Genomic DNA, 113,655 nt, shown 5'->3' on the forward strand with positions numbered 1-113,655 from the left:
TGAGCATATCCTCTATTGTCTGGATGGTCCTCTCTGACTGTCCGTCCGTCTGTGGGTGGAATGCAGTACTGAAGTCTAATCTGGTACCCATAGCGTTCTGCAGACTCCGCCAAAACCTGGAGGTGAACTGGGGCCCTCTATCTGACACTATAGATACCGGGACCCCATGCAGTCTGACAATCTCATCTACATACACTTGCGCCAACTTATCCACAGAGTAGCCACTCCTGACAGGGATGAAGTGAGCAGATTTGGTGAGTCTGTCCACAATCACCCATATGGAGTCTAATCTGTTGGACGTCGCCGGTAACCCCACTACGAAGTCCATAGCTATGTTCTCCCATTTCCATTCTGGAATCGGTAGTGGATTCAACATTCCAGCCGGCTTCTGATGCTCTAGTTTCACCCTCTGACACACATCGCAGGCTGACACGAACAGTGCCACGTCCTTCTTCATAGCTGGCCACCAGTACACTCTCTTCAGATCCTGATACATCTTGGTGGCTCCAGGGTGAACACTATACCTGGTATTATGGGCTTCTCCCATAATATCTCCCTTCAGACCAATGTCATCTGGCACACATAATCTGTTCCCGTAGCGGAGGATCCCCTTATCATCAAATCTGAACTCATTACTCTGGCCTGACTGAACCGTTCTGGCTATCCTGACTAACTCTGGGTCCTCATGCTGTTTCTGAGCTACCTGCTCCAGAAACACGGGTGTCACTCTCATCTGAGCCACTAAGGCACCTGTGCCAGACAACCCCAACTGTAATCCCTCACTCATAAGTCTGTGGAACTCCTTCACCACCGGCCTCCTCTCTGCTGAAATGTGGGATAGACTGCCGAGTGATTTCCGGCTTAAGGCGTCTGCCACAATATTCGCCTTACCCGGATGGTACTGAATCTTGCAATCATAGTCACTCAACAGCTCTACCCATCTCCTCTGCCTCATGTTCAGTTCTCTCTGACTCAGGATGTACTGCAGGCTCTTATGATCTGTGAAGATCTCACATTTTACCCCATAGAGGTAGTGCCTCCACATCTTGAGTGCAAAGATTACTGCTGCCATCTCTAGGTCATGTGTGGGGTAATTCAGCTCATGCTTCTTTAGTTGCCTAGAAGCATAAGCGATCACCCTCTCATTTTGCATTAGCACACAACCCAGTCCCACACGGGACGCATCACAAAATACTGAGAAGTCATCATCACTTTTTGGCAGAGCTAACACCGGTGCTGAAGTCAACCTCCTCTTAAGCTCCTCAAAGCTTTCCTCACACTGATCGGTCCATATGAACTTCTGATTCTTCTTTGTCAATTTGGTCATAGGAGCAGCAATCTTTGAGAAGTCCTGAACGAACCTCCTGTAGTAACCTGCTAAACCCAGAAAACTCTTGATCTCAGTCACTGAGGTGGGTCTAGGCCAGTTAGCTACAGCCTCTACCTTCTTGGGGTCTACTTCAATACCCTGTTCTGACACAATGTGCCCCAAGAATGATATGCTCCTAAGCCAAAACTCACACTTGGAGAACTTGGCATACAAGCCATGCTCTCTCAAGGTCTGCAAAACTGTCCTCAGGTGATGGGCATGCTCCTCTGCATTTCTGGAATACACTAAGATATCATCTATGAAGACAATAACGAAGTGATCCAGATACTGACTGAATACTCTGTTCATGAGGTCCATGAATGCTGCAGGGGCGTTGGTCAACCCAAACGGCATCACAAGGAACTCATAGTGCCCATACCTGGTCCTGAAAGCTGTCTTTGGTACATCTTCATTCCTTATCCTCAACTGATGGTACCCTGATCTCAGATCTATTTTGGAGAAACAACCTGCTCCTGATAGCTGGTCGAATAGATCGTCGATCCTCGGCAAAGGGTACTTGTTCTTGGTAGTGACCTTGTTCAACTGTCTGTAGTCGATACAAAGTCTGAGGGATCCATCCTTTTTCCTCACAAACAGAACCGGAGCACCCCAAGGTGAAGTACTCGGTCGGATGAAACCCTTATCTACCAGCTCTTGCAACTGTTCCTTCAGTTCTTTCAATTCAGCGGGTGCCATCCTGTAGGGAGGGATAGAGATCGGTCTGGCACCAGGCATTAACTCAATCTCGAACTCTATCTCCCTAGCAGGTGGTAACCCTGGCAGTTCGTCTGGGAAAACATCTAAAAACTCACTCACCACAGGCACTGAGGCGGGCACTCTGACATGACTATCTAACTCCCTCACATGAGCTAGAAACCCCTGACATCCCCTCCTAAGCAACCTACGAGCCTGAAGAGCTGAGATCAGACCTCTAGGTGTACCCCTCTTGTCTCCTCTGAAGACGACCTCTGACCCATCCTGATCTCTGAATCTGACTACCTTGTCTCTACAGTCCAAGGTAGCACCATGGGTCGATAACCAATCCATCCCTAGAATGACGTCAAAATCTGTCAAGTCTAGAACCACAAGGTCGGCGGAAAGGCATCTTCCCTCTATGAAAACGGGACTACACTGGCAGACTGCCTCTGCCACTGACGGGTCACACTTGGGTCCACTGACCCATAGGGGACACTCTAACCCAGAGACCATCAATCCTACCCTCTCCACGACTCTCGGAGCAACAAAAGAATGAGATGCACCCGGGTCCATTAAGGCATACACCTCAGAACAACCAATGATGAGATTACCTGCCACCACGGTGTTGGATGTATTGGCCTCCTGCTGAGTCATAGTGAAGATCCGTGCCGGAGCTGATGGACCTTCACCTCTGAATCCTGCTGATGAAGAGGCTGACCCTCTCCCTCTGCCTCTGCCACTGGCCTGTGTTGCGGCTGGAGCTACTGGCTGCACCACACTGCCGGAGGCTGTCTGCTGAGACGGCGCTACAAAGGCTGCTCTAGGACAGTCTCGAGCCAAATGACCCGCCTGTCCGCATTTGAAACATGTGTTTGTCCCTGCCAGACATACTCCTTTGTGTGGTCTCCCACATCTCATACATGCTGTAACCTCTGCGCCAGAGCTTGAGCCACTGCCTAAACCCAGACCTGACTTGATCTTGTTCCAGAACTTATTCTTCTTAGATTTTCTGTGGCCTCTGTCCCACTTCTTACTGCTTGCAACTGCTGCACTCAGAGAAGAAGAGTCTAACCTTTCCCCACCTGGGGTCTTGGAACCAGAAGACTGTGCCACTGACTGTTTTACCTTCCCTTGAACGATGGCACAAGCCTCCATTCTCCTAGCCATATCCACTATGGCATGGAAACTCTCCCTCTCTGCTGACTGTATCAAAGAGGAATACCTGGAGTGCAGCCTCATAATATATCTACTTGACTTCTTTTGATCCGTGTCCAAATTCTGCCCAGCATATGGCAACAACTCCAGGAACCTATCTGTATACTCCTCCACACTCATCTGATCAGTCTGCCTCAACTGCTCGAATTCTATTATTTTCTGCTCTCTGGAGCTCTCAGGGAAAGCCCATCCTGCAAACTCATTTGCGAACTCCTCCCAGGACATACTGTCCGCTCTCGGGTTCACATAGTTCTTAAACCAACCACGTGCCTTCTTGCACTCCAGTGTGAACCCAGCCATCTGAATGGCTCTACTGTCATCAGCCCCTATCTCATCTGTGATAGTCTTGACCCTGCTCAGATACTCAAATGGGTCATCACCTGCTCTATACTGAGGAGCACCCAACTTCATGTAATCGGTCATCTTGACCTTGCTCCCTCCAGATGAGGTAGGTTTGGGTACTTGTGTTTCCGGGACAGTAGGTACTGGTGGCGGTGGAGGTGCAACATCCCCTGGGGTAGGGTTTGCTGTACCGGTATAGGGAGGTGGAGGTGGATACATGGGATACTGGGAGTATGGTGGGTAGTAAGGTGGGTATGGCATATGTGGAGGATAAGGGCTAAAACTGGGGTTATCCGATGTACCTCCCATCGAATACCCTGGATGGTGTGAATAGGGTGGGTAGTGATGTGGCTGGACATAACTCGAGGCCTGAGTGCCTCCTTCTGATTCTCCCATGCCCTCTTCCGGCATACTCACACCAAGATTGCCATCCCTTCTCTGATCTACCTCCATATCCTCAGACATTCCTCCCTGCACTGTTCCCCTTACTGATCTGCTTCTACCCAGATCCAAAGACCTTCTAGGGTCTCTAGCCACTCTGTCTCTATTGGACCTACTGGACATTGCCCTAGGCAAAGCTGAAGGACGGGCATCAGCGCCCTCGTCCTGAGGTGGCACTCCAGTCAATCGTGCAGATCGACGAGTTCCTCTCATTCTATTTTCTGAAAAACAGCACATAACATAAACAATCATTAGCATCATATGGTTCATGTGGAAACACATGAACCCTCATCACATACATAGCATCATATCATAACATTTATGCACATGCATATCATCATGGCATATCATATCATCATATAGACAGGACTCTACATCCTATCCTAGTGGACATGATCTTTCCTATTGTGCTTGACCTTCTATAACATCTATGAGCCCGACACTCTAGGTCCGACCATATGAACCTAGGGCTCTGATACCACTCTGTAACGACCCGGAAATCCGACCCGTTACCGGCGCTAGGATCCAGATCGGCTTAAGGCCGCCGGGACCCGTAGCAAGCCAAACATACCTCCTGTAACCTGTAATATCCCATACATGATCAACAACATACATAAAACTGTAAACTTTTTCTTTCTTTTTCCAAGCTTAACCTGAACGTGTGAACATCTAATAACATAACCACCACTGGAGTCCTCATCAAATGCTCCAATGGGGTATTTCATCATTCGATAAGCTTGGACTATCAAATACATCATAAAAACATTCCTATAGATCATGTGTCAAGGGGATAACCATAACATAGGGTCAAGCACATACTAGTCCTCAATCATCCTCATCATTACATAACTATACATTACTTTTTCATTACATTAACATAGTCATAAATACTCATTACATCATATTCATGTCCACTACTATCTATTACATCATACAAGACTTTACTTCACTCTAGCCGACTTCCCGATCTATCCTGTACCTGCAACTATGGGGATAAAGGGAGTGGGGTGAGCTACTAGAGCCCAGTGAGCAGAATAATAAAACATCAATTTAAATCATGCTTTCATGTATGCGCCATAACACAAACATTTCACATCAAGGATGAACTTGTCACCATTTAGCCCCTATCTTTCTTACTTATACATGCCGGGGGCGTAGAGCCGTAGCAGGCACACCCGGACTACCATAGTCAATCATAGTGCCAGGGGCGTGGAGCCGTAGCAGGCACACCTGGACTCACATAGGTTATCATGACATAAAAGGGCTAATGGATCATTCAACATTCATCCACATCAACAACAACGTATGCAATGCAACATATTCGTGAATTCTAATGCAATCAACCTAATATATCTCATGGCATTCATGATGCGTGAATCATGCTAAATCATTTCATTAATTTTCTTTAAAACTTAGAGTTTATTCCACTCACCTCTGGCTAGCTCTGAAGAGACTCTGAAGCAGCTGGCTCACTGCTGGGGGTCTCGGTTCCTCAGGTCCGAACCTACACAGGTGGACTCAAATGAGGGACCAAACATACATGAACATGACTCTAAAATACTCCCCAAAAACCCCCTAAAACATCCTGAAAACATCACATGAAAACATGCAAGAAATGGCTGAACAGGGTACTTTCGGCGGCAGGTTCGGCGGCCGAAAGTCCCACTGCAGCCGAAAGTCATGCAGGTTCGGCGGCACTTTCGGCGGCCGAACCTCCCAGACAGAGACGAACCTTGAGTTTCGGGGGCAGGCTTCGGCAGCCGAAACTGCCTCCACAAGGGGGTTCGGCGGCCGAAAGTCACTTCGGCGGCCGAACCTGAGTTTCTGCCGAAGGGCAGAAACTTGGTTCCCTTGTGTCCACAGCCTCCAAAACGCATCAAAACATGCATAAACTTGTTTCTACACATGCATACACATCATACATCACACCTAGGGGTCTCAAACTATAATATACCCCAACTACAACACTTCAAACACACAAACATCAACATACATTGTTCATCAAAGCATCAAAACCCATAAACTCATCAATAAGCTTAAACATGCATTCTACCCCATCAACTTGCATAAAACTTTCATAAAACATAAGAGAAGCATAGATCGAAGCTTACCTCTTGAAGAAACGAGAGGGAAGGCGATCCTAGCTTGGAGATGGAGAGATTGAGCTCTTTGAACCTCCAAGTACCCAAAACTTGCTCTTAGCTCACAGATCTTCAAAATGGAAGTTAAAACTCGTGAAAACCATGCAAGATCTAGGGAAAACATTCAAGATTGAGGGAGGAGCGGCGGAGACTCACCTTGGCCGACAATGGGAGAGAAAAAGCTCACCCGTGCGGACCAAAGGGACCCTTTTATATGTGGCTGGCCAGGCCACGTTCGGGGGCCGAATGTGCCTCCGTATCCATGCAATGTTCGGCGGCCGAACATAAGGTTCGGCGGCCGAACCTGCACTTCCCTCACTCATGCTTTCGGGGGCCTAACGTGCCTCCTAATCACATGCATGTTCGGCGGCCGAAAGTCAAGTTCGGCGGCCGAACCTGGGTTTTCCTTCAAGCTACATTCATGCAAAAACTCATTTAATTTCTTACTTAAAAACATGAAATTCATGAAAACATTTCATAAAATCATAGTTTTACCCTTCTAGAGGTTTCCGACATCTGAGGTCCCACCGGACGGTAGGGATTCCGATACCGGAGTCTAGCCGGGTATTACAGAACATATGGCTTAAAAGCTTTTATCCTTAAAATAAATCAAACCAGAAAAAGCTTACAGATAGGAGAAACAGATTAGGCCTTTAATAGATTAAGCAGCTCAGTAAAACCAGAAAAATAGACAAGAGCAAAAATAATTCAAGTACAAATAAAAGCCAGATCTCATTAAGCAAAAGAAAAATAAGTTACAACTTTGTCTAATCATCTAAGATTATAGGAGGAAAGATTGTCCGTAAAGGACTTACATTACTAATTACATCATCATTTACATTGTTACCTACACCACTATCCTGGGGGAGCCCAGTACCCTCCTGCTCTAAACCCCTGGTACACACGAAGGGCACTATCTCCACTCTCCGAGGTCTGATGCCTTCTTCCTGGGACTCGGCATCCTCCCCCTGAGGCCTGGCATCGCCCTCCTGAGACTCACCGCTCTCTTTTTCGTCCCCATCCCCTTCAAGAGGTCCAGTTGCGGTGCGAGAAGCTCCTTTAGGCAGGGGGTTATCATCCTCCCCATAACACACCTCCTCGCCATCAGAGTCCACTTCAGGGGCTCGGAGTTGAGCTAGTGGGGTGGAGGGGGCATCCCTGGCTTCTTTCAGGCCTCGATTGAACCCAAAGGCAAACATGCGGAAACCCCTGTTCCATATCTCGTGTTTCAGGCCATCAGAAGCTTTAAATTTCGCAAGCCGTGCCTCACAGGCCTCCTCTATCTTTGCTTTCAGCTCCGAGGAGCCCTTATATTCCAGTAAACACCTCTGGCAGGCCTGATCGATCTCTGCCCTTAACTCAGCAGACCCTTTATATTCCTGCAGGCGCTCCTCACACGCCAACTGGACCCTATCTTCAGCGAGCTTGGCGTCCTCAAGTAGGGCTGAACACCTCTTTTTCAAAGCCTCGACTTCTTGGCAGAGTTGTTGATTATGAAGCTTTGACTCCTCTGCTGCCAAAGTCAGGTCTTTAAGATTATCAGCACGCTTGCTCAGCTCCTGCTCGAGAACAACTATCCGAGCCAGGGCTTCATCCCTTTGAGCCATCACGGTATCGCAGCGGACCTGAGCCCCTTCATAATCCATTTTCAGCACCTCATACTAATGCCAGACCTCATCTCTTTAGCCCACAGCCTCGTCCCTCTCTCGCCGGATTTCCTCCAGGGAGGACAGCTGCTCCAAGACTTCGTAACGACGGACCTCTGCCGCAGCTGCCCTCTCATCAACCCTTCTGAGAGCATCTTGGGTATAAGATAGTTCCCCCTATATGCTCTTCAGATGCTCTTGGGCCGCGGCAAGATGGCCCCAGGCATCATTGGTCGAGATAAGGTTCTCCTCGTGTCGCGCCTCCTCAATCCGGCAGTCCACCGTGTCCCAGAGAGACTGGTCACGGGCATCAACCTCCATAAAGAGGCCCATCACCTAGCAAGAAGAGAAAACTGTTAAGAATAGAGGACAATGGAAATTAAATGAAAACCCAAAATCAAAGAAAACTTACCATGAGGAGCATTTCCTTGATTGTGTTCCCGAGCTCCCATCGAGTCCGGGACCGAAACGCTACTTGCTCTCGAGTAGAGCTGGCCAAAAGACCAGTGAGAGCAAGCAAACGAGGGTCCGAAGCCTCAGTGACCCCGCCAAACATACGCTCCCGTAGTACCTCTGCAACAACGCTTGCCGGAGATTGATGGGTAATATCTTCTGCGTTCAAAATCTCGTTGTCGGGGGAAGAAAGCAAGGGCACCACGGGAGTTTTCTCTTTCTCAAGAGGAGGCAGAGCTGGGCCTGGCTATTTAGAAGCCCGGGACTTCTTGGGGGCAGGAGCCGAAGTAGGAGCATCAGAAGGAAGAGCTCGCTTGCCAGCGGCCTCCTTAGCAACAACCTCGCTGACAGCCGAGGTCTTCTTCCGGTGAGGAACAGCATCAACTGACCCGGACTTAGCCCTCTCCTTAGGGATTCCCTTATTGACAGGTGCGACCTCAGCACCAGCTTCTTGGACACCCTCACCAGCCGGGACGACCTCTATCTCACCCTCGGGAGCCCCCCTTCTGTTGGAAAGACCTCGAACCTCTCCTCAGGGGCATCCCCAAAAGATGGAGCAGCATCAGCCCTCGCAAGCCTCAGGTCCTCAACTGGCTTGTCAGTCACCTTGGGCACAGCCTCTATTCTTGCAATAGAGGCCTGTTGGGATCCAAAGGCCTGGGAAGATCGAAGAAGAGAGCTAGACCTGCTGCGGCTAGAAGGCTTGGAGGCCCTAACACTCCTGGAGCTCGGCTTAGGAGCTTGAGATGGAACTGGAGCTGGGGCAACAGATCGGCCCCCCGACCTGGAGGAAATGACCTAGGCCACCTCCTGAGTAGCTTCAGACATGGACCGCCCAGTTCGGAAAGTGTTCAGGGCGGCTTTCATACTCTCCCGAGACAGAGTAAAATTCTTGGGAGTCTTGATCTTGTCCATAGGTACTTGAGAAGCTGCAGAGACCCAAAGCCAAACAAGTTAAAGAAGCATTCGAAGAAAATCAAGAAGAGAGAAACAAAGCAATTAAACGAAGCAAAATACCTGCATCCCTACAGTCCTGAAGTCTAGACACAAACATGCATTTTTCGACATCATACTTCTTCTCAACAGAAGTCAGTTGAAGGTACCCTACTTGTTCAGAAAGGCTTAGCTGGGGCAGATCGTTGTAGCCTAGAGGGACATCCTCCCAGGAGAGCTCCACCTCCCAAGACAACTCGGAGTCCTTTTTCAGCTCTACCACTGCGAACCCCTCTACCCAGCCTTTTATTGAGTCCTTGTGACCCGAAAATATGGACAGCCCTCCGCAGGGGCCAAAATAGTAAAAGTCCTAACTCGCCTTAAGTAGCCGAAAGAAGGTAACAAACAGACACGCTGTGGGCGTGAACCCCCAGCTCAGGCAAATAGACTCGAATGAACACATGAATAGAATGGAATTAGGAGCTAGCATCCGAGGGGTTATCTCGACATACCGGAAGACCTCAATGAAAAAAGGAGAGAAGGGAAAGGTTAAACCATACTCTCGTTGTTTGACAAAGAAGACCAAACTGTGGTCCCTCTAAGGGTCGATTAGACCAGAGGGAGGAGGATCGGGAAGGACGATCCTCTCATTCCGATAGGGAGCCCGGATATGGAAAAGAAGGGTATCCAGATACTCCTGAGAAAAGAAATTTTTTAGGGTAGACGGAGTAATACTAGACTCTTGATTAATGACATCAGGAAGTTTCGGGCTATCCATGGTGAAGTGAAAAGCGTACCTTGAAAACGATGGGGGCAGAAGGACAGAGCAAGCGGAATGCGCAGAGAACAGAGAAGAATAAGAGTTCTGTGAAGGCTAAGAAAATTCAAATTTTGAAACAGTAAAGAGAAGAAGAGACGTTTTAAGGGGGACAATCCTCGGGCCACGCGATCATAATGGGTTCTCGATATTTACCCCCTCATCATTCATGTAATAACTGATGAGAAGGTAAAGGGGCAATTGATGACCGCTGGGTTTCACCACCCCGATACGAGGCCGGACCCATGATGACAGTTCTAGTCTAAGGTTCATGAAGCCTCTTAAATGGACCGGCCCAGACCATTCGGCCTTGAAATCAGGCCTCCCTTGGTTCTCAGTCTCTTCACCCCTAGCTCGATCATGAGGCCTAGCAGAAGAGGGGATAACCGGCTCATCCACCTAATAGATCTGTTTACACGCGTGCCAGGGGAAAAATTAAATGGCCGTTCAACATGGAGCAGACGTCTGACGCTTTTGTACGTACGTATCCGTATGATAGAGACAGGTGACCCAATAGCAGCAAGGCCGTTGGACGTCACTAGCAGATAAAAGAAAAGAATAAAAGGAGAGGAACACCCTCCTCTCAAACTAAGCTTACTCAACCATTATAAACCCTATTTTCTCTGAATTTCAGAGCATCACTTCACATTAATCAGTTTTTAACTATTATTGCAAAAAAGTTTTTAACTATTAATATGTGACATCATACTTTATTGTTAATAATTATTATTCAGTTTAATTGATAGTCCTCAAATTCAGTATATATTACAGAAAATCTTATCTAAACTTAATTTTGAAAGCTTAAATTAGATGTATTTTTCATTCCAAAAAATAATATATTTTATATTAAATTTATTAATTTTTTATGTAAAATTATTTATATTTTTTACTCCATGGACAAGCATCCAATTTTATATAAAAAAAAATTAAAATAGGAATAATTATATGTTAATTATTTATTTAAAAAATAATTTAAAAAAATTACTATTTAGTCTTTATAATATATAAAAATTTATTAATTAATCTCTCAATTTATAAAAATACATTAAAACATTGACATTTTTAAAAAAAATATTATTTAATCTTTCTATTAATTTTACTAATAAATATTTTATTACTTAATACATATAATATTAAAAAATTTATTAATTAATTTTTAAAATTTTTAAAATATTTATTAATTAGTCTCTCCGTAAAAATATATATTTTAAATTTTTTCATAATATTTAATAGATAAAATTAATAAAAAATTAATTAATAAATTTTTTAAAATATAAAAAATGTTTTAATATATTTTTTAAAATTATCTATTTCTATCATAATAATTAAGTAATAATTTTCATAAATAATTACAACTATTTAAATATTTTTTATTTTTTAGTAATTTTTAACTTAAAAGTTAAAGATGATAGTTATACTATCTATTTACTTTACTTAAAATTAGACCAAAATTGTTGATGTGGCGCGTGTTTCCCATTAAACAAATCCAATGGCTGGCATAGGATCAAAACGACGACGAGCGTACTTGGCTTTGAAATTAATCCACAACTCTTCATGACTTGGATAACCAGAGAGCAATTGCGGATTGGAAGCGACTGGACTGGACTCTACGAGAGCCCTGCGAAGATGAATTGAATGCTACTTGCTTAACGAAATGGCTAACCATTTCAACGCTTTTGTCTCTCTCTTTCTGGGTCTCACATTTCCCTGCTCTTGTTCGACAAAAGAATCGAGCTTTCATGTATAAAGCAGACCACTGTCAACGTATGTTTTCCCTTTTGTCTGTTTAGCTTTGCTCTTTCTTGATTTCTTGATTCCTTGATTCAGTTGTATCTTTAATGTTCTTAGATGCCATCCTTTATTTTTTACATTCTCTTCATAGCAATACAACTCCGTTTTCTTAGTAAAGTCGAGTATTAGGAAAACCTAGGCGTTTTAATTCCTCTGCTCTGTCAATACATAGCCTGATATCTTTTTCATTCACGGAATTCTTTACCTCTAGAACAGCACGGTTAGGTCTCTGTGGCTCTGTAATTGTTTTCTACTCATGGCAACTTTGGTAAATTCAGTATCTCCTTTAACCAACCCATTCCCCGAGGCAGCAAGAATAGCTTGTGGATTCTTTTCCCATATACCAAATCTCCATTCATTCTCTCTTAACAAAGGATTTACTAAGGTTTTAGCATCTACCCAGATCACAATTTCCCCCAAAGACTCTGTTGTCTCACTACCCAATTGGAGATCCGGTAAGAATGATCATAGAAGTAGAGAAATTAGGCTGAATGATGCATATTTCCATCTGGAATATGTGGTTAAGAAGGGACAAAAGCCTGATGTTGTTCAAGCAACACAGTTGTTGTATGATTTGTGCAAGGCAAATAAGTTGAAGAAGGCGATAAAAGTGATGGAAATGATGATTGGGTCTGGTATGATTCCTGATGCTGCTTCTTATACTTTCTTGGTGAACCATTTGTGTAAAAGGGGGAACGTAGGGCATGCAATGCAGTTAGTGGAGAAAATGGAAGAATATGGTTATCCAACCAATACCGTTACCTACAATTCTCTTGTTAGAGGGCTTTGCATGCATGGAAACTTAAATAAAAGCTTGCAAATTCTGGATAGATTAATGCAAAAGGGGTTGGTCCCAAATGCTTTCACTTATTCATCTTTGCTGGAAGCAACTTATAAGGAAAGAGGGGTAAATGAAGCAATGAGGCTTTTAGATGAGATTATCACTAAGGGTGGGCAGCCTAATTTGGTTAGTTACAATGTTCTCTTAACTGGATTGTGCAAGGAAGGTAGAATTGAAGAGGCAATTCAGTTCTTCAGGGATTTGCCATCTAAGGGGTTTAATCCAAATGTTGTGAGCTATAATATTATACTGCGGAGTCTCTGTTATGAGGGACGATGGGAGGAGGCAAATGAGCTTCTAGCTGAAATGGATGGTGATGAACGCTCTCCATCCATAGTTACCTATAATATACTAATTGGTTCCCTCGCCTTTCATGGCAGGACAGAACAGGCCCTTCAGGTTGTTGATGAAATGATGAATGGACCATTTAAGCCTACTGCTACAAGCTATAATCCAATAATTGCTCGCCTTTGTGAAGAGGGGAAGGTAGATATTGTGGTTAAGTGCCTTGACCAAATGATTTTTAATCGCTGTAATCCTAATGAGGGAACATTCAATGCCATTGCTGTGCTGTGCAAGCAGGGAAAGGTGCAAGAAGCTTTCTCCTTAATCCAAAGCTTGGGCAATAAACAAAATTTCTCCATCCACGAATTCTACAAAGGTGTGATCTCATGCTTGAGTAGAAAGGGGAACACGTATCCAGCATTTCAGCTTTTGTATGAGATGACTAAGTATGGATTTACTCCTGATTCTTACACTCATTCATCTCTGATTAGGGGGTTGTGCATTGAAGGAATGTTATATGAAGCTATGGAGATATTCAAGTTATTGGAAGAAGATCATTATAGGCCTGATGTTGACAATTTCAATGCTCTTATACTAGGATTCTGTAAATCTCACAGAACAGACTTGTCCCTGGAAGTTTTTGAGATGATGATTGAGAAGGGGTACATGCCTAGTGAAACAACTTATGCTATTATCGTAGAAGGAATTATCCATGAAGAAGAAAAGGGATTGGCAGCAGAAGTTTTAAAAGAGTTGCATCTGAAACAAGTGATGAGTCAAAATACAGTTGAACGACTTTGTATGCAATATGACCTTGAAGGTGTACCAGTTTGAGACCATGTGCATTTGCCAGTATACAAAGAATAACCATGATGATCATAGATTGAGGATCCTAACTGGAATTCCTCTTTATATTGCGACTCGTCAGACTGAGAGGCATGCAAAATAAGGAAAGTTTTGGACTGATGATCAAGGAGTGGCTTCACTGCAACATCTGAAATTTATTCAAAATTTCCTAAGGTCAGGATGGGGATGATACAAGATTTCTGTTTGCTTCAGTTTTATAGGTTGGCTGACTATCGTGTGGAGAGCTTGGCTCTCAAATGTAATCTGTGGCATAAATTGATAGATTTTGCATTCTCAAATGTGATTTGCTGTGACATATAATTTATTAGTTTTAATATCTTAAATGATTTGCAACACATCATTCAAGTTGTGAATCTCTCTGAAAATGCTTATAAAATGAAAATTTCCCTAGTACACAATAGAGTGGAAGAGCCAAGAGAGGTGTTGGAAGGCCACCTGAGAAGCAGGCAGAGAGTATGCTAGAAGAGAGGGAGAGACAATGGTGGAGTAGTTGGAGATTTAGGTAGAATTGAATGTGTAGTTGAATTTCTTAATAGGCATTTAGTTGATTCGGTGGTCGGCAGTTGGCTCTCCCTATCTATTCATTAAATCAAACATTTAATCAAGCTTTGTTAATAAAGTGTCATTTTATTTACGTAAACAAAATTTTATGAAATTTCATAAATTTAGGTAAAAACAATTTAATTTTAATATATAATAATATATTTAGATTTTTCCATATTAATTAAAATATATAATAATAAATTCTTATGTGAAGTCCAAACTTCAATAATAATAATAAAAACCCATAACTAAAAAAATCTTTTAAAATAAGTTCATATCAATTATCAAATATCCAATTCAAATCTATTAATTTCTAAAAAAATTAAATCTATCATAAAATTTTAATAAAACTTCCTTGATATAAAATAACTCTAGCAATGGAATGGAATTTGGTAATAAACCTGATGAAAATGGAAAAAATAAAATAATCATTAATTCTTTATTAACTAAAAAGTTATTAGTGATATTTACTAAAGTTAATTTAATTGTTAGAAGTAGAAAATTATAACTAAAATTTATTTATTAAAACTGGTGAAATATATATTAAATTTTATTAAAAAATCTGGTGGTATCTTAAATATTAAAAATATTTCATTAAGTTGATCTTGAAATGTTAATTAGTAGATAGTGTGAATTTTTATAACATTTTCAAATTAATTTAAATTTAAATATAAGATGTTTTGAGTGTAAAAATTAATTTCATAGAAAGTACAATTTCAGTAAAATTATTTCAAATAAAAAATATAATTTAAATATATTTAGTTGTTAAGTTAAATTTTCATAAAATAAAAGTATATTAATAAAAAATAATTATAAAAAGAATATAAATAACTTTATTGTAAATATTCTAAAATTTTTTAAAATATAATATTCAATTTAACGGAGAATATTGCATTGCCAAATACTCAATTTTTAAAAGGTAAATATTTGATTAACATGATAATCAATATATTTTTTTTATAATAATAATAATAATAATAATAATATAAAAATATTTATATTTAATAAATAAATTAATTTTTTTATTTAAATGTATATATAATATGTATAAAGTTATATCACAAAATTTTTCATACATATTATTTATCAATAAAAATAAGTTTTAATATTTTATTAACTTTCATTTAAATATTTAATTATAAAAAAAATAAAGAAAATAACTTAAATTACAGAAGAAAAAAAATTTACTTCGCTCGTAAAGCCGAAAGTAAAATACACCAAGTTTTCGACAAGTTGTATAATCATACAACCAAATAAGATCCAATTTCACACTTCACTTCCCTTTGCCAAGTTACCAAAACCAAACTAAGCCTTAAAATAAAGGAGTATTGGTTGGTAGGGAAGAAAGAACCGCACCATTTTTTGCTTTTGCCAGACACGGTTCACCAGATTGTGATGACCTCGGTCTTTAAAAATTCTCTTGGTCTTGTGCAGCCAGAACCTAACTATTCTCTCTCATCATCCATCAAATTGCCATTTCCGAGCATCCTTTTTTGCTTGGAAGGATGTCAAGCTATACAGTTGAGTCCTCCACAGTAGAAACCAATGATGGAGTGAAGCTCCAGACAAGGGTCTTCAAGCCCAAAGAAGATGAGATCAAAGACAAATTGGTTATTGTTCTTGTCCACCCATATTCAGTTTTGGGTGGTTGTCAAGCTCTTCTAAAAGGAATTGCAATTGGGTTGGCACAGAAAGGTTACACGGCTGTCACTTTTGACATGAGAGGTGCTGGGAGGTCCACAGGGAAGCCTTCTCTTACCGGGTTTTCTGAAGTCAAGGATGTCATCGCTGTCTGCAAATGGGTTTGTGAAAATCTATCAACTGACAAGATTTTGTTGGTGGGTTCCTCTGCAGGTATGTGTTTTTCATGATTTTGCAATTATATTCTCATTTGGATGACGTGTTTGGGGATAATGATTACAAATTTTTGTTTGATTGGTTTTAATGGGTAATTCTTAGATCTATGAAACTGGTGTTCGTTTGTGAATCTGTTACAGCTATCAGGCATATCTCTTGTTGCCTGCTGTATTAACATCCACAAAGGGAAAACATTTAACTGCTTCTCACCACATCTGGGCTAAACTAAAAAATGCTTTTAATGTCGAGGGCTGATTGAAGATAGTGGGTAGAATTTCATCTTTCAGATCAATTGCACATAATTCTGCAGTTAGTAGTTAATTTTTTATACAATTATTATTATAGTTGTTGTTAGTTTATTCAGTTCGATAGAATTAGTCTGGCATGTCATTTGGTTCACCCATCCAGCCATTGATGATTTCTTGTGCTTTCGTTGCTTTTTTGTCTGTTTTGGTATTGAAATTCTCGAGTGGATCGTGGCAGATAGGTTCAGTTATGATGGTGGAAAATTTTAGTGAAGAAAACTGTTGAGTACTTGGGTGTGGAATTTCTTCAATCTCGTATTGTTATTCTGGCAAGATAACTCTTTTAAAATTTCGTTTACATATTCTTGTTTCCAGTGTGTATTCCAATTTCTATGCCTCTCCAACCATGTCACTTTTTTCTCAAGTTCCTTATTGTTTCTGTTGTGGGACTTTTCTCATAGCAGAAGGGGTTTCTCTCATATACTGGGAAAGCTCACTAATTTTGGATACTGTAATCTTGTAACCTCTGGTACAGGTGCACCAATTTCAGGATCTGCAGTAGATGAGATTAACGAAGTGGTTGGATATGTAAGTCTAGGATATCCTTTCGGCATGATGGCCTCAATCCTTTTTGGGCGACATCACAAAGCCATCTTACAGACTCCAAAACCAAAACTCTTTGTAATGGGAACCCGGGATGGTTTTACCAGCGTTAAGCAGCTGCAGAAAAAGCTGAGCTCAGCTGCGGGACGCGTTGAGACGCATCTAATTGAAGGAGCAGGACACTTCCAAATGGAAGGCCCTGCTTATGATGCTCAGATGGTGAACCTTATCCTTACGTTCATTGCATCTTTATAGGACTATTATGTAGTCTCTGAGATGACGTTCAATGCATCTACATAGGACTTCATAGGTAGCTTCTGAATTGTGATAGGTTAGATTGCCTTTTATGATCACTGTGTATTGTTTGCGATTGCTGATTTTTTCAATCTCCGATTAATTTGCAGGATGAGTGAAAATAGAACCACCATTCCAGCGAATGTGGCCTCTAAACCAAATATTATAGCACAAGGGAAAGCAAATTTTAAAGAGACCTTTGCACAGGCAAATGTCATTCACTGTGAACATAATTTACACAAGTATTTTCCAACATCCAATGAAATCAAAATTACAACGGAACAAACTCCACCTAACCAGAAGACTATAAACCAGGGGCTACATACGCTGGGCCGGTCGTTAAAATAATCCTACCATACAAAAAGGTCCATTACATCAGCAATAAGACTATGACACTATATTTCATGGCCATCATCTTGATGTTCAACTGATCCAACTCTACCACCTCTTGCCATTTTTTTGCTATCTGATACTCTACCGTCACCACCCATCTCATCATACGGCCGCTTTCTCCATACTCGATCTTGGTCCATCGATTGTCCATGGGAAAATGGATGCCCTCCATCTGCTTTTTACCAAAACAAAGAAAGAAGAGAATAGGTTGTATTGATTTCACAATCAATAAAATCAATCCATTGCTGCTTTCCAGTGAATAAATCCATTATAATGGGAATATCTACAGCATAACAAGCCCATCAGGGTAGTAGCAAGATTTTGGATTATATTTATATTCCATCTCACTGATGCTTAACATGGGAAACATTGACAAGATAAAAACAAAAGAAACTAAAAAGTTTTGAGCAACTTTCAGGTAAACATTTAAGCCCATTCTCTTGCACTGAATTGATAAAATACTACCGAAGTGATAAAATTGTACACAACTATTACAGGTTAAATCCGAAGATCCAAAAACTACAATTAGATAGATACAACAGATAGGCAGTGTCTTTGTTGGACACTCTAATATAAACATGGTTATGTGCAATTAGTTATTACCGCTTTCACCATCAGATGCATCTTCAAGCTTTGCAATTGCATCAACTAGCGCTTGTTCATGTTCCTGCATCAAAGAGAGCTTAAATATCCTGCAATGTAACCCTGTAGGCCAATACAAGATACTCGGTTCTTACTTTAAGCACTTTCTTTGCTTTCTCAATTTCAATTGGGTCTGGATGGCTAGCACCAAAAACTTTTTCCACCTGTTTAGAATCACAAAATTAGAAGTGAAGTGTTCTATTCAGTTTGAAGAAGTGCTCCAGCTACCATCTTACCTCCTTGATTAGAGTATCTGTGTGAAGTATCTCAATATCCCCTAAAGCCTTTTTTCCAATACCATTTTGTGATAATGGAATATCTTTTCTAGACTGTCCCTTCATAGTCCCTCTACCTCTTCCTGCACCAGCAAGTGGCCCGCCACGAGCCATAGATTTCTTATTCCCACGACCTGGTCCGGGCCGACTGCCTCTATGAAAAATTCCTGGATTCTCACCCTCCCACCTAATATCTTCAGGAGAAATCTGCCAATTAATATGCACATATCAATATAAAGTAGAACGCTTTTTGCCATGAGGACACATTTAGGAGATGAATTGTAAATTACAAAAGGGAAGGTAAACAGATGGCTAATTGCATTAGAGACAGAGGATCACAAGAATATGCACGTTATTCGTTCCCCTAGAAACTGCAAACTCCTAGCAATAAATAGGAGAGAGAGAGAGAGAGAGAGAGAGAGAGGTGTAGGGTGGGTGGGGGCGGGGGGGATGCATGCATGTATGAGAGATACAGACATGAAAGGAGAAGTGCAGCAAAGCATTCTCAAACTTTTCATAAAAAGTACAATCGGAAAATAAATCATATGATTATTAAGAATGTCTAAATACGATTTTTCAGTGGGTATAGAAAATAAAGTGCTTACACACCAGGCAAACTTAAGATATATGAAAAAGCTTAGCTTGGAAATGATGCAATTCGGTATTTATTATTTAGGAAAAAGTACAAAAAAAAATGTGATTCCATTGTTTTTTACTTTAGATTTTGTGGTTTACTTTGGTTCAATTTGTCAAAATAATACTTTGTGATATGAGTTTCACATTAGCATGAAGTCAAGAAATTACCACTGTTTAATATCACAAGATACTAGTTTAACATAAAATTAAATCACAAACCCAGAAATAAACTACAGATTTCGAAGTGAAAAAGCGATAAAAATCATAGGATACATTTTTTTGTAATTTTCCCTATTATTTATCAAAACCCCTAAAAATTATGTTGACATACATAATGGTGAATCCCCAAAACATGCATCATATCGAAGCTGAACATTAAAAGACATTTAATGTGTCAATAAAAAAAAAATGAACCTGAGCACACTCACTCCCACTCAACCCCCCCCCCAACCCCCCCCCCAACCCAAAAGAAAAAAGAAAAAGGTTTTAATAATAAAAAATGATGAAGCAACCACAAAATTTCATTTCAATGGATATTTATATCCAACTTCTGTATAAGATGTGTCGATATTAATTTATCTAGGAGAGGTCAATCAAAGATAAATTGAAATCAATATTGTTGCAATCACTCCATGTGCAAGTGAACCATGTAACATTTGAAGTTATTGGTTCATAGGAATATGGTAAAAAATTTTACCTCTTTCAGATTAACCCACTCCCATGTTTCATCCACAGTATTAATATCATAAACCAAAGCATGCCTCCCCTGTCAATATGGAAAAAATAATAATGCTAAAAGATGCCCAACAAACATTGAAACTTGTAAACTCAACTGCCACATAAAATGCACCTCAACTGGATTGTAGTCGGTTATAACAGCCTGATAATATTGGTTATCTTCAGGCCACCGAGTCCAAACTTTCCTTCCAATCAATGGATCATAACTGGTAGCTTCTGCAGGTTCATCAGTGGCAAATGCACCCGAAGAACTCCGAATATTAGCTTGTGCTCTTCCAGTCAAACCTGTGGAAGGATACTGCATGGACTTCATTGAAGGTGCAGTAGAGAATATGTTGCATTAACCAAAAACTTAAGGTAATAATAAAGCAGGAAAACATAAATAACATAATCCTTTTCTTGACACTGCAAAATTATTCAACTTACTGGTTTGGATTTCTTGCTTCTAGGCCCTGGTGGAGGTCCCCGTCTCAGGGCTGATGAAGATGGTTGCGAAGATGGCAAAGCAGGAGAAGGTGCACCTACAGACAATGAAGCAACTGATTGTGATGCTTTCGGTTTCTTGCGCGATGCTGAAACAGTAGGACTAGGTGTGGGATCATGAGCAGGCTGGGCTGTGTTTGGCATGCCAGGTTGAAGCCCATTCGTCTTTCTCCATTCCCTAGCATCATAATGTATACAGTTTACCATTAAAGAACAAAACTTACAATTATTAGACTTTTGGAAAAAGCTACTCAGCTGAACATGCCATCAAATAATTAGACCTTATTCTGCGGATCATGTCATCAGCATTAACCCTGGATAGGAGCTTCCGGTGCTCCTCATCTGATACCCTCAACTCTTTCCTGAGTTCTGTAATTAAACTCTCCTTTTCCTGGAAAATAAAGATATAAAGCCCATTTTAATTTGTTTAATATGTAAATGTGGAAGGTAATCTAATAGATATGAAATGTGCAAAAAGATACCCAAGTGATGGCATCAGATTGTGCTTTAAATGCCCGTAGGACTGAAGTGTATGCTTCTTGCTCAATGTTGTGTATTTGAGTTTCCATATCACTATGAGCCCTTGGTAATGAAGCAGAACCAACTGCTGTAGATCTTCCATTTGCAGCAGGTCGTACCCCACTTTGGAATCTATTCCGATGTGATGGTGGAAGGTCATCATCAGTACCTATCATTAAAATGATAAAAATTAAGCATGTTAAACTTCCGCTGGATAATAAATGAAGATAGCAATCCCCCCTTGCAAAGGCACACAAGAAACATGCACGCACACACAGACACACGCAGGTATAAAGAAATTATGTAAAACTGAAGAAACTAAACCACAAGTTTTTGATGCAGCAGGAGCTGAGCTTTCAAGAAATTATGACTCTTTCAACATTGTCAAACACATTAAAGCTCTAGCCGTTCAACAGTTTCCAGTATTGCTTCCATTCAATAAAAACATTTATTATGCTGCTCTTCAAATTTCCTATTCAGTGGTTTTCAATATGAGACTGCTCCATGAAAAAAAAGCTTATCCTTTCACAGTGGATGGTTAGATTTGAACTAGAAATTAATTTGACCACATCCTATAGTTTAATGCTTGAATCAAATCCCAGACACAGGCAAATTGTCAGGCTCCTGGCTCATGAACTTAACTCCGTACCACCATTATCAACATTCAAGAATAGAAGTGACTATCAGAATAGAGAAGAAGTGAGAAGGAGACAGAAGAAAGGAAGAGAACAGTGAAGAATTGAGAAGAAAAGAGAGAATAGAAGAAAAAAAAAGTTTGTTTATTCATTAATGAAGTATCTGTAGACTTGCATTGTGTCTTGTATTTATACTCTTGTAATACAAAATTCCAGCTTGCCTATTCAGTGACAACTGACTATTGACTTAATAAGCCAACTAATGACGGCCAACTAGCTGCATCACTAGCTACTCAACTCAGGTGACTTATATGGCCGCTTCAGTCACAACTCATACAGCATCTGCATCATGCATAAGCAGTAGGATTCTGCCATTTTCAAACCCAAGACATCCTGGGTCAAGAAAAATATCCTAATACATGCATGCACAAGAACATGCTAGGACATTGCCATCTCACAGATTAATGTATAAACCATCAAACCCAACCCCCACCCACCCCCCCCTCCCCCCCCCCCAAAAAAAAAAAAAAAAGAAATAAAAAGAGTAATCCATAGAGTTCTCTTAAACCAATTTTTTACCATATATATAGGTTCTCAAACCAACTTTTTAAGACATATACAGAAGCTCCAAAAATTCTCATTTTCACCAAGAAAAGGTAGACAGTTGATCTCAAATCTCACGCATCATTTACAGTATAGAACTAATAATCTAGTTTAGAAGCTTAAACATCCTATACCTGGTCCCTTCTACTTTGGTCCTCGCATTAACAGTGAACCATAATCCATCAAATGAGGGACTAAAAAACATGAGCGATTAAATTACAAAAATCAAAACCTTAATTAACTCACCACTACTATCAGAAAGCTCATAGTCCATACTTGCAACCACCAGAAAAGAACTTCGCAAACATAAAAAGCAGGGGAAGTCTGCAAAAACCCCCAAACACCTGAAAAAAAAAAAAAGAATTATCAATAATGAATTTACCCATTTGAACTTCAATGGTAAATCTAGCCAACCAAGTTCCTGGTTTACTCCACAAATCTATAAAGTTTACTAGACGCACGGTCACAAGATCAATTTCACAAGCCTTGTGAATTACTACAAGCTTTAAACACCAGCCCTCTAAAGCCAAAATAAAGATAATCAACAAATTTAAAGCCTAATTCTCAAAGTAAAGATCCTAAAATCTTCCCCCAAACCACCAAACTCAAACACAGAAAAAAAATCCATCACAAACTCACCGCTACTATCCACGGTCTGAAAGTCCGTTGAAGCTTCTCCAAACCCTAAAATACTCAGTAACCCCTGAAATTGACCACTTTTTTTTTTTTAAAAAAAGAACTGCTAGCACCTTGACAGTTAAAAACTATAATTTTTTGGCTAAAATTCTTCGAATTTGAAGCGTGAAGGGGTACGAGTTGGTCCAAATTAGCGAATTCGAAGGTCAGAAACACCCATGAGAAAGGCTCGAACTTTGAGCACTCGGCAGCATTCAAAACCCGATAATTTGACAGCCAATCCTTTGCTATCCAAGCGAAAATTTAATCTTCAAAGCTCCAAAAAAAGAACAATAGGATGCTTCAAGCTTGGAATTTTGAGCCCTCCACGACAATTTTGATGAGGTACATTGAGTACATCGAATTCAGAGAAGTTTGTACCCTTTTGAAAGATCCAGGAAGTAATTTTGACAGAAATTTGAGTGTAATTCAGAAAAATAGATTTGATCGAGCAAGGATAAAGATGAGCGCGGCCTCAATGACAGGGAACCCGGACTTGAAATGCTTATTATCGCGCTCTATGTTTTTCCCTTTTTGTTAGTTAACAGTTGATTTTGAGTTCCGCAGCGGCCAATAGGAAACGGTGTCTAACACCGTTCGAGAAGAAAAGGGCCGTCGTCGAAATTATTTATAGATGCAAAAATAAGTTAATAACTAAACAATCTATATCTATGATTAATATATATGAGAGAAAATAAGAGGTTAATATTAAGATTGCCAATGCTCATATTCATTTAATAATAATAATAAATAATTTATTATCTAAAATTAAATTTCCTAAACTTTTCTTTAACGGTGCACCACTAATGCATTTTTTTTTTAAAGATTTAATAATCGAAAAACATAAATACAACGATATAAATAAACTAAGTAAACAATCCAAACTCACAACTAAAAAACCCAATAAGGCATCCATACACTCGCCCCAAGTTAAGATCGTCGAAATCCACACTACCAAAGTACAAGAAGAAAATTACAAGACAACGACAACGACAACCCGACTATCCATGTTTAGAAACAGGGAAATAAAGAAAATGCAACACAATAAAGTACATACCACACAAACAATTCAGATCAAACACAGGCAACAATCAAAATAAGAGGTCAAATAACAATCTTGAAAACCACTAAAATCCCACCCAAATTTTATACACATAAAGAAAACCAAATACCACATAAGAGAAAATTAGCGCCTGATAGTTATAGTCTGGTTAGCCATAGAACAATTATTGAAAAGCACAACAAAACTCTTGCACCGCCTTCACCCGCCATCAGCAATGACTAAATTGAATAAAAAAATTTTTAAAAAAAATTCCTTTTAATGACTAACCTAATCAAATAATTCAAATCATAAAACAAAATTTTAAAAAATTCAATTAAAATGTTTTAAATTTCAGTTAAAATAAAAGGATGCTCAGACATGATTGGTCATCTCATGATCCAATCATGTCCAAACTAGCGATTTTTTTATTTAATTACCATTTAGTTATATCTAATTGAGTATACCACCAAAATTGAATTTATCTTTAAATCAGACTTACTTGATTTAAAACCTTTGAATCTTTTAATCAAACTTTCTAATTAGTTATATCAAATTGAATATATAACCAAAATTGAATTCATTTTTTAATCAAACTTATACCACTTGATTTAAAACCTTTCAATCTTTTAATCAAACTTGTACCTCTTAATTTAAAATCTTTCAATTCGTAATTAGTTACATCAAATTGAGTATATAACCAAAATTGAATTTGTCTTTTAATCAAATATATGCCACTTGATTTAAAACCTGAAATCAAACCTTTCAGTCTTTTAATCAGACTTGTATCCTTTGATTTAAAGCCTTTCAGTTCATAAATTGAAATCAGTCTGTAGCGGTGCTATCTAGGCATACGGGTATATGATTATCAAAGAACTTGATGAGTTTCAATTTAGTTCATGATGTGAGCACTAAACAGAGTCAAATAAATTCTTAAAAAAATTTTCATATAATAAAACTTCAAAAATAAAAACCCAATTGCATTTACTCAGATTTTACAATAACAGAATAATATGTGAAGGAATAATATTATATAAAACATAAATAAAAAATAAAATCAGACCAATGAAGAGGTAATCAGATGAGACGCAAAAATGAAGGAAAGAAACAGAACTCCATTTCCTCAAAACATCAACCAGCAGACACCAATAGCTACTACACTACCTCCTGGCCACCGCCTTCGCTTTCAGCTTTTAGCTAGCCATGACATTTCCTTGTATATCAAACCTGTCAACGTTTTCGGCTGCCATTTTCACATTTAAGAAAAAGATACTTCTAAACAAAACCCATTTGTAACCTTATAACTTCTTGCATAGATGACCAATTTTAAAGAGATTTTTTCAGAGTATTCACCGAGCCAACATAATTTTACACTAGCAATTTCCAACATCTAATGAAATCAAAATTACAAAGGAGCCAAACTCCTCCTACCTAACCAGAATGCTATAAGCCCGGCGCTACATACGCTGGGTTGGTCACTAAATTAGTCCTACCATACAAAAAAGGTCATTATATCAGTCAGCAATAAGACTACGACACAATATTTCATCGCCATCATCTTGATGTTCAACTGATCCAACTCTACCACCTCTTGCCATTTTGTTGCTATCTGATACTCTACCTTCACCGCCCATCTCATTATATGGCCGCTTTCTCCATACTCATCTTGGTCCATTGATCGTCCATGGGAAAATGGATGCTCTCCATCTGCTTTTTAAAAAAAAAAAATGAAAGAAAGAAAGACGAGAACAGATGGTATTGATTTCACAATCAATAAAATCAATCCATTGCTGCTTTCCAGTGAATAAATCCCATTATCATGGGAAAATCTACAGCATAATAAGCCCATCAGGGTAGCAAGATTTGTATTATATTTTCATTCCATCTCACTGATGCTTAACATGGGAAAAATATTGACAAGATAAAATAAAAGCAACTTAGGAGTTGGGGGAACTTCCAGATAAACGTTTGGGCCCATCTCTTGCACTCAATTGAGAAAATACTACCAAGGTGACAGAATTGTACACAACTATTACAGGTTAAATCCAAAGACCAAAAAACTACAATTAGATGATACAATAGATACACTTTGCTGGACACTATAATAAAAACATGTTCATGTGCAATTAGTTATTACCGCTTTCACCATCAGATGCATCTTCAAGCTTTGCAATTGCATCAACTAGTGCTTGTTTGTGTTCCTGCATCAAAGAAAATTAAAAGTCCTGCAATGTTACACTACAGGCCAATACAAGATACTCGTTTCTTACTTTAAGCACTTTCTTTGCTGTCTCACTTCAGGATGGCTAGTGCCAAAAACTTTTTCCACCTGTACACAATCATGAAATTAGAGAAGTGTTCTATTCAGTTTGAAGGAGTGCTCTAGCTACCAGCTTACCTCCTTGATTAGAGCATCCGTGTGAAGTATCTCAATATCCCCTAAAGCCTTTTTTCCAATACCATTTTGCGATAATGGGATATATTTTCTAGACTGTCCCTTCATAGTCCCTCTACCTCTTCTTGCACCAGCAAGTGCCCCACCATGAGCCATAGCTTTCTTATTCCCACGACCAGGACCAGGACGACTACCTCTATTGAAAATTCCTGGGTTCTCCCCTCCCACCTAACATCTTCAGGAGACATCTGCCAATTAAAATATACATATAATTACAAAGTAGAATGTTTTTTGCCATGAGGACACATTTAGGAGATGAATTGTAAATCACAAAAGAGGAAAATAGATCGCTAATCGCATAAGAGACAAGGTATCATAAGAATATGTACTGTTGTCTGTTCTACAAACTGGCAACCTCTGGGGGGGGGGGGGGGGGGGGGGCGCTGGTGCATGCATGTATGAGAGAAAAAGACACGAGAGGAGAAGTCAGAGGAAGCAGAGGATTCTCAATCATGTGTCATAAAAAGCACCAGTGGGAAATAAATCATATGATATTTAAAAATATCCCAATCCAATTTGTCAGCGGGTATAGAAAATGAAGTTCTTACAAAGCAAGCAAACTTAAGATGTATGGAAAGTTTACCTTGAAGATGCTGGAATTCAGTATTTATTATTTATCAAACCCCTAAAAATTATGTTGACATATCATAATGTAAATCCCCCAAAACATGCATCATATCAAAGCTGGACATTCAACAAGAAATTTAATGTGTCGATAATATAAAGGAACCTCAGCACGCTCCTTCCTCAACCCAACCCACCACTCCCCCCCCCCCCCAAAAAAAAAAAAGTTTTAGCATAAAAAATAATGAAATTTCATTTCAATGGATATTTAGATAAAACTTTTGCATAAGATGTGTCAATATTAAGTTAACTAGTAGAAGGTTAATCCCCGTCTCAGGCCTGATGAAGATGGTTGCGCAGATGGCAAAGCAAAAGAAGGTGCACCTATGGACAATGAAGCGACCGATTGTGATGCTTTCGTTTCTTGCAGGGGTGCTGAAACAGTAGGGCTAGGTGTGGGATCATGAGCAGGCTGGGCTGCTCCACATGCCAGGTTGAAGCCCGTTTGTCTTTCTCCATTCCCTAGCATCATAATTTCCCATTAAAGAACAAGACTTACAAAAAATTATGTTTTTGGAAAAAGCTGCTCGCTGAACAGAGATTGCACAAACATTTGCAGCATAAAAGTATTTCTAAACTTCTGGGTTTAGACTACAAAATTATATACAGAAAAGGGGTGGAAAATAAGGTTGTTGATTCCTTATCTAGGCAACCCAGTGGAATAACTCCTACCTCCTTTGTGTTGCAATCATCTATCACTCATAAATGGATGACTTCTATTTCTCAAAGTTATGAAGAGGATGACAAAGCTATTGAGCTGATTAAACAACTTTTAGTGGACACTAGTGCCCAACCTGGATTCCAATTCAAGAATGGCTTATTGTACCACCAAGATAAGCTTTATGTGAATACAGCTACAAGGCTCAGGTATCAGTTACTTGAACTGTATCATGGCTCTCCAATGAGTGGTCACTCAGGAATTAATGGTACTTACATCATGCTGAAGAAACACTTTTTTTACTGGTCTAGTATGCTCACTGATGTTGTAAAGTGGATTAAAGGTTGTGACACTTATGCTAGATGTAAACATGAGAATGTTGCCAATTCAGGCATGCTACAGCCCCTTCCCAAGCCTGGTAGCACATCTCAATGAATTTTATTGAGAGTCTTTCCACATCCGAAGGTAAGAATACTATTTTGGTGGGAGTGTGCAGATTAACAAAATATGAGCACTTTATTCCTCTCACTCACCCCTTTACAGCATCCACCGTAACTAAATTTTTCATGGATCATGTGTTCAAACTACGTGGAGCACCTGAATCTATCATGTTTGACAGGCATAAGGTTTTTACAAGTTTGTTCTAGAAGGATCTCTTTAAGTGCATGGACACCACTCCCTCTTTTAGCACAACCTATCACTTTCAAATAGATGAGCAAACAGAAATGATAAACCAATGCCTAGAAGCTTATCTAAGGTGCACGTGCCACTCTCAACTAGCAGCCTGGCCCAAGTGGATCAGTTTAGCAGCATGGTGGTATAATGCCACTTTTCACAGCTCCATTAAAATGTCATCCTTCGAGGCATTGTATGGCTATTCCCCTATCTTCTTACCCTTGCCACCTAAAGTACTACCTACTGTGGGCTCCATGGAGGACATGTTATAGAAACAGCAACTTATTGCCACCCTCAAAGAGAACTTAGCACTGGCCAGGAATAGGATGAAGCAATAAGCAGATAAAAGGGAACTGAGAGAATTTGAGGTGGGAGATTGGGTATATTTGAGGTTACAACCCTACAGACAGTCTTCTGTGGCCTTAGGACAGAATCTCAAGCTTTCTGCCAAATTTCATGGCCCCTTCCAAGTGATAGCCAGAGTAAGGAAGGTTGCTTATAAGCCACGGCTACCTCCTAATTCTACAATTCATTCAGTCTTTCATGTTTCATTATTGAAGAAAAAGTTGGGAGAGCAAATTACTCCTTTGGGGGACTTGCCACTTATGCAAGAGGAAGAAATTATAATAGCCCTATAACAAGTCTTACGGACCAAGACTATCACTAGAGGTTCCACCACAGTTGTGCAGGGCCTCATTAAGAGGCAGAATTTACCTAAAAAGGATGCAACTTGGGAGGGCCAATCTTTTATTACCTCCCAATTTCCAAAGATCTCACTTTCTTGGGGACAAGAAAGTACTAATGGAAGGGTATTGTCACATATCAGAGGATAAAGTGGCATAAGAAGAAGGGTCTAGAAGTTACAGCAGCAGTAATAGTAAATAAGTAGGATAAGGAAAGGCTGGGTTAGAATGTATGGATATGAGCTGGATAGTTAGTTATAACAACCATAGCTATAAAGGGAGAGAGAATCATACTGTAAAGCATGTTGGAAATTAATATGAGAAATACAATCTCTCTTCTCTCTCAGATCCCTTCTCTCTTTTCTTCCTTCCTTCTCCAAACCTCCTTCTCTTCTATCAAACTCCTTGTTAAGGTCTCCTATCTTAACACATTAATCCTGGATAAGATCTCCCTGTGCTCCTCATATGATACCCTTTAACTCTTTCGTGAGTTCTGTAATTAAACTCTCCTTTTCCTGGAAAATAAAGATAAAGCACATTCAAATTTGCTTAATATGTAAATATGGAAGGTACAACATGATAGATATAAGAATGTGCAATAGGATACCCATGTGACGGCATCAGATTGTGCTTCAAATGCCCATGGACAGAAGTGTACCCTTCTAGCTCAATGTTGTGTATTTGAGTTTCCATATCTTTATGAACCCTTGGAAATGAAGAAGAACAAACTGCTGTAGATCTTCCATTCCCAGCAGTTCGTACCCCACTCTGGAATCTATTTCAATGTGATGGTGGAAGGTCATCATCAGTACCTATCATTAAAATGATAAAGAATGCAGCATGTTAAACTTTCACTGCATAATAAATGAAGATAACAATCCCCCCTTGCAAAGGCAAACAAGATGCACACACATGCACATATATATAAATAAAGAAATTATGTAAAACGGAAGTAAATAAATCTCAAGTTTTTTATGCATCAGGAGCTTGCTTTCAAAAAATGAAATTGTAATGATTAGTGCCAACAATAAAATGACTTTATCAGCATTGTCATTACAAATACAATAAAGCTCTAGCTAATTCAATAGCTTCCAGGTTGTACTGCTTATCCCTTTTTAATTTACAAAGATGAAATTATAATGATTAGTGCCAATAATAAAATGACTCTATCAGCATTGTCATTTCAAATACAATAAAGCTCCAGCTAATGTAATGGCTTCCAGATTGTATTGTACTGCTTATCACTTTTCAACAATAGCATGACTCTATCAAAAATAATATATAATAGCTTTCACGTTGTACTACTTCCACTAAAAAAAAGTTTATAATGCTGCTCTTCATATTTCCTGTTCAGTGGTTTTCAATATGAGACTCCTCCAATGAAAAACAACCTTATCCTTTCACATGGGATGGTAAGACTTGAAACCAAAAATTAGTTTGACTGCATCCTATTGTTTAATGCTCAAACCAAATCCCAGATACAGGCGAATTGTCAGGTTATTGGCTAATGAACCCAACTTCATGCCACCATTATCAACATTCAAGAATAGAAGTGAGTATCAGAATAGAGAAGAAGAGAAGCTAGAACGAGCCAGAAGAAAGGAAGAGAACAGATAAGAGACGAGAAAAAAATAGCAAATAGTAGAAAGAAGATATAATTGGTTATTAGTTAACAATATATCTGTACACATAACAAGTACAATACTGCGATTTACATAACCAAGACATCCTGGGTCAAGAAAAAGGTTCATCTAGTATAAGCACATAGAAGAACGTGCTAGCACTTCACCATCTCACAGATTAATGTATAAACCATCAAAATACGACCCCCAAGAGTAATCCATATAGTTTTCTTAAACCAACCTTTATACCACATAGATAGAAGCTCACCAAGAAAAACTTGACAATGATCCCAGAATCTCACGCATTACAATATTGAACTAGTAATCTAGTTTAGGAGCTTAAACATCACTTAAACCAACCTTTTTACCACATAGATAGAAGCTCACCAAGAAAAACTTGACAATGATTCCAGAATCTCACGCATTACAATATTCGTAGTCCCTTCTACTTCGGACCGTATATCAGCAGTGAACTATAATCCATCATTTCGACCAAAAAAAAAGAAACTATAATCCATCAAACGAGGTCAGAAAATACATGAGCAAGTTATATTATAACATCAAAAACTTAATTATCTCACCACTACTATCAGAAAGCTCATAGTCCATCGCAACTCTTCAAAAACTCTTGCAACCACCAGAAATGAACTCGGCAAACATAAAAAGGGGGACAATCTTCAAAAACCCGCGTAACAAACACCTGAAAGGAAATAAAACAAGTTATCAATAATGAATTTCCCATTTGAACTTAAATGATAAATCTGGCCCACTGCAAGCAACTAAGCTCCTGGAAACTCTGCAAAACTATAAAATTTACTAGACGCACGATCACAAGCTAAGTTCCACATACCTTGTGAATTAATAGAAGCTTTCAACCCTACTAAAGCCAAAATAAAAATAAATTCAACAAATTAAATCCTAATTCCCAAAATAAAGCTCCAAAAATCTTCCGAAACCACCAAACTCAAACACAGAAAAAAGTCCATCATAAACTCACCACTACTATCCACGGTCTGCAAGTCCATCGAAACTTTTCCAAACCCTAAAATACTTAGTAACCCCTGAAATTGACCACTTCATTTTATTTATTTATTTATTTTGAAGAACTGCAAGCACCTCGCGGCAGTCAAAAACTACAAAAAATTTGGGTAAAATTCTTCGAATTTGAAGCGTGAAGAGATACCACTTGGTCCTAATTAGCGAATTCGGAGGTCAGAAACACCCATCAGAAAGAGTCGAACTTTGAGCACTCCGCAGCAATCAAAACCCGATAAATTTACAGCCAATCCTTTTCTATCCAAGCGAAAATATAATCTTCAAAACAGCAAAAAACGAAAAAATACGATGCTTCAAACTTGGAATTTTGAGACCTTCACACCAATTTTGAAGATGTACATCGAATTAAGAGAAGTAGTTGCCGCTTTGAAAGATCCAGGAACTAATTTTGGCGGGAACTTGAGGACTGAAGAAGAAATTTGAGCGTAAATTCAGAAAAAAAGATTTGATTGAGCAAGGATAGAGATCAGTGCGGGTTCAATGACTGAGGGAACGCGGACTTGAAAGGCTCATCATCGCGCGTTTTGTTTTAAGTTAGTTAATTTTGAGTTCCGCGGCTGCCAATGGGAAACGGTGCCGTTAGACGCTCTTTGAGAAGAAAAGGGGCGTCATTGACATACAAAAAAAACTTAATAATTATATAATTTTCTATAATTAATATACAACGATAGAAATAATATAATGGTTTTTTTTTAAACAGTATAATGATTATTATTTAAAAACAAAATTTTTATTAAATCTAAATTAGTTAAAAAATTAATTTATTTTTCAGATGAAATTTTTAATTACTAAAAATTAATATTAAAATTTATTACCGATAAATTAATAAAATTAACTGCAAAATTTTTTGTTGTTGCGTGATGTTAGCAATTGTTGATAAATCTCAGTGAAAATATTATTTTTTCAGTTGAAGCAGTTTTTTCCTTAATAATGAATTTTTATAATAAAAAGTAATTAAATAATTTTAAGTATTTTAATATTAATTCTAATTTATATTAAAAATTATCGTTTATGTTTTGTTAATTTTACCATCTTAATGTAATAAATATCATTTATTAATTTAAATTATTTATCTATTGTAATAAAATTATGTTTTAAAAGTCCCTTTTTCTTCTTATGTTATTACTTAATAAAAAAAATCTTTATGTTAACTTTTTAAATATTTATTTTTTATAATTTTTTGAATATCCTAACGTTATAACATTAATTTTTAATTTATTATTTTTATTTTAAAATATATAATTATTTTTTAATATAAGTGATATTAAATTGACCGTAAAAAAAATGCGAGACGGTGAAGGATATCATCACCGTAATGAATAGTCTGAATATAACTTATTTCGCGAATGTAATATTGAATTATTTATTACAATAAAAATTGCTCAAACTTAGCCAATCATGTCACACCCGTGGTTCAATTAGGTTGATTCAATTTTTTATTTTTTTTTTGCAATAACCATTTTAATCGGAATTGCATTTAAAACCTAACAGGCTGCAAGGCAATGCCTATTTGACCTACTATAGGTTGAAATTTTAAGCCCACCAACTAACATGTCCAACAATCCAACCCAATTACCTAGCCTAAATTTGGAACATCTCGATCCTCCATCCGCCAACTCCAATGGTGTAACAATTGTCAACTTAAAACCATCTACTGTCTAGAGCCCGCCATCCACGGCATGCATAGGAAACATAGCTAAACACAAAAAAACGCAATAAATTAAAGACAAGACACCTCAACATCAAAAGATCAGACACCTCAATATCAAACTCGCAACAAAATCGCACAAATAGCCAACAACCCATAAGCATTATTCAACTAACTTAACTCTACATGCTTCATAACCAGCTCCTGCTGGAGAAAGAAAGTCGATCCATAATGTTTTTAATTTACAATAGTGTAATAAAGCAACAGTTAATAGTCCATTAGATTTTCAATATTAAATTTATTGACTATTGACAACTCTAATAACTGCCGATTAAATATTAAAGCAATGATCTATTACCGTGAAAAAAATTTCTAAAAGTAATAACCTCATACTAGTATCTATAAAATTTATTAAAGAAATTAAAATAAAAACTAAAATTATACTAAAGCCACACATAAAACTTTCAAAATTAAAGCATGATTCTCCGTCGATGAATGTAGGCTCTTATTACTTTTAGATAGCGGAACCTGAACTCAACCTCTTGCTTTTCTCGGACTGTTTAGTTTTTTATTTTGATTTTCTGTACAATTTCTAATTCCAATTAGTGTATTTGCATTTTCTTGTAACTATAATTTATAATTTATTGATAGTGTTTGTTTCTATAAAATAAAATTATCATAATAATAATAATTTAATTACATAAATTGACAATTTAACTGAATTTGAATTAAAAAATTGAGTTTATTTTTTAATTAGAGATTATTATAAAAAAACAAAAATAAAAAATTATAAATAATAAAATTGGATACACATAAAATTAAATAAATTCATTTACTCTCCAATTTTCAACCTCTATTTGAAAAAAAAAAAAATTAATAATAAAATTGAAACAATGAAAAGAAAGGTGGAAATGACGGAAAACAAGACAGTCAATTAGCATACACTTTTCTTTTTGAAATATTTTATTATATTTTTAAATATATAAATAAATTTAGTGCATTCAATTTTAATATAATTAATAAATTAATTTTTATATTTTTAAAATTATTTATTTAAATTTTTCTATAATTAATATATTTTTATTTATTATAATTTAAATATTTAAATCTTTTAATTTTTATTAAAAAACATTTAAATTTCTATTAATTTTTATTTATAATATTTTATTTAATTAACTTTTAATATTTTTTTTTAATTTTCATTCATTAAAATATTTATATATTTATAATTTTAAAATTTTTAAAAGATATTTAAAATTTAATTATTTTTAAGTGATATCAAATGATTTTTAAATAATTTATAAATTTTTATAAATAATAATTTAAAAAAATTATACTTTTAAAAATAGTTTAATTTAGAATATGTTTATTGATGATCGCTGGATTTCTTCACCCCGGTATAAAGGCCAGACCCATGAAAACAGTCCATGATCCGAAGGCTTCAATATTTCCCTCGAGAGCCAGGTCCAGCCCGCTCAGTCACAGGGCCGGACTCCGCCTAGACTCCTCAATCAAACCGGCCCAAACCTCTCGGCCCAGTAATCAGGCCCTCACCAGGCTGAACTTCAGCCCTACCATTCAACCCAGCCCGGAAAGGGGAAAATGACCAAGATGCCCCGCTAGTAGGTCCTTCCGCATGCGTATCAGAGGAGAATCATACGTATCAGAGGAGAATTAATGGCCGTTACGCATGGAGCAGGCGCCTGACACATCCGTACATACGGAGCTAGGCGACAGAAGACAACTAGCATTGTGGCAGAGAGACAGGTATATATATCACGGTAGAGGCCACGCAGGGGGGGCTCTCTTCTTCTGCTTTCTCCTTCCTGGACACTATTTGTATTCTTTCTGTAACCCTTGCCTAAATATACTACTCTGAGCCATAAAATCTGACTTGAGCGTCGGAGGGCCTCTGCCGGGGCACCCCCGGTAGGCCCCTGACCATTCTTTCTTATTTTACAGATCCTTTCACCAGGTAGAACATGGAGAGACCCATCAGGGAGCCCAACAAGAAAGGACCCAGAAGAAAACCAGATCTATCATGGACCAGGAAGAGGAAAATATTTATCAAATGGCGCCGTCTGTGGGAAACGAAGGGGACCTTTTCGTCACCAGAGTTCCTAAATCCACCCATTGAGATCCACATGGAGGTATGAAAGCTTATACGAAAAAGAAAGCTGGAGATTTACAGTAACCCAGCTGAAAAGAAAGACCCAGCTGGTTTAAGAATATCTTGACAGTCTCTTAATCTTCATTTTCCTACCCTTGTTGTTTATTTTAACATTTATTGAATTTTATTACTACTAACTTTTTCTTTGAGATCTGATGAGGTGAAACTTCAGATCGAAATGCTTGTCTCTGAATGTAGATTTTAATCTTTTCTGTAAAAGGAAAAAAGAATGAGAAGTATATATATATATTTGTTGAAGTTGTGAGGTCGGCATCTTCTTCCCAGGTTAGCAAGTTAAGGAGAAGATCAATAAATGAAAAATAGACAAGGTCGGACTAACATTTCAGGTCGGATAGGACATGAGGTCAGAGGATACACGATTCATAGCCATCCAACTCTGTTGCAGAGCAACGCCCCTCAAGTATCAGAGCAACCTGGAGATAATAGGAAATAATCAAATATCCAGGCAAGGTGGATAAGCTCCGACGCGGTATGCCGTCCAGCTCAAAGACAAGGTGACGATCCAATGTCGCGTCCAGCCATGGGTGTTACCGGCGAAGCCCGAAACCGTGCGTTGCAACAATAGAGAAAGCTCGGTCACCTCGAGGACGGGGAAGACAACCCAGCTGAAAAGAAAGACCCAGCTGGTTCAAGAATATTTTGATAATCTTTTAGATAATTTATTTTTAATATTTATTAAATTCTATTACTACTAATCTTTTCTTTGAGATTTAACAAGTGAAATTTCAGATGATGAATATCTTTGTTAAAAATTGTGAGATCCACAATACACATATGTAGAGATTGGATGGGCAGATCTATTGTGAAGTCCCAGGTAACAGGTTAGATAAGAGGAGTCCGCGAGGAAAAAGCAGGTCGGATGGTTGAAATAACAAAAATGGAAGGAGATCGAGTTGCCAAAGATGCGCCAACCTGAGGAGGAAGTCGCTGGTCTGGTCGAGCTCCAACAAGTGAGGTCGGCACGGAAATAAACGATGTCAGTGTTGCCGATCTCGTGGCCATCGATCTTGAGATGACCAGCGTCACCAGCGCTCCACGAGCTGCCAAAGACGCGCCGACCTGAGGAGGAAGTCGCTGGTCTGGTCGAGCCCCAACAAGTGAGGTCGGCGCGACCATGTAGCAATATGACTATGCAGGCCGGCGTGGAAATGAATGATGACGGTGCTGCCGACTTCGTCGTCATTGATCTTGAGATGATCGACGTCACCAGTGCTTCATGGGCGAGTCCTTCAAATTCGACCGATTTGGTGTTCGGTACCTCAAGGCTAAAAATTCCGCCGAGAAGTTTACCATCGTTCAGTTCGGCGTCCGTCCTTTCTGCTGTACAATAGCTGCACGATCCATTGTATTTACCACGCCTTCCACTTTAGAAGCTGCATTGCGCTCAGATGGAACAGCAGTCCCAGGAGGACCTTCAATTGCCAGCGGTCCCAAAAGATCACCGAGAAATCTGCCGAAGAAGTTTGAAGATCTACCTTAGGCAAAGTCCTGTTTGGCTGGGTCAGTGTTTGGTCTACTGAAGTATGGTCTGCATTGTCACTCATGTTAGCGACTTTGACAAGAGCAAGTGGGTCAACTGGAACAGTAGGTGGTGGCCCACTAGCAGAGCGTTGGTCAGTCACAACCAAAGCATTTGAAGTTTGTTGCTGGGCCCGCAACTTAATAGCACTTTGCTCTGCAGTATCAACTTCAGCATCTTCTGCTTCTTTTTTTTTATTTTATTTTATTATTATTATTTTTTTATTAATGCAGATTGACGCACATAGAACTTGGACATTTCAGCCAATATGCCCATTAGAGCTGCACTTTCCCTACTTAATGCAAAATACTCCACTGCTCTTTGTTGTATTTCGGCATCAATGCAACTTTCATATTTGTTAAATATTGCCCAGATTTCGCTTTGAAGTTCTGGATCAAGAAGTTGAGTGCGCATCAAGATCTTAGCATAAGTTGAAAGAAGAATCAGAATGGTACGTGTCGATACAGTAGGAAGCTGAACGGCTCTGATTTTACGTAATACGTGGACACCAAAAAAAAAAAAAAAAAAAAAGAAGGCGAGTGAAAGAGAAGAGGAGTCTGTGAGAAAAAAGGAGGTCGGAGCCGTGTTTAGCAAAACAGAAAGGAACTCGGCAAATTCGATGACCACCGCGATAGATTGCTCGTTGAGCTCGGACCCGTGCGCGAGCTTAGATGCGATCGAGGTCGGAGCCATATTTGAGGTCGGACTCGCATGTCAGGACGGATGGAAAGCATCGGTGGACCGCCACCACCGCCGTACGCCTGTGACCCATCCACGCCACGTGAAGCGGAGCAGTTGCCTGTAAAAGACGACAAGGAATTGGAGCTCGAAATTGTTAAGAATTTGAGGAAATTGTGCGTTGAAAGCAGGAAATCCATTTCTTTAGCCATGGAGGCATTCCCTTCGTCACATTGGCCGCCTCAGAGATGGCAAGAATATGAATCACTATGGAGTTACTGTCGTGACAATGGAGTTAGAATTGTTGTTTGTGGTACTCCACTCAAGGTTATAAGGACAGTCCGATCTAAAGGTCAATTGATGTGAATTCTCCAAATCAATCTGTTCCTTTTGGGCCAAGCTCATATTTGTCTGCGCAATCAAGGGTGGTTGAGGAGTACACTATGTCCCAAATTATTTTGCAAGCAATGTTGGGTGGAGGAGCCACTGGTATGCTTGTAGTGGTAACAGGAGCGAGCCATGTTTTGTATGGGTCGAGAGGTACTAGGCTACCTGCAAGAATTTCTAAAAAGATGCAAAAGAAGAACCAAATAGTTATATTACTCGGTCTGGAAAGGCAATTGATTCGAAGAAAGGGAGAAGTCCCTATTGCTGATTTTTTGTGGTACTCTGCCGCCAAACCTTGCAGCAGAAATTGTTTCGATCGTGCTGAAATTGCTCGAATAATGAGTGCAGCTGGTGGGAGGTGAGATGTCCTACCCCAGGACGTTCAGGAAGGACTTGATCTTGGTTTAGTATCACCAGAGGTACTGCAGAATTTCTTCGATCTGGACCAGTATCCTCTGCTCAAGGAGCTCGGAAAATCCGACGACGAAAGCATTAAATTACTCGTTGAGGTCGGATCCGTGCTCGAGCTTAGATCTGTGATGGAGGTCGGATCCGTGTTTGAAGCGTTACCTTTCTTCCTGGGTTTCGGCTTCTGGAATCAGTGTTCTGCAAAGAAATATTTCTGGGTTTGGTTCTTTTCCATTCAATGCGCTTTTGCTCGTTTAATTATAAGTTTTAAGCTTTCGCAGGGAACCTCTAATTATTGATTTGGATTTGACACCTTGCAAGCATGTACTTATATCAGTAACTGCCACCTCGTTCATTTGCCAAGTGGGCATCATATTTCGGTTTTGGACTCACATTATAGAAAGAACTTTCATTGAACAAGCTTTTGGGTGAAATCATAGAAAGCTCCTGGCTTCGCCTATCTGCTGGGTAAGATTAAAACAAATAACAATTCTATTACTGTTGTTTTCCATGTTCTCGATAGCTATTTCAGGGATTTGAGCTCAAGATAACAAAAAAGGAGGAGAGAGAAAGCAGACTCGCGAGGAAAAATCAAGCAAATTGGATAAATTAGACAGCCCTGAACAGCAAATAGACGAGGCCGGACCGCACAACAAACGATGAAAAATAGGTCGGTGGAAGAACTTGAGATAAAGGTCGATGGAAAACTGCAGAAGAACACGAGTTGGGGGCTCGGACTACAGCAGGTCGGCCAAATACCAAAATTGTCAATTTTTCAAGATTGAGTTTGGTGGGATCGGAGTAAAGTGACGCGCCCACACAATCCATGCAAAAGCGGTCGACGTGACTCTTGATCACCAGGGGGTAGGTACCCAAATCCTTTATGAATATTACAACAATGCCATCGTAAATGATTTTCTAAAATTAGCTTACCCACAATCTACTCCTCCTGCAAAATATTAATTACTAATCATCGTCACAACCAGATATACTTTAAAATCAAGAATCTTCTACTTTACTTTCACTTTATGGTTTTGCCGTTATTATTAATTTTAGAACTATAAAGTGTAAATAATACTTAATCATTTTACAATATTTTACATATTTCGACACAATATTTTATCAAAGTGAAAATTGAAAAATCCTGAAGAAATTTACACATGCAAAAATATCGTTCATTGCATCTCTGAAATTGCATGAGTTAATACTTGCATGCATCTGAAAAATGAAACTAAGTGGCATGAGCGCCATGTTATTTATTGATGAATATTATTGAATTAACAACGAGCATTCTCGTTATATATGCTTCGTGCAAGCTCTTATTTTGCAGACAAATTCAGAAAAATGAACAAGACCTCAGTTAGGCACAAAATCAGCTGAGATGACGAAGCGACAGTAAGGCCATAGAGCCTGAATTACAAAGAAGACTCCGGGATCCCCTAAGAACTCCCGGGTAACCAAACAAGACCGGGATCCCCTAAGAACTCCCGGGAAAACAAAGCACAAACAGCCGGCGGGGCCCCGAGGTCACCCCGGAACAAAAATGGCCAGGATCCCGTAAGATCTCCTAAAGCAAAAACAGCCGGCGAGGCCCCGAGGTCATCCCGAAAATACAAAAATGGCCAAGATCCCGTAAGATCTCCTGGAGCACAAACAGCCGGCGAGGCCCCGAGGTCATCCCGGAAATACAAAAATGGTCAGGATCCCGTAAGATCTCCTAGAGCACAAACAGCCGGCGGGGCCCCGAGGTCACCCCGGTACAAAAATGGCCAGGATCCCGTAAGATCTCCTGAAGCAAAAACAGCCGGCGAGGCCCCGAGGTCATCCCGGAAATACAAAGAAGACTCCGGGATCCCCTAAGAACTCCCGGGTAACCAAACAAGACCGGGATCCCCTAGAACTCCCGGGAAAACAAAACAAAAAACAGCCGGCAGGGCCCCGAGGTCACCCTGGAACAAAAACGGCCAGGATCCCGTAAGATCTCCTGGAGCAAAAACAGCCGGCGGGGCCCCGAGGTCACCCCGGAGCAACAAAGACCAGGATCCCCAAGATCTCCTGGCAAAAGAAGACCTCAAGGAGGTCCTGATAAAAGAAGACCTCAAGAAGGTCCTAGCAAAAGAAGACCTTGGTGAGGTCCTGGCAAAAGAAGACCTCAATGAGGTCCTGACAAAAAAAGACCTCAATAAGGTCCTGACAAAAGAAGACCTCAAGGAGGTCCTGATAAAAGAAGACCTCAAGAAGGTCCTAGCAAAAGAAGACCTTGGTGAGGTCCTGGCAAAAGAAGACCTCAATGAGGTCCTGACAAAAGAAGACCTCAATGAGGTCCTGACAAAAGAAGACCTCACAAAGAAGACCTCAATGAGGCAGAAGACCTCACTGAGGTAGAAGACCTCAATGAGGTAGAAGACCTCAATGAGGCAGAAGACCTCAATGAGGCAGAAGACCTCAATGAGGCAGAAGACCTCAATGAGGCAGAAGACCTCACTAAGGCAGAAGACCTCACTGAGGTAGAAGACCGGCAAAGATCTCAAAGATCTCCCGGAGCAAAAACAGCCAGAATCCCCAAGATCATCCGGTGCTACAAGCAAAAACAACTCATAAAGAACATAGTTCTGATCTCACATAAAAGATTGGGGCACGGGACCATAAATGAAAAAGCTAAACTCCGACCTCCCAAAGGAGCTCAAGTCATCAGGTAGAGAGACTTTAATCTCACACAACAGCCAAAAGTACCAAAGCATCATGCCGATCTCAAGAAAACGAGCGCAGTACTGGTAAACCCGATAAGACAGACCGAATTAAGGCAAGGCGATTCCTAAGCAAACTACATACCAAAATACAAAGCCAAACAGAGAATCAGGGGCAATCATGAGAGGCAACGACCTCGAGAATTGACCGCTCACACTAAACCAACTCAGCTGACCTAGAGAAAGGTCCAAGCAACAAAGAGCCCGCAAAACGCTCGAAAGAAGACAGCCCATAAATACTCAGGGGCAAAAAACATACACAAGAGTCCAACGCTCAGGCAAAAATAATAAAAAGGCAAGAAAGGGATACTTTCGACAGGAGCAGTTCTCATACCACACGGTCATGAATAGAGTTTAAAGATTTATCCCCTCACCAGTCATGGAATAACTGCTGAGGAGATAAAGGGGCAATTGATGATCGCTGGATTTCTTCACCCCGGTATAAAGGCCAGACCCATGAAAACAGTCCATGATCCGAAGGCTTCAATATTTCCCTCGAGAGCCAGGTCCAGCCCGCTCAGTCACAGGGCCGGACTCCGCCTAGACTCCTCAATCAAACCGGCCCAAACCTCTCGGCCCAGTAATCAGGCCCTCACCAGGCTGAACTTCAGCCCTACCATTCAACCCAGCCCGGAAAGGGGAAAATGACCAAGATGCCCCGCTAGTAGGTCCTTCCGCATGCGTATCAGAGGAGAATCATACGTATCAGAGGAGAATTAATGGCCGTTACGCATGGAGCAGGCGCCTGACACATCCGTACATACAGAGCTAGGCGACAGAAGACAGCTAGCATTGTGGCAGAGAGACAGGTATATATATCACGGTAGAGGCCACGCAGGGGGGGCTCTCTTCTTCTGCTTTCTCCTTCCTGGACACTATTTTTATTCTTTCTGTAACCCTTGCCTAAATATACTACTCTGAGCCATAAAATCTGACTTGAGCGTCGGAGGGCCTCTGCCGGGGCACCCCCGGTAGGCCCCTGACCATTCTTTCTTATTTTACAGATCCTTTCACCAGGTAGAACATGGAGAGACCCATCAGGGAGCCCAACAAGAAAGGACCCAGAAGAAAACCAGATCTATCATGGACCAGGAAGAGGAAAATATTTATCATTTATAATAGATGAAAAAAATAATAATTTCAAATATACTAAATATAAAGAAATTTAAAAATTTAATTTTAAAAGTATAAAATTACTCATCAATTACTATAAAATTTGAAAATAAAATAATTGTTTATATAATATAAAATTTTTTATATTTTAAATATTTAAAACGTTTAAATTTTTTTTAGTGATCCATTAACTAATGGAATTATAAATAAAATAATTTATAATTAGATCGATAGAAATATGAATATCTTAATTACATTAAATATGTAATCTATTTTTGTTTTTTGGTCTGAACCAGCAGACACTTAACCCTAGTAGCTACTGGACTAACTCATGGCTACCGATTTCACTTTCAGCTTTTAGCTGGCCGTGTTATTGTGACCGTATATACCGAGCCGTCAACGTTTCGAGTGGCTATTTTCACATCTAAGAAAACGTTACTTCTAAACAAAACCCACCGTCCTTAAGCCCTTTTTCTTATATTACTACTCAAGTCTCAAAAGCCAAACCATGTCTCTCCTTTCTCATTTCTCCCAAAAATCTCTACTCTCTCGCTCGCTTCGCCCTCCTCTTATATCCTCTCTCCGTGCTTCCAAATTCAGTTTATACCCTTCCTCGTTTCTCTGTTCTCAACTTCATCCTCTCTCCCAGCAACCCTCCCTCGCATGCCACGTTACTAATCCCCCTTCTAGCCGCAGCGTTTCCATGGACTCTTCCTCGCCGGAACCCACCGTCTCTATCGACTCCCTTTCGGATGATTTCAAGAATCAGAATTTGGGCGCCGATGGCGGTCTTCATGACAAAAATAGTACTAGCAAGGGTAAATTGACGCTTGCAGATCTTAACTGGGACCATTCATTTGTTAGAGAATTGCCTGGTGATTCGAGAACCGATACCATTCCTCGTCAGGTATTGGTTTCTTGATTCGTTTCTTTGATCGTTGTCTTTCTCAATTTTAGTTATTTGGATATGTAGGATAAGTGCACACTAATTATGGGATTTTTAATCGTTTTTTAATACTACTCCTGCGATTTACACATTGAATTTTGAAATGTTTAAACTTGCGATTTCTATCCGCACATGATGAATATAATCAGTGAAATGAAACAATATCATTTTTTTCTGGCTTTTAGGGTTTGCGGTGATGATTCTTTAAAGTTTGCTTCTAATTATTTTGTAAGCTGGCGTGCAATAAAGGATCGAACTTCCATGTTTTGCTTTTCCAGGTATTGCATGCTTGTTACACAAAAGTTTCCCCATCAGCTGAAGTAGAGAATCCTCATCTTGTTGCGTGGTCAGAATCGGTGTCTGAATTGCTTGATTTGGATCCTAAAGAGTGAGTTGCCTCCTGTATTCCTGCTTGTTGGGAGTTCAATTGCATTCACAAGTTTCTAAAATATAGATATAGGTTCAACCGGAGACTTCTATTGGGAAGATGACCTAACCCTTTATCAATGTCACATCCTTATGAGTTTGTTATTATTTATTCTGTTCTATATTTCCTATATGTGTATTATATCAATGCAACTAACAGCTGACTTTTGTGCTGGGATTGCAGGTTTGATAGACCAGATTTCCCCCTTTTATTTTCTGGTGCATCTCCATTGGTTGGAGCGTAAGTGTTTGCTTGGTACTCTTAGTTCAATTTTTATTATTTCGAACTGGAATAACAGCCATAACAAGATTATTCATGTCCGTTTGTTTACTGTTCTGGTTATTTATTTTTCTCATAATTAATCCTTTCATCCTCTATTGACTTCCCTCATGCAGGTTGCCTTATGCTCAGTGCTATGGGGGACATCAATTTGGCATGTGGGCTGGTCAGCTGGGTGATGGACGGGCTATAACACTAGGGGAGATTATAAATTCGAAGTCTGAAAGGTGGGAGCTGCAGCTTAAAGGTGCTGGGAAGACTCCATACAGCCGGTTTGCAGATGGCCTTGCAGTTCTGCGTAGTAGCATTCGAGAATTTCTTTGCAGTGAAGCAATTCACCATCTGGGCATCCCAACAACTCGGGCACTTTGTCTTGTGACAACAGGGAAATATGTTACCAGAGACATGTTTTATGAGTATGTTAGCAGTATCCCAATACGATAAGTATTTATTGCACTTCAATGCATACATGTTCTCTTTGTACTACCATTAGATGCTCTGTTTGACATTGTTTGATTTTGGAAGAATTTTTTTTATGCATGGGAGATCTGAGTTTTTGTTGGATTTCAAAATAATTTACTCCTTTGATCCAAGAACTGCAAGCTATTCTAATTTTGAGTATAAGTATCATCATTTTCTTTACAGAAACAGTCCATTTACATATGTTTTGAACTTGACTTGAGGGGGCTACAATAATAGGTAGTGATGGAGACTAGAACAGCTGATAAGTCTCTCTTTTATAGAAATAATAATTTGATCTATATGGTTTTAGATGACAAGTTTAAGATGCTTTTCAGTGAATGCTGACTACAAGTTATGTTTGCTTATTCAGTGGCAATCCAAAGGAAGAACCTGGTGCAATTGTTTGCAGAGTTGCACAATCTTTTCTTCGTTTTGGTTCCTACCAGATACATGCTTCAAGAGGAAAAGAAGACTTGGACATTGTTCGTGCTTTAGCAGATTATGCAATCAAAAATCATTTCTCTCACATTGAGAACATGAGCAAAAGTGAGAGCTTATCTTTTAGTACTGGCGATGAAGATCATTCGGTTGTGGATCTAACCTCGAATAAGTATGCTGGTAAATTTCACCTTCTGAAAAGTATAACAAAATTATATCTTAGCAATACACCACCTAGACTGGATGAGAGCTGGTTGGGCAGTTTGCATCAGATCATCTTCCTGGATTTGATTAAATTATTCTCCTTATATTGAAAGAACGATGGTGCTTTATGGGGACTCATGCTTCCTTTTCCTGTCCTTGTGTGTTTTGCCACCTATAAGCATGACCTTCACCTGCTGCTAATGTAACTCTGGGATATGTTATATTTTCACTTGTCAGTTATGTTGGTTACTGTTTTCTTTCCTAGTCCATCTCTTTTTATCCATTTTTCTGTAATTTGTTGGGGCTATTAATTATCTTGTGCCCTTCCTGTTTTATTTCATGGAATATTTCAGCTTGGGCAGTGGAAATTGCTGAACGAACTGCTTCTCTGGTTGCAAGCTGGCAAGGGGTTGGTTTTACTCATGGCGTGCTGAACACTGACAACATGAGCATTTTGGGTCTCACCATTGATTATGGTCCCTTTGGATTTTTGGATGCTTTTGATCCTAGTTACACTCCAAATACCACAGATCTTCCAGGTAGGAGATACTGTTTTGCAAATCAGCCTGACATTGGCTTGTGGAATATTGCACAATTCACAGCTTCCCTAACAGCTGCCCAGTTGATTGATGATAAGGAGGCAAACTATGCAATGGAAAGGTATTCGTAAAGTTTTTATCCAGTCTAGTGAATTCCTAAATTTCAATCAGTAAGATATCTCTTTATTTTTCTACAGATATGGAACCAAGTTCATGGATGAGTATCAAGCTATAATGACTAGAAAACTTGGTCTACCAAAATACAATAAACAGTTGATCAGTAAACTTCTCAATAATATGGCTGTAGATAAAGTTGATTACACGAATTTCTTCCGGTTACTGTCTAATATCAAAGCAGATCCAAACACTCCTCAAGATGAGTTGTTGGTTCCTCTGAAGGCCGTTCTGCTAGATATTGGCAAGGAGCGCAAAGAGGCATGGATCAATTGGGTGCAGTCCTATGTGCATGAGGTACAATTTGATACAGTTATCTTGCATCTCTGATATGCATTGCATGATCTATCTTGCATTTAATCCCCTAATTCTTTTCCTTGATCATCATCTCTCTCTCTGCGCCAAGAAAAATAAATGAATAAATAATTTTTTTCTTCCAGTTTTGACCTTGCACACATGATCGGATTCATTATGGGGGCAAAGGGGCCACTTGCCCCATGGAAATCCTCTGCATATAAATATAATCAAATTATTCTAATATTTCCCTCACTAAATTTATCAATTTTGACTATGTAGTTCACTAAATTTATCAATTTTTACCCCATAGTTCATTTAATCTTTTAAGTTGCTTATTTATTGTACTTAGGTTAAATACAAATTTTATTATTTTAATTTTAATTTTAATTAGAATGCTATTTAACTTGATAAATAAATAAAATTACGACTAGATTAGGTCAAATTATTCATTATGGTATATATATATTTTTTAGGTTCAGTCCCACTAATAACATTTCCCACCCCTAAACTAAAAGAAGTTACATATCGCCTCTGCTGGTTAACATTTTTTGGATCCGCCCTTGCTGCACATGATGTATATACTAAAGGAGAAGGTGCTATCCTGGGAAGGATAGTTTGTGATGTCTGATATGCAATTATCATGTAATTCTTGTTTGACAAATAGCTGAGAAATAGTTGTTGGTCAAAATCCAAATACATAAGTTTTGGATAAGTCAATTACATTCTTCGCATTCTATATGATCACCAGAAGTTTCTGTAATCAATAGATGCAATTTTTTCCAAGTCGGCAATATGCATCCTAGACATGTTTATCAAATTATGCTCGATTTTTTGATGTGTCCCGTATTTTCCCTTGCCTAAACGATTTAAGGAGGTGTTTCTTATTTTGCATAGTTTTTAATTCAAAATTTCTTACACAATCCCTTCTGCCTGTGCAGCTGGCTGCTAGTGGTATTTCAGATGAGCAGAGGAAGATTCAAATGGATTCCGTAAATCCTAAATATGTGCTTCGGAACTATTTATGTCAGACAGCCATTGATTCAGCTGAACTAGGTGATTTTGGGGAAGTGAGGAGGTTGCTTAAACTAATGGAGCGGCCGTATGATGAACAACCAGGGATGGAAAAATATGCTCGCCTGCCACCAGCTTGGGCTTATCGGCCAGGGGTCTGCATGCTTTCTTGTTCTTCATGAGTTGCTTGCTTGCATTAAAAATTGCAAACTATATTTGTAGCTTGTATATAACATAGTTGAATCAAGTTTTCTTTGAGAGTCCGGAGGATAAAATGTAGAATGCGCGTTTCTTTTCGTTGTTAGAACGGTTTATAGGCATAAAAATTGTATTTATTATTTATTTTTTTGTTGTGTTGTTAATTATCCTTATTATTTATTTGTTTTGCTTGCTGGTTTGGTTCACCGATTATTTAGATTTTGGATGTGAATGTGATTAAGATTTTTAGCAGTTAATTTTCTTTTATAAATGAATTGGAATTATATAGGTTTTATTGTAGTCTATACATAGTTTTAAGTTAATCAAAATTGGTCTCCCTCTTTTGAGTTTGATTTAGTTTTATGTCCGGAATTGAATGATGGCTATGGCTGCGTATAAAAATATGACCTTCTAGGTGGAGAATGTGAGTTTTTTGAAATCAGGTGTGCTGGTTTAGTTGGTTAGTAGTTTACGAAAAATTCACCCGTACTGATTTAGAAGAGTGATTGATTGATTGATTGATTGATTGATTGATTCCTAGTAACATTTATTTTTATCATTAGATTAAAATTTATTAAAGTAATATCAGTAAAAATAATTTTGAGTTGTTGAATTAAAAAGAAATAAAAATAAAATGTGTTAAATCGATCTCAATCTTTTATTTTTGGGAAAATTATTTTTTAGTCCCTCAGGTTTAACGTAATTAACACTTCCGTCCCTCTATTTTGGCGACCCAACACTTAAGTCCCTCACTTTCTCTTCCGTCCAATTTCGTAGTCCTTCCGTTCATTTAAACCGTTTGGTCAAAGAGTCAAAAGTGAGAGGTGATAATTTTTTCCAAAAATACCCTTCTCTTAATGTGAAATTCCTTTTTTTTTTTCTCTTTCATGCTTTCTCCCGTTGAAGAAGAAGAAGAAGAAGAAGAAGAAGAAGAAGAAGAAAAAGTTGCTGGGTAGGAAGAAGAAGAAGAAGAAGAAAGATTTGCTGGGTAGGAGGAAGAAGAAGAAGAAGAAAAAGTTGCTGGGTAGGAGGAAGAAGAAGAAGAAGAAGGAAGAAGAAGAAGAAGAAGAAGAAGAAGAAGAAGAAGAAGAAGAAGAAGAAGAAGAAGAAAGATTTGCTGGGTAGGAGGAAGAAGAAGAAGAAGAAAAAGTTGCTGGGTAGGAGGAAGAAGAAGAAGAAGAAGAAGAAGAAGAAGAAGAAGAAGAAGAAGAAGAAGAAGAAGAAGAAGTTGCTGGGTAGGAAGAAGAAGAAGAAGAAGAAGAAGAAGAAGAAGAAGAAGAAGAAGAAGAAGAAGAAAAAGTTGCTGGGTAGGAGGAAGAAGAAGAAGAAGAAGAAGAAGAAAGAAGAAGAAGAAGAAGAAGAAGAAGAAGAAGAAAGATTTGCTGGGTAGGAGGAAGAAGAAGAAGAAGAAAAAGTTGCTGGGTAGGAGGAAGAAGAAGAAGAAGAAGAAGAAGAAAGAAGAAGAAGAAGAAGAAGAAGAAGAAGAAGAAGAAGAAGAAGAAGAGGGTTAATTTTGTCAATTCACGTGTCCCAAACGGCTATTTTGAACGGAAGGACTGCGAAATTGGACGGAAGAGAAAGTGAGGGACTTAAGTGTTGGGTCGCCAAAATAGAGGGACAGAAGTGTTAATTACGTTAAACCTGAGGGACTACAAAGTAATTTTCCCTTTATTTTTTGACCGGTTTTGAGACCCTGTATGTAGTTATGTACCTCTTAGTTTATTGTTCATGCGGAATGCCGAAAATAGTCTTTCCTTGTCCGATTCTCTCTCTCCTTGGCCCTAGACTGCTTTCTTACTCGTGAAATGGTTTTTGGCAAGATAAGATGGATAGGATTTCTGACTTCCTATACCTAACAAATAGGGCATGAGGGCTTCAAGACTATGATAAGACAGTCCTGTCTCGATCCTTTTTCTATTTCTTCCTTCTTTTCACTCCGCTAGTCCTTTGATCACTCTGAAATTATAAAATGAAGGGAATAGTGTTGAAAATGAGGGATCAATCTGAAATTGTACAATGAAGGGAATAGTGTTCCCTTCTGCACAAAACGACACAAACTGATCCATTTCCAGCCTCACTGTTTCCAGCTTTCTTCCTGAAAAACTAGTTTCCATTCCGATTTCACTCGACGCCCTCTTCTACTTCCCCATCAGTTACCACCGATACCCACGCCTCCATTTCCCCAACTCACCACAAACCCAAAATCACCATTTCCTGTCACCCATCCCTTGATCATCTGCTCTCCACCATAACCACAACATTTCCTTCGGCAAATTCGTCTCCCTCAACCTCAATTTCAAATCCCATCTCTTCTCTCGACCTCCACAGAAACGCCACCACAGCCTTCTTTCCCATTGAAATACCCATTATGCCTCTCCAAACCAGACTCACGACACCACATCACTCCCTTTCACGATAGCCCCAACGCCATTCTATCGATCTTCCCCAAACTCTCGCACCATTATCCACTAAACGGAGCTCACGGAGCACAACAATTTCAACTCCTTCAACTAGCAGACCTCCATCCTCACCAACATTTCTGTACACAAGTTTACTATGAAAACTTAAATTTTGAAATTCAGATCCATCGTATCCATCTTCAGCAGTCTCTGTTCTTTCCCTCCCACAAAGCTTCATTGCCTTCTTCTGCTCCACCATCGATTTCAGAGACCAGACCCAGCTTTCGACGACTCACCATGGCAGCAACGATGCCCACAGAATCGGAAATGTTCAGACCAATCGAGCCCTTCACCAGCTGAAGCAGAGTCATCCTCCGAGCATCCGCTGGCTTCTGGACAGTAGCTACACGACTGGGGCAGAGACTCATTGTTGTTCAATCGTCACTCAAGGATTTGGGTATACCTTAATTTTCATTTCATTAGTCTTTTATTTTATTCTATTTCTTTTGTTTTTCCCTGCTTTTCTTCTTCAATGAATGGTCCCTAATTCTGAGAAATGTTGACAATGGATGGGTATGTTTGGGGTACGAACTTCTATCTGTTATCTGGGTACCTGATTTGATGCATTTTTAAATTATTTTTTTTGAAAGAAAAATCATCATTTTGGTTGCACTCTGTATTGATTTAGTTTATTGTCGCTGTTTGTTGAAGGAGTAAGACGGGTGTTCCTTTGATCCTGTCTTCTGTGTTATGGTCTTTGGCACGAAGTTTTGAGTTCACTTTTACATGCTTATTAGCCGACAGTAGAGTGAAATGGTTGAGACTAGCTTTGTGCTCATGTTTATTAAGCATGTGAGTTTCATTTGAAGTTTTAGCTCATTGATTCGTGGATATTGGTGCCGAACATAAACTTTGCAATTTAGAAATTGCCTTTTGGGGTTTGTTCTGAAATATACTAATATGATGTTGTACGAGGGAAGGAAGAGTTGATTGTGCAGGCCTTTGAGTGTTGTTAAAAATTGGAAACGAAAGATTCACTGTTAGATCCCGAATTTTCGATGCCTAATAAGAGTTTTGTTTTAAAAAATAATAATAAGATTAAAATATTTTTAAAAGGGTTAAGAGATTCAATAGGAGCTTTCCTTTGAATCTTCTTATACCAATTTAATTAAATTGTAAATTTATAATAATAATAAGATTAAAATATTTTTAGAAGAAGTTAATGGATTCATTATGCATTTTCTTTTGAATTTTTTTTCTTTTAAAAGCAAAACTACCGATTGTATTAATAAATTTCATCAAACAAAGAGATATCATCCCAAACAGAGAGATAATTATGTCTAATAGATTCTCTAACCAAATTATGCCTAATAGATTTTATAGCCAAAGTACTAGAGCAGCTAGAGTAGCATTACAACGAACCCATCTAACAGAAATATGAGTTCTAGAGTCTCACAAAGATTTACAATCATTCAAAATGAAACTCCTGCATAAGATAATTTGGCAAAGATACTCCTCCTTTCTCATCTCTCGAGCATAAATCATTAAAGTCTCCGAACAAAGTCACAGAAGAGAGCTTCTACGAGATAAATCTCGAATAAGATTTCAAGACCGATGTCGTTGCGATTCCGGAAACCCATAATAACCCGTAAACCTATATTGAACATTACCTTCCGAAACAATTGAATCAATAAAATTTGAAAAAAAGTCAACCACAAGAAAAGCCAAAAATAGACACATATTCTTCCACATTAACGAAAGACCTCCTCCCAATTCTTGTCTATTGACTGAGAAGTAACCATCAAAATGTAAAAAATTATGAAAAAAATTCCATACGAGAATTAAGAGTTTTTGTTTCCATAAAAAATAAAATGTTCGGCTTATAACTAGTAACTAAATCCTTCAATGCATTAACTGTCCGAGATTGCCGAGTCCTCGGCAGTTCCAATAGAGGACGATCATTGCTTTCGACTATCCCGACCTTTAATGGGATGAGCCGTTTCACTGTTGTCTATCAAATTAACATTCACAGGAGTGTTGTAAGGGCATCCTGTTGAGAGGAAGGAAAACCTGAACCAACGTTATGTTTAGTGTTTCTTGACTTTTTTTAGCATCATCATTTATTCGGGCTGCGATCTCCTCATCAAGCTTATTAGAACTGCCTTGGCCCATAGAATTATTGTCCATGTCCATAATATGGTCATCGATCTCCTTATTTACAATGGGTTGTCTTTTGCCAAATAAGGAGAATTGCCTATTATGTGCTGCCAAATTAGTGTTTTAAAAATTGCTAGTTGATGCCAATTCTGCTACAAATTCCGGCGGAGCAGAATTGCCGGAATCACGCAGCTATAGGCTTGTCAGTCTCTAGTTTCGATGAACAGGTGCTCTGAGGAAATCACCCCAACCAAACTTGATATCTTCTTTCTTCAATCTCAGCTGCAAGTTACAGAAAGTCTCCACGTGATCCAGTTTCCCACATAAATAGCAAAAGATAGTAAGTTTTTCGTATTCAAACTTCATAGTAAACACAGTACCATCATCTCTAACAAACTTTTTCCGCCGTTTCAAAAGTTGTCGAATGTCCAAACAAACTTTAATTCTCATAGGGTCCGGCGACATAACTGAAGCATTTTTCATATCATACTCTTTATAGTGGCCAACTTCTCGTTATGATACCCAGAAGAGAGGTCTTTAATCAGAATCCAAAAATCAGAATGAGTTAGAGGGATATGGAGAGGATTTTCGTTACCTTGTATCTTCTTCTAAACAAGCAGGAATCGATTGTATAACCAAGAGCTCCCATTTATTATATTTTCAAAATCAACATTATTAAAAAGCTGAAACAGATATCTTTTTACCTCTAATTTTATAATAGATAACCCTCTAAAGGATGCCATAAATCTGCCAAAAAGGTCTGCATATTCTTACTATGTAGAAATATAAGTGACGATCGGAATATGTGTGGAACTCTTAATAGGGGCAACAACTTCTTCTTCTTTTTCATCAATAGTTAATTGACGCAGATCGTCTTTCATGGAGGAGAGGAAAGAAGAAGTTAGGTTTAAAAAAGAGAAAAAGGAGAGAGTATCGAATCACAAAGGGACCACAGAGGAAAACTTGTATCGAAAGTTTACCAGCTATCATAAATTTTCTTTTGGATCTTATAACTCTAATTTAATTTAATTTTTTTAAAAATATTTTAGGAGTTAATAGGCATTTTGCTTTGAATCTTCTTACTCCAATTTAATTAAATTTAAAGGGTAATAATGATAAAATTAAAATATTCTTAAAGGCTTTAAAGTTCAATAGTCGTTTTTCCGTTGGACCATTGTTAGTATGATTATTCAATAGGCTTTTTCTTTTGAATTAAGTGAATCAAATTTTTAAAAAATAATAGGCATTTTTCTTTAAATGGCCTTGCTTTATTTTAATTAAAATTAAAATAATAATAATAACTACATAAAACTAAGTAATAGAAGAGCCAAAATGGTTCCCGGTTACGGTGCTGAAGCATCTTAACATCCTTGTTTTGTTCCTTTGCTCGCTGTTGAGTTCAACTGAGTTCCAAGTCTTTTATAAAGTAAGTTTTTTCTCGCATCTCTTTCTACAAATTTCAATGTGATACAGTTCAATTGATCTCATTCCTTGGTGCTCTAGAGTCATCTCTTGTTCAAAGGGTTTACCCACCAATTGTTTGATGAAATGCCTTCATGGATTTTTGGGTTTGGATATTTACATTTGTGGGGTTGTTTTTGCTCGCTCTTACTTTGAGATCTATAAATCTTAAATAGGCGAATCATATATACTTTTGTCCACATTAGAATATGGTTCCCATGTGATCTCTCATTAATTTGAAACAGTGTCATGTGATAATGAAATCAAGAAAGGTATTATTTATATTTCACGGTTTGCAGGGAAATGAGATCTTCACGAACTCTTCAGGTTTGGAAACTTGGAACAGTCAACTACTTGGAGGCACTGAAACTGCAGGAAAAGCTGGCCTCTGATAGAAAAGCTCATAAAATTCCTGATACTCTCTTGTCCCTGCAACATCCGCCTACATACACCCTTGGCAAAAGGAGGACTGATCATAATCTATTGATCCCCTTATCTGATCTCCAGAAGCTAGGAGCTGAACTTCAGTATACACAAAGAGGAGGTGATATTACATATCATGGCCCCCGTCAGGCCATTTTATACCCCATTATTTCTCTTCGTGAGATTGGACTTGGTGCTCGGAGTTATGTGGAGAAACTTGAATCGACTATGATTGAATTGGCGTCGCTATATGGCGTCAAAGCTTGTGCTGGACAAAAGGGTGAAACCGGTGTTTGGGTTGCAGACAGAAAGATTGGTGCAATTGGAATTCGTATATCATCTGGAATCACCTCTCATGGATTGGCATTTAATATTGATCCTGATCTAAATTATTTTAAGCATATTGTACCTTGTGGGATTGTGGATAAAGAAGTTACATCTTTGAGAAGGGAGACAGGTACTCTGCTTCCTTCTGATGAAGTAATTCACGAGCAGTTGATTTCTTGTTTTGCTCGACTATTTGGTTTTAGTAGTCTTATTTGGAAGGAAAGTAATTCAGTATTGTCAGGTGATAGGAAAGTGAAAGATATGTGATTGCGAATGCTTTAATGTTGTCATATGATGAGAACCAGATGAGATAGTTATTATCTCCTCATAGAAAAACCATGTAGCATTTGCCCTGTATAATTGATTTATTCCTTGGAGGAAAATCAATGGAAGTTGTTGATAATTTTCTATGTTTGAAAGTTGAATCTGTTTGAGAAATCTGTGTGGATGTATCACACGTGTGTAGGAAAATGGCATCAAAAACTGAATACTGTTCGATTTTGAAACACTAAATATAATTATTTGATTTCCATAGGGGATTTAAGAATTGTTAATGTATTTTTTGGCGATTGGTGGGAAATATAGGATCATCAATTGAAAGTTTTTACATCCATTTAGGTTGTTATATACTTGTATTACAGTTACCGTTGTAAATAGTAAAAGGGTGAAGGCAATTGGAACTCCAATGGAAAGAGAGTACTTCGTTATCCCAGGCCACATTGGGGGCAACAACCTTCTAATAATTTTGGTTTCTCATTTTACTAACCTTTTAGTAATATTGGTAGATCTACTATCAGCGCCTTAAATGAGCTAAATCTTCCCATTGTTTTCTCAAATAATCCAAGTTGTGCATCCCATGATTCTTCCATTTCTGCGCTGGTTCTCACACTTATCAATTGTTCAGCGAGTCTAAAAAGGCAGTACTTCATCTTCAATCTTGGTCTTGTTACAGAAAACTTGTTTCTTCCCAGAATCTTCAGTCCACATGCACTTTGGTATCTAAGGTGAGAGACCAGCATAACCCCATTCAAACACAACTCCTTGATCAGATCTTGCAAGATAATCTTCTTCTTTAGCTCCTATGATAAGCTCTCTTCTGCTTGAGGCAATGAGATTGAAATTTGCACGAATAAAGTACTTCCAATAACCTGAATAATGTGAACTGACTAAGCAGTGATGCTGAATCACATGGTTTAATGAGTGAAGGCTTGCTAAATTGGAAAGCAAAAAGAAAAAGTAATTTTCTATAATACTTCAAGCATTGCTGATGGAATATCTTTTTCTATAATGCTTCAAAGATTGCTAATGGTGCTTGAACATGCAGGTGGATAATTCTCTTACTATGTCTTCATGTTTTAAATCCCTGTTCCTGATTAACTTCCTCTCTGATACTGAGGAAAACAAGTGGCGACGAGGGGAATTTCAATTAAAATATATTTATGAATCCAAAGAGAGATTTGTTAAAAGGCTGACGAGCCAGCTAAATTTAGAGGGCATGCTGTTTTAGGCATGAGGCCAATAGCATTCACACTTGGTTTATTCATCAACTTAAGCTTTGTAAGAGTCAGGAATACGGATCATCTTTGGGGAAAATTTTGATGGAACCCGAATCAAAATGATGCAAAGTCCTACATGATAAGAAGTGGAAGAGAAGCAAGGCTTTTCCCTAGAAGAATATTGGCTGATTTATGCTGTGAAAGGCAGGTTTGCTGAGCTAACTTTAGCTGTATTCGTTACCCTAACCATTTGGCGATTTATTAAACAATGGACAGAAAATGAATGACTGATATGATCTCATGTGACTTATCACATGAGAAATTAAGTTTAATATTTGGAGGGACTGTACAGAAGTCAGAGAAATATAATACTCAATTCAGTATCACATGATCAGTTGCTTCCAAGTTCCAACCTATTAAAGAATAAAAGGACAATCACTAAAATATTGATAAAATTAAGGAATAAATCTCCATAGAATATGTCATAAGGAAAACTTGTTACAGGGACAGACATCAATCAAGTAATAAATTTCTATCATTTTAAGCATGCATTATAACTGAATTCATTTTGACCTGCTGTGAAATTTTTTACTTTCCTCTGCCTGAATTCCTTTCCATAATCTGTGTTTAGGGATACCCTTTTCCAATTATTGCTGATTCTGTTGGATTGTTCTCAGATCTACCCCTTTTAACAGTAAATTAAGTTTGGTTACTGTAAAGCTCTGGGTTATTTGTCTGTAGTGTCCTAACAAAGTCTATTGGGAATGTTAAGTAGCTTCTATATGTTACTCCTTGAGTAGACTTGAGTGCAAACTATATCTAAATAACATGCGCTGCCACCTTCCTTGATAAGATATCATCATATGTCCTGCCTCCAAAATATTACTGGTTTCTTCTTCTTTCCATCAGAACAACATGAGAACCACTAGAACTTTGGTTGTTCTTTTTGCCTTGATTCTTATTCATATTCTCATGTCTTCTCTACTATCTCTCCACCATGAGAGAGAGATCCACTCAGATAGCAGAAATCAACCAAGGAGACTGCTAGTGTCTGTCTCCTTATCTTCATCAAATGAAGCCAATTTAAATGGAGCTATTAAAGATCCCCAGAAGGCTTTGGAGACAAGTTTGAGGAAGGCACCACCAAGCCTTTCAAACCCTACCCAGAACAAGCAACATCAATAGTATTTCTGTAGAGATCACAAAAAGAAAGAGAAACTCATTCTCTTTCCAAATTTTTGCAGTTCTTTTTTTTTCTTCCTTATAGGTAGAACAATTTCATCCTATGCAGCTCTTATTTGTTGTTTTTGTTTTTACCTTTGCATGTTATGGATCTGTAATTTACCGCTCCTAGTTTTCCTCCAAGTCTCTGTCTTCATAGTAAGTTAGGGAGGACATTGAAGCTGTATGTATGGGAACCCTGTAAAGATTATGTTAGAGATATAATCAGTTATTCTAAAAAATTCATCAGTTTCTTGTCACTTGTCAGTAATTCCAAGGCTATAACTGTAGACTGATTATTACACCCTTCTTCTTTCTGCCTTGGAACTAATTTTCTTTCTCTGATTAGTTTTTTCAGAAAACGGAAATTCCCTCTTGTACTTTATTATTTTTTTCATATGACCTCATTGAAGAGCAAGGCAGTGATGTATGCTTTAAATTATTTTGGCAACAAAACAGATAGAGGGCTGCATATGTTAAATCTTCAAGATTTTTTTGCCTCTTTAGAGTGTCCATGTTCTCAAGTGCATCATCTTACTCACCAATTTCATTTTCTCCTATTTCAGGTATTTTCTATTTAATTTATAGAGCATGACATCTTGACTGCTTTTATGAAGGCTCTGTTTGGGAGAGGGAAAATGGGAGGTAAACGAAGTGAACTAAGATGTGGGCTTGCATGGTTAGAAACAAACTTGTGGTTCACTTGTTCCTTTCCCTCTTTTTCATTTCTCCCCATTTCCTGCCCTCTCACAAACAAATTGAACTATTGACATGCTCTTAACTTCTGACCCTGATAGACAAATACTGATTTTATCATCTCCTCAGATTAAACTGGACTAATTTATCACCATGTGTGTGCCTTTGCACCCAAATCTAATCAACTGCCATTTTCAAAATGATCCTTGAGAATTTGACCTCATGTGGCATAACCAGAAATGTTAACCATGACTTCTTACCCTTGATGAACGGTTGAACACAATTGTATTTTCAAAATTAAGAGTACACTTGAGTTTTAACAACTTGAATCTATTCATTTGAATTGAATTCTCATTCCAAAGGGAGGGTAAGTGTTAATTGGGATTAATGAGTTTAGGATTTACGCTAGCATATTCCACCAATGTGAGACATGAAAAATGATGCTTCTTTTACAAAATTGTTCAAGGCTGCAGATGAAACACAACTGTAAACAACAGGAGTCCTTTTGGAAATTTAATTATAGCTGTTTGCATTTACTCCATCAAGGACAATTATTGAGTGGAAAAATGGGACCATTGCAGTTTTCCTACTATCTTTCTAGTCTTTTGAAAGAGACTTGGAAGATGAAGATTACTTCTCATTTTTTGGTTTTAAGTAATTTTTTCTGACAAATGATAGTCAGGTCCTCTGAATCAGTGAATTGTCTATAAGCTACTCTAGATAAGGATACTAATTAATTACAACCCAACTCCTCCTCCCCCATTTTTTCGCAAATATCTTCTCCTGCTTACTTTTCCTTCGACTCTGTGAATCTAAATGGTTCTGCAAATGACTGTTCCCATATGTTGTCGTGTCCTAATAGCAACAATTCTGTTGCTTTTTTCATCGGTTGCTCAAACTGTTGGAAATTTTCCTGTGGGTTCAGCACTTACTGCAGTTGTTGGGGCCTCCCAATGGCTTTCTCCTTCTGGGGATTTTGCATTTGGGTTTAAACAGCTTGAAAACAAGGATTTCTTTCTACTCTCCATCTGGTGTGAGAATATTCCTGAGAAAACCGTTGTTTGGTATGCAAATGGAGATAATCCTGCTCCAACTGGATCAAAGGTAGAGTTGACTGCTGATCACGGACTTGTCCTTAGAAATCCTCTAGGTGAACAAATTTGGAGCTCTAATATCACTGATGGCCTAGTTTCCCAAGGTGTTATGAGAGATACTGGCAACTTTGTGCTTCAAAATGCTAGTTCTGATGAGTTATGGCAGAGCTTTGACCATCCTACGGACACAATATTACCTACTCAACAAATTGAGATTGGTGGAGTTCTCATTTCTAGACTAACAGAGACAAACTTCTCACAGGGAAGGTTCCAGTTGCGTTTGCAAGAAGACGGAAATCTTCTGCTTAATCCCATAAATTTGGAGACCCAATATGCTTATGATGCATACTACGTTAGCAGAACATCTGATACGAGAAATTCTTCAAATTCTGGTTATGCATTTGGTTTTAGCGATTCAGGCGCTTTGTACATATTGAAAAGGAATGGTGATGCTATACTTCTTACAACAGCGACTCAATCGGCTGCAGACTTTTACCGGAGAGCAACTCTCAATTTTGATGGTGTTTTCGCTCAGTATTCTTATCCAAAAAGATCCATGGGAAGTGCAAATTGGACCGTTATTTGGGCTGAACCGGAAAATATTTGCACTGTAATTAATGGAACTTTGGGGAGTGGAGCTTGCGGATACAACAGTATATGTAGCCTTGATGAAAGGAGGAGGCCAGCCTGTGCCTGCCCAGAAGGGTTTTCTTTGCTTAATCTGGAAGACGAGTATGGAAGCTGCAAACCAGATTATGAAGTAGGCTGTGAAGAAGATTGGCTTGGTCCCATGGAAGATTCGGTTGATTTTGTTGTGCTTAACAACACCGATTGGCCTTCTTCTGATTATGAGCTGCTCAGGCCTTACAGGGAGGAGGAATGCAGAAATTCTTGTTTGCATGATTGTCTGTGTGCAGTTGCAATTTTTAGGGGCAGTAGCTGCTGGAAGAAGAAGCTACCCCTCTCGAATGGAAGATTCGATAGAAGTATTGAAGGGAAGGCTTTTGTCAAAATTAAGAAAGACTATTCTCTTACAGGAAAGAGGAAAAGCTGGAGGATTGTAGTAGTCATCACAGTGTGTGTTCTCTTGGGTAGCTCTATGTTTATCAACTTGGTGCTTTGTCTCAGGTATTTCTTCTACCTGAAGAAACGCAGAGAAAATGGCCAGGGACGAATCTCTGTGGAAACAAGTGTGCATTGTTTTACATACAAAGAGCTTGCAAGAGCTACGAATGATTTCAAGCAAGAACTAGGAAGAGGGGCATTTGGTGTTGTTTACAAGGGAGTTATGCAAATAGGATCCGTTAGTGCAATTGCTGTCAAAGAACTGGACAACATGGTTCAAGATGGTGAGAGAGAATTCAACACTGAAGTACATGTTATTGGGCGGACACAGCACAAGAATTTGGTACGATTGATAGGATTTTGTGACGAGGGACATCACCGATTGCTGGTGTATGAATATTTGAGCAATGGCACCTTAGCACAAATGATCTTCGAGAAATCAAAGCCTAGTTGGAGCCGAAGAACTGAAATGGCCACAGGGATTGCAAGTGGACTTCTGTACCTGCATGAAGAATGCGGCAACACCCCTATCATTCATTGTGATATAAAGCCTCAGAATATACTAATTGATGATAATGGTAATCCTCGAATATCAGACTTTGGATTGGCAAAACTTTTGAGGATGGATCAGAGCCAAACTTCGACGGTGATTAGAGGAACAAGAGGATACATTGCGCCAGAATGGTTTAAGAGAACACCCATCACTGTGAAAGTTGATGTGTATAGCTATGGTGTCATGTTGCTGGAAATTGTGTATTGTCGAAGACATGTTTATGTTGAAACTGATGGGGAGGAGGCAATTCTGATTGATTTGGCTTATGATTGCTATAGGGAAGGAACAGTTCATATCTTGGTTGAAGATGATGCTGATGCCATGAATGACCTAGAAAAACTAGAGAGGCTTGTGAAGATTGCCATTTGGTGTGTGCAAGAGGATCCATCTCTTAGACCAAGCATGAAGAAGGTGTTGCAGATGGTTGAAGGAGTTGTTGAAGTTCCTGTTCCCCCAAATCCTCATTGGTTTAGTGCTGATTATTGAAACCTTCTGCTATGGCTTTTTGCAACTTCATGTCATTTTATTTTAGAGTGTAATCCTTGTGCTGTATTTTGTGCGGGTGCAAATAAGAATTTAGTAAAATTACACCCAATACTTACATTCAGGTTAAGATTAAGCATGCAGGCCAAGAGCCATAAACCATCTGGCGGAATTCTAAATTTTATTTGATCTTTCAATTAGGACAGTGGATTGAGATTAAACAGTTGTAATTTAATTCTCAGATTCAAATGTTTTGATTATCCCATTTGAAAATTTTTTATTACTTAATTCTTCCTTATTTTTAAAATATCTATTTATTTTATAAAATCAAACTCTTTGTTCTAGTTCAAAATCATTATGGATATTAAAATTCATTCATTATAATTAAGTAATACTTTAATTTGAACTTTTGATTCCATCATATTACATTAGGGTGTAGCAAACATAGTCTAACTTATATTTTACAAATTTAAACTTTACAAAATACTTAAATTCAATTTTTTAAAAATAGAATAATATTAATTTTTTACTTTTATTTAATGAATTATTAATATAAACTGGATTCAGTACTCAATTTAAATAACTGGAAGTCGACATGAATTTATTAAGAATATTAATGTGTAAAATTCAGTTAAATAAATTCCACTCGTTTTATTTGCTCTTTCCTTCTCAATCCTCCCTCCTTGTGGTGTTATTGATTTAGCTGGTCTAAGTCAGTCTTCCTTCACTTCTGAGATGAATTTCCACAACTTCATTTTCCTTTTCAAACGTCTCACTCACGCCAACCCAACCAAACACGACGCTCACGCTCCCACCCAAAAACAAGAAAAATCACATCAATATTTAAATTATATTTATTTCTTTATAAATAAGAATATATATTCATTAATTGTTTAAATTAGAAAAATTCTCTACTTTTAAAATTTATTGCAATTATTGAAACTAAAGTAATTCTAATAAAATTAAATTAAAATTGCACATTTCATTTCAAAAGGTCAGTAGTGGAGAAAATTTGACAAAACAACAAATTCAATTTTTTCAGCTCATATGAAAGTCTCCTGCATCCTAGCTAGACCGGAGCCCATCAAAGTGATGGAAAAACATGCCAAGTGTTTCGCGGGTTCCACCGATTGCGTACCCTACTTCTATAATTGTTGGATACCGTTTGGTTTCCGAGAAAATTTTAGTTAGTGTCATGGCTTTTCTGCCACCATTTTTCATCTGCTTTTTGTTTCCCCTCCTGCTGGCACAGCCCTTTTCAGCCACTGTGCAGACCTACCAAAATATTTCCTTAGGCTCATCTCTCACTGCAATGAATGACGACACATCCTGGCCATCGCCATCTGGTGAATTTGCATTCGGTTTTCAGAAAATTGAAAATGGTTGCTTCTTACTAGCCATCTGGTTCGACATGATACCTGAAAAGACCATTATTTGGTCTGCCAACAGGAATAATCCAGTGAAGAGAGGCTCCAAAGTTACGCTTACTGGAGACGGCCGATTAGTGCTTAATGACCGAACTAGCAAATTCATATGGGAGGCTGATACTGCCGGCCGCAGACCCCATTTTGCAGCCATGCTCGACAATGGAAACTTGGTTCTTGCAAACTATGATTCAAACAATTTGTGGGAGAGCTTTAGCTATCCAACTGACACTCTATTGCCCACACAAAGTTTAAGCCAAGGCAGCAAACTCATTGCTCGTTACTCAAGCAAGGATTACTCGACTGGAAGATTTGTACTTGAATTACACTCTGATGGCAATCTCAAACTCTGTACCACAGCTTTTCCACTTGATTATGCTGATTCTGTCTATTGGTCATCGAATACAGATGGCAGTGGCTTTCGGATGATCTTCAACCAGTCTGGTGAAATTTACCTTGAAGCGAAAAACAAAAGCATACTTGTGATGTTCTCCCAAAATGTACCTTCAACTCAAGACTTCTATCATAGAGCCATTCTTGAATTGGATGGAGTTTTCAGGCATTATGTGTACCCGAAACAGCCGAGTCTTCATGACTCCGTGTGGCCTATGAAGTGGTCTCCTGTGTCATTCTCACCGCCAAACATCTGCTTGCAACTTACAGAAAATACAGGCAGTGGAGCTTGTGGATTGAACAGCTATTGCATTCTTGGAGATGATCACAGATCAAATTGCAAATGTCCACCAGGTTATACATTTTTGGATCAAGATGATGTCATGAAGGGATGCAAACAGGACTTTGTTTCACAGAATTGTGAAGAGGCATCACAAGCAGAGGATCTTTTTTATTTGGAAGCAAAGGAGAATACAGACTGGCCAACGTCTGATTATGAACACTTTATGATGGTAAGTGAGGATTGGTGCAGGAAGGCTTGCTTGAGTGATTGTTTTTGCGCTGTCGCCATTTTCAGAAATGGGGAATGTTGGAAGAAGAGAATTCCTTTATCAAATGGCAGGGCCGATTCCAGCGTTGGAGGGAAAGCGCTTATAAAAGTAAGGAGAGATAACTCAAGTTTTCAGCCTGATTCATCGAGAAACGGCCACCGCTCAGCTTTACTCATCATTGTCTCACTGTTATTTAGTAGTTCAGTGTCTCTTAACTTTCTGCAACTTCTAGGAGCTTTCTTGGCTGTGTTCTGCTTTGGTTATGGGAAAACAAAGAAGATACAGTCAGAGACAACTATGCAAGGGATAAATCTGCAAAGTTTCACTTATAGTGAATTAGAAAAGGCCACAGACAAATTCAAGGAAGAAATTGGTAGGGGTGGTTTTGCAACAGTTTATAAAGGACTTCTAGCGTTTGACAATGGAACTGTTGTTGCAGTTAAGAATCTGGACACTATGATGAGAGAAAATAAGAAGGAATTTGAAACAGAAGTGAGGGCAATCGGCAGAACAAATCATAAGAATCTAGTGCAACTAATAGGATTATGCAATGAAGGAGAACATCGACTTCTGGTATATGAATTCGTAAGCAATGGCAATTTAGCAAATTTCCTATTTGGAAATTCAAGACCCAGTTGGTACAAAAGAATGAAAATTGCATTTGGGATTGCAAGAGGACTCTTCTACCTGCATGAAGAATGCAGCACTCAGATCATACACTGCGATATCAAACCTCAAAACATTCTTCTTGATGACTCATTTACTGCAAGAATTTCTGATTTTGGACTGGCCAAGCTTTTGAAGGCAGAGCAGACTAGAACTTCCACTGCAATTAGGGGAACCAAAGGTTATGTAGCCCCGGAATGGTTCAAGAACCTGCCTGTTACCGTCAAGGTTGATGTGTACAGTTTTGGAATTCTGCTGCTAGAGCTTATCAGCTGCAGGAAAAATTTTGAACCAGAGGTAGAGGATGAAAATCAGATGATACTGGCAGATTGGTCCTGTGATTGCTACAAGGAAGGGGAAGTGGAGCTGCTGATACAGAACGATGAGGAGGCAATGCAAGATATCAAGAGAGTGGAGAAGTTTGTGATGATTGCAATCTGGTGCATTCAGGAGGATCCATCACTAAGACCTACTATGAAGAAAGTCACGCAAATGCTTGAAGGAGCTGTGGAAGTTTCTGTTCCTCCAGATCCATCATCTTTTATTAGTTCAGTTGGATCCTTTTTGTGATATTCACAGATGATCATTAGTTTTATATACCCAACAAGTAGTTTAATGATCTATCAAATGCATAGCATGATATAATTTTTCTGATTGGAAGCCCAGAAATTCATTTCATCAAGTAATTGTAAACTCTTTAATTGTCGGTGTTCATCTGACATATTACTAAAAATATGAAATGATTAAGATGCCCTTACTCTAATTAGTCTTGTATCTTCAAAATAAAACTATTTAATTTCTGCAATTTTAAAATCACAACTATTCAATTTTCATGATTTGAAAATTATAACTATTTAGAACTTGTAACTAATGAGAATGATTAAATGGTTAATGATTTAAAAGATATTAACTATAGAATCAATTTATTAAGTACACTAAATTATAATAATTAAATAATATATTTTTTTTAATTTTTACACATTATATTTTGGCATGATTTATTTTATAATAAAAAAATTCAAATAAACTTTTACAAATAGGAGGGGTGAAGTGAATTCCACAATTGACCTAGTAAGCTCAGTTTCCTCTCCAATTATAATTCTAGACGTGGGACTCACTTCCTCAACATTTTCCAATTTCGGTTGTGGACTCATATATGGCTGCATGCCTGTGTTTTGCTTGACCTTGCTCGCGGACTCGTTGAAAAAATGATGCAGTGATTGAGCCATTCGCCGTATGAAGAAAATAGTTTATTCGCTAATCACGGATAGCGTCTACCTTCATCTTTAAAGATAAAAAATGAATTGAGTTATCAATTCCAAATCTCCTCATTCCTTTATTACGAGATATTTATCTTTATAATAAAAAAAAAATAATTAAAATTTTTAAAAATTATTAATCAATAATTAAATTGAATAAATTTTATTCCTATTAAAATAATTAAATTTTTATTATTTCAATTTAGTTATTCGATTATAATTAAACCATGCACTTTTTTACGAAAAAATTTATTATAGTCACGAGTGAATTTTGATTAAATCTACTAAAATTAATAGTAATATAATATTATATTGGTTTCAGTATAATACTTAATATTTATACCTTTTAATTTTATAATTTTTGTTCACTCTAATTTTTAAAAAAAATTAAAAAGTAAGTTATTTTAATCAAAAAATAAAATTAAGTTTGAGTTACATACTAATATATAATTTAAATTTTCATTTGAATAAAATAATTAAACAGTAAGGGATTATATTAAAAATAAAATAAAATAAATTAGAGTTATAATAGTTATTTTATATATTAATTATAATATAAAAAAAGTATATAATATTTTGAAATAATAAAAAATATAGGGACAGATGAGTAATATTTTTGTTATTCATAAATATATGTAATGTAGTAAATATCAAAAAACAAAAAAAAAAAACTAAAGATATTAATATTATTTTGGAATTTTTTTTTTAGAAAAAGAAAGTTTAGTATTTACGATTTGTTTTTTCTCCTAAAGTGCATCTATTATGGTAAAATTTATCCTATAAAAATAACATTGTAAACTTAAAATATTTTATAAATTGCCTAATGTACATTATAACGATAAATAATTTATTATAAACACTCATATTAAATTATTTTTTCTAATTAAAATATAATTTTACAATAATTAGTTTCATTTTTAACTTTAGAAATTTAATTAAATTAAATTTTTATAAAATTTTAATTTTGAATTACGCAAGTGAATGAAGGTGATGGCCCTAACTTCCTAAAACAATTAAACAATAGTGGCGACCGAGGAGTAAGAACCAAGTCAGACAAAAGCATGAAGGGACTGAATCTTCTTTCTTTATTCTTCTTCTTCCTTTTATATATATTAAAAATTAAAGAGACGAAAATAGTTAAACTTAAAATTTATTTAGTTTAAAAAGTCTACTTTCTGATAAATTTGCTGAGAAATATACACTTTTAAGAAATTAATTTATTAGAAAGTAAATATAACTGAATTTTTAAGTAATAAAAAATATTAATATTTATAATATAATTTTAAAAATAATTAAATAAGTTAATTTCTTTATATAAAGGAAATCATTTTTAAAAAATTAATTTAAAATACGAAATCAAATAAGTAATTTTTTTGCACGTCTAGAACTTACCCTCAACCAAACAAAATCTTAAGATTTATCTCATTCATCTTCAATACAATTACTATTTACTAAATCTGTGACGGTGACCGTAGACCAAGACTTACTCATATAAGAATTAGATTTTATGTCTCTTAAATTGAAATTAATAATTAAAATTATTTTTTTTATTAAAAATAATATGATCTAAATAAAAATTTCGAAATAAATTCTGGTTTACAATTAATATGATTATTCATTACAAAATAAATAAAATCAAACTATAATTTAATTTTTATAGATTTAAATTTAATACTCCAGCTCCATTAGCATTTAAATTATGGGATGTTTTAATTCTCCCTTCTTCGATATATTAATATTATTATTCAACCTTGTATCCACTTAGAATATAAACAACATATTTTTTATAAAAATTTTCTTAAATTATCTTTTAAAATGAATTGCATATAATTTAAATTTAATATAATATTATAGTACGGACTATTTCATTAGCAAAACGTGAATTTAATTTTATTGCTAAAGAGTCTATTTTATTTTAAAAAAAAAAATATTAAACTTCCAGAATTGTTTGTCATTAAAATATATAAAAAGCATGTTATTGAAATTTTACAGCATTTCTTTTTAATCAATTATGCAGGATGCTTTGAGTGGCACGTATTTCATAATCAAACCAATGACAAATGGTTCACGCAAGCAATAAAAAGTTATATATATATGGAGAGATTTAATAATCATTTTTCAGTTGCTTAATTTATCAAAAGGATACCTTTTGTTTTTCAATCACATAATTTATAAACTTCATTTTTAAGTTAATAAATTGCTTTTAACAAGCTTAGTTTAATTAGTAACAATGGAAGCTTACAATTTTTTTCATATAATTACTTTTGATTGATTAAATGACTTTAATATCAATAAATTAATAAAGTGAATAAATTAAATTCATTGAAAAAAATTTAATTTTTTAAATAATTTAAATGTATTAAAATAATAATATGAGTATGTATAAATAACTAAAAAATTTATGTTAATATTTGAAAAATGAACACAATATTTAGATTTTTCTATCTAGAATTTAATTTAAAAAATTATAAGCTCTGGGTTGAGGCAGAGATGACATTGATAGGGTTTTTTTTTTGGGGGGGCGTGGGGGGAGGGCAAAAGAGTTAAGAAGCGCACAGGAATAGCTCTGCGAAGTTGTTGCACAGTTACACTTACCTTAGTACCCTAAAGAATTCAATTTTCTAACACTCTGTTACACAAAAACCACATACCGCACACTGTACACACTCACAAAAGCCAATCAACATATATCTCTTCACGCTTCTCTTAGCTTAGCTGCTTCCCTCTCTCTTTCTGTCTCTTTCTGTGTGTGTAGGTTTCATTTTTTGGCCATGTTTTTTTGGGGGCCACACCTCCACTACCTTGTGTAAATCCTTAATACCTTCGAATCCTAATGTTTCTTGATCTGGGTATCAAGTATCCTTTCTTTAGATCATTGTTTTAGCCTTCAAAAATCTTACTTTTGTTCATTAGCGGGGAAGAACCGAGCTGGGTATTTGCTATTTTTTAAGTTTTGTTTACTTTTTTAACAGATTCAAAGTAATGGGTCGCTTGTTGAGGATGCAAATAAGCGTTTGCCAAAATCAGGTTAGTTGCATTTCTTACTATTATTTACATATTTTGGTAGGAACATGTGTTTATGGAATATTTGAATTGCTTTTTGATTTTGGTGGTTTTGGGTTTTGAGAGTTGAAGCTAATTGAGTTTGTTTTGATCCATAGTTCGGTTATGCTCAATCCTTCTATTGCAAAAGCGAGAGTTGTAAAGCTTTTCTTGGATCTTACTTCGGTTGAGTTTAAGAAGCTCGTCTGTGATTTTGGTTTGGGTTCTTTTATTCATCGATTCCATGATATCGAATTAGTGATCCCCAATTCGAGTTGCTAAAAGGATGCACCTTTGCTTCTTGAATTTTATGCTTAATATGCTGTCTTTCCAGTTGTTAGTAATTTCATATATTCGCTATTTTAGGTCTAAAGCATAAAATTTCAGTTACTATTGATAGTGCCTAGATTGGGATTTAGAGTTCTATATCTCCTAAAGAGTTAGATAGTAAAGAAGAAGAATCCCAACAATTCAAAAAATGTCCTTTGGGAAGATAGAGCCTCCAGTAAACTGATATGGATACATTCATCAAGCTTTATCAAGTTGAATTTTTCATCTTCTTGGATTCACAATGAATAAAGAATCAAAATACTGAATTGAAAATGTTTTATCCTTGTTGTTCTCTCTTTGTAAAAAACTGGGAAATTGATGATTTTACAAAGAATTTAATCTTTGACACTTATATCTAGTACTTCTTTTATTTTAATACTTCTTTTTTTTTCCCAATTGATTTACTAAGAAAATGAATTAATGCTTCTCTGTGTAGACCTTTGTTCTACAATGAATCGAAGGAGGCTATCATCTTAAAGAAGAAAAGCCATGTCATCAGTTAAAATTCCAAAAATGACAGATTATGCATCCAAGATCTTATTGTTGTATGCTTGAATGATGGCTTCAATTCTTTCTTTAAAATGTCTGGATGTCAAGTGCAAGGATACTCTTTTTCTTTCTGTCTTCCTCTCAATGAAAAGCAATATATACATGCTAGTTGTAATGTATTTATCATTTACTTCTGGATCTGCTAACCCTGCTTTACATTATTTTTTTTAAAAAAGCTTATGGTGTGTGTTTTTACTGAATGTCATGTAATATGTGATCATTTGGTTTTAATGTTGTGGCACTATGAAATTTGCTGGACATTTTTATTGTGGCCTATGAAATTTCTTTAATCAATGCCTTAGCATTTTCTGTTCTTCCTCTTTGGTTTGGCAGAATGATTCTTTGTCCATGTGAGTGTTGGTTTCACTAGATTATAAAATTATGGGTAGAGGTAGAGGAAAGGGAAAGAAGTTGAATGTCAGCAACCATGATGATCCTGGAAGTGGTGAGGAAGAGAAAATTCCAGCACAGAAAAGAAGGGGAAGGCCTCAAAAACCACTGAAAGATGATATTGATGAAGAAGAAGTTGAAAAGGTAGAGGAGGAAGATGGAGAGAATGGAAAAACGGGCATTACAAGCAAAGAGACGAAAATTCCAATAGCAGCAGAAAATGGAAGGAAGAGGAAGCGATACTCACAGGCGAAGGAGAAACCTGATTCAGTGAAGGAAGAAAATGGTGTAGCTACCAGATCAAATACTGATGACTCAACCAAATCTAATGGATTTCGACATAATGGAAGCAGACGGAAAAACAAGCCTCGGCGAGCTGCTGAGGCAGGTGTTGAATGCAAATGAGGTTCTGGTTTGCTTTTGTGATGGGTCTCATATTTTGTATTGCTGGATAAATCAAAAGATAGGAAAGAGGCCTAGTAAATCTTTAGTTTCATTTTGTTTTTGTTTTTGTTTAATTACTTTGATGATCTTTTTGGCAAATTTCCATTGTTAATTCCTTTTCAATTTCATGGAGAGGTTCAGTACTATTTTGCTGCCTGTAATTTTTGATGTTACTGTTATGTTTTTATATTAATCACTGATCTTCTGTATCATATGGTTTACATGACATTCTTAAGCTGTTGTTTTGTTCCTTCATTTTTATAATTAAATGTGGTATGATGGTTTGGATGGGCAGCATCACATTGATAATTCTACTGCTCCTTGTTCAAACCGTTGTGGAGTATCAATGCCATGTAAGCTTGTTCTCTTTGAAAAATCTATCCTGCTTTCTTTTTGTTTAAAGTTGCAAAGTCTTTTGCACAACTCTTAAAAGTAATATATATATATATATATAACTAAACCATACTGACTGGCTTCTTGGAGTTGATAGGAATACAGGAGTATGAATTGTGATTAATCCTGACATATGTTTGGTAGATGCATTTATCTTTTCTCAGCAAAGGGGACATGCATAATCAAGATGTGTTGGCTGCTGCCGTCTTCAATTAAGAATTTGCATAATTTTGTCCACATTGGAGTTATGACCTTGCAATACTTTTGTTCTGGAATACTGGTTGAAGATGATAAAGGATTTGAAGGAAATGTTCATCAGTGAGTTCTGATTTGGAAGCATGTTGTTAGGGAAAGTGAAGCTGAGGAAATTGAGCTGGTCATGGGAAAGCCATTAAAGCATCTAACAGTAGTAAAATTTATTCTCATATAAGATCTGGGATGCATAAGCCATAACCTTAATTGCTACTAATTGACGATGTAAATGGGTTTACTCCTATCTTCAAGAACTAGTGTGAACAACGAATTGGTGGGTTTCTAGTTGCCATAATGATTTATAGATTGTGATACGTGTAGCTTTTAAAGTGGCCTTGAAAATTGAGAGGAGGCTAGAGAATGGATTTCATCTTTGCATTACAGCTAGGACATAGATGTCCTTGTGATTCAACCTGTTTCCTCGCCTTTTATGCTTCATGTTCATACGTAATATACTAGCGAAATTTAATTGAGTAGTTTCCCTCTTTTTCTTGGTGAATTTTAACTTAAATTTGTTTGCTCAATTGAAATTGAAAGCTGTGTTTTTTTTTTTTTTTTAATTAACAAAATTTAAATTTGTTCAAATTGATTTGAGATTTGATTATAATCTCTATCAATTTTGGAGGCATGTCTTCAAATAATAGTATTCAAATCATATATTTTTATATTATTTTTTTATAAATATATAATTCTCATATTGCCTGATCATTAAACTAGTCCAAATAATTTGGGGCGGGATAAATGGGCTTAATCTGTTGAGGCCCAATGTCTTCAAAATAAAAAAGCGCCGCTGCTTTTGATTTATTGTTTGCTAAAAAACAAAAATAATTAGAGGACAAATTAAGCATTTAAGTATCACGTGAGACAGATCCAATTCAGTGATTTTGGAAAAGTCAATAATTTGTATTAAATTTATTTTTATATTTCTATATTAATGAAAATAATTTTATATTCACCATAAAAGAAGCAAACAAACAGGCCAGGCGTGGTGTATATTTTATGCGCCAATCTTGACTTCTCAGTGGAGGTGCAGTCTAGCCACGTTTCTTTCAATTATCTTTTTTTTTTTTTTTTTTTTTTAATTGCTTCAATTTTGTAAATAATAAATAAATAAATAAGGTAAAATTGTGGCCACAGCGCATCAAATTCTCTCGAATTTCTTATCTTTAATGGATTTTTGTATAGATGCTCTTTGTAAATCTTGAATTAGTCAAGAATAAAATTTATTATTTTTATATATGAATGAAATTCAAAAATATAATATCTCCATTCTAAAAAACACTAAAAACATAAATTCTATATCTTTGATTCTTACATATAGATATGAATTAAAAGTATTTTGCTATTCTTTTATAAAGTTTGTAAGGTTGATCGTTAAATATTATTAAAGTTGAATGGTTAAAACTTCTATTCATATAAAAATTAAATATTAAATGACAATTATTGTGAAAATTAATTTTTTATTGAAGTTTTCAAATCGCTTTTAATGATTATGTAAAAGAAAAAAGAAGAACTACTGTTAATTATGCGTTCCTATGTCATATGTCCAATCACCAAAATCATTATTTTTTTTTCTAAAAAAAAATGGAAAATTTTGGGTGAAAATGAGCCTCTCATGGCTCTCTGGCTATATATATATTGAGAGAGAGAGAGAGAGAGAAGTCTGCAGGGTAGTCTTGGCGAGCAAATTAATGAAAAATGGCAATTGGAAGCTGTTATTTGTTAAGGCTCCTCTTAGTTCTTGGCATAACGATTAGTTATAGTAATGGTGTATCAGCCACTACAGCAAACTACGACACTGCTTTACTTAATCGGAGCAGTTTTCCGGCAGGTTTCCTGTTTGGGACAGCATCATCATCTTACCAGGTTAGTGTGATAGATGATTTGGCTTCAGGTGAGGTGTTTAATATATATATTGTTGAGCTAGATTAATTGTTCTATCCTTCACTCCTCAGTATGAAGGTGGAGCAAATGAAGGTGGCAAAGGACCAAGCATATGGGACACTTACACTCACAGATATCCAGGTCTCCCTCTAATTCTATATCAATCATCCACTTTATATCTTTTTTCTTTTCTTTTTTTTTTTTGCAGCTCAAAATCGAACACACTTCTTCTTCTTCTCCATCTTCTAGTGTTGAATTTTGTGTTCTTTGGATTTGACATCACAGATTGTTCTTTGGATTCACTAACAGTTTTCTTCGCCTATCGACAAAACAAGAAGTTTAATTTTCCCTGTGGATTACTGTTGATAGCGGCTTCTGATGCATTAGATTCTATCTTTTCTTTTTGCCCCGTCAAAGCATTAGATTCTAGAGAGTGTAGCTTAAAACAAACATATGCATCCAGCCCAAAGGCCCTATTTATGCTTTTCATATAAATAAAACTATTAATTTTCAAAATAAAAAAAATTTAATATAAAATAATTAAATAAAAATATTTATATGTTAAATGAATATTAAGACCAATATTTGAAGCCGGAATATGAGCTTTCAAAGTTGGATTTAGCCACCCACTATCATATCTGATCCCATTTAGGATTGAAGTAAAAAATTGCATATTTTTTTTTTGGGCAAAAATATATATACTTTTAAATATTATTAAAATTGTTTAATATTATTATCATAGTTGTGGGGATTGAAGTAAATATTATTAAATTGGCAGGTAAAATAAAGGATGGTAGCAATGGGGATGTAGCCATTGATTCATATCATCGTTACAAGGTAATATTGATCAGACAAACAGAAAATTTATAAAGTGAATTGGATTAATTTAGATACTGAAAATGGAAGTTAGAGATTAATGCTTTAATTATGTGTATATACTGCAGGAAGATGTTGGGATCATGAAAGAGATGGGTGTAGATGCTTATAGATTTTCAATCTCATGGTCTAGATTATTGCCAAGTAAGATGAACCCAAATCTTAATTAAATTAATAGAAATTATTGAACTCTATTTGTCATTATTATTTTTTATTGCCTTTAATTAATTGAACTAAAATACTTGCAGAAGGGAAGCTAAAGGGGGGCTTAAACACTGAAGGAATCAAATACTACAACAACCTCATCAATGAGCTAGTGGCCAAAGGTTAATTATTTTTTCTCATAATTTTATCCTTAATAATTGATATTTACTTTTTTTCCTTTACGTAATTGTGTGCAGGCATTCAACCCTTTGTAACTCTCTTCCACTGGGATCTTCCCCAAGCTTTGGAAGACGAATATGGTGGTTTTCTTAGTTCTAAAATTGTGTAAGTTACCCAACCCACAACAACTGGAATACTAGATATAAATATGTGATGATTTTTATAATTTTATTAGATAAATGAGCTGATTAATAATATGTAGGGATGACTTTGGAGACTATGCGGAGATATGTTACAAAAATTTTGGAGATAGAGTGAAGCATTGGATTACATTAAATGAACCATGGAGTTATAGCATTGGAGGTTATGCTATCGGTGGTTTGGCACCGGGTAGATGTTCAAGTTGGCAACATCTAAATTGTACAGGAGGAGATTCTGCAACTGAGCCATATATAGTAGGCCATAATCAGCTTCTTGCTCATGCTGCTGCTGCTAAATTGTACAAAATGAAATATCAGGTTGTTCTTCAGTTAATAAATTAATTTCTTATATCATAAATACTTAATTAAATTGAAATTTATAATTATGCAGACAAGTCAAAAAGGAATGATAGGAATTACACTAGTGTCGCATTGGTTTGTGCCTTTTTCAAATGCCAAGAATGACCAACATGCTGCAAAACGAGCCCTTGATTTTATGTTTGGATGGTAAACAGCAATATACAGTTAATCATGTTTTATTATATTAGTGGGATATAAAGCATTTTGCCATATATAGATCATAACCTATAATCTCTCATTTTCTTTTGGTTTGCAGGTTTATGGACCCACTCATAAATGGTGACTATCCACACACGTTAAGATCTCTGGTTGGGAATCGATTGCCCAAATTTTCGGAGGAGCAATCAAAAATGGTGAAAGGGTCAATTGATTTTCTTGGATTGAATTATTATACTGCTAATTATGCAGCCTATGTCCCTCATTCTAATGCTATTCAAGCTAGCTATTTGAGTGATTCTCGTGCTAATCTTTCCGGTAAGTGCATCTTCTATATCATTTATTTATTTGTTTATTGTCCCCCACCTCCTTCCTTTAATTTTATGATTTAAAATTAACAATCTCATCATTATTACTATGCAGCCGAACGTAATGGAATTCCTATTGGTCCTAAGGTGTGCATGAAATAAACATATCCTTTTACTTAATTAACTTTTATTCACCAATTGACTTGTATATTTTTCTGCAAATGAAAATATTGCAGGCAGCTTCGGACTGGCTCCACGTCTATCCAAGAGGAATTCAAGATATTTTACTCTACATAAAAAGGAAATATAACAATCCACTTATTTATATAACTGAAAATGGTAAATAATTACATTTTTCTATTTATCACTTTATTTAAATAATTATATTAATGTCAGTATACACTTATTTTTGTACGTAGGCATCGATGAGTTGAATAATGAAACGTTAACGCTAGAGGAAGCACTCATCGACAATATGAGGATCGATTATTATTATTACCATCTTTCTTTCCTTGAAAAAGCAATCAAGTAAGTTGTTAATTACCTCCATACTTGGTTTTGCATAGCTAGTAGATTTAACAGAAGCATATTAATTAATTTCACAGGGATGGTGTGAATGTGAAGGGATACTTTGCTTGGTCACTCTTAGATAACTTTGAATGGACTTCAGGCTATACTGTGCGTTTTGGCATCAATTATGTTGATTATAAAAATGGATTGAAAAGGCATCCCAAACTTTCAGCTGGGTGGTTCAACAAATTCCTCAACAAATAAATGCGTGTTACCATGATCATGGTTATAGAGGAACATCTCTCTCTATATATAAAATAATTATCCCTATTATTGTATTTCATTACATAAATGTTATATTTCTAGAAACTGCATATTATAACCTGAGTCATGAAAGATTGAATCCAAGGATAACATATGCAAATGGTAACAAAATTCAAGAAATGTACAATAGACCTGAAACCTAAGGATCCATCCCTTACCTCTTTACAAAGTAAGAGACTCATCAATTAAATTGCTAAATGAGAGATGATTGTCACCCCAAATTTTTTAGTAATAATAGAGCTTGCTTCAATTAAGAATATTTTTGGTGTTTTTATAATTAAAACATATTAAATTTAATTTATAATTATTGCTAATATTTTTAATTAATATACTTAAAACTCAGTTTTTTCAACGGTGGAAATTGCAAACATAGGCGGTTATTTGGTAAGGCCACTAAAGCTTCTCTTGCCTGCCTCCCTCAATTGGATCGGGCTTTATTCTGGCACCTTGCGCCTTTTTTTAATAAAATAAAATAAATTGGGTCTCATTAACAAAATTAACCAGCGATTTTTTTTTTTTTTAAAAAAAGAAAAACTGAAATAGTAATAGAAAGGAGAAGTTTAAGGATTGAACCGGCTAGGAATTGAAGGAAACTTTCTTGTTTTTTTTTTTTTTTTGTTACATTTGAAGAGGTTTCTAGGAATCCAAGTTTAATTGGAAAAATGAATGGATCTGGAATTTTCTTTTGAGTCTGAAACTCTAGATTGCAGAAAAATGTCGATTACTAGATTTATATATATATAAAGAAATTGATATCTGGATTACTCCTTTATCAATTTTCTGTAGTTTCAATTCAGTTTTTTAATTGTATTTTTCTGTTTGGTCATCTGCAAAATAAATGGGAGGATTTTTCATTTAATTATGTTTGTTTGCTAAGAAAATGAATGATAAAATTTGTAATTTGAATAAATGAATATGATCAAGGGTCGTCATTTCATAGTTAAATGAAGAGAAGCTTACAAGAAAATTGAAGGGAGGAACTTAAGCTAAAATTATTACGTGAAAATTATCGAAATTATTTCAATTGTTGAAAATAAAAAAGTCACTACATCTAGATTAATTTTAAAAAATTAGCCTAATATTGAAAAAAAAAATTATAAGATCATAAATTTAAATTCAATGAAAGTTAAATAATAAAATTAAAGGATATAAGATTTGAGTTTTGGACTCTATAGACTTCCATTATAAGTGAGAATTAAGTGGCAATTTTAGCATAATTTTGACTCTTTAATTTCTTATCTTTTAGCCCATAGATAGTTGTCCTAGACCTTAATCCTCCACTTGTTTAGATATATATATCTTCATTGAAAATTAATTAATTGGATTTTTTTATTAGTAATATAATGGTAAAACGCATCGAAATTTAATTCATGAGTTAAAATTAATATCTTAAAATCCAATTATACATGGATCCTTTGGATTCTGATAGTCATCTACTCAACAAAAAATTTAAAGAATTGAAATAAAAAAAATGATATTAATTCAATGGATCATAATTTAGACTTACAAAACAAAAATATAAAATATCGAAAAAAGCTCTTTGAATAAACTGTCAGTCTCGTGGAAATTCATTAGCAGAATGAAAATTCCACTCTTTTTTACAGTCAAAGATATATAATTTACCTGCCCACTGAAAAAGAAAATTAAGTAGATACATAGATAATTTTCATTTCATTCCGCACGTTGCGCTGTACCAAAATGATTTTTTTTTTTTTTAAACTAAACTTTCTGGTGTTGGGTGTTATATTGACTCTAATTAATTTAACAAAGTTTGAACTTAAGAATTTAATTAAATGGTATCTAGCTCTTTTTACTGTGCAAACCCGTTGATTGATTTTTTTTTTTTTAATTTAGTTATAACATAAATGTAATTTAGTCTTTTATTTTTAAGAAAGAGTAATTTGGCTTCTTTAGAATAACAAATTATTGTTAATTGTTTAGCTAGTTAAATTGCTACTTAAAAATTAATTTTCTTTTAAATAGCCTTTAATTTAAATTAATTGGCATTAAAAATAAACAGAAAAATAAATGTGAAGGGCGTTATCATAATCATAATCGGAAAGGCAAATCAGTTTTCAATGCACATGGATTGCGTACATAAGGAAGATTATTCAGTGGATGTGTGCTTCACGTGTGTATGGTGCACACGAGAATTTAGTTTCTGCATTATTCCTCTTCTCTCTTTCCATTTTTTTTTATAATATATATAGTAGGCATAATAATAATAAAAATAATCCTAAATTTTACATTTTTTTTTCAATTTTATCATATTCTTTTAATTCTATTAATTTTAGTCTAAATTATTAATATTATTGAATTTTTTTAACAAATATAATTTGAAATTAAATATAAATCTTACAGAATTAACTACTTTAATATGAACAAATCATATATATATATACACATACCAGTATTTACATTATAAAAAAAGTTGTATTTGTATTTTTTCATTTTTCTTGTGTTAAAATTATTATCAATATTAATAAGTTCTGGTAAAAAAAAATAATATGGAGCAAATATGATAAAATTTAAAAAAAATATATAAAGTTATATCTTTTTTAGGTTTATTAAACCTTTATATAACATCACGTATGAAATAATAAATATCGATAATTACTTGAAAATGAATTATTTAATTAATTTAGCTACAAACATGAATTAGAAAATAATATATATTCAGGACCATAGGTTTTTTTTTTTAAACATGGAGCTGACATTTTTTTAGTATAATTATACAAAACAAAAAGGAAGTAAACTGGAAGTTGCTAGAAAGTGTAACTATTAATTACCACTTGGAAATTGGCATGCATCATGACACTATAAATAGAGAGGGTGACAGGCCATTCTTTGCCAAGCAATTGCAAATTGAAATATGGCAATTCAAACCTATTTGTGTTTCAGCTTCCTACTCATCACTACTATTTGTAGTAGCGAAGCTATTACAACCATCTCCAACTACGACACTTCTTTACTTAATCGCAGCAGTTTCCCTGCAGGTTTCCTTTTTGGCACCGCATCATCAGCTTACCAGGTCAGCTACTGTGCTTGCCATTTCCATCAGTTACAGCACAAATCATATAAACAATAAGTTGTTCTTGAGATTAATTAGTTTGTATGCATATCTATGTCTTTGTTGTTTATCCATCCCAGTATGAAGGTGCAGCAAAGAAAGGTGGCAGAGGACCAAGCATATGGGATACTTACGCTCACATGTATCCAGGTCTTTTATTTCATCTCTCTCTCTTCTTCATTTTAATCGTAAGTTTCCAAATGCATGCAAGGCTGCCCTAAAAGACCAACATGGAACTGCATGCATATCACCTAAATGTGATTTACAATTATCTAACAATTATCGGTCGATGCATGCCAAGTGAATCGTTATAATATTATATTGCAGCAAACTTTATTAATAGACTTAGTAAGATGAAAGCGACAACACCAAGCTAGAAGCATGCTACATAGTCTTAAGTAAAATTATATTAACAAATATTCATACATGGCAGATAGGATAAAGGATGGCAGCAATGGGGATGTGGCCATCGATTCATATCATCGTTACAAGGTAATTACTATATATAAAATTATGAATAGAAAAAAACTTTTATGTATGATGAGATTCATTTATTTTTACTGACTTAATTTCCTTTCCTCCGTGTATGTTACAGGAAGATGTGGGGATTATGAAAGAGATGGGCTTAGATGCTTATAGATTTTCAATCTCATGGTCTAGAATATTACCAAGTAATTAAGATGAATCCTTTTCTTTTTAATTATACCATATATATTGTTGATTTTTTAATTATGAGATACAACAACTTTCTTTAAAGTGGAGTAAAATATTTGCAGAAGGGAATCTAAAGGGAGGCATGAATAGAGAAGGAATCAAATACTACAACAACCTTATCAATGAGCTTTTAACTAGAGGTTATGATTTAATCTCATTATCATTTGTTATAAAGCCATAATTTTACATGTAATTAAATAATAATGATTTTTAGTTTTTCTGCCATATATTTAATTATATAAATGTGATTTCCTGTGCAGGGATTCAACCCTTTATAACTCTCTTCCATTGGGATCTCCCTCAAGCCTTGCAAGATGAGTATGGTGGTTTTCTCAGTCCTAAGATTGTGTGAGTAAAATTAAACCGATATGTGACCATCCAAATGTTGAATATGCAAGTAATTTAAAATTTTTTGTTTCACATATGTAGGAATGGTATTTGTGATTTATAAGTAAATTTTTAATTTAACTGCATATTTATTAATATATGTAGGAATGATTTTAAAGATTATGCGGAAATATGCTTCAAAAATTTTGGAGATAGAGTAAAGCATTGGATCACTCTAAACGAACCATGGGGCTTTAGCAATGGTGGTTATATCACCGGTATTTTTGCACCAGGTCGATGTTCAAGCTGGCAACAATTGAATTGTACTGGTGGAGATTCTGCTACAGAGCCTTATATTGTAGCCCACAACCTGCTTCTTGCTCATGCCGCTGCTGTAAACTCCTACAAAACCAAGTTTCAGGTTCTCATCTACTGATCTCGACACTAAATTTAACTAATTAATTCAATATAACTGAGCATTAAGTATTCTAATTACTCAAAATGTGGAATTATTATATATGCAGGCAACCCAAAAGGGAAAGATAGGGATTACACTAGTAACTCACTGGTTTGTGCCCTTTGCCAATGTCAAGCATGATCGTGATGCTGCAAAACGAGCCCTCGATTTTATGTTTGGATGGTAAAGATCAATTAATTTAATAATATTCTTAATTATGAGTAAATTTATAAACATGTTGGTGAGTTTATTTTCCCAGGTTTATGGACCCATTGATAAATGGTGACTATCCACACACGTTAAAATCTCTAGTCGGGAATCGATTACCCAAATTTTCAGAGGAGCAATCAAAGTTGGTGAGAGGGTCAATCGATTTTCTTGGATTGAATTATTATACTGCTAATTATGCAGCCCATGCCCCTTCCTCTAATGCCATTCAACTTAGCTATTTGACTGACGCTCGTGCGAAACTTTCCAGTAAGTGGGACTTCGCTTTCTTTCTTTCTTTCTAATTTTATTACTAAATATCACCAATTAATTCCCATTTTTTTGTAATTTATTATGCAGCTTATCGTAATGGAATTCCTATTGGTCCTCAGGTATAAATCACAATAATGATGGGTTTGAGTTTAATTTAATAAATAAGTTTGTTGAACATAAAAATATTGCAGGCAGCTTCTGATTGGCTTCATGTTTATCCAAGAGGAATTAAAGATATTTTACTCTATACAAAAAAGAAGTACAAGAATCCACTTATTTACATCACTGAAAATGGTACGTGATTAATTACTTTCTTTTAATACAGCTTATCCTAATAATTGCATAATGAAATATTAACCTGCTTATACGCAATCAGCCAGACATTACAATTCATCATATCTTACATATCAAAATATAATATATAATCTTATTATGAAAATATTTTCTTGTTAAATAACCAATTAATCCCAGGTGTTGATGAGTATAACAATGACAAACTAACCCTGGAGGAAGCACTCAAGGACACTATGAGGGTTGATTTCTACTTCCGCCATCTTTCTTTCCTTAAAACAGCAATCAAGTATTAATCTCCTCAATTACTCTCTCTTTCTTTAATTTCCATATCCAATTATTTTTCTTTTTCTAATTTTTTTTTATTAAAAAAAAAAACCTCTGCAGAGAAGGTGTGAATGTGAAGGGATACTTTGCATGGTCATTATTGGACAATTATGAATGGGAAATGGGTTACAGTGTGCGGTTTGGAATTAATTATGTGGATTACCAAGATGGACTAAAAAGACATCCTAAACTTTCAGCTCGATGGTTCAAGAAATTTCTCAAGAGATAGAAATATATATGTCGAATTATGCTTCCCTTATACAAATAATAACATACAGGATTATGCTCGCTTGAGAGAAATACGATCAATTTCTCTATAAATGTTCTTCAATTAAATAATGCTGGAAGTTACATAGATACTTTCTTCCTTGTTACTCTGTCCCTGCTACTCAGATTGGACAATTCTCAAATTAAAATTAATCAACTACTAATATAAAGATATTCATGGATTTTTTAATTACTAATTTATTATATTATGAGCCGGTGTACCACTCAACTTAATAAGGTGATACTCCAACTTATAATATAATTCTTTAAAAATGAGAATTTTTCAGCTTTTTATTTATAATTTATCCCAAATGTCTCACTTAACACAATGATCTTAATATCTTAGTAGTGGTGAGTAGTTTGAGTGCATTTCAGATGGATATACTATATGGAACTCCCTGTCCTGTTACCCCAGGCTTAGAAAATGCTTTCAAAAGCTCCATTTCTATTCTTCAACTTCTTATTAGTATTTCTTTCATCAATAATTCCTTCTAATTCTCTCAATCTCCCACTCAACTTCTCAAAACCTGCATTTATAATTGGATCATCAGCCCATGGTGCCTCCATCTCCTCCCCAATATACTCTTCATCGGGAGAATGGTTGGATAACACGTTCAGAGCCGCCATAACTCTTGTTGCCTGAAGCTTCCAAGGAAAAGTAGCTAATAATACTGCCTCAGGTCTTTCCAAGAAAAGATTCCACTCTTCTTCTGTAGGGTCTTCACTTGGCATTTTTACTCTAGCAATTGTAGGTGTTAGTCTAGTTGAGATTGTAGTTGGAAACTAGTTAGAAATATTTTGTATTTTTGTTAAGTTTTATCCTTTGGTTATTGCACTTTGGTTTCTGCTGTATCAGAAACTCTGTTTCATTCCAGATTTGGTAGGATTATGTTTTTTTAATATTAGAAAGGTTAGATGCTAAAATGGACACTTTTGACTTGTAAAAGCTTTCTATAAAAGCTTCCTTTTGTAACTTCTCCAGTAAGAGAATACCAGATCAATAGAGAAGTCTTCTTCCTCAATTTTTTTTTCATTTTTTCATCTTCTTCCCTTGCTCTCCATTGCTGCAATTGTTAACAGTGGTATCAGAGCCTTTTATGGTCTTTGTAGGACCTGTAAAAGAGAGAAAACTAACAAGGAAACCTTCCTCAAAAAACCCTTAAATAGTTGTGAGTGAAAATATAGCTTCAAGTAGCTATTCAGCTCCTCCACCACCTGTTTTCTCAGGAGAAAACTATCCCATCTAGTCAGTGAAGATGAAATCTTATTTGAAGGCCTATGATCTATGGAAAGTTGTGGAAACGGGTAGAGACCCACCTCCTTTGAGAGACAATGCTACGGTTGCTCAAATGAAGCAACATAGTGAAGAGTGTGCAAAGAAGTTCAAGGCACTCTCTTGTCTTCATTCTGTTGTTTCTGATGTTATTTTCACAAGAATCATGGCTTGTGAATCAGCAAAAGAAGCTTGGGATAAGCTGAAGGAAGAGTTCCAAGGAAGTGACAAAACTAGAAGCATGCAAATTCTAAATTTGAGAAGAGAGTTTGAAGTCCTTAAAATGAAGGATTCTGAATCTGTCAAGGAGTATTCTGATAGATTACTCTCTGTTGTCAACAAAATTAGACTTTTAGGAGAGGAGCTTAGTGATAAAAGAGTTGTGGAGAAAGTTCTTGTAAGCCTACCCGAGAGATTTGAGCCAAAGATCTCTTCTTTGGAAGATTCTAAAAACTTGAGCACCATTTCTCTTTCAGAGTTGGTTAATGCTCTACAAGCTCTTGAGCAAAGGAGGACATTCAGAATGGAGGAATCCTCAGAGGAAGCTTTTCTTGTGAAGCAAAAGGGCAAGCTAGTTGAAGAAGTAAAGAAACCTGCAAGTAATTCTTTTAACAAGGGCAAGCAACATGCAAATAGAAGGAAGGGAGGTAGAAGAGCAAATTTCCCACCTTGTCCTACTTGCAACAAAACCAACCATCTTGAGAAAGATTGCTGGCAAAAGAGTGGAGTTAAGCCACCACAATGTGGTTATTGCAAGAAGCTGGGTCATGTTGATAAAAATTGCAGACTCAAGCAATATAGGCAAAACCAAAATCATAACCAGCAACCTACACAACAACTTAATTACCATGATGATCAAGCTCAATGTGATGATCATATTTTTGCTGTTACACACTCCTCAAATACTGGTTGCAGACACACTTGGCTTGTGGATAGTGGTTGCACTTGTCACATGGCAAGAGATGAAAGCTTGTTCTCTTCCATTGATAAATCAGTGAGGGTCAAAGTAAAGCTTGGAAATGGAGAAATTGTGGAGTCTCAAGGCAAGGGTTCAATATATATTCAAACTAAGCAAGGTATCAAACTAGTTCCTAATGTTCTTTTCATTCCTAGTTTAGATCAAAACTTGCTTAGTGTTGCTCAAATGATGAAGAAGGGTTATTCCTTGTCATTCAAAGACAATGTGTGCTCCATTTTTGACTCTCATGGTGCTGAAATTGTTAAAGTTAATATGGTGGATAATAGCTTTCCTTTAAATTGGAATTCAGTTCAACAACACACCTCATATATTGCTAGAAATGCTGAATCTGATTTGTGGCATAAAAGATTTGGCTACTACAACTTGAATTCTCTCAAATACATGCAAAATAAAGAAATGGTTAGAGATATGCCTGAAATTTTTCTTGATGGTAGTGTATGTGGAAATTGCCAACTTGGCAAGTCTCATAGACAATCTTTTCCTAATAATGAAACATGGAGAGCCAAGAAAAAGCTGGAATTGGTTCATACTGATGTATGTGGACCAATGAGGACAGCTTCCATGAGTAACAACTTGTATTTCATCCTCTTTATTGATGATTTGACAAGGATGACTTGGGTTTATTTTCTCACCAACAAATCTCAAGTTTTTTCAATATTTAAAAAATTTAAAGCTCTTGTTGAAAGGCAAAGTAGCTGCAAATTAAAAACTTTGAGATCAGATAATGGTACTGAGTATACTTCTGGTGAGTTTAACAAATTCTGTGAAGATTTGGGAATCAAGCATCAATTTTCAGTTAGTTATTCTCCTGAACAAAATGGTGTCTCAGAGAGGAAGAATAGAACAGTAATGGAGATGGCTAGATGCATGATGATTGAGAAGAAATTACCAAAGAATTTCTGGGCAGAAGCTATACATACAGCTGTATATCTTCTCAACAGGCTTCCTACAAGGTCAGTGCAAGGAATGACACCTGTGGAGGCTTGGTTTGGTTCAAAACCATCAGCAAAACACGTGAAAGTGTTTGGTTCCGCTTGTTACATCCATATTCCTGCAGTAAAGAGAGGCAAGCTTGATGATAAGGCAGAAATTGGTATCTTTTTGGGTTATGCAGCTCAATCGAAGGGTTATAGAGTGTACAAAGTTGAAGCCAAGAAGGTGGTTGTGTGTAGGAATGTGAAGATTGATGAAGATGCTTATTGGAATTGGAAAACAAATCAAGTTGAGTATTGTTGTTCAGATCAGCAGAAAACTAGAACCGTTCCTGTAGTTCCAGAATCAGATTCTAATTTCGATACAGATTCTGATGTTGATTCACCTCCACTAAAAACCAAATCTCTTGTTGAGATTTATAAGAGTTGTAACCTGGCTATTTCAGAACCTTCAAACTATGTTGAAGCCTCAACCAATGATGCATGGATAGCTGCAATGCAGGAGGAGATTGGGATGATTAACAAGAATGAAACTTGGATTCTTACCCCTAGACCTCAGAATAGGAGGGTCATTGGAGTTAAATGGGTATACAGAGTTAAATTAAATCCTGATGGAAGTGTGTTCAAGTACAAAGCAAGACTAGTTGTTAAGGGATATGCTCAAGTCCCTGGTATTGACCATGGAGACACATTTGCTCCTGTTGCAAGGCATGATACTGTGAGATTGCTGATTGCACTTGCTGCTCAAAACAAATGAAAGATTTTTCACTTGGATATCAAGTCTGCATTCCTCAATGGCAACTTAGAGGAAGAAATCTTTGTTGAACAGCCTGAAGGATTTGAAATTGCTGGTTGTAAAGATCATGTCTACAAGCTTAATAAAGCCTTGTATGGGTTAAAACAAGCTCCAAAAGCTTAGTACAGCAGAATGGATTCTCATTTACTTGATCAAGGCTTTCAAAGAAGTCCTAATGAGCCCACTTTATATGTGAAGCACACCAAAGGCAAGAGTTTGCTTATTGTTTCTTTGTATGTTGATGATTTATTGGTAACAGGAGACAACTTAGAGGAAATTTAAAGATTCAAAGAAAGGGTTATGCATGAATTTGAAATGTCAGATCTTGGTTTGATGAAGTATTTTCTTGGCATTGAAGTCGACCAATCTGAAAGTGGAATATTCATCTCTCAGCACAAATATGCTCTTGATATATTGAAGAAATTCAGTATGGAGAATTGCAAATCAGTTGCAACTCCATTGGTACTGAATGAGAAGCTTCATAAAGATGATGGGGAACCAAAAGTAGAAGGTTCTACTTTCAGAAGTCTAATTGGCAACTTGTTGTATTTGACTGCTACAAGGCCTGATTTGATGTTTTTAGCTAGTCTTTTATCTAGATTCATGCAATCTCCAAGTCAGAAGCATTTTGGTGTTGCTAAAAGGGTCCTCAGGTATTTGAAAGGTACTGCAAACTATGGTATTTATTATACCAATGTTGAGGATGCTACTTTGATTGGCTATTCAGATAGTGATTGGGCTGGTTGCTTGGATGATTATAAAAGCACCTCTGGTTATGTTTTTTCCTTTGGGTCTGGAGCCTTCACTTGGAATTCAAGGAAACAAGACATTATTGCTCAATCCACAGCAGAAGCAGAGTTTGTTGCAGCTGCATCTACTGCCAATCAAGCCATTTAGTTAAGAAAAATTTTATTTGATTTACAACAACCTGAAGAGGAACCTACAACTATTTTTGTGGACAACAAATCAGCTATTTCCATAGCTGAAAATCCAGTTCAGCATGGTAGGACCAAGCACATTAATGTGAAGTTTCATGCTTTGAGAGAAGCTGAGAAGAATGGAGAAATCAAGCTGGTCCATTGCACTTCAAATTTGCAGCAGGCTGATATTTTTACAAAAGCATTACCAAGAGCAAAACTTGAGTTCATGAAATCCTTGCTTGGTGTTTCCAAAAACAATCTTAAGGAGGAGTGTTAGTCTAGTTGAGATTGTAGTTGGAAACTAGTTAGAAATATTTTGTATTTTTGTTAAGTTTTATCCTTTGGTTATTGCACTTTGGTTTCTGCTGTATCTGCTGTATCAGAAACTCTGTTTCATTCCAGATTTGGTGGGATTATGTTTTTTTAATATTAGAAAGTGTAATACCCGGCTAGACTCCGGTATCGGAATTCCTACCGTCCGGTGGAATCTCGGATGTCGGAAACCTCTAGAAGGGTAAAAGTATGTTTTTATGATATGTTTTCATGTTTTTAATAATTTTAAGTATGTTTTTACATGAGTTTTGTATGAAAAGTCTTTGGAGGAAAACCCAGGTTCGGCCGCCGAAAGTCAAGTTCGGCCGCCGAAAGTCAAGTTCGGCCGCCGAACATGCATGCGTTTTGGAGGCATGTTAGGCCCCCGAAAGCATGAGTGAGGGAAGTCCAGGTTCGGCCGCCGAAACTCAAGTTCGGCCGCCGAACATGGCATGCATGCGGAAGCACTTTCGGCCCCCGAACGTGGCCTGGCCAGCCACCTATAAATGGGTCACTTAGCCGAAATGGGGGGAACTTTCTCCCATTTTCGGCCACAGCTAGCTTTCGACCTCCCTCTCCCCAAATCTTGTGTTCTTTCTTCAAATCTCCTCCATTTTTCTTGAGTTTTAACCTCACATTGCAAGTTTTGAGCATTTTAAACAAGTTTGGAGCTTTGGAAACTCAGGAGCTCATTTGCTTGGATCTCTGAGTTTTGGTCGTCTCTTTCTCGATCTCCAAGAGGTAAGAGCCGATCTTAAGCTCAATGTATGTTTTAAACAAGTTTTATGAAGTTTTATGGGGTAGAAATACATGTTTAAGTTAGTTGAGCTATGTTAGGTTTTATGTGATTTATGGACAATGTATGTTGTTGATGTGTGTTTGAAGTGTTGTAGTTGGGGTATATGCTAGTTTGAGACCCCTAGGTGTAATGTATAATATGTATGCATGTTTTAGAACAAGTTTATGCATGATTTGAGGCTTGGGGAGGCAAGAGGCTCGTTTGAGCCAAGTTTCTGCCCATTTGGGAGAAACCAGGTTCGGCAGCCGAAGGAACTTTCGGCCGCCGAACCCCCCTTTGTGGAGGCAGCATTCGGCTGCCGAAGCTTGCCCCTGAAAGAGGACTTTCGGATCTGTCTGGGACTTTCGGCCGCCGAAGGTGCCGCCGAAAGTGCCCTGTCCAGCCTTTCTTTGCATGTCTTGCATGGATGTTTTGAGATGTTTTAGGGGGTTTTTGGGGGATGTTTTTAGAGTTATGTTCTAGTATGTTTGGTCCCTCATTTGAGTCCACCTGTGTAGGTTCGGACCCGAGGAACCGAGGACCCCAGCAGTAAGTCTGCTGCCCCAGTGTCTGGTCAGAGCTACCCAGAGGTGAGTGGAATAACTCTTATGCTTTTAAATAAATAAATCAGTTTTAGCATGATTCACGCATCATGAATGCCATGAGATATAATAGGGTACTTGCATTAGAATTCACGAATATGTTGCATTGCATATTATGTTGATGATGCGGATGAATGTTGAATGATCCTTTAGTCCTCCTATGTTATGATATGATGATGATACGGTACAGAAGACCAGTGAGGCCCATTCTACGCCCCTGGCACTATGTAAGAGAAAGACCAGTGAGGCCTATTCTACGCCCCTGGCACTATGGAATGTTATGTTATGTTATGTATGTAAGAGAAAGACCAGTGAGGCCCATTCTACGCCCCTGGCACTATTGGAATGTGTAGAGGACTATTGGTGACAAATTCATCCTTGATGTGATTAGCTGTGATGTGATGCATTTCATGTTATCATAGGTTTTAAATGTTTTACTATTCTGCTCACTGGGCTTTGTAGCTCACCCCTCTCCCCTAACCCCAGATATGCAGGTACAGGGTAGACCAGGAGGTCAGCCAGAGTTTTGAAGCATGTTTATGTAATAAGTTAGATTGTGGACATGATAATTGTACTATGATGTAATGTAAGAGATTATAGTATGTTATGTAATGAGGTATATTGAGGTTATAGTTGTGCTTGACCCTATGAGTATTGTAATCCCTTGTTGATACATGATCTTAATGTCTATTGATGTTTATGTTTAACCAACTCAACTTGTGATGTATCGCCCACTTGGGCAATGATGAGATCCCACTGAGGGATTAATGTTTAAGTTATGTTATGTTTAGTGCATGCACAGGTTGAGTATGGTGTATGATGGAAAGGAAAGTTTTAATCTTTATGTATGATTGTTGATCATGTATGGGATTAAACAGGTTCACAGGTTTCATGTTAGGCTTGCTATGGATCCCGGCGGCCTTAAGTCGACCCGGATCCTAGCGCCGGTAGCGGTTCGATTTTCGGGTCATTACAGAATGGTATCAGAGCCCTAGGTTCATATGGTCGGACCTAGAGTGTCGGGCTCATAGAGGTTATAGAAGGTCAAGCACAATAGGAGAGATCATGTCCATTAGGATAGGATGTGGAGTCCTGTCTTGTATGATGATGTGAAATGCCATGATAATAGGCATGTGCATTAATGATATGCTATGATATGTGATGTATGTGATGAGGGTTCATGTGTGCCCACATGAACCATATGATGCTAATGTTTATGTGATGTGTGCTGTTTTCCAGAAAACAGGATGAGAGGAACTCGTCGATCTGCACGATTGACTGGAGTGCCACCTAAGGATGAGGGCATGAGTGCCCGTCCTCCTACATTGCCTAGGGCAATGTCCAGCAGGTCCAACAGGGACAGAGCAGTAAGGGACCCTAGAAGGTCTTTGGATCTGGGTAGAAGCAGATCAGTCAGAGGAACAGTTCAGGGAGGAGCATCAGAGGATATGGGGGATGATATGGATGTAGAGCAGAGGAGGGATGGCAGTCTGGGAGTCAGTATGTCAGAAGAAGGAATGGGAGAATCCCAAGGAGGCACTCAGGCCTCGGAATTTGTTCAGCCACCTTACTACCCACCCTTCTCACAAAACCCTGGGTATTCGATGGGAGGCACATTGGACTACCACAACTTTAGCCCTTATCCCACACAGATGCCATACCCACCCTACTACCCACCATATTCACAGTACCCAATGTATCCACCACCACCTTACTATCCAAATCCAGCAAACCCTACCCCAGGGGATGCTACACCTCCTCCTCCAGCAGAACCAGCAGCCCCAGTTACTCAACCTCCTAGACCTAGCTCAGCCAGTGGGAGCAAGGTCAAGATGACAGACTACATGAAGTTGGGTGCTCCCCAATATGAAAAAGGGGATGACCCGTTTGTGTATCTGGAGAGGGTCAAGGTGATTACAAATGAGATTGGGGCTGATGATAGTAGAGCCATTCAGATGGCTGGGTTCACACTTAAGTGCAAGAAGGCACGAGAGTGGTTCAAGAATTATGTGAACCCGAAAGTGGATAGCATGTCTTGGGAAGAGTTCGCAAACGAGTTTGCGGGATGGGCTTTCCCCGATAGCTCGAGGGAGCTAAAAATGATTGAGTTTGAGCAGTTGAGGCAAACTGATGAGATGGGAGTAGAGGAGTTCACAGACAGATTTTTGGAGCTGTTGCCTTTTTCAGGGCAAAGCCTTGACACGGATCAGAAAAAGTCAATGAGGTATATCATGAAACTCCACTCCAGATATTCCTCCTTGATCCAGTCAGCAGATAGGGAGAGCTTCCATGCCATAGTGGATATGGCCCAGAAAATGGAGGCCAGTGCCATCGTTCAGGGAACAGTTAAGCAGTCAGTGGCACAGCCTTCTGGTTCTAAGACCCCAGGCTCTTCTTCTTTTAGTGCAGCAGCTTCAGGCAGCAAGAGGTGGAGCAGTACCACCAAGAAGTTGAAGAAGAACAAGTTTTGGAACAAGGTTAAGTCCAGTCTGGGACTAGGGAGTGGCTCAAGCTCTGGCGCGGATAATGCAGTTTGTGCAAGGTGTGGTAAGCCACACAGGGGAGTATGTCGGTTTGGGACGACGGCCTGTTACAGATGTGGTCAGGAGGGGCATATGTCTCGAGATTGTCCAAGAGCAGCCCCGATGGCTCAGTCCCAGCAGACAGCTTTAGGCAGTGTAGCGCAGCCAGCAGCTCCAGCCATGACGCAGGCCAGTGGCAGAGGCAGAGGGAGAGGGGCAGCCTCTTCTTCAGCGGGGTTCAGAGGTGAAGGTCCATCAGCTCCAGCACGGATCTTCACGATGACTCAACAGGAGGCAGATGCATCTAACACCGTGGTGGCAGGTAATTTAGTCATTGGTTGTTCAGATGTGTATGCCTTGATGGACCCTGGTGCATCTCATTCTTTTATTGCTCCGAGAGCCGTCCAGAGGTTAGGGTTGATGATCTCTGAGTTAGAGTGTCCTCTCTGGGTCAGTGGACCCAAGTGTGATCCATCAGTGGCAGAGTCAGTCTGCCAGTGTAGTCCTGTGTTTGTTGAGGGAAGATGCTTGTCCGCCGACCTTGTGGTTCTAGACTTGACAGATTTTGACGTCATTCTAGGGATGGACTGGTTATCTACCCATGGTGCTACCTTGGACTGCAGAGACAAGGTAGTCAGGTTCAGAGGTCAGGATGGGTCTGAGGTTGTCTTCAGAGGAGACAAGAGGGGTACACCTAGAGGTCTGATATCAGCTCTTCAGGCTCGTAGGTTGCTTAGGAGGGGATGTCAGGGGTATTTGGCTCATGTGAGAGAGCTTAACAGTCAGGTTAGAGAACCCGCCTCGGTGCCAGTGGTTAGAGAGTTTCTAGACGTCTTCCCAGACGAGCTGCCAGGTTTACCACCTGCTAGGGAGATAGAGTTCGAGATAGAACTGATGCCTGGAACCCGACCGATCTCTATCCCTCCCTACAGGATGGCGCCAGCAGAATTGAAAGAGTTGAAGGAACAGTTGCAAGAGCTGGTAGACAAGGGCTTCATCCGACCGAGTACCTCACCTTGGGGTGCTCCAGTTTTGTTCGTGAGAAAGAAGGATGGATCCCTTAGACTTTGTATCGACTACAGGCAGTTGAACAAAGTCACTACCAAGAACAAGTACCCTTTGCCAAGGATCGACGATCTATTCGACCAGCTAGCAGGAGCGGGTTGTTTCTCCAAAATAGATCTGAGATCTGGGTACCATCAGTTGAGGATCAGGGAAGAGGATGTGCCAAAGACGGCTTTCAGGACCAGATATGGGCATTTTGAGTTCCTTGTAATGCCGTTTGGGTTAACCAACGCCCCTGCAGCATTCATGGATCTCATGAATAGAGTGTTTAGCCAGTACCTGGATCACTTCGTTATTGTCTTCATAGATGATATCTTAGTGTATTCCAGAAATGCAGAGGAGCATGCCCATCATCTGAGGTTGGTTCTACAGACCTTGAGGGAACATGGCTTGTATGCCAAATTCTCTAAATGTGAGTTCTGGCTGAGGAGCATTTCGTTCTTGGGGCATGTAGTGTCAGAGAATGGGATAGAGGTGGACCCCAAGAAGACAGAAACTGTGGCTAATTGGCCTAGACCCACTTCAGTAGCGGAAATCAGGAGTTTCTTGGGTTTGGCAGGTTACTACAGGAGGTTCGTTCAGGACTTCTCGAAAATAGCAGCTCCTCTGACCAGACTAACCAGGAAGAATCAGAAGTTTCTGTGGACCGACCAGTGCGAAGAGAGTTTTGAAGAGCTTAAGAAGAGGTTAACTTCAGCACCAGTTTTAGCTCTGCCATCTAGTGATGAGGACTTTACAGTCTTTTGTGATGCGTCCCGTGTGGGACTGGGTTGTGTACTGATGCAGAATGAGAGGGTGATTGCTTATGCGTCTAGGCAGCTGAAGAAGCATGAGTTGAATTACCCCACGCATGACCTTGAGATGGCAGCAGTAATCTTTGCACTCAAGATGTGGAGGCACTACCTCTATGGGGTAAAATGTGAGATCTTTACAGATCATAAGAGCCTGCAGTACATCCTGAGTCAAAGAGATTTGAACTTGAGACAGAGGAGATGGGTAGAGCTGCTGAGTGACTATGATTGCAAGATTCAGTATCATCCGGGTAAGGCGAATGTCGTGGCAGACGCCCTAAGCCGGAAGTCACTAGGCAGTCTATCCCACATCACGGCAGAGAGGAGACCGGTGGTGAAGGAGTTTTACAAACTCATTGATGAAGGTCTACAGTTGGAGTTGTCTGGTACAGGTGCCTTGGTTGCTCAGATGAAAGTGACACCCGTGTTTCTGGAGCAGGTGGCTCAGAAACAGCATGAGGACCCAGAGTTAGTAAAGATTGCCAGGACTGTTCAGTCAGACAAAGATAGTGAGTTCAGATTTGACAGCAAGGGAATCCTCCGCTATGGGAATCGTTTATGTGTACCAGATGACATAAGGCTAAAGGGAGACATTATGAGAGAGGCTCATAATGCAAGATACAACATTCACCCCGGGGCCACCAAGATGTATCAAGATTTGAAGAAGGTGTATTGGTGGCCAGCGATGAAGAAAGAAGTGGCACAGTTTGTGTCCGCCTGCGAAGTATGTCAGAGGGTGAAGCTGGAACATCAAAAGCCGGCTGGAATGCTTAACCCGCTACCTATTCCAGAGTGGAAATGGGAGAATATAGCTATGGATTTCGTAGTGGGGTTACCGGCAACGTCCAACAGATTGGACTCCATATGGGTGATTGTGGACAGACTCACCAAATCTGCTCACTTCATCCCTGTCAGGAGTAGCTACTCTGTGGACAAGTTGGCGCAAGTATATGTAGATGAGATCGTCAGGCTGCATGGGGTTCCTGTTTCTATAGTGTCAGATAGAGGACCCCAGTTCACCTCCAGGTTTTGGCGGAGTCTGCAGGATGCCATGGGTACTAGGTTGGATTTCAGTACTGCCTTCCACCCCCAGACTGACGGACAGTCAGAAAGGACCATCCAGACTATCGAGGATATGCTTAGAATGTGTGTGCTGGACTTTGGCGGTTCTTGGAGGCAACATCTACCTTTGGTGGAGTTTGCCTACAATAACAGCCATCATGCTAGCATCGGGATGGCTCCATATGAAGCTTTATATGGGAGGAAGTGCAGGTCACCTGTTTGCTGGGAGGAAGTTGGAGAAAAGGCCTTGGCAGGGCCTGAGCTAGTAGAGATCACTAGCAGGGTAGTACCCATAATCAGAGAGAGAATCAAGACTGCTGCAAGCAGACAGAAGAGTTATGCAGACATCCGCAGAAGACAGGTAGAGTTTCAGGAGGGGGATCTGGTATTGCTCAAGGTGTCTCCAATGAAAGGAGTGGTTCGTTTTGGGAAGAAAGGTAAACTAGCTCCACGATACATCGAACCCTTTGAAATCTTGCAGAAGATTGGGAATGTGTCGTACAAGCTAGATTTGCCTGCTTCAATGGCAAGAATCCATCCGGTTTTCCATGTTTCAATGTTGAGGAAATTTGTGTCAGATCCGAGCAAGGTTCTTAGTGAGCCTGATGTGGAGATCCAAGAGGATCTCACCTATGTTGAGCAGCCAGTGCGGATCATAGACACCCAGATCAGAAAGCTAAGAAACAAGGAAATCCCGATGGTGAAAGTCCTATGGAACCACCACAATATGGAAGAATGCACCTGGGAGACACGGGAGTCCATGCTCCAGCAATATCCCCATCTCTTTTAGAGGTTAGTATCCTTGTGTGCTATGTGTTATGTATGTATGTTATGTTGTTTTGCTATGCATGTACTAGTTGAGGAACATTCGGGGACGAATGTTCTTAAGGGGGGGAGAATGTAATACCCGGCTAGACTCCGGTATCGGAATTCCTACCGTCCGGTGGAATCTCGGATGTTGAAAACCTCTAGAAGGGTAAAAGTATGTTTTTATGATATGTTTTCATGTTTTTAATAATTTTAAGTATGTTTTTACATGAGTTTTGTATGAAAAGTCTTTGGAGAAAAACCCAGGTTCGGCCGCCGAAAGTCAAGTTCGGCCGCCGAACATGCATGCATTTTGGAGGCACGTTAGGCCCCCGAAAGCATGAGTGAGGGAAGTCCAGGTTCGGCTGCCGAAACTCAAGTTCGGCCGCCGAACATGGCATGCATGCGGAAGCACTTTCGGCCCCTGAACGTGGCCTGGCCAGCCACCTATAAATGGGTCACTTAGCCGAAATGGGGGGAACTTTCTCCCATTTTCGGCCACAGCTAGCTTCCGACCTCCCTCTCCCCAAATCTTGTGTTCTTTCTTCAAATCTCCTCCATTTTTCTTGAGTTTTAACCTCACATTGCAAGTTTTGAGCATTTTAAACAAGTTTGGAGCTTTGGAAACTCAGGAGCTCATTTGCTTGGATCTCCGAGTTTTGGTCGTCTCTTTCTCGATCTCCAAGAGGTAAGAGCCAATCTTAAGCTCAATGTATGTTTTAAACAAGTTTTATGAAGTTTTATGGGGTAGAAATACATGTTTAAGTTAGTTGAGCTATGTTAGGTTTTATGTGATTTATGGACAATGTATGTTGTTGATGTGTGTTTGAAGTGTTGTAGTTGGGGTATATGCTAGTTTGAGACCCCTAGGTGTAATGTATAATATGTATGCATGTTTTAGAATAAGTTTATGCATGATTTGAGGCTTGGGGAGGCAAGAGGCTCGTTTGAGCCAAGTTTCTGCCCATTTGGGAGAAACCAGGTTCGGCAGCCGAAGGAACTTTCGGCCGCCGAACCCCCCTTTGTGGAGGCAGCATTCGGCTGCCGAAGCTTGCCCCCGAAAGAGGACTTTCGGATCTGTCTGGGACTTTCGGCCGCCGAAGGTGCCGCCGAAAGTGCCTGACTTTCGGATCTGTCTGGGACTTTCGGCCGCCGAAGGTGCCGCCGAAAGTGCCCTGTCCAGCCTTTCTTTGCATGTCTTGCATGGATGTTTTGAGATGTTTTAGGGGGTTTTTGGGGGATGTTTTTAGAGTTATGTTCTAGTATGTTTGGTCCCTCATTTGAGTCCACCTGTGTAGGTTCGGACCCGAGGAACCGAGGACCCCAGCAGTGAGTCTGCTGCCCCAGTGTCTGGTCAGAGCTACCCAGAGGTGAGTGGAATAACTCTTATGCTTTTAAATAAATAAATCAGTTTTAGCATGATTCACGCATCATGAATGCCATGAGATATAATAGGGTACTTGCATTAGAATTCACGAATATGTTGCATTGCATATTATGTTGATGATGCGGATGAATGTTGAATGATCCTTTAGTCCTCCTATGTTATGATATGATGATGATACGGTACGGAAGACCAGTGAGGCCCATTCTACGCCCCTGGCACTATGTAAGAGAAAGACCAGTGAGGCCCATTCTATGCCCCTGGCATTATGGAATATTATGTTATGTTATGTATGTAAGAGAAAGACCAGTGAGGCCCATTCTACGCCCCTGGCACTATTGGAATGTGTAGAGGACTATTGGTGACAAATTCATCCTTGATGTGATTAGCTGTGATGTGATGCATTTCATGTTATCATAGGTTTTAAATGTTTTACTATTCTGCTCACTGGGCTTTGTAGCTCACCCCTCTCCCCTAACCCCAGATGTGCAGGTACAGGGTAGACCAGGAGGTCAGCCAGAGTTTTGAAGCATGTTTATGTAATAAGTTAGATTGTGGACATGATAATTGTACTATGATGTAATGTAAGAGATTATAGTATGTTATGTAATGAGGTATATTGAGGTTATAGTTGTGCTTGACCCTATGAGTATTGTAATCCCTTGTTGATACATGATCTTAATGTCTATTGATGTTTATGTTTAACCAACTCAACTTGTGATGTAACGACCCGGAAATCCGACCCGTTACCGGCGCTAGGATCCAGATCGGCTTAAGGCCGCCGGGACCCGTAGCAAGCCTACATACCTCCTGTAAACCTGTGGAATCCCATACATAACAACATATACATGATCTGTAAAAATTTTTCTTTTCTCTTATCCAAGCAAAACCTGTGCATGCACAAAATCATACATAAACCCCACACTGGAGTCCTCATCAAATACTCCAATGGGGTATCATCATCATACATATCAGCTTGGATAATCATGGTCATTGACATCATTACTCAATAAACACTCTGTACATAATGGGGATTCACACACCTCTAGGTCAAGCACTACTATAATCCTCAATACATCATCAAATCATTCATTACATTACATGGTCATAAATACTCGTTACATCATGTTCATGTCCACTACTATCTATTACAACATACATGACTTAACTTCACTCTAGCCGACTTCCCGATCTATCCTGTACCTGCAACTCTGGGGATAAAGGGAGTGGGGTGAGCTACTAGAGCCCAGTGAGCAGAATAATAAAACATCAATTTAAATCATGCTTTCATGTATGCGCCATAACACAAACATTTCACAACAAGGATGAACTTGTCACCATTTAGCCCCTATCTTTCTTACTTATACATGCCGGGGGCGTAGAGCCGTAGCAGGCACACCCGGACTACCATAATCAATCATAGTGCCAGGGGCGTAGAGCCGTAGCAGGCACACCTGGACTCACATAGGCTATCATAACATAAAAGGGCTAATGGATCATTCAACATTCATCCACATCAACAACAAGGTATGCAATGCAACATATTCGTGAATTCTAATGCAATCAACCTGATATATCTCATGGCATTCATGATGCGTGAATCATGCTAAAACATTTCATTAATTTGCTTTAAAACTTAAAGTTTGTTCCACTCACCTCTGGCTAGCTCTGAAGAGACTCTGAAGCAGCTGGCTCACTGCTGGGGGTCTCGGTTCCTCGGGTCCGAACCTACACAGGTGGACTCAAATGAGGGACCAAACATACATGAACATGACTCTATAATACTCCCCAAAAACCCCCTAAAACATCCTGAAAACATCACATGAAAACATGCAAGGAATGGCTGAACAGGGCACTTTCGGCGGCAGGTTCGGCGGCCGAAAGTCCCTGTGCAGCCGAAAGTCATGCAGGTTCGGCGGCACTTTCGGCGGCCGAACCTCCCAGACAGAGACGAAACTTGAGTTTCGGGGGCAGGCTTCGGCAGCCGAAACTGCCTCCACAAGGGGGTTCGGCGGCCGAAAGTCACTTCGGCGGCCGAACCTGAGTTTCTGCCGAAGGGCAGAAACTTGGTTCCCTTGTGTCCACAGCCTCCAAAACGCCTCAAAACATGCATAAACTTGCTTCTACTCATGCATACACATCATACTTCACACCTAGGGGTCTCAAACTATAATATACCCCAACTACAACACTTCAAACCACACATTTCCAACATACATTGTTCAAATCACAACATAAACCCATAAACCTAACAACAAGCCTAAACATGCATTCTACCCCATCAACTTGCATAAAACTTTCATAAAACATAAAAGAAGCATAGATCGAAGCTTACCTCTTGAAGATCGAGAGGAAGAACGACCCTAGCTCGGAAAAATGGAGGGATTTAGCTCCAAGACTTCCAAGCTCCAAAACTTGTTTCAAAAGCTTAAATCTTCAAAACCAAGGGAAAACAAGTGAAAATCTTGAAAGATTTAGAGGAAGAACATCAAAAATGGGTGAGGGGCGGCGGAAAGCTCACCTTGGCCGAAAATGGGGAAAAACTCGCCCGTTTTCGGCTAAGGGACCCTTTTATAGTGGCTGGCCAGACCACGTTCGGGGGCCGAAAGTGCCTCCGCATGCATGCAAGGTTCGGCGGCCGAACATGAGGTTCGGCGGCCGAACTTGGACTTCCCTCACTCAAGCTTTCGGGGGCCTAACATGCCTCCAAAACACATGCATGTTCGGCGGCCGAACTTGACTTTCGGCGGCCGAACCTGGGTTTTTCTCCAAAGGTTTTTTCATGCAAAAATTCATTTAATTTCTTACTTAAAAACATGAAATACATGAAAACATTTCATAAAATCACAGTTTTACCCTTCTAGAGGTTTCCGACATCCGAGGTCCCACCGGACGGTAGGGATTCCGATACCGGAGTCTAGCCGGGTATTACATTCTCCCCCCCTTAAGAACATTCGTCCCCGAATGTTCCTCAACTAACATACAAAGCATGGCATCAATCATAACATAGAACATAGCATACAATATATCATACATGCAACACATAGCACAACTGACACTCACCTCAAAACAGATGGGGGTATTGCTGGAGCATGGACTCCCGTGTCTCCCAGGTGCATTCTTCAATATTGTGGTGGTTCCAAAGGACTTTCACCATCGGGATTTCCTTGTTCCTCAGCTTTCTGATCTGAGTGTCGAGGATCCGCACTGGCTGCTCTACATAGGTGAGATCCTCTTGGATCTCTACATCAGGCTCACTAAGAACCTTTCCAGGATCCGACACGTACTTCCGTAACAGAGAAACATGGAAAACCGGATGGATTCTCTCCATCGAAGTAGGCAAGTCTAGCTTGTACGACACATTACCGATCCTCTGAAGCACCTCGAAAGGACCGATGTACCGTGGAGCTAACTTACCCTTCTTCCCGAACCGAACCACTCCTTTCATAGGAGACACCTTGAGCAAAACCAAATCCCCCTCCTGAAACTCTAGCTGTCTTCTGCGGATATCTGCATAACTCTTCTGCCGACTAGCAGCAGTCTTGATCCTTTCTCTGATTATGGGTACCACCCTGCTGGTAAGCTCTACTAACTCCGGACCCGCAAGAGTCCTCTCTCCTACTTCCTCCCAGCAGATAGGTGATCTGCACTTCCTCCCATACAAAGCTTCATATGGAGCCATCCCTATGCTAGCATGATAGCTGTTATAGTAGGCAAACTCCACCAAAGGTAGATGCTGCCTCCAAGAACCGCCAAAATCTAGCACACACATTCTGAGCATATCCTCTATTGTCTGGATGGTCCTCTCTGACTGTCCGTCTGTCTGTGGGTGGAAGGCAGTACTGAAGTCTAATCTGGTACCCATAGCGTTCTGCAGACTCCGCCAAAACCTGGAGGTGAACTGGGGCCCTCTATCTGACACTATAGATACCGGGACCCCATGCAGTCTGACAATCTCATCTACATACACTTGCGCCAACTTATCCACAGAGTAGCCACTCCTGACAGGGATGAAGTGAGCAGATTTGGTGAGTCTGTCCACAATCACCCATATGGAGTCTAATCTGTTGGACGTCGCCGGTAACCCCACTACGAAGTCCATAGCTATGTTCTCCCATTTCCATTCTGGAATCGGTAGTGGATTCAACATTCCAGCCGGCTTCTGATGCTCTAGTTTCACCCTCTGACACACATCGCAGGCTGACACGAACAGTGCCACGTCCTTCTTCATAGCTGGCCACCAATACACTCTCTTCAGATCCTGATACATCTTGGTGGCTCCAGGGTGAACACTATACCTGGTATTATGGGCTTCCCCCATAATATCTCCCTTCAGACCAATGTCATCTGGCACACATAATCTGTTCCCGTAGCGGAGGATCCCCTTATCATCAAATCTGAACTCATTACTCTGGCCTGACTGAACCGTTCTGGCTATCCTGACCAACTCTGGGTCCTCATGCTGTTTCTGAGCTACCTGCTCCAGAAACACGGGTGTCACTCTCATCTGAGCCACTAAGGCACCTGTGCCAGACAACTCCAACTGTAATCCCTCACTCATAAGTCTGTGAAACTCCTTCACCACCGGCCTCCTCTCTGCTGAAATGTGGGATAGACTGCCGAGTGATTTCCGGCTTAAGGCGTCTGCCACAACATTCGCCTTACCCGGATGGTACTGAATCTTGCAATCATAGTCACTCAACAGCTCTACCCATCTCCTCTGCCTCATGTTCAGTTCTCTCTGACTCAGGATGTACTGCAGGCTCTTATGATCTGTGAAGATCTCACATTTTACCCCATAGAGGTAGTGCCTCCACATCTTGAGTGCAAAGATTACTGCTGCCATCTCTAGGTCATGTGTGGGGTAATTCAGCTCATGCTTCTTCAGTTGCCTAGAAGCATAGGCGATCACCCTCTCATTTTGCATTAGCACACAACCCAGTCCCACACGGGACGCATCACAATATACTGAGAAGTCATCATCACTTTTTGGCAGAGCTAACACCGGTGCTGAAGTCAACCTCCTCTTAAGCTCCTCAAAGCTTTCCTCACACTGATCGGTCCATATGAACTTCTGATTCTTCTTTGTCAATTTGGTCATAGGAGCCGCAATCTTTGAGAAGTCCTGAACGAACCTCCTGTAGTAACCTGCTAAACCCAGAAAACTCTTGATCTCGGTCACTGTGGTGGGTCTAGGCCAGTTAGCTACAGCCTCTACCTTCTTGGGGTCTACTTCAATACCCTGTTCTGACACAATGTGCCCCAAGAATGATATGCTCTTAAGCCAAAACTCACACTTGGAGAACTTGGCATACAAGCCATGCTCTCTCAAGGTCTGCAAAACTGTCCTCAGGTGATGGGCATGCTCCTCTGCATTTCTGGAATACACTAAGATATCATCTATGAAGACAATAACGAAGTGATCCAGATACTGACTGAATACTCTGTTCATGAGGTCCATGAATGCTGCGGGGGCGTTGGTCAACCCAAACGGCATCACAAGGAACTCATAGTGCCCATACCTGGTCCTGAAAGCTGTCTTTGGTACATCTTCATTCCTTATCCTCAACTGATGGTACCCTGATCTCAGATCTATTTTGGAGAAACAACCTGCTCCTGCTAGCTGGTCAAATAGATCGTCGATCCTCGGCAAAGGGTACTTGTTCTTGGTAGTGACCTTGTTCAACTGTCTGTAATCGATACAAAGTCTGAGGGATCCATCCTTCTTCCTCACAAACAAAACCGGAGCACCCCAAGGTGAAGTACTCGGTCGGATGAAACCCTTATCTACCAGCTCTTGCAACTGTTCCTTCAGTTCTTTCAATTCAGCTGGTGCCATCCTGTAGGGAGGGATAGAGATCGGTCTGGTACCAGGCATTAACTCAATCTCGAACTCTATCTCCCTAGCAGGTGGTAACCCTGGCAGCTCGTCTGGGAAAACATCTAAGAACTCACTCACCACAGGCACTGAGGCGGGCTCTCTGACATGACTATCTAACTCCCTCACATGAGCTAGAAACCCCTGACATCCCCTCCTAAGCAACCTACGAGCCTGAAGAGCTGAGATCAGACCTCTAGGTGTACCCCTCTTGTCTCCTCTGAAGACGACCTCTGACCCATCCTGATCTCTGAATCTGACTACCTTGTCTCTACAGTCCAAGGTAGCACCATGGGTCGATAACCAATCCATCCCTAGAATGACGTCAAAATCTGTCAAGTCTAGAACCACGAGGTCGGCGGAAAGGCATCTTCCCTCTATGAAAACTGGACTACATTGGCAGACTGCCTCTGCCACTGATGGGTCACACTTGGGTCCACTGACCCATAGGGGACACTCTAACCCAGAGACCATCAATCCTACCCTCTCCACGACTCTCGGGGCAACAAAAGAATGAGATGCACCCGGGTCCATTAAGGCATACACATCAGAACAACCAATGATGAGATTACCTGCCACCACGGTGTTGGATGTATTGGCCTCCTGCTGAGTCATAGTGAAGATCCGTGCCGGAGCTGATGGACCTTCACCTCTGTATCCTGCTGATGAAGAGGCTGACCCTCTCCCTCTGCCTCTGCCACTGGCCTGTGTTGTGGCTGGAGCTACTGGCTGCACCACACTGCCGGAGGCTGTCTGCTGAGACGGCGCTGCAAAGGCTGCTCTAGGACAGTCTCGAGCCAAATGACCCGCCTGTCCGCATCTGAAACATGTGTTTGTCCCTGCCAGACATACTCCTTTGTGTGGTCTCCCACATCTCATACATGCTGTAACCTCTGCGCCAGAGCTTGAGCCACTGCCTAAACCCAGACCTGACTTGATTTTGTTCCAGAACTTATTCTTCTTAGATTTTCTGTGGCCTCTGTCCCACTTCTTACTGCTTGCAACTGCTGCACTCAGAGAAGAAGAGTCTAACCTTTCCCCACCTGGGGTCTTGGAACCAGAAGACTGTGCCACTGACTGTTTTACCTTCCCCTGAACGATGGCACAAGCCTCCATTCTCCTAGCCATATCCACTATGGCATGGAAACTCTCCCTCTCTGCTGACTGTATCAAAGAGGAATACCTGGAGTGCAGCCTCATAATATATCTACTTGACTTCTTTTGATCTGTGTCCAAATTCTGCCCAGCATATGGCAACAACTCCAGGAACCTGTCTGTGTACTCCTCCACACTCATCTGATCAGTCTGCCTCAACTGCTCGAATTCTATTATCTTCTGCTCTCTGGAGCTCTCAGGGAAAGCCCATCCTGCAAACTCATTTGCGAACTCCTCCCAGGACATACTGTCCGCTCTCGGGTTCACATAGTTCTTAAACCAACCACGTGCCTTCTTGCACTCCAGTGTGAACCCAGCCATCTGAATGGCTCTACTGTCATCAGCCCCTATCTCATCTGTAATAGTCTTGACCCTGCTCAGATACTCGAATGGGTCATCGCCTGTTCTGTACTGAGGAGCACCCAGCTTCATGTAATCGGTCATCTTGACCTTGCTCCCTCCAGATGAGGTAGGTTTGGGTACTTGTGTTTCCGGGACAGTAGGTACTGGTGGTGGTGGAGGTGCAACATCCCCTGGGGTAGGGTTTGTTGTACCGGTATAGGGAGGTGGAGGTGGGTACATGGGGTACTGAGAGTATGGTGGGTAGTAAGGTGGGTATGGCATATGTGGAGGATAAGGGCTAAAACTGGGGTTATCCGATGTACCTCCCATCGAATACCCTGGATGGTGTGAATAGGGTGGGTAGTGATGTGGCTGGACATAACTCGAGGCCTGAATGCCTCCTTCTGATTCTCCCATGCCCTCTTCCGGCATACTCACACCAAGATTGCCATCCCTCCTCTGATCTACCTCCATATCCTCAGACATTCCTCCTTGCACTGTTCCCCTTACTGATCTGCTTCTACCCAGATCCAAAGACCTTCTTGGGTCTCTAGCCACTCTGTCTCTATTGGACCTACTGGACATTGCCCTAGGCAAAGCTGAAGGACGGGCATCAGCGCCCTCGTCCTGAGGTGGCACTCCAGTCAATCGTGCAGATCGACGAGTTCCTCTCATTCTATCTTCTGAAAACAACACATAGCATAAACAATCATTAGCATCATATGGTTCATGTGGAAACACATGAACCCTCATCACATACATAGCATCACATCATAGCATTTATGCACATGCATATCATCATGGCATATCATATCATCATATAGACAGGACTCTACATCCTATCCTAGTGGACATGATTTTCCTAGTGTGCTTGACCTTCTAGAACATCTATGAGCCCGACACTCTAGGTCCGACCATATGAACCTAGGGCTCTGATACCACTCTGTAACGACCCGGAAATCCGACCCGTTACCGGCGCTAGGATCCAGATCGGCTTAAGGCCGCCGGGACCCGTAGCAAGCCTACATACCTCCTGTAAACCTGTGGAATCCCATACATAACAACATATACATGATCTGTAAAAATTTTTCTTTTCTCTTATCCAAGCAAAACCTGTGCATGCACAAAATCATACATAAACCCCACACTGGAGTCCTCATCAAATACTCCAATGGGGTATCATCATCATACATATCAGCTTGGATAATCATGGTCATTGACATCATTACTCAATAAACACTCTGTACATAATGGGGATTCACACACCTCTAGGTCAAGCACTACTATAATCCTCAATACATCATCAAATCATTCATTACATTACATGGTCATAAATACTCGTTACATCATGTTCATGTCCACTACTATCTATTACAACATACATTACTTAACTTCACTCTAGCCGACTTCCCGATCTATCCTGTACCTGCAACTCTGGGAATAAAGGGAGTGGGGTGAGCTACTAGAGCCCAGTGAGCAGAATAATAAAACATCAATTTAAATCATGCTTTCATGTATGCGCCATAACACAAACATTTCACAACAAGGATGAACTTGTCACCATTTAGCCCCTATCTTTCTTACTTATACATGCCGGGGGCGTAGAGCCGTAGCAGGCACACCCGGACTACCATAATCAATCATAGTGCCAGGGGCGTAGAGCCGTAGCAGGCACACCTGGACTCACATAGGCTATCATAACATAAAAGGGCTAATGGATCATTCAACATTCATCCACATCAACAACAAGGTATGCAATGCAACATATTCGTGAATTCTAATGCAATCAACCTGATATATCTCATGGCATTCATGATGCGTGAATCATGCTAAAACATTTCATTAATTTGCTTTAAAACTTAAAGTTTGTTCCACTCACCTCTGGCTAGCTCTGAAGAGACTCTGAAGCAGCTGGCTCACTGCTGGGGGTCTCGGTTCCTCGGGTCCGAACCTACACAGGTGGACTCAAATGAGGGACCAAACATACATGAACATGACTCTATAATACTCCCCAAAAACCCCCTAAAACATCCTGAAAACATCACATGAAAACATGCAAGGAATGGCTGAACAGGGCACTTTCGGCGGCAGGTTCGGCGGCCGAAAGTCCCTGTGCAGCCGAAAGTCATGCAGGTTCGGCGGCACTTTCGGCGGCCGAACCTCCCAGACAGAGACGAAACTTGAGTTTCGGGGACAGGCTTCGGCAGCCGAAACTGCCTCCACAAGGGGGTTCGGCGGCCGAAAGTCACTTCGGCGGCCGAACCTGAGTTTCTGCCGAAGGGCAGAAACTTGGTTCCCTTGTGTCCACAGCCTCCAAAACGCCTCAAAACATGCATAAACTTGCTTCTACTCATGCATACACATCATACTTCACACCTAGGGGTCTCAAACTATAATATACCCCAACTACAACACTTCAAACCACACATTTCCAACATACATTGTTCAAATCACAACATAAACCCATAAACCTAACAACAAGCCTAAACATGCATTCTACCCCATCAACTTGCATAAAACTTTCATAAAACATAAAAGAAGCATAGATCGAAGCTTACCTCTTGAAGATCGAGAGGAAGAACGACCCTAGCTCGGAAAAATGGAGGGATTTAGCTCCAAGACTTCCAAGCTCCAAAACTTGTTTCAAAAGCTTAAATCTTCAAAACCAAGGGAAAACAAGTGAAAATCTTGAAAGATTTAGAGGAAGAACATCAAAAATGGGTGAGGGGCGGCGGAAAGCTCACCTTGGCCGAAAATGGGGAAAAACTCGCCCGTTTTCGGCTAAGGGACCCTTTTATAGTGGCTGGCCAGACCACGTTCGGGGGCCGAAAGTGCCTCCGCATGCATGCAAGGTTCGGCGGCCGAACATGAGGTTCGGCGGCCGAACTTGGACTTCCCTCACTCAAGCTTTCGGGGGCCTAACATGCCTCCAAAACACATGCATGTTCGGCGGCCGAACTTGACTTTCGGCGGCCGAACCTGGGTTTTTCTCCAAAGGTTTTTTCATGCAAAAATTCATTTAATTTCTTACTTAAAAACATGAAATACATGAAAACATTTCATAAAATCACAGTTTTACCCTTCTAGAGGTTTCCGACATCCGAGGTCCCACCGGACGGTAGGGATTCCGATACCGGAGTCTAGCCGGGTATTACATGTGATGTATCGCCCACTTGGGCAATGATGAGATCCCACTGAGGGATTAATGTTTAAGTTATGTTATGTTTAGTGCATGCACAGGTTGAGTATGGTGTATGATGGAAAGGAAAGTTTTAATCTTTATGTATGATTGTTGATCATGTATGGGATTAAACAGGTTCACAGGTTTCATGTTAGGCTTGCTATGGGTCCCGGCGGCCTTAAGTCGACTCGGATCCTAGCGCCGGTAGCGGTCCGATTTTCGGGTCGTTACAGAAAGGTTAGATGCTAAGATGGACACTTTTGACTTGTAAAATCTTTCTATAAAAGCTTCCTTTTGTAACTTCTCCAGTAAGAGAATACCAGATCAATAGAGAAGTCTTCTTCCTCAATTTTTTTTTTCATTTTTTCATCTTCTTCCCTTGCTCTCCATTGCTGCAATTGTTAACAGTAGGCCTATTAGGAAAATATCCTGCAAATGCATATTGTCCCAAGTTTACGGCAGCATGGTGACCTGAGCATACCCATGCTATAATTGTGGCAATCTCAATTAGGTCCTCTGGTGTTTTTAGCTCAGGCACCCATGTTTGTCCTCTTTGTCTGTGAACTAAGAAGACAAAATAATTCTTTTTTGTTTTTTATATTTTTTGTCAAGTATTTACGGTCAATATATACTGATTGAGATACAACAAAATCCTAAATCATAGCCTAAATAGAAGACAATTAATTGTAAGTAAACAAAATATTTACAAAATCTGTCAAATTTGACAGCATTTAATAGCAGAATTCTTGCCTTAAATTGCTCACGCCTATACTCCCACTCAAGTTGGTGAATATATATTAATCATTCCCAACTTGTTAAGTAAGCCTTGAAAATCTTTTCCAGATACCACCTTTGTTAGAACATCTACTAGTTGATCTTTTGAAGTGACAAATGGAAGACTAATTGTACCTTTGTCAAGATGAAGTGCCAATCAACTTCCACATGTTTGGTTCTATCATGCTGCACTGGATTATTTACAATTGTTATGGCTACCTTGTTATCACATAATAACATTGTAGTTTTTAACATACATAATACCAAGATTATGTAAAATACATTTTATCCATAGCAATTCATAGATACCTTGTGCCATTCCACGAAATTCTTCCTTTGCACTTATCTCTCTACAACCTTTTGTTTCTTGCTTCGCCACGTTACCAGATTGCTTCCAACAAATGTAAAGTATTTTGATTTAAACTTTCGATCAGTTTGACTTCTAGCCCAATCCGCATCTGTATATCCTTTGATTTCTAAATCTCAATTTTTTTGTAAAAAATAATAATTTTCTAGGAGAAGATTTTAGATATCGCAAGATGCCATAAACAACCTCCATATGCTCTTCACTTGGTCTATGCATGAATTGACTTGCGATACTTACTACATATGTAATGTCAAGAAGCGTATGTGATAAGTATATTAGTCTCCCAACTAATCTTTGATATTTCTCCTTATTGACTGGAGTTTGATCTTGGTGGATGGTTAACTTGTGATTCATCTCAAGTGGAGTTTCAATAGGTTACAATTAAGCATACCAATTCCTGCTAGTAAAACCAGCACATACTTTCATTGGCAAAGAGAAATTCTTTTTGCTTGATCTTGCAACTTTAATGCCTAAGAAGTATTTTAAGTGCCCAAAATCTTTAATGTAATACCCGGCTAGACTCCGGTATCGGAATTCCTACCGTCCGGTGGAATCCCGGATGTCGGAAGCCTCTAGTAGGGTAGAAACATATTTTCACAAAATGTTTTAATGTATTTCATGGTTTTAAGTAAAAAGGAAATGAGTTTTTGCTTGAAAATAGCCTTGGAAGAAAACTCAGGTTCGGCCGCCGAACCTCAAGTTCGGCCGCCGAACATGCATGCCTTCGGGAGCGCTATTAGGCCCCCGAAAGCATAAGTGAGGGAAATTCAGGTTCGGCCGCCGAACCTTATGTTCGGCCGCCGAACATGGCATGCATGCGGAGGCACTTTCGGCTCCCGAACGTGGCCTGGCCAGCCACCTATAAAGGGGTCCCTTAGCCGAAAACGGGCGAGCTTTTCTCCCCATTTTCGGCCAAGGTGAGCTCTCCGCCATCCCTCCCAGGTTTTGAGTTCTTTCCTTCAAATCCTTCTCGTTTTTCATTAGTTTTACCTTTGTTTTGAAGATTTTGAGTTTTTGAGCAAGTTTTGGAGCTTGGAGGTTCAAGGAACTCTCTCTCTCCCATTTTTCGAGCTAGGGTCGTTCTCCTCTCGATCTTCAAGAGGTAAGGGCCGATCTTGATCTTATGGCATGTTTTAAGTAAGTTTTAAGTAGATCTATGGGGTAGAATGCATGTTTAGCTCATTGTAACGACCCGAAAATCGGACCGCTATCGGCGCTAGGATCCGGGTCGGCTTAAGGCCGCCAAGACCCGTAGCAAGCCTGACTTGCAACCTGAAAACATGTTTAATCCCATACATGATCACAACATACATAAAAATTTAAAACTTTTCTTTCATACCTCCAACTCAACCTGAACATACACTGCACATAGCCATAATCATAATCATGATCCCTCTGTGGGATCTCATCAATGCCCCAATGGGCGATACATCATAAGATGAGTTGGCTTTCATAAACATAAAAAACATTTTGATCATGTAATAAAAGGGATATCTCATACACAATGTCAAGCACAATAACTAATCCTCAATATCATTACATGACTGAAACCGTACTTTTACATAACATTAATACATCTATCATGTCCACACTAACTATTACATACACGTGACTTCACTACCCTTGTAAACCTCCTGGTCTACCCTGTACCTGCAATCCTGGGGAAAAATGGGAGAGGGGTGAGCTACTAGAGCCCAGTGAGCAGAACAATAAAACACTTAAAACATATGATAACATGGAATGCCTCACATCACAGCTAATCACATCAAGGATGAACCTGTCCCCAATAGCCCTCTACATGGTCCAACTGTGCCAGAACGTAGAATGGGTCCTGGTCTTTCCCTTACATATCATAACATAACATGGTCCAACTGTGCCAGAACGTAGAATGGGTCCTGGTCTTTCCCTTACATAGTGCCAGCGAACGTAGAATGGGTCCCACTGGTCTTACTTTCCGTACCGTACATATCACATCGTCATATCATAGATCGAGGGCTATGGATCATCCAACATTCATCCACATCAACAATAAAATGTGCAATGCAACATATTCGTGAAATTCTAATGCAAACAACCTAGTATATTTCATGGCATTCATGATGCGTGAATCATGCTAAAAGTCCATTATTTGCTTTAAAACATAGTAAGTTATTCCACTCACCTCTGGATAGCTCTGACCAGACACTGGGGCAACAGACTCACTGCTGGGGTCCTCGGTTCCTCGGGTCCGAACCTACACAGGTGGACTCAAATGAGGGACCAAACATACCTGAACATAACTCTAAACTATTCCCCAAAAACCCCCTAAAATATCATGGAATAATCATAGAGAAACATGCAAGAAATGGCTGAACAGGGCACTTTCGGCGGCAGGTTCGGCGGCCGAAAGTCCCTCCAGAGCCGAAAGTCAGGCAGGTTCGGCGGCACCTTCGGCGGCCGAAACTCCCAGACAGAGGCGAAACTCATGCATGTTCGGCGGCACCTTCGGCGGCCGAAAGTCCCAGATAGAGACGAAAGTCTCCTTTCGGGGGCAAGCTTCGGCAGCCGAAGGCTGCCTCCATAAGCATGTTCGGCGGCCGAAAGTTCCTTCGGCTGCCGAACCTGGTTTCTCCCAGAATGGCAGAAACTCAGCTCCCCTATGCATTTATGCCTCCTATCTCATCCAAACATGCATAAACCTATTCTACAACATTCCTCAATCATACACAAGAAAACATACAAGTTCCTAGGGGCATCAAACCATCAAAACCCCAACTACAACACACAAGCAACTCACATTGTCCAAAAACACAAATAAAACCCATAAACCTAACCATGAGCTAAACATGCATTCTACCCTATAGATCTTGCATAAAACTTACTTTAAACATGAAATGAGCTTAAGATCGGCTCTTACCTCTTGAAGATCGAGAGAGAGACGTCCTAAACTCGGAGGTGGAAGATTTTGAGTTCTTGAACCTCAAAGCTCCAAAACTTGCTCAAAACTCGGAAATCTTCAAAACAAGATGAAAACTAGTGAAAAACTCGAAAGATCTGAAGGAAAGGACTCAAGATCGGTGAGGGGTGGCGGAGGACTCACCTTGGCCAACAACGAGGAGAAAAACTCGCCCGTTTTCGGCTAAGGGACCCTTTTATAGTGGCTGGCCAAGCCACGTTCGGGGGCCGAACGTGCCTCCGCATGCATGCCATGTTCGGCGGCCGAACCTGAGGTTCGGCGGCCGAACCTGGACTTCCCTCACTTATGCTTTCGGGGGCCTAAAGGCGCTCCCGAAAGCATGCATGTTCGGCGGCCGAACTTGAGGTTCGGCGGCCGAACCTGAGTTTTCCTTCAAGGTTGCTTTTATGCAAAAACTCATTTCCATTTTACTTAAAACCATGAAATACCTTAAAACATTTTATGAAAACAAGATTCTACCCTACTAGAGGCTTCCGACATCCGAGATTCCACCGGACGGTAGGAATTCCGATACCGGAGTCTAGCCGGGTATTACATTCTCCCCCCCTTAAGAACATTCGTCCCCGAATGTTCCTCAACTAGCACATAGCATGGCATATAACATAACATACATACATAGCACATAAACACATAGAGATCTAACCTCAAAAGAGATGAGGGTACTGCTGGAGCATAGACTCCCGTGTCTCCCAAGTGCATTCCTCCAAATTGTGGTGGTTCCACAGGACTTTCACCATCGGGATTTCCTTGTTCCTTAACTTTCTGATCTGGGTGTCTATGATCCGTACTGGCTGTTCAACATAGGTGAGATCCTCTTGGACCTCCACATCAGGCTCACTAAGAACCTTGCTCGGATCTGACACAAACTTCCTCAACATCGAAACATGGAAAACCGGATGGATTCTTTCCATTGAAGCAGGTAAATCCAGCTTGTACGACACATTCCCAATCTTTTGCAAGATTTCAAAGGGTCCGATGTATCGTGGGGCTAGTTTACCTTTCTTCCCAAAGCGAACCACTCCTTTCATAGGAGACACCTTGAGCAATACCAGATCCCCCTCCTGAAACTCTAACTGCCTTCTGCGGATGTCTGCATAACTCTTCTGTCTGCTTGCAGCAGTCCTGATCCTTTCTCTGATTATGGGTACCACCCTGCTGGTGATCTCTACTAGTTCAGGCCCTGCCAAGGCCTTTTCTCCAACTTCCTCCCAGCAAACAGTTGATCTGCACTTCCTCCCATATAAAGCTTCATATGGAGCCATCCCGATGCTAGCATGATGGCTGTTATTGTAAGTAAACTCCACCAAAGGTAGATGCTGCCTCCAAGAACCGCCAAAGTCCAGCACACACATCCTGAGCATATCCTCGATAGTCTGGATGGTCCTTTCTGACTGTCTGTCAGTCTGGGGGTGGAAGGCAGTACTGAAATCCAACCTAGTACCCATGGCGTTCTGCAGACTCCGCCAAAACCTGGAGGTGAACTGGGGCCCTCTATCTGACACTATCGAAACAGGGACCCCATGCAGCCTGACGATCTCATCAACGTACACCTGCGCCAACTTGTCCACAGAATAGCCACTCCTGACAGGGATGAAGTGAGCAGATTTGATGAGTCTGTCCACAATCACCCATATGGAGTCCAATCTGTTGGATGCCGCCGGTAACCCCACTACGAAGTCCATAGCTATATTCTCCCATTTCCACTCTAGAATAGGTAGCGGGTTAAGCATTCCAGCCGGCTTCTGATGTTCCAGCTTCACCCTCTGACACACTTCGCAGGCTGACACAAACTGTGCCACTTCCTTCTTCATGGCTGGCCACCAATAAACCTTCTTTAGATCTTGATACATCTTGGTGGCTCCGGGGTGAATGCTGTATCTTGCATTATGAGCCTCTCTCATAATGTCTCCTTTTAGCCCTATGTCATCTGGTACACATAGTCTGCTCCCATAGCGGAGGATCCCCTTGCTGTCGAATCTGAACTCACTATCATTGCCTGACTGAACAGTCCTGGCAATCTTCACTAACTCTGGATTCTCATGCTGCTTCTGAGCCACCTGCTCCAGAAACACGGGTGCCACTCTCATCTGGGCCACCAAGGCACCTGTACCAGACAACTCCATCTGCAGACCTTCCTCAATAAGCTTGTAAAACTCCTTCACCACTGGCCTCCTTTCTGCCGATATGTGGGATAAACTGCCGAGTGATTTTCGGCTTAAGGCGTCTGCCACAACATTCGTCTTACCCGGATGATACTGAATCTTGCAATCATAGTCACTTAGCAGTTCCACCCATCTTCTCTGTCTCAAATTCAAATCTCTTTGACTCAGGATGTACTGCAGGCTTTTATGATCTGTGAAGATCTCACATTTAACCCCATAGAGGTAGTGCCTCCACATCTTGAGTGCAAAGATTACTGCTGCCATCTCCAGGTCATGTGTGGGGTAATTCAACTCATGCTTCTTCAGCTACCTAGAAGCATAAGCAATCACCCTCTCGTTCTGCATCAGTACACAACCCAGTCCCACACGGGACGCATCACAAAAGACTGTAAAGTCCTTATCACTAGATGGCAGAGCTAAAACTGGTGCTGAAGTCAACCTCTTCTTAAGCTCTTCAAAACTCTCTTCGCACTGGTCGGTCCACAGAAACTTCTGATTCTTCCTGGTTAGTCTGGTCAGAGGAGCTGCTATCTTTGAGAAGTCCTGAATGAACCTCCTGTAGTAACCTGCCAAACCCAAAAAACTTCTAATCTCTGTCACTGAAGTGGGTCTAGGCCAGTTAGCCACAATTTCTGTCTTCTTGGGGTCTACCTCTATACCATTTTCCGACACCACATGCCCCAAGAACGAAATGCTCCTCAGCCAGAACTCACACTTAGAGAACTTGGCATACAAGCCATGTTCCCTTAAAGTCTGCAGAATCAACCTCAGATGATGGGCATGCTCCTCTGCATTCCTGGAATACACTAAGATATCATCTATGAAGACAATAACGAAGTGATCCAGGTATTGAATGAACACTCTGTTCATGAGATCCATGAATGCTGCAGGGGCGTTGGTTAACCCAAACGACATCACAAGGAACTCAAAATGCCCATATCTGGTCCTGAAAGCTGTCTTTGGCACGTCTTCATCTCTTATTCTCAGCTGATGGTACCCAGATCTCAGATCTATTTTGGAGAAACAACCCGCTCCGGCTAGCTGGTCGAATAGATCATCGATCCTTGGCAGAGGGTACCTATTCTTGGTAGTGACTTTGTTCAACTGCCTGTAGTTGATACAAAGTCTAAGGGACCCATCCTTCTTCCTCATAAACAAGACCGGAGCACCCCAAGGTGAGGTACTCTGTCGGATGAAGCCCTTTTCTACCAGCTCCTG

General features: G+C 38.9%; 11 protein-coding genes and 1 pseudogene across 17 annotated transcripts; 10 read left to right on the plus strand and 2 right to left on the minus strand.

The window, feature by feature from the left end:
• Nucleotides 1–11,582: 11,582 nt before the first annotated feature.
• On the plus strand, nucleotides 11,583–14,180 carry LOC110600154 (pentatricopeptide repeat-containing protein At1g79080, chloroplastic). The gene has a single exon (XM_021736916.2). The coding sequence runs from the start codon at nucleotides 12,101–12,103 to the stop codon at nucleotides 13,802–13,804; it is 1,704 nt and encodes a 567-aa protein (XP_021592608.1). The 5' UTR covers nucleotides 11,583–12,100; the 3' UTR covers nucleotides 13,805–14,180.
• A 1,472-nt stretch (nucleotides 14,181–15,652) lies between these two features.
• LOC110631030 lies at nucleotides 15,653–17,661 on the plus strand. Of its 2 annotated transcripts, XR_002490454.2 has the most exons (3): nucleotides 15,653–16,234; nucleotides 17,018–17,395; nucleotides 17,490–17,661. XR_002490454.2 is itself a non-coding variant. In XM_021778733.2 (2 exons), exons 1-2 carry the CDS (start codon nucleotides 15,886–15,888, stop codon nucleotides 17,338–17,340), a joined length of 672 nt encoding a protein of 223 aa, XP_021634425.1. In that variant the 5' UTR covers nucleotides 15,653–15,885; the 3' UTR covers nucleotides 17,341–17,475. The 2 variants fall into 2 exon arrangements, 1 of the variants encoding a protein (XP_021634425.1); XM_021778733.2 differs by lacking the exon at nucleotides 17,490–17,661 and having other exon boundaries at nucleotides 17,018–17,475.
• LOC110631029 (protein EMSY-LIKE 3) lies at nucleotides 17,565–23,560 on the minus strand. Of its 5 annotated transcripts, none has more exons than XM_021778731.2 (11): nucleotides 22,943–23,556; nucleotides 22,550–22,647; nucleotides 21,029–21,234; nucleotides 20,828–20,937; nucleotides 20,490–20,724; nucleotides 20,176–20,361; nucleotides 20,023–20,091; nucleotides 18,651–18,896; nucleotides 18,510–18,578; nucleotides 18,376–18,439; nucleotides 17,565–17,944 (listed from the first exon to the last, which is right to left on the minus strand). In XM_021778731.2, exons 2-11 carry the CDS (start codon nucleotides 22,575–22,577, stop codon nucleotides 17,775–17,777), a joined length of 1,383 nt encoding a protein of 460 aa, XP_021634423.1. In that variant the 5' UTR covers nucleotides 22,578–22,647; nucleotides 22,943–23,556; the 3' UTR covers nucleotides 17,565–17,774. The 5 variants fall into 5 exon arrangements, with proteins under 5 accessions (XP_021634423.1, XP_021634419.1, XP_021634421.1 ...); XM_021778727.2 differs by having other exon boundaries at nucleotides 17,565–17,947; nucleotides 20,176–20,370; XM_021778729.2 differs by having other exon boundaries at nucleotides 20,176–20,370; nucleotides 22,943–23,555.
• LOC110599765 lies at nucleotides 23,035–32,361 on the minus strand (annotated as a pseudogene).
• Nucleotides 32,362–42,955: 10,594 nt separating this feature from the next.
• On the plus strand, nucleotides 42,956–47,600 carry LOC110599952 (protein adenylyltransferase SelO). Its single transcript, XM_021736597.2, has 8 exons — nucleotides 42,956–43,388; nucleotides 43,706–43,815; nucleotides 44,038–44,094; nucleotides 44,250–44,549; nucleotides 44,966–45,213; nucleotides 45,591–45,897; nucleotides 45,974–46,247; nucleotides 47,186–47,600. Exons 1-8 carry the CDS (start codon nucleotides 42,990–42,992, stop codon nucleotides 47,438–47,440), a joined length of 1,950 nt encoding a protein of 649 aa, XP_021592289.1. The 5' UTR covers nucleotides 42,956–42,989; the 3' UTR covers nucleotides 47,441–47,600.
• Nucleotides 47,601–49,184: 1,584 nt separating this feature from the next.
• LOC110631295 (octanoyltransferase LIP2, mitochondrial) lies at nucleotides 49,185–54,633 on the plus strand. 2 transcript variants are annotated; one of them, XM_043950470.1, is made up of 3 exons: nucleotides 49,185–50,312; nucleotides 50,567–53,438; nucleotides 53,773–54,633. In XM_043950470.1, exon 3 carries the CDS (start codon nucleotides 53,777–53,779, stop codon nucleotides 54,488–54,490), a length of 714 nt encoding a protein of 237 aa, XP_043806405.1. In that variant the 5' UTR covers nucleotides 49,185–50,312; nucleotides 50,567–53,438; nucleotides 53,773–53,776; the 3' UTR covers nucleotides 54,491–54,633. The 2 variants fall into 2 exon arrangements, with proteins under 2 accessions (XP_043806405.1, XP_021634758.1); XM_021779066.2 differs by lacking the exon at nucleotides 50,567–53,438 and having other exon boundaries at nucleotides 49,187–50,312.
• A 131-nt stretch (nucleotides 54,634–54,764) lies between these two features.
• LOC110631294 (G-type lectin S-receptor-like serine/threonine-protein kinase RLK1) lies at nucleotides 54,765–61,026 on the plus strand. Its single transcript, XM_021779065.2, has one exon. It carries the CDS (start codon nucleotides 58,453–58,455, stop codon nucleotides 60,832–60,834), a length of 2,382 nt encoding a protein of 793 aa, XP_021634757.1. The 5' UTR covers nucleotides 54,765–58,452; the 3' UTR covers nucleotides 60,835–61,026.
• Nucleotides 61,027–61,842: 816 nt separating this feature from the next.
• LOC110631315 (G-type lectin S-receptor-like serine/threonine-protein kinase LECRK3) lies at nucleotides 61,843–64,612 on the plus strand. The gene has a single exon (XM_021779086.2). The coding sequence runs from the start codon at nucleotides 61,934–61,936 to the stop codon at nucleotides 64,433–64,435; it is 2,502 nt and encodes an 833-aa protein (XP_021634778.1). The 5' UTR covers nucleotides 61,843–61,933; the 3' UTR covers nucleotides 64,436–64,612.
• A 3,097-nt stretch (nucleotides 64,613–67,709) lies between these two features.
• On the plus strand, nucleotides 67,710–70,088 carry LOC110599705. Its single transcript, XM_021736241.2, has 2 exons — nucleotides 67,710–68,151; nucleotides 69,379–70,088. Exon 2 carries the CDS (start codon nucleotides 69,427–69,429, stop codon nucleotides 69,838–69,840), a length of 414 nt encoding a protein of 137 aa, XP_021591933.1. The 5' UTR covers nucleotides 67,710–68,151; nucleotides 69,379–69,426; the 3' UTR covers nucleotides 69,841–70,088.
• A 2,076-nt stretch (nucleotides 70,089–72,164) lies between these two features.
• Nucleotides 72,165–75,521, plus strand: LOC110599703 (beta-glucosidase 12). Its single transcript, XM_021736240.2, has 13 exons — nucleotides 72,165–72,390; nucleotides 72,480–72,549; nucleotides 73,187–73,245; nucleotides 73,353–73,428; nucleotides 73,533–73,610; nucleotides 73,686–73,773; nucleotides 73,871–74,126; nucleotides 74,200–74,315; nucleotides 74,425–74,642; nucleotides 74,748–74,779; nucleotides 74,869–74,971; nucleotides 75,052–75,160; nucleotides 75,238–75,521. The coding sequence occupies exons 1-13, from the start codon at nucleotides 72,223–72,225 to the stop codon at nucleotides 75,404–75,406; spliced, it is 1,542 nt and encodes a 513-aa protein (XP_021591932.1). The 5' UTR covers nucleotides 72,165–72,222; the 3' UTR covers nucleotides 75,407–75,521.
• A 2,817-nt stretch (nucleotides 75,522–78,338) lies between these two features.
• Nucleotides 78,339–81,522, plus strand: LOC110600255 (beta-glucosidase 12). Its single transcript, XM_021737062.2, has 13 exons — nucleotides 78,339–78,497; nucleotides 78,617–78,686; nucleotides 78,970–79,028; nucleotides 79,132–79,207; nucleotides 79,313–79,390; nucleotides 79,511–79,598; nucleotides 79,743–79,998; nucleotides 80,102–80,217; nucleotides 80,294–80,511; nucleotides 80,602–80,633; nucleotides 80,706–80,808; nucleotides 80,986–81,094; nucleotides 81,193–81,522. The coding sequence occupies exons 1-13, from the start codon at nucleotides 78,339–78,341 to the stop codon at nucleotides 81,359–81,361; spliced, it is 1,533 nt and encodes a 510-aa protein (XP_021592754.1). The 3' UTR covers nucleotides 81,362–81,522.
• A 4,172-nt stretch (nucleotides 81,523–85,694) lies between these two features.
• Nucleotides 85,695–86,276, plus strand: LOC110599764 (secreted RxLR effector protein 161-like). Its single transcript, XM_021736334.1, has one exon. It carries the CDS (start codon nucleotides 85,695–85,697, stop codon nucleotides 86,274–86,276), a length of 582 nt encoding a protein of 193 aa, XP_021592026.1.
• Nucleotides 86,277–113,655: the final 27,379 nt, after the last annotated feature.

This window comes from Manihot esculenta, chromosome 14 (assembly GCF_001659605.2).
Source record: "Manihot esculenta cultivar AM560-2 chromosome 14, M.esculenta_v8, whole genome shotgun sequence".
Lineage (NCBI taxonomy): Eukaryota > Viridiplantae > Streptophyta > Magnoliopsida > Malpighiales > Euphorbiaceae > Manihot > Manihot esculenta.

Bases quoted from the DNA above. Each gene is read 5' to 3' on its own strand.
- LOC110600154 (XM_021736916.2), top strand. From the start codon at position 12,101: ATGGCAACTTTGGTAAATTCAGTATCTCCTTTAACCAACCCATTCCCC.
- LOC110631030 (XM_021778733.2), top strand. From the start codon at position 15,886: ATGTCAAGCTATACAGTTGAGTCCTCCACAGTAGAAACCAATGATGGA. The intron at 16,235-17,017 runs GTATGTGTTTTT...CCTCTGGTACAG, and splicing joins GTTGGTGGGTTCCTCTGCAG to GTGCACCAATTTCAGGATCT.
- LOC110631029 (XM_021778727.2), bottom strand. From the start codon at position 22,577: ATGGACTATGAGCTTTCTGATAGTAGTG. The intron at 20,938-21,028 runs GTATCTTTTTGC...TTTATTTTCCAG, and splicing joins AATCTGATGCCATCACTTGG to GAAAAGGAGAGTTTAATTAC. The intron at 20,371-20,489 runs GTAAGTTGAATA...CCTTCAATGAAG, and splicing joins GAAGCAAGAAATCCAAACCA to TCCATGCAGTATCCTTCCAC.
- LOC110599952 (XM_021736597.2), top strand. From the start codon at position 42,990: ATGTCTCTCCTTTCTCATTTCTCCCAAAAATCTCTACTCTCTCGCTCG. The intron at 43,816-44,037 runs GTGAGTTGCCTC...CTGGGATTGCAG, and splicing joins CTTGATTTGGATCCTAAAGA to GTTTGATAGACCAGATTTCC. The intron at 44,550-44,965 runs GTATGTTAGCAG...TTGCTTATTCAG, and splicing joins ACCAGAGACATGTTTTATGA to TGGCAATCCAAAGGAAGAAC.
- LOC110631295 (XM_043950470.1), top strand. From the start codon at position 53,777: ATGAGATCTTCACGAACTCTTCAGGTTTGGAAACTTGGAACAGTCAAC.
- LOC110631294 (XM_021779065.2), top strand. From the start codon at position 58,453: ATGGTTCTGCAAATGACTGTTCCCATATGTTGTCGTGTCCTAATAGCA.
- LOC110631315 (XM_021779086.2), top strand. From the start codon at position 61,934: ATGCCAAGTGTTTCGCGGGTTCCACCGATTGCGTACCCTACTTCTATA.
- LOC110599705 (XM_021736241.2), top strand. From the start codon at position 69,427: ATGGGTAGAGGTAGAGGAAAGGGAAAGAAGTTGAATGTCAGCAACCAT.
- LOC110599703 (XM_021736240.2), top strand. From the start codon at position 72,223: ATGGCAATTGGAAGCTGTTATTTGTTAAGGCTCCTCTTAGTTCTTGGC. The intron at 74,316-74,424 runs GTAAACAGCAAT...TTTGGTTTGCAG, and splicing joins CTTGATTTTATGTTTGGATG to GTTTATGGACCCACTCATAA. The intron at 74,643-74,747 runs GTAAGTGCATCT...ATTACTATGCAG, and splicing joins TTCTCGTGCTAATCTTTCCG to CCGAACGTAATGGAATTCCT.
- LOC110600255 (XM_021737062.2), top strand. From the start codon at position 78,339: ATGGCAATTCAAACCTATTTGTGTTTCAGCTTCCTACTCATCACTACT. The intron at 78,687-78,969 runs GTCTTTTATTTC...CATACATGGCAG, and splicing joins TTACGCTCACATGTATCCAG to ATAGGATAAAGGATGGCAGC. The intron at 79,029-79,131 runs GTAATTACTATA...TGTATGTTACAG, and splicing joins ATTCATATCATCGTTACAAG to GAAGATGTGGGGATTATGAA.
- LOC110599764 (XM_021736334.1), top strand. From the start codon at position 85,695: ATGTCAGATCTTGGTTTGATGAAGTATTTTCTTGGCATTGAAGTCGAC.